This window comes from Gasterosteus aculeatus, chromosome 2 (genome assembly GCF_964276395.1).
Source record: "Gasterosteus aculeatus chromosome 2, fGasAcu3.hap1.1, whole genome shotgun sequence".
Classification (NCBI taxonomy): domain Eukaryota; kingdom Metazoa; phylum Chordata; class Actinopteri; order Perciformes; family Gasterosteidae; genus Gasterosteus; species Gasterosteus aculeatus.
This window is the reverse complement of record NC_135689.1, coordinates 19,880,407-20,024,585: the sequence shown is the minus strand read 5'-3', so window position 1 is coordinate 20,024,585 and position 144,179 is coordinate 19,880,407. Positions and strand designations below refer to the sequence as shown.

The 144,179-nt window shown below is 39.5% G+C and overlaps 5 protein-coding genes across 19 annotated transcripts; 4 read left to right on the top strand and 1 right to left on the bottom strand.

Annotated features, from left to right (window-relative positions):
• The first annotated feature begins 74,802 nt into the window (after window positions 1-74,802).
• Window positions 74,803-81,329, top strand: LOC120829175 (uncharacterized). Of its 3 annotated transcripts, none has more exons than XM_040193083.2 (5): window positions 74,803-75,324; window positions 76,515-76,613; window positions 78,145-78,723; window positions 78,911-79,045; window positions 79,721-81,329. In XM_040193083.2, the coding sequence occupies exons 3-5, from the start codon at window positions 78,151-78,153 to the stop codon at window positions 80,249-80,251; spliced, it is 1,239 nt and encodes a 412-aa protein (XP_040049017.1). In that variant the 5' UTR covers window positions 74,803-75,324; window positions 76,515-76,613; window positions 78,145-78,150; the 3' UTR covers window positions 80,252-81,329. The 3 variants fall into 3 exon arrangements, with proteins under 3 accessions (XP_040049017.1, XP_040049015.1, XP_040049016.1); XM_040193081.2 differs by having other exon boundaries at window positions 74,811-75,589; XM_040193082.2 differs by lacking the exon at window positions 74,803-75,324 and adding an exon at window positions 76,015-76,350.
• A 1,005-nt stretch (window positions 81,330-82,334) lies between these two features.
• Window positions 82,335-88,544, top strand: igf3 (insulin-like growth factor 3). Its single transcript, XM_078094140.1, has 4 exons — window positions 82,335-82,626; window positions 83,606-83,750; window positions 85,825-86,012; window positions 86,931-88,544. The coding sequence occupies exons 1-4, from the start codon at window positions 82,462-82,464 to the stop codon at window positions 87,150-87,152; spliced, it is 720 nt and encodes a 239-aa protein (XP_077950266.1). The 5' UTR covers window positions 82,335-82,461; the 3' UTR covers window positions 87,153-88,544.
• A 7,394-nt stretch (window positions 88,545-95,938) lies between these two features.
• Window positions 95,939-117,742, top strand: dennd2da (DENN/MADD domain containing 2Da). 11 transcript variants are annotated; one of them, XM_078094085.1, is made up of 18 exons: window positions 95,968-96,158; window positions 96,368-96,504; window positions 99,187-99,253; window positions 99,350-99,436; window positions 99,563-99,628; window positions 104,530-104,577; window positions 111,979-112,077; window positions 112,996-113,168; window positions 113,575-113,687; window positions 113,788-113,857; window positions 113,956-114,033; window positions 114,979-115,119; window positions 115,441-115,589; window positions 115,975-116,146; window positions 116,234-116,284; window positions 116,384-116,465; window positions 116,537-116,779; window positions 117,431-117,742. In XM_078094085.1, the coding sequence occupies exons 2-18, from the start codon at window positions 96,475-96,477 to the stop codon at window positions 117,496-117,498; spliced, it is 1,737 nt and encodes a 578-aa protein (XP_077950211.1). In that variant the 5' UTR covers window positions 95,968-96,158; window positions 96,368-96,474; the 3' UTR covers window positions 117,499-117,742. The 11 variants fall into 11 exon arrangements, with proteins under 11 accessions (XP_040049003.2, XP_077950214.1, XP_040049004.2 ...); XM_078094082.1 differs by having other exon boundaries at window positions 95,972-96,158; window positions 111,976-112,077; XM_040193069.2 differs by lacking the exon at window positions 96,368-96,504 and having other exon boundaries at window positions 95,939-96,158; window positions 111,976-112,077.
• A 2,544-nt stretch (window positions 117,743-120,286) lies between these two features.
• Window positions 120,287-129,383, top strand: LOC120829174 (serine/threonine-protein kinase 38). Of its 3 annotated transcripts, none has more exons than XM_040193077.2 (14): window positions 120,287-120,438; window positions 122,028-122,165; window positions 122,443-122,494; window positions 122,869-122,991; window positions 123,242-123,325; window positions 123,425-123,548; window positions 123,669-123,823; window positions 123,904-124,015; window positions 124,168-124,229; window positions 126,555-126,672; window positions 126,757-126,880; window positions 126,980-127,075; window positions 127,218-127,312; window positions 127,398-129,383. In XM_040193077.2, exons 2-14 carry the CDS (start codon window positions 122,035-122,037, stop codon window positions 127,532-127,534), a joined length of 1,413 nt encoding a protein of 470 aa, XP_040049011.1. In that variant the 5' UTR covers window positions 120,287-120,438; window positions 122,028-122,034; the 3' UTR covers window positions 127,535-129,383. The 3 variants fall into 3 exon arrangements, with proteins under 3 accessions (XP_040049011.1, XP_040049013.1, XP_040049012.1); XM_040193079.2 differs by having other exon boundaries at window positions 120,377-121,192; XM_040193078.2 differs by lacking the exon at window positions 120,287-120,438 and adding an exon at window positions 120,802-120,939.
• A 1,364-nt stretch (window positions 129,384-130,747) lies between these two features.
• On the bottom strand, window positions 130,748-143,170 carry LOC120829176 (mitochondrial carrier homolog 1). Its single transcript, XM_078094073.1, is given in 13 exon segments — window positions 130,748-131,623; window positions 132,275-132,350; window positions 134,128-134,195; window positions 134,271-134,318; window positions 137,012-137,105; window positions 137,200-137,259; window positions 139,758-139,809; window positions 140,073-140,107; window positions 140,109-140,119; window positions 140,630-140,690; window positions 141,499-141,664; window positions 141,745-141,829; window positions 142,920-143,170. Coding segments are annotated over 13 exon segments (984 nt in total). The 5' UTR covers window positions 143,073-143,170; the 3' UTR covers window positions 130,748-131,548.
• Window positions 143,171-144,179: the final 1,009 nt, after the last annotated feature.

The window sequence follows — 144,179 nt, the reverse complement described above, 5'->3', positions numbered from 1 at the left end:
GGTTTGTGAATAGTTTTCCAACCTTTTTTGTTCAAACTAAGTTTTGGTGCAATCTTGACTATTAAGGCGTTTGCAGGCCGAGAGAAAGCTGAAAACGCACAGAACACAAGAATGCATTGGTTAACAGTGTTTTCCTAAAACTAGCACCTCAGGAAAGTACATTTATCTGTTTTATGATGGTATCATGGTTTGTGAATAGTTTTCCAACCTTTTTTGTTCAAACTAAGTTTTGGTGCAATCTTGACTATTAAGGCGTTTGCAGGCCGAGAGAAAGCTGAAAACGCACAGAACACAAGAATGCATTGGTTAACAGTGTTTTTCTAAATCTAGCACCTCAGGAAGGTACATTCATCTTTTTCATGATGGTATCATGGTTTGTGAATAGTTTTCCAACCTTTTTTGTTCAAACTAAGTTTTGGTGCAATCTTGACTATTAAGGCGTTTGCAGGCCGAGAGAAAGCTGAAAACGCACAGAACACAAGAATGCATTGGTTAACAGTGTTTTCCTAAAACTAGCACCTCAGGAAAGTACATTTATCTGTTTTATGATGGTATCATGGTTTGTGAATAGTTTTCCAACCTTTTTACTGCAAACTAAGTTTTGGAGCTTTTCTGACTATTAAGGCGTTTTCAGGCCGAGAGAACGCTTAAAAACGCACAAAACACAAGAATGCATTGGTTAACAGTGTTTTTCTAAATCTAGCACCTCAGGAAGGTACATTCATCTTTTTCATGATGGTATCATGGTTTGTGAATAGTTTTCCAACCTTTTTTGTTCAAACTAAGTTTTGGTGCAATCTTGACTATTAAGGCGTTTGCAGGCCGAGAGAAAGCTGAAAACGCACAGAACACAAGAATGCATTGGTTAACAGTGTTTTCCTAAAACTAGCACCTCAGGAAAATACATTTATCTGTTTTATGATGGTATCATGGTTTGTGAATAGTTTTCCAACCTTTTTAGTTCAAACTAAGTTTTGGAGCTTTTCTGACTATTAAGGCGTTTTCAGGCCGAGAGAACGCTTAAAAACGCACAGAACACAAGAATGCATTGGTTAACAGTGTTTTTCTAAATCTAGCACCTCAGGAAGGTACATTCATCTTTTTCATGATGGTATCATGGTTTGTGAATAGTTTTCAAACCTTTTTTGTTCAAACTAAGTTTTGGTGCAATCTTGACTATTAAGGCGTTTGCAGGCCGAGAGAAAGCTGAAAACGCACAGAACACAAGAATGCATTGGTTAACAGTGTTTTCCTAAAACTAGCACCTCAGGAAAGTACATTTATCTGTTTTATGATGGTATCATGGTTTGTGAATAGTTTTCCAACCTTTTTAGTTCAAACTAAGTTTTGGTGCAATCTTGACTATTAAGGCGTTTGCAGGCCGAGAGAAAGCTGAAAACGCACAGAACACAAGAATGCATTGGTTAACAGTCTTTTCCTAAAACTAGCACCTCAGGAAAGTACATTTATCTGTTTTATGATGGCATCATGGTTTGTGAATAGTTTTCCAACCTTTTTTGTTCAAACTAAGTTTTGGTGCAATCTTGACTATTAAGGCGTTTGCAGGCCGAGAGAAAGCTGAAAACGCACAGAACACAAGAATGCATTGGTTAACAGTGTTTTCCTAAAACTAGCACCTCAGGAAAGTACATTTATCTGTTTTATGATGGTATCATGGTTTGTGAATAGTTTTCCAACCTTTTTTGTTCAAACTAAGTTTTGGTGCAATCTTGACTATTAAGGCGTTTGCAGGCCGAGAGAACGCTGAAAACGCACAGAACACAAGAATGCATTGGTTAACAGTGTTTACCTAAAACTACGACCTCAGGAAAGTACATTTATCTGTTTTATGATGGTATCATGGTTTGTGAAAAGTTTTCCAACCTTTTTTGTTCAAACTAAGTTTTGGTGCAATCTTGACTATTAAGGCGTTTGCAGGCCGAGAGAAAGCTGAAAACGCACAGAACACAAGAATGCATTGGTTAACAGTGTTTTCCTAAAACTAGCACCTCAGGAAAGTACATTTATCTGTTTTATGATGGTATCATGGTTTGTGAATAGTTTTCCAACCTTTTTTGTTCAAACTAAGTTTTGGTGCAATCTTGACTATTAAGGCGTTTGCAGGCCGAGAGAAAGCTAAAAACGCACAGAACACAAGAATGCATTGGTTAACAGTGTTTTCCTAAAACTAGCACCTCAGGAAAGTACATTTATCTGTTTTATGATGGTATCATGGTTTGTGAATAGTTTTCCAACCTTTTTTGTTCAAACTAAGTTTTGGTGCAATCTTGACTATTAAGGCGTTTGCAGGCCGAGAGAAAGCTGAAAACGCACAGAACACAAGAATGCATTGGTTAACAGTGTTTTTCTAAATCTAGCACCTCAGGAAGGTACATTCATCTTTTTCATGATGGTATCATGGTTTGTGAATAGTTTTCCAACCTTTTTTGTTCAAACTAAGTTTTGGTGCAATCTTGACTATTAAGGCGTTTGCAGGCCGAGAGAAAGCTGAAAACGCACAGAACACAAGAATGCATTGGTTAACAGTGTTTTCCTAAAACTAGCACCTCAGGAAAGTACATTTATCTGTTTTATGATGGTATCATGGTTTGTGAATAGTTTTCCAACCTTTTTACTGCAAACTAAGTTTTGGAGCTTTTCTGACTATTAAGGCGTTTTCAGGCCGAGAGAACGCTTAAAAACGCACAAAACACAAGAATGCATTGGTTAACAGTGTTTTTCTAAATCTAGCACCTCAGGAAGGTACATTCATCTTTTTCATGATGGTATCATGGTTTGTGAATAGTTTTCCAACCTTTTTTGTTCAAACTAAGTTTTGGTGCAATCTTGACTATTAAGGCGTTTGCAGGCCGAGAGAAAGCTGAAAACGCACAGAACACAAGAATGCATTGGTTAACAGTGTTTTCCTAAAACTAGCACCTCAGGAAAATACATTTATCTGTTTTATGATGGTATCATGGTTTGTGAATAGTTTTCCAACCTTTTTAGTTCAAACTAAGTTTTGGAGCTTTTCTGACTATTAAGGCGTTTTCAGGCCGAGAGAACGCTTAAAAACGCACAGAACACAAGAATGCATTGGTTAACAGTGTTTTTCTAAATCTAGCACCTCAGGAAGGTACATTCATCTTTTTCATGATGGTATCATGGTTTGTGAATAGTTTTCAAACCTTTTTTGTTCAAACTAAGTTTTGGTGCAATCTTGACTATTAAGGCGTTTGCAGGCCGAGAGAAAGCTGAAAACGCACAGAACACAAGAATGCATTGGTTAACAGTGTTTTCCTAAAACTAGCACCTCAGGAAAGTACATTTATCTGTTTTATGATGGTATCATGGTTTGTGAATAGTTTTCCAACCTTTTTAGTTCAAACTAAGTTGTGGAGCTTTTCTGACTGTTAAGGCGTTTTCAGGCCGAGAGAACGCTTAAAAACGCACAGAACACAAGAATGCATTGGTTAACAGTGTTTTTCTAAATCTAGCACCTCAGGAAGGTACATTCATCTTTTTCATGATGGTATCATGGTTTGTGAATAGTTTTCCAACCTTTTTTGTTCAAACTAAGTTTTGGTGCAATCTTGACTATTAAGGCGTTTGCAGGCCGAGAGAAAGCTGAAAACGCACAGAACACAAGAATGCATTGGTTAACAGTCTTTTCCTAAAACTAGCACCTCAGGAAAGTACATTTATCTGTTTTATGATGGTATCATGGTTTGTGAATAGTTTTCCAACCTTTTTTGTTCAAACTAAGTTTTGGTGCAATCTTGACTATTAAGGCGTTTGCAGGCCGAGAGAAAGCTGAAAACGCACAGAACACAAGAATGCATTGGTTAACAGTGTTTTCCTAAAACTAGCACCTCAGGAAAGTGCATTTATCTGTTTTATGATGGTATCATGGTTTGTGAATAGTTTTCCAACCTTTTTTGTTCAAACTAAGTTTTGGTGCAATCTTGACTATTAAGGCGTTTGCAGGCCGAGAGAACGCTGAAAACGCACAGAACACAAGAATGCATTGGTTAACAGTGTTTACCTAAAACTACGACCTCAGGAAAGTACATTTATCTGTTTTATGATGGTATCATGGTTTGTGAATAGTTTTCCAACCTTTTTTGTTCAAACTAAGTTTTGGTGCAATCTTGACTATTAAGGCGTTTGCAGGCCGAGAGAAAGCTGAAAACGCACAGAACACAAGAATGCATTGGTTAACAGTGTTTTCCTAAAACTAGCACCTCAGGAAAGTACATTTATCTGTTTTATGATGGTATCATGGTTTGTGAATAGTTTTCCAACCTTTTTTGTTCAAACTAAGTTTTGGTGCAATCTTGACTATTAAGGCGTTTGCAGGCCGAGAGAAAGCTGAAAACGCACAGAACACAAGAATGCATTGGTTAACAGTGTTTTCCTAAAACTAGCACCTCAGGAAAGTACATTTATCTGTTTTATGATGGTATCATGGTTTGTGAATAGTTTTCCAACCTTTTTAGTGCAAACTAAGTTTTGGAGCTTTTCTGACTATTAAGGCGTTTTCAGGCCGAGAGAACGCTTAAAAACGCACAGAACACAAGAATGCATTGGTTAACAGTGTTTTTCTAAATCTAGCACCTCAGGAAGGTACATTCATCTTTTTCATGATGGTATCATGGTTTGTGAATAGTTTTCCAACCTTTTTTGTTCAAACTAAGTTTTGGTGCAATCTTGACTATTAAGGCGTTTGCAGGCCGAGAGAAAGCTGAAAACGCACAGAACACAAGAATGCATTGGTTAACAGTGTTTTCCTAAAACTAGCACCTCAGGAAAATACATTTATCTGTTTTATGATGGTATCATGGTTTGTGAATAGTTTTCACAACCTTTTTTGTTCAAACTAAGTTTTGGTGCAATCTTGACTATTAAGGCGTTTGCAGGCCGAGAGAAAGCTGAAAACGCACAGAACACAAGAATGCATTGGTTAACAGTGTTTTTCTAAATCTAGCACCTCAGGAAGGTACATTCATCTTTTTCATGATGGTATCATGGTTTGTGAATAGTTTTCCAACCTTTTTTGTTCAAACTAAGTTTTGGTGCAATCTTGACTATTAAGGCGTTTGCAGGCCGAGAGAAAGCTGAAAACGCACAGAACACAAGAATGCATTGGTTAACAGTGTTTTCCTAAAACTAGCACCTCAGGAAAATACATTTATCTGTTTTATGATGGTATCATGGTTTGTGAATAGTTTTCCAACCTTTTTAGTTCAAACTAAGTTTTGGAGCTTTTCTGACTATTAAGGCGTTTTCAGGCCGAGAGAACGCTTAAAAACGCACAGAACACAAGAATGCATTGGTTAACAGTGTTTTTCTAAATCTAGCACCTCAGGAAGGTACATTCATCTTTTTCATGATGGTATCATGGTTTGTGAATAGTTTTCCAACCTTTTTTGGTCAAACTAAGTTTTGGTGCAATCTTGACTATTAAGGCGTTTGCAGGCCGAGAGAACGCTGAAAACGCACAGAACACAAGAATGCATTGGTTAACAGTGTTTACCTAAAACTACGACCTCAGGAAAGTACATTTATCTGTTTTATGATGGTATCATGGTTTGTGAATAGTTTTCCAACCTTTTTTGTTCAAACTAAGTTTTGGTGCAATCTTGACTATTAAGGCGTTTGCAGGCCGAGAGAAAGCTGAAAACGCACAGAACACAAGAATGCATTGGTTAACAGTGTTTTCCTAAAACTAGCACCTCAGGAAAGTACATTTATCTGTTTTATGATGGTATCATGGTTTGTGAATAGTTTTCCAACCTTTTTTGTTCAAACTAAGTTTTGGTGCAATCTTGACTATTAAGGCGTTTGCAGGCCGAGAGAAAGCTGAAAACGCACAGAACACAAGAATGCATTGGTTAACAGTGTTTTCCTAAAACTAGCACCTCAGGAAAGTACATTTATCTGTTTTATGATGGTATCATGGTTTGTGAATAGTTTTCCAACCTTTTTAGTGCAAACTAAGTTTTGGAGCTTTTCTGACTATTAAGGCGTTTTCAGGCCGAGAGAACGCTTAAAAACGCACAGAACACAAGAATGCATTGGTTAACAGTGTTTTTCTAAATCTAGCACCTCAGGAAGGTACATTCATCTTTTTCATGATGGTATCATGGTTTGTGAATAGTTTTCCAACCTTTTTTGTTCAAACTAAGTTTTGGTGCAATCTTGACTATTAAGGCGTTTGCAGGCCGAGAGAAAGCTGAAAACGCACAGAACACAAGAATGCATTGGTTAACAGTGTTTTCCTAAAACTAGCACCTCAGGAAAATACATTTATCTGTTTTATGATGGTATCATGGTTTGTGAATAGTTTTCACAACCTTTTTTGTTCAAACTAAGTTTTGGTGCAATCTTGACTATTAAGGCGTTTGCAGGCCGAGAGAAAGCTGAAAACGCACAGAACACAAGAATGCATTGGTTAACAGTGTTTTTCTAAATCTAGCACCTCAGGAAGGTACATTCATCTTTTTCATGATGGTATCATGGTTTGTGAATAGTTTTCCAACCTTTTTTGTTCAAACTAAGTTTTGGTGCAATCTTGACTATTAAGGCGTTTGCAGGCCGAGAGAAAGCTGAAAACGCACAGAACACAAGAATGCATTGGTTAACAGTGTTTTCCTAAAACTAGCACCTCAGGAAAATACATTTATCTGTTTTATGATGGTATCATGGTTTGTGAATAGTTTTCCAACCTTTTTAGTTCAAACTAAGTTTTGGAGCTTTTCTGACTATTAAGGCGTTTTCAGGCCGAGAGAACGCTTAAAAACGCACAGAACACAAGAATGCATTGGTTAACAGTGTTTTTCTAAATCTAGCACCTCAGGAAGGTACATTCATCTTTTTCATGATGGTATCATGGTTTGTGAATAGTTTTCCAACCTTTTTCGTTCAAACTAAGTTTTGGTGCAATCTTGACTATTAAGGCGTTTGCAGGCCGAGAGAAAGCTGAAAACGCACAGAACACAAGAATGCATTGGTTAACAGTCTTTTCCTAAAACTAGCACCTCAGGAAAGTACATTTATCTGTTTTATGATGGTATCATGGTTTGTGAATAGTTTTCCAACCTTTTTAGTTCAAACTAAGTTTTGGAGCTTTTCTGACTATTAAGGCGTTTTCAGGCCGAGAGAACGCTTAAAAACGCACAGAACACAAGAATGCATTGGTTAACAGTGTTTTTCTAAATCTAGCACCTCAGGAAGGTACATTCATCTTTTTCATGATGGTATCATGGTTTGTGAATAGTTTTCCAACCTTTTTTGTTCAAACTAAGTTTTGGTGCAATCTTGACTATTAAGGCGTTTGCAGGCCGAGAGAAAGCTGAAAACGCACAGAACACAAGAATGCATTGGTTAACAGTGTTTTCCTAAAACTAGCACCTCAGGAAAGTACATTTATCTGTTTTATGATGGTATCATGGTTTGTGAATAGTTTTCCAACCTTTTTTGTTCAAACTAAGTTTTGGTGCAATCTTGACTATTAAGGCGTTTGCAGGCCGAGAGAAAGCTGAAAACGCACAGAACACAAGAATGCATTGGTTAACAGTGTTTTCCTAAAACTAGCACCTCAGGAAAGTACATTTATCTGTTTTATGATGGTATCATGGTTTGTGAATAGTTTTCCAACCTTTTTTGTTCAAACTAAGTTTTGGTGCAATCTTGACTATTAAGGCGTTTGCAGGCCGAGAGAACGCTGAAAACGCACAGAACACAAGAATGCATTGGTTAACAGTGTTTACCTAAAACTACGACCTCAGGAAAGTACATTTATCTGTTTTATGATGGTATCATGGTTTGTGAAAAGTTTTCCAACCTTTTTTGTTCAAACTAAGTTTTGGTGCAATCTTGACTATTAAGGCGTTTGCAGGCCGAGAGAAAGCTGAAAACGCACAGAACACAAGAATGCATTGGTTAACAGTGTTTTCCTAAAACTAGCACCTCAGGAAAGTACATTTATCTGTTTTATGATGGTATCATGGTTTGTGAATAGTTTTCCAACCTTTTTTGTTCAAACTAAGTTTTGGTGCAATCTTGACTATTAAGGCGTTTGCAGGCCGAGAGAAAGCTGAAAACGCACAGAACACAAGAATGCATTGGTTAACAGTGTTTTTCTAAATCTAGCACCTCAGGAAGGTACATTCATCTTTTTCATGATGGTATCATGGTTTGTGAATAGTTTTCCAACCTTTTTTGTTCAAACTAAGTTTTGGTGCAATCTTGACTATTAAGGCGTTTGCAGGCCGAGAGAAAGCTGAAAACGCACAGAACACAAGAATGCATTGGTTAACAGTGTTTTCCTAAAACTAGCACCTCAGGAAAGTACATTTATCTGTTTTATGATGGTATCATGGTTTGTGAATAGTTTTCCAACCTTTTTTGTTCAAACTAAGTTTTGGTGCAATCTTGACTATTAAGGCGTTTGCAGGCCGAGAGAACGCTGAAAACGCACAGAACACAAGAATGCATTGGTTAACAGTGTTTACCTAAAACTACGACCTCAGGAAAGTACATTTATCTGTTTTATGATGGTATCATGGTTTGTGAATAGTTTTCCAACCTTTTTTGTTCAAACTAAGTTTTGGTGCAATCTTGACTATTAAGGCGTTTGCAGGCCGAGAGAAAGCTGAAAACGCACAGAACACAAGAATGCATTGGTTAACAGTGTTTTCCTAAAACTAGCACCTCAGGAAAGTACATTTATCTGTTTTATGATGGTATCATGGTTTGTGAATAGTTTTCCAACCTTTTTAGTTCAAACTAAGTTTTGGAGCTTTTCTGACTATTAAGGCGTTTTCAGGCCGAGAGAACGCTTAAAAACTCACAGAACACAAGAATGCATTGGTTAACAGTGTTTTTCTAAATCTAGCACCTCAGGATGGTACATTCATCTTTTTCATGATGGTATCATGGTTTGTGAATAGTTTTCCAACCTTTTTTGTTCAAACTAAGTTTTGGTGCAATCTTGACTATTAAGGCGTTTGCAGGCCGAGAGAAAGCTGAAAACGCACAGAACACAAGAATGCATTGGTTAACAGTCTTTTCCTAAAACTAGCACCTCAGGAAAGTACATTTATCTGTTTTATGATGGCATCATGGTTTGTGAATAGTTTTCCAACCTTTTTTGTTCAAACTAAGTTTTGGTGCAATCTTGACTATTAAGGCGTTTGCAGGCCGAGAGAAAGCTGAAAACGCACAGAACACAAGAATGCATTGGTTAACAGTGTTTTCCTAAAACTAGCACCTCAGGAAAGTACATTTATCTGTTTTATGATGGTATCATGGTTTGTGAATAGTTTTCCAACCTTTTTTGTTCAAACTAAGTTTTGGTGCAATCTTGACTATTAAGGCGTTTGCAGGCCGAGAGAACGCTGAAAACGCACAGAACACAAGAATGCATTGGTTAACAGTGTTTACCTAAAACTACGACCTCAGGAAAGTACATTTATCTGTTTTATGATGGTATCATGGTTTGTGAAAAGTTTTCCAACCTTTTTTGTTCAAACTAAGTTTTGGTGCAATCTTGACTATTAAGGCGTTTGCAGGCCGAGAGAAAGCTGAAAACGCACAGAACACAAGAATGCATTGGTTAACAGTGTTTTCCTAAAACTAGCACCTCAGGAAAGTACATTTATCTGTTTTATGATGGTATCATGGTTTGTGAATAGTTTTCCAACCTTTTTTGTTCAAACTAAGTTTTGGTGCAATCTTGACTATTAAGGCGTTTGCAGGCCGAGAGAAAGCTGAAAACGCACAGAACACAAGAATGCATTGGTTAACAGTGTTTTCCTAAAACTAGCACCTCAGGAAAGTACATTTATCTGTTTTATGATGGTATCATGGTTTGTGAATAGTTTTCCAACCTTTTTACTGCAAACTAAGTTTTGGAGCTTTTCTGACTATTAAGGCGTTTTCAGGCCGAGAGAACGCTTAAAAACGCACAAAACACAAGAATGCATTGGTTAACAGTGTTTTTCTAAATCTAGCACCTCAGGAAGGTACATTCATCTTTTTCATGATGGTATCATGGTTTGTGAATAGTTTTCCAACCTTTTTTGTTCAAACTAAGTTTTGGTGCAATCTTGACTATTAAGGCGTTTGCAGGCCGAGAGAAAGCTGAAAACGCACAGAACACAAGAATGCATTGGTTAACAGTGTTTTCCTAAAACTAGCACCTCAGGAAAATACATTTATCTGTTTTATGATGGTATCATGGTTTGTGAATAGTTTTCCAACCTTTTTAGTTCAAACTAAGTTTTGGAGCTTTTCTGACTATTAAGGCGTTTTCAGGCCGAGAGAACGCTTAAAAACGCACAGAACACAAGAATGCATTGGTTAACAGTGTTTTTCTAAATCTAGCACCTCAGGAAGGTACATTCATCTTTTTCATGATGGTATCATGGTTTGTGAATAGTTTTCAAACCTTTTTTGTTCAAACTAAGTTTTGGTGCAATCTTGACTATTAAGGCGTTTGCAGGCCGAGAGAAAGCTGAAAACGCACAGAACACAAGAATGCATTGGTTAACAGTGTTTTCCTAAAACTAGCACCTCAGGAAAGTACATTTATCTGTTTTATGATGGTATCATGGTTTGTGAATAGTTTTCCAACCTTTTTAGTTCAAACTAAGTTGTGGAGCTTTTCTGACTGTTAAGGCGTTTTCAGGCCGAGAGAACGCTTAAAAACGCACAGAACACAAGAATGTATTGGTTAACAGTGTTTTTCTAAATCTAGCACCTCAGGAAGGTACATTCATCTTTTTCATGATGGTATCATGGTTTGTGAAAAGTTTTCCAACCTTTTTTGTTCAAACTAAGTTTTGGTGCAATCTTGACTATTAAGGCGTTTGCAGGCCGAGAGAAAGCTGAAAACGCACAGAACACAAGAATGCATTGGTTAACAGTCTTTTCCTAAAACTAGCACCTCAGGAAAGTACATTTATCTGTTTTATGATGGTATCATGGTTTGTGAATAGTTTTCCAACCTTTTTTGTTCAAACTAAGTTTTGGTGCAATCTTGACTATTAAGGCGTTTGCAGGCCGAGAGAAAGCTGAAAACGCACAGAACACAAGAATGCATTGGTTAACAGTGTTTTCCTAAAACTAGCACCTCAGGAAAGTGCATTTATCTGTTTTGTGATGGTATCATGGTTTGTGAATAGTTTTCCAACCTTTTTTGTTCAAACTAAGTTTTGGTGCAATCTTGACTATTAAGGCGTTTGCAGGCCGAGAGAACGCTGAAAACGCACAGAACACAAGAATGCATTGGTTAACAGTGTTTACCTAAAACTACGACCTCAGGAAAGTACATTTATCTGTTTTATGATGGTATCATGGTTTGTGAAAAGTTTTCCAACCTTTTTTGTTCAAACTAAGTTTTGGTGCAATCTTGACTATTAAGGCGTTTGCAGGCCGAGAGAACGCTGAAAACGCACAGAACACAAGAATGCATTGGTTAACAGTGTTTACCTAAAACTACGACCTCAGGAAAGTACATTTATCTGTTTTATGATGGTATCATGGTTTGTGAAAAGTTTTCCAACCTTTTTTGTTCAAACTAAGTTTTGGTGCAATCTTGACTATTAAGGCGTTTGCAGGCCGAGAGAAAGCTGAAAACGCACAGAACACAAGAATGCATTGGTTAACAGTGTTTTCCTAAAACTAGCACCTCAGGAAAGTACATTTATCTGTTTTATGATGGTATCATGGTTTGTGAATAGTTTTCCAACCTTTTTTGTTCAAACTAAGTTTTGGTGCAATCTTGACTATTAAGGCGTTTGCAGGCCGAGAGAAAGCTGAAAACGCACAGAACACAAGAATGCATTGGTTAACAGTGTTTTCCTAAAACTAGCACCTCAGGAAAGTACATTTATCTGTTTTATGATGGTATCATGGTTTGTGAATAGTTTTCCAACCTTTTTTGTTCAAACTAAGTTTTGGTGCAATCTTGACTATTAAGGCGTTTGCAGGCCGAGAGAAAGCTGAAAACGCACAGAACACAAGAATGCATTGGTTAACAGTGTTTTTCTAAATCTAGCACCTCAGGAAGGTACATTCATCTTTTTCATGATGGTATCATGGTTTGTGAATAGTTTTCCAACCTTTTTTGTTCAAACCAAGTTTTGGTGCAATCTTGACTATTAAGGCGTTTGCAGGCCGAGAGAAAGCTGAAAACGCACAGAACACAAGAATGCATTGGTTAACAGTGTTTTCCTAAAACTAGCACCTCAGGAAAGTACATTTATCTGTTTTATGATGGTATCATGGTTTGTGAATAGTTTTCCAACCTTTTTACTGCAAACTAAGTTTTGGAGCTTTTCTGACTATTAAGGCGTTTTCAGGCCGAGAGAACGCTTAAAAACGCACAAAACACAAGAATGCATTGGTTAACAGTGTTTTCCTAAAACTAGCACCTCAGGAAAGTACATTTATCTGTTTTATGATGGTATCATGGTTTGTGAATAGTTTTCCAACCTTTTTTGTTCAAACTAAGTTTTGGTGCAATCTTGACTATTAAGGCGTTTGCAGGCCGAGAGAACGCTGAAAACGCACAGAACACAAGAATGCATTGGTTAACAGTGTTTACCTAAAACTACGACCTCAGGAAAGTACATTTATCTGTTTTATGATGGTATCATGGTTTGTGAAAAGTTTTCCAACCTTTTTTGTTCAAACTAAGTTTTGGTGCAATCTTGACTATTAAGGCGTTTGCAGGCCGAGAGAAAGCTGAAAACGCACAGAACACAAGAATGCATTGGTTAACAGTGTTTTCCTAAAACTAGCACCTCAGGAAAGTACATTTATCTGTTTTATGATGGTATCATGGTTTGTGAATAGTTTTCCAACCTTTTTTGTTCAAACTAAGTTTTGGTGCAATCTTGACTATTAAGGCGTTTGCAGGCCGAGAGAAAGCTGAAAACGCACAGAACACAAGAATGCATTGGTTAACAGTGTTTTCCTAAAACTAGCACCTCAGGAAAGTACATTTATCTGTTTTATGATGGTATCATGGTTTGTGAATAGTTTTCCAACCTTTTTTGTTCAAACTAAGTTTTGGTGCAATCTTGACTATTAAGGCGTTTGCAGGCCGAGAGAAAGCTGAAAACGCACAGAACACAAGAATGCATTGGTTAACAGTGTTTTTCTAAATCTAGCACCTCAGGAAGGTACATTCATCTTTTTCATGATGGTATCATGGTTTGTGAATAGTTTTCCAACCTTTTTTGTTCAAACTAAGTTTTGGTGCAATCTTGACTATTAAGGCGTTTGCAGGCCGAGAGAAAGCTGAAAACGCACAGAACACAAGAATGCATTGGTTAACAGTGTTTTCCTAAAACTAGCACCTCAGGAAAGTACATTTATCTGTTTTATGATGGTATCATGGTTTGTGAATAGTTTTCCAACCTTTTTAGTTCAAACTAAGTTGTGGAGCTTTTCTGACTGTTAAGGCGTTTTCAGGCCGAGAGAACGCTTAAAAACGCACAGAACACAAGAATGTATTGGTTAACAGTGTTTTTCTAAATCTAGCACCTCAGGAAGGTACATTCATCTTTTTCATGATGGTATCATGGTTTGTGAATAGTTTTCCAACCTTTTTTGTTCAAACTAAGTTTTGGTGCAATCTTGACTATTAAGGCGTTTGCAGGCCGAGAGAACGCTGAAAACGCACAGAACACAAGAATGCATTGGTTAACAGTGTTTACCTAAAACTACGACCTCAGGAAAGTACATTTATCTGTTTTATGATGGTATCATGGTTTGTGAATAGTTTTCCAACCTTTTTTGTTCAAACTAAGTTTTGGTGCAATCTTGACTATTAAGGCGTTTGCAGGCCGAGAGAAAGCTGAAAACGCACAGAACACAAGAATGCATTGGTTAACAGTGTTTTCCTAAAACTAGCACCTCAGGAAAGTACATTTATCTGTTTTATGATGGTATCATGGTTTGTGAATAGTTTTCCAACCTTTTTAGTTCAAACTAAGTTTTGGAGCTTTTCTGACTATTAAGGCGTTTTCAGGCCGAGAGAACGCTTAAAAACGCACAGAACACAAGAATGCATTGGTTAACAGTGTTTTTCTAAATCTAGCACCTCAGGAAGGTACATTCATCTTTTTCATGATGGTATCATGGTTTGTGAATAGTTTTCCAACCTTTTTTGTTCAAACTAAGTTTTGGTGCAATCTTGACTATTAAGGCGTTTGCAGGCCGAGAGAAAGCTGAAAACGCACAGAACACAAGAATGCATTGGTTAACAGTCTTTTCCTAAAACTAGCACCTCAGGAAAGTACATTTATCTGTTTTATGATGGCATCATGGTTTGTGAATAGTTTTCCAACCTTTTTTGTTCAAACTAAGTTTTGGTGCAATCTTGACTATTAAGGCGTTTGCAGGCCGAGAGAAAGCTGAAAACGCACAGAACACAAGAATGCATTGGTTAACAGTGTTTTCCTAAAACTAGCACCTCAGGAAAGTACATTTATCTGTTTTATGATGGTATCATGGTTTGTGAATAGTTTTCCAACCTTTTTTGTTCAAACTAAGTTTTGGTGCAATCTTGACTATTAAGGCGTTTGCAGGCCGAGAGAACGCTGAAAACGCACAGAACACAAGAATGCATTGGTTAACAGTGTTTACCTAAAACTACGACCTCAGGAAAGTACATTTATCTGTTTTATGATGGTATCATGGTTTGTGAAAAGTTTTCCAACCTTTTTTGTTCAAACTAAGTTTTGGTGCAATCTTGACTATTAAGGCGTTTGCAGGCCGAGAGAAAGCTGAAAACGCACAGAACACAAGAATGCATTGGTTAACAGTGTTTTCCTAAAACTAGCACCTCAGGAAAGTACATTTATCTGTTTTATGATGGTATCATGGTTTGTGAATAGTTTTCCAACCTTTTTTGTTCAAACTAAGTTTTGGTGCAATCTTGACTATTAAGGCGTTTGCAGGCCGAGAGAAAGCTGAAAACGCACAGAACACAAGAATGCATTGGTTAACAGTGTTTTCCTAAAACTAGCACCTCAGGAAAGTACATTTATCTGTTTTATGATGGTATCATGGTTTGTGAATAGTTTTCCAACCTTTTTACTGCAAACTAAGTTTTGGAGCTTTTCTGACTATTAAGGCGTTTTCAGGCCGAGAGAACGCTTAAAAACGCACAAAACACAAGAATGCATTGGTTAACAGTGTTTTTCTAAATCTAGCACCTCAGGAAGGTACATTCATCTTTTTCATGATGGTATCATGGTTTGTGAATAGTTTTCCAACCTTTTTTGTTCAAACTAAGTTTTGGTGCAATCTTGACTATTAAGGCGTTTGCAGGCCGAGAGAAAGCTGAAAACGCACAGAACACAAGAATGCATTGGTTAACAGTGTTTTCCTAAAACTAGCACCTCAGGAAAATACATTTATCTGTTTTATGATGGTATCATGGTTTGTGAATAGTTTTCCAACCTTTTTAGTTCAAACTAAGTTTTGGAGCTTTTCTGACTATTAAGGCGTTTTCAGGCCGAGAGAACGCTTAAAAACGCACAGAACACAAGAATGCATTGGTTAACAGTGTTTTTCTAAATCTAGCACCTCAGGAAGGTACATTCATCTTTTTCATGATGGTATCATGGTTTGTGAATAGTTTTCAAACCTTTTTTGTTCAAACTAAGTTTTGGTGCAATCTTGACTATTAAGGCGTTTGCAGGCCGAGAGAAAGCTGAAAACGCACAGAACACAAGAATGCATTGGTTAACAGTGTTTTCCTAAAACTAGCACCTCAGGAAAGTACATTTATCTGTTTTATGATGGTATCATGGTTTGTGAATAGTTTTCCAACCTTTTTAGTTCAAACTAAGTTGTGGAGCTTTTCTGACTGTTAAGGCGTTTTCAGGCCGAGAGAACGCTTAAAAACGCACAGAACACAAGAATGTATTGGTTAACAGTGTTTTTCTAAATCTAGCACCTCAGGAAGGTACATTCATCTTTTTCATGATGGTATCATGGTTTGTGAATAGTTTTCCAACCTTTTTTGTTCAAACTAAGTTTTGGTGCAATCTTGACTATTAAGGCGTTTGCAGGCCGAGAGAAAGCTGAAAACGCACAGAACACAAGAATGCATTGGTTAACAGTCTTTTCCTAAAACTAGCACCTCAGGAAAGTACATTTATCTGTTTTATGATGGCATCATGGTTTGTGAATAGTTTTCCAACCTTTTTTGTTCAAACTAAGTTTTGGTGCAATCTTGACTATTAAGGCGTTTGCAGGCCGAGAGAAAGCTGAAAACGCACAGAACACAAGAATGCATTGGTTAACAGTGTTTTCCTAAAACTAGCACCTCAGGAAAGTACATTTATCTGTTTTATGATGGTATCATGGTTTGTGAATAGTTTTCCAACCTTTTTTGTTCAAACTAAGTTTTGGTGCAATCTTGACTATTAAGGCGTTTGCAGGCCGAGAGAACGCTGAAAACGCACAGAACACAAGAATGCATTGGTTAACAGTGTTTACCTAAAACTACGACCTCAGGAAAGTACATTCATCTGTTTTATGATGGTATCATGGTTTGTGAAAAGTTTTCCAACCTTTTTTGTTCAAACTAAGTTTTGGTGCAATCTTGACTATTAAGGCGTTTGCAGGCCGAGAGAAAGCTGAAAACGCACAGAACACAAGAATGCATTGGTTAACAGTGTTTTCCTAAAACTAGCACCTCAGGAAAGTACATTTATCTGTTTTATGATGGTATCATGGTTTGTGAATAGTTTTCCAACCTTTTTTGTTCAAACTAAGTTTTGGTGCAATCTTGACTATTAAGGCGTTTGCAGGCCGAGAGAAAGCTGAAAACGCACAGAACACAAGAATGCATTGGTTAACAGTGTTTTCCTAAAACTAGCACCTCAGGAAAGTACATTTATCTGTTTTATGATGGTATCATGGTTTGTGAATAGTTTTCCAACCTTTTTACTGCAAACTAAGTTTTGGAGCTTTTCTGACTATTAAGGCGTTTTCAGGCCGAGAGAACGCTTAAAAACGCACAAAACACAAGAATGCATTGGTTAACAGTGTTTTTCTAAATCTAGCACCTCAGGAAGGTACATTCATCTTTTTCATGATGGTATCATGGTTTGTGAATAGTTTTCCAACCTTTTTTGTTCAAACTAAGTTTTGGTGCAATCTTGACTATTAAGGCGTTTGCAGGCCGAGAGAAAGCTGAAAACGCACAGAACACAAGAATGCATTGGTTAACAGTGTTTTCCTAAAACTAGCACCTCAGGAAAATACATTTATCTGTTTTATGATGGTATCATGGTTTGTGAATAGTTTTCCAACCTTTTTAGTTCAAACTAAGTTTTGGAGCTTTTCTGACTATTAAGGCGTTTTCAGGCCGAGAGAACGCTTAAAAACTCACAGAACACAAGAATGCATTGGTTAACAGTGTTTTTCTAAATCTAGCACCTCAGGATGGTACATTCATCTTTTTCATGATGGTACCATGGTTTGTGAATAGTTTTCCAACCTTTTTTGTTCAAACTAAGTTTTGGTGCAATCTTGACTATTAAGGCGTTTGCAGGCCGAGAGAAAGCTGAAAACGCACAGAACACAAGAATGCATTGGTTAACAGTCTTTTCCTAAAACTAGCACCTCAGGAAAGTACATTTATCTGTTTTATGATGGCATCATGGTTTGTGAATAGTTTTCCAACCTTTTTTGTTCAAACTAAGTTTTGGTGCAATCTTGACTATTAAGGCGTTTGCAGGCCGAGAGAAAGCTGAAAACGCACAGAACACAAGAATGCATTGGTTAACAGTGTTTTCCTAAAACTAGCACCTCAGGAAAGTACATTTATCTGTTTTATGATGGTATCATGGTTTGTGAATAGTTTTCCAACCTTTTTTGTTCAAACTAAGTTTTGGTGCAATCTTGACTATTAAGGCGTTTGCAGGCCGAGAGAACGCTGAAAACGCACAGAACACAAGAATGCATTGGTTAACAGTGTTTACCTAAAACTACGACCTCAGGAAAGTACATTTATCTGTTTTATGATGGTATCATGGTTTGTGAAAAGTTTTCCAACCTTTTTTGTTCAAACTAAGTTTTGGTGCAATCTTGACTATTAAGGCGTTTGCAGGCCGAGAGAAAGCTGAAAACGCACAGAACACAAGAATGCATTGGTTAACAGTGTTTTCCTAAAACTAGCACCTCAGGAAAGTACATTTATCTGTTTTATGATGGTATCATGGTTTGTGAATAGTTTTCCAACCTTTTTTGTTCAAACTAAGTTTTGGTGCAATCTTGACTATTAAGGCGTTTGCAGGCCGAGAGAAAGCTGAAAACGCACAGAACACAAGAATGCATTGGTTAACAGTGTTTTTCTAAAACTAGCACCTCAGGAAAGTACATTTATCTGTTTTATGATGGTATCATGGTTTGTGAATAGTTTTCCAACCTTTTTACTGCAAACTAAGTTTTGGAGCTTTTCTGACTATTAAGGCGTTTTCAGGCCGAGAGAACGCTTAAAAACGCACAAAACACAAGAATGCATTGGTTAACAGTGTTTTTCTAAATCTAGCACCTCAGGAAGGTACATTCATCTTTTTCATGATGGTATCATGGTTTGTGAATAGTTTTCCAACCTTTTTTGTTCAAACTAAGTTTTGGTGCAATCTTGACTATTAAGGCGTTTGCAGGCCGAGAGAAAGCTGAAAACGCACAGAACACAAGAATGCATTGGTTAACAGTGTTTTCCTAAAACTAGCACCTCAGGAAAATACATTTATCTGTTTTATGATGGTATCATGGTTTGTGAATAGTTTTCCAACCTTTTTAGTTCAAACTAAGTTTTGGAGCTTTTCTGACTATTAAGGCGTTTTCAGGCCGAGAGAACGCTTAAAAACGCACAGAACACAAGAATGCATTGGTTAACAGTGTTTTTCTAAATCTAGCACCTCAGGAAGGTACATTCATCTTTTTCATGATGGTATCATGGTTTGTGAATAGTTTTCAAACCTTTTTTGTTCAAACTAAGTTTTGGTGCAATCTTGACTATTAAGGCGTTTGCAGGCCGAGAGAAAGCTGAAAACGCACAGAACACAAGAATGCATTGGTTAACAGTGTTTTCCTAAAACTAGCACCTCAGGAAAGTACATTTATCTGTTTTATGATGGTATCATGGTTTGTGAATAGTTTTCCAACCTTTTTAGTTCAAACTAAGTTGTGGAGCTTTTCTGACTGTTAAGGCGTTTTCAGGCCGAGAGAACGCTTAAAAACGCACAGAACACAAGAATGTATTGGTTAACAGTGTTTTTCTAAATCTAGCACCTCAGGAAGGTACATTCATCTTTTTCATGATGGTATCATGGTTTGTGAATAGTTTTCCAACCTTTTTTGTTCAAACTAAGTTTTGGTGCAATCTTGACTATTAAGGCGTTTGCAGGCCGAGAGAAAGCTGAAAACGCACAGAACACAAGAATGCATTGGTTAACAGTCTTTTCCTAAAACTAGCACCTCAGGAAAGTACATTTATCTGTTTTATGATGGTATCATGGTTTGTGAATAGTTTTCCAACCTTTTTTGTTCAAACTAAGTTTTGGTGCAATCTTGACTATTAAGGCGTTTGCAGGCCGAGAGAAAGCTGAAAACGCACAGAACACAAGAATGCATTGGTTAACAGTGTTTTCCTAAAACTAGCACCTCAGGAAAGTGCATTTATCTGTTTTGTGATGGTATCATGGTTTGTGAATAGTTTTCCAACCTTTTTTGTTCAAACTAAGTTTTGGTGCAATCTTGACTATTAAGGCGTTTGCAGGCCGAGAGAACGCTGAAAACGCACAGAACACAAGAATGCATTGGTTAACAGTGTTTACCTAAAACTACGACCTCAGGAAAGTACATTTATCTGTTTTATGATGGTATCATGGTTTGTGAAAAGTTTTCCAACCTTTTTTGTTCAAACTAAGTTTTGGTGCAATCTTGACTATTAAGGCGTTTGCAGGCCGAGAGAACGCTGAAAACGCACAGAACACAAGAATGCATTGGTTAACAGTGTTTACCTAAAACTACGACCTCAGGAAAGTACATTTATCTGTTTTATGATGGTATCATGGTTTGTGAAAAGTTTTCCAACCTTTTTTGTTCAAACTAAGTTTTGGTGCAATCTTGACTATTAAGGCGTTTGCAGGCCGAGAGAAAGCTGAAAACGCACAGAACACAAGAATGCATTGGTTAACAGTGTTTTCCTAAAACTAGCACCTCAGGAAAGTACATTTATCTGTTTTATGATGGTATCATGGTTTGTGAATAGTTTTCCAACCTTTTTTGTTCAAACTAAGTTTTGGTGCAATCTTGACTATTAAGGCGTTTGCAGGCCGAGAGAAAGCTGAAAACGCACAGAACACAAGAATGCATTGGTTAACAGTGTTTTCCTAAAACTAGCACCTCAGGAAAGTACATTTATCTGTTTTATGATGGTATCATGGTTTGTGAATAGTTTTCCAACCTTTTTTGTTCAAACTAAGTTTTGGTGCAATCTTGACTATTAAGGCGTTTGCAGGCCGAGAGAAAGCTGAAAACGCACAGAACACAAGAATGCATTGGTTAACAGTGTTTTTCTAAATCTAGCACCTCAGGAAGGTACATTCATCTTTTTCATGATGGTATCATGGTTTGTGAATAGTTTTCCAACCTTTTTTGTTCAAACCAAGTTTTGGTGCAATCTTGACTATTAAGGCGTTTGCAGGCCGAGAGAAAGCTGAAAACGCACAGAACACAAGAATGCATTGGTTAACAGTGTTTTCCTAAAACTAGCACCTCAGGAAAGTACATTTATCTGTTTTATGATGGTATCATGGTTTGTGAATAGTTTTCCAACCTTTTTACTGCAAACTAAGTTTTGGAGCTTTTCTGACTATTAAGGCGTTTTCAGGCCGAGAGAACGCTTAAAAACGCACAAAACACAAGAATGCATTGGTTAACAGTGTTTTCCTAAAACTAGCACCTCAGGAAAGTACATTTATCTGTTTTATGATGGTATCATGGTTTGTGAATAGTTTTCCAACCTTTTTTGTTCAAACTAAGTTTTGGTGCAATCTTGACTATTAAGGCGTTTGCAGGCCGAGAGAACGCTGAAAACGCACAGAACACAAGAATGCATTGGTTAACAGTGTTTACCTAAAACTACGACCTCAGGAAAGTACATTTATCTGTTTTATGATGGTATCATGGTTTGTGAAAAGTTTTCCAACCTTTTTTGTTCAAACTAAGTTTTGGTGCAATCTTGACTATTAAGGCGTTTGCAGGCCGAGAGAAAGCTGAAAACGCACAGAACACAAGAATGCATTGGTTAACAGTGTTTTCCTAAAACTAGCACCTCAGGAAAGTACATTTATCTGTTTTATGATGGTATCATGGTTTGTGAATAGTTTTCCAACCTTTTTTGTTCAAACTAAGTTTTGGTGCAATCTTGACTATTAAGGCGTTTGCAGGCCGAGAGAAAGCTGAAAACGCACAGAACACAAGAATGCATTGGTTAACAGTGTTTTCCTAAAACTAGCACCTCAGGAAAGTACATTTATCTGTTTTATGATGGTATCATGGTTTGTGAATAGTTTTCCAACCTTTTTTGTTCAAACTAAGTTTTGGTGCAATCTTGACTATTAAGGCGTTTGCAGGCCGAGAGAAAGCTGAAAACGCACAGAACACAAGAATGCATTGGTTAACAGTGTTTTTCTAAATCTAGCACCTCAGGAAGGTACATTCATCTTTTTCATGATGGTATCATGGTTTGTGAATAGTTTTCCAACCTTTTTTGTTCAAACTAAGTTTTGGTGCAATCTTGACTATTAAGGCGTTTGCAGGCCGAGAGAAAGCTGAAAACGCACAGAACACAAGAATGCATTGGTTAACAGTGTTTTCCTAAAACTAGCACCTCAGGAAAGTACATTTATCTGTTTTATGATGGTATCATGGTTTGTGAATAGTTTTCCAACCTTTTTAGTTCAAACTAAGTTGTGGAGCTTTTCTGACTGTTAAGGCGTTTTCAGGCCGAGAGAACGCTTAAAAACGCACAGAACACAAGAATGTATTGGTTAACAGTGTTTTTCTAAATCTAGCACCTCAGGAAGGTACATTCATCTTTTTCATGATGGTATCATGGTTTGTGAATAGTTTTCCAACCTTTTTTGTTCAAACTAAGTTTTGGTGCAATCTTGACTATTAAGGCGTTTGCAGGCCGAGAGAACGCTGAAAACGCACAGAACACAAGAATGCATTGGTTAACAGTGTTTACCTAAAACTACGACCTCAGGAAAGTACATTTATCTGTTTTATGATGGTATCATGGTTTGTGAATAGTTTTCCAACCTTTTTTGTTCAAACTAAGTTTTGGTGCAATCTTGACTATTAAGGCGTTTGCAGGCCGAGAGAAAGCTGAAAACGCACAGAACACAAGAATGCATTGGTTAACAGTGTTTTCCTAAAACTAGCACCTCAGGAAAGTACATTTATCTGTTTTATGATGGTATCATGGTTTGTGAATAGTTTTCCAACCTTTTTAGTTCAAACTAAGTTTTGGAGCTTTTCTGACTATTAAGGCGTTTTCAGGCCGAGAGAACGCTTAAAAACGCACAGAACACAAGAATGCATTGGTTAACAGTGTTTTTCTAAATCTAGCACCTCAGGAAGGTACATTCATCTTTTTCATGATGGTATCATGGTTTGTGAATAGTTTTCCAACCTTTTTTGTTCAAACTAAGTTTTGGTGCAATCTTGACTATTAAGGCGTTTGCAGGCCGAGAGAAAGCTGAAAACGCACAGAACACAAGAATGCATTGGTTAACAGTGTTTTTCTAAATCTAGCACCTCAGGAAGGTACATTCATCTTTTTCATGATGGTATCATGGTTTGTGAATAGTTTTCCAACCTTTTTTGTTCAAACCAAGTTTTGGTGCAATCTTGACTATTAAGGCGTTTGCAGGCCGAGAGAAAGCTGAAAACGCACAGAACACAAGAATGCATTGGTTAACAGTGTTTTCCTAAAACTAGCACCTCAGGAAAGTACATTTATCTGTTTTATGATGGTATCATGGTTTGTGAATAGTTTTCCAACCTTTTTACTGCAAACTAAGTTTTGGAGCTTTTCTGACTATTAAGGCGTTTTCAGGCCGAGAGAACGCTTAAAAACGCACAAAACACAAGAATGCATTGGTTAACAGTGTTTTCCTAAAACTAGCACCTCAGGAAAGTACATTTATCTGTTTTATGATGGTATCATGGTTTGTGAATAGTTTTCCAACCTTTTTTGTTCAAACTAAGTTTTGGTGCAATCTTGACTATTAAGGCGTTTGCAGGCCGAGAGAACGCTGAAAACGCACAGAACACAAGAATGCATTGGTTAACAGTGTTTACCTAAAACTACGACCTCAGGAAAGTACATTTATCTGTTTTATGATGGTATCATGGTTTGTGAAAAGTTTTCCAACCTTTTTTGTTCAAACTAAGTTTTGGTGCAATCTTGACTATTAAGGCGTTTGCAGGCCGAGAGAAAGCTGAAAACGCACAGAACACAAGAATGCATTGGTTAACAGTGTTTTCCTAAAACTAGCACCTCAGGAAAGTACATTTATCTGTTTTATGATGGTATCATGGTTTGTGAATAGTTTTCCAACCTTTTTTGTTCAAACTAAGTTTTGGTGCAATCTTGACTATTAAGGCGTTTGCAGGCCGAGAGAAAGCTGAAAACGCACAGAACACAAGAATGCATTGGTTAACAGTGTTTTCCTAAAACTAGCACCTCAGGAAAGTACATTTATCTGTTTTATGATGGTATCATGGTTTGTGAATAGTTTTCCAACCTTTTTTGTTCAAACTAAGTTTTGGTGCAATCTTGACTATTAAGGCGTTTGCAGGCCGAGAGAAAGCTGAAAACGCACAGAACACAAGAATGCATTGGTTAACAGTGTTTTTCTAAATCTAGCACCTCAGGAAGGTACATTCATCTTTTTCATGATGGTATCATGGTTTGTGAATAGTTTTCCAACCTTTTTTGTTCAAACTAAGTTTTGGTGCAATCTTGACTATTAAGGCGTTTGCAGGCCGAGAGAAAGCTGAAAACGCACAGAACACAAGAATGCATTGGTTAACAGTGTTTTCCTAAAACTAGCACCTCAGGAAAGTACATTTATCTGTTTTATGATGGTATCATGGTTTGTGAATAGTTTTCCAACCTTTTTAGTTCAAACTAAGTTGTGGAGCTTTTCTGACTGTTAAGGCGTTTTCAGGCCGAGAGAACGCTTAAAAACGCACAGAACACAAGAATGTATTGGTTAACAGTGTTTTTCTAAATCTAGCACCTCAGGAAGGTACATTCATCTTTTTCATGATGGTATCATGGTTTGTGAATAGTTTTCCAACCTTTTTTGTTCAAACTAAGTTTTGGTGCAATCTTGACTATTAAGGCGTTTGCAGGCCGAGAGAACGCTGAAAACGCACAGAACACAAGAATGCATTGGTTAACAGTGTTTACCTAAAACTACGACCTCAGGAAAGTACATTTATCTGTTTTATGATGGTATCATGGTTTGTGAATAGTTTTCCAACCTTTTTTGTTCAAACTAAGTTTTGGTGCAATCTTGACTATTAAGGCGTTTGCAGGCCGAGAGAAAGCTGAAAACGCACAGAACACAAGAATGCATTGGTTAACAGTGTTTTCCTAAAACTAGCACCTCAGGAAAGTACATTTATCTGTTTTATGATGGTATCATGGTTTGTGAATAGTTTTCCAACCTTTTTAGTTCAAACTAAGTTTTGGAGCTTTTCTGACTATTAAGGCGTTTTCAGGCCGAGAGAACGCTTAAAAACGCACAGAACACAAGAATGCATTGGTTAACAGTGTTTTTCTAAATCTAGCACCTCAGGAAGGTACATTCATCTTTTTCATGATGGTATCATGGTTTGTGAATAGTTTTCCAACCTTTTTTGTTCAAACTAAGTTTTGGTGCAATCTTGACTATTAAGGCGTTTGCAGGCCGAGAGAAAGCTGAAAACGCACAGAACACAAGAATGCATTGGTTAACAGTCTTTTCCTAAAACTAGCACCTCAGGAAAGTACATTTATCTGTTTTATGATGGCATCATGGTTTGTGAATAGTTTTCCAACCTTTTTTGTTCAAACTAAGTTTTGGTGCAATCTTGACTATTAAGGCGTTTGCAGGCCGAGAGAAAGCTGAAAACGCACAGAACACAAGAATGCATTGGTTAACAGTGTTTTCCTAAAACTAGCACCTCAGGAAAGTACATTTATCTGTTTTATGATGGTATCATGGTTTGTGAATAGTTTTCCAACCTTTTTTGTTCAAACTAAGTTTTGGTGCAATCTTGACTATTAAGGCGTTTGCAGGCCGAGAGAACGCTGAAAACGCACAGAACACAAGAATGCATTGGTTAACAGTGTTTACCTAAAACTACGACCTCAGGAAAGTACATTTATCTGTTTTATGATGGTATCATGGTTTGTGAAAAGTTTTCCAACCTTTTTTGTTCAAACTAAGTTTTGGTGCAATCTTGACTATTAAGGCGTTTGCAGGCCGAGAGAAAGCTGAAAACGCACAGAACACAAGAATGCATTGGTTAACAGTGTTTTCCTAAAACTAGCACCTCAGGAAAGTACATTTATCTGTTTTATGATGGTATCATGGTTTGTGAATAGTTTTCCAACCTTTTTTGTTCAAACTAAGTTTTGGTGCAATCTTGACTATTAAGGCGTTTGCAGGCCGAGAGAACGCTGAAAACGCACAGAACACAAGAATGCATTGGTTAACAGTGTTTACCTAAAACTACGACCTCAGGAAAGTACATTTATCTGTTTTATGATGGTATCATGGTTTGTGAAAAGTTTTCCAACCTTTTTTGTTCAAACTAAGTTTTGGTGCAATCTTGACTATTAAGGCGTTTGCAGGCCGAGAGAAAGCTGAAAACGCACAGAACACAAGAATGCATTGGTTAACAGTGTTTTCCTAAAACTAGCACCTCAGGAAAGTACATTTATCTGTTTTATGATGGTATCATGGTTTGTGAATAGTTTTCCAACCTTTTTTGTTCAAACTAAGTTTTGGTGCAATCTTGACTATTAAGGCGTTTGCAGGCCGAGAGAAAGCTGAAAACGCACAGAACACAAGAATGCATTGGTTAACAGTGTTTTCCTAAAACTAGCACCTCAGGAAAATACATTTATCTGTTTTATGATGGTATCATGGTTTGTGAATAGTTTTCCAACCTTTTTAGTTCAAACTAAGTTTTGGAGCTTTTCTGACTATTAAGGCGTTTTCAGGCCGAGAGAACGCTTAAAAACGCACAGAACACAAGAATGCATTGGTTAACAGTGTTTTTCTAAATCTAGCACCTCAGGAAGGTACATTCATCTTTTTCATGATGGTATCATGGTTTGTGAATAGTTTTCAAACCTTTTTTGTTCAAACTAAGTTTTGGTGCAATCTTGACTATTAAGGCGTTTGCAGGCCGAGAGAAAGCTGAAAACGCACAGAACACAAGAATGCATTGGTTAACAGTGTTTTCCTAAAACTAGCACCTCAGGAAAGTACATTTATCTGTTTTATGATGGTATCATGGTTTGTGAATAGTTTTCCAACCTTTTTAGTTCAAACTAAGTTGTGGAGCTTTTCTGACTGTTAAGGCGTTTTCAGGCCGAGAGAACGCTTAAAAACGCACAGAACACAAGAATGTATTGGTTAACAGTGTTTTTCTAAATCTAGCACCTCAGGAAGGTACATTCATCTTTTTCATGATGGTATCATGGTTTGTGAATAGTTTTCCAACCTTTTTTGTTCAAACTAAGTTTTGGTGCAATCTTGACTATTAAGGCGTTTGCAGGCCGAGAGAAAGCTGAAAACGCACAGAACACAAGAATGCATTGGTTAACAGTCTTTTCCTAAAACTAGCACCTCAGGAAAGTACATTTATCTGTTTTATGATGGCATCATGGTTTGTGAATAGTTTTCCAACCTTTTTTGTTCAAACTAAGTTTTGGTGCAATCTTGACTATTAAGGCGTTTGCAGGCCGAGAGAAAGCTGAAAACGCACAGAACACAAGAATGCATTGGTTAACAGTGTTTTCCTAAAACTAGCACCTCAGGAAAGTACATTTATCTGTTTTATGATGGTATCATGGTTTGTGAATAGTTTTCCAACCTTTTTTGTTCAAACTAAGTTTTGGTGCAATCTTGACTATTAAGGCGTTTGCAGGCCGAGAGAACGCTGAAAACGCACAGAACACAAGAATGCATTGGTTAACAGTGTTTACCTAAAACTACGACCTCAGGAAAGTACATTTATCTGTTTTATGATGGTATCATGGTTTGTGAAAAGTTTTCCAACCTTTTTTGTTCAAACTAAGTTTTGGTGCAATCTTGACTATTAAGGCGTTTGCAGGCCGAGAGAAAGCTGAAAACGCACAGAACACAAGAATGCATTGGTTAACAGTGTTTTCCTAAAACTAGCACCTCAGGAAAGTACATTTATCTGTTTTATGATGGTATCATGGTTTGTGAATAGTTTTCCAACCTTTTTTGTTCAAACTAAGTTTTGGTGCAATCTTGACTATTAAGGCGTTTGCAGGCCGAGAGAAAGCTGAAAACGCACAGAACACAAGAATGCATTGGTTAACAGTGTTTTCCTAAAACTAGCACCTCAGGAAAGTACATTTATCTGTTTTATGATGGTATCATGGTTTGTGAATAGTTTTCCAACCTTTTTACTGCAAACTAAGTTTTGGAGCTTTTCTGACTATTAAGGCGTTTTCAGGCCGAGAGAACGCTTAAAAACGCACAAAACACAAGAATGCATTGGTTAACAGTGTTTTTCTAAATCTAGCACCTCAGGAAGGTACATTCATCTTTTTCATGATGGTATCATGGTTTGTGAATAGTTTTCCAACCTTTTTTGTTCAAACTAAGTTTTGGTGCAATCTTGACTATTAAGGCGTTTGCAGGCCGAGAGAAAGCTGAAAACGCACAGAACACAAGAATGCATTGGTTAACAGTGTTTTCCTAAAACTAGCACCTCAGGAAAATACATTTATCTGTTTTATGATGGTATCATGGTTTGTGAATAGTTTTCCAACCTTTTTAGTTCAAACTAAGTTTTGGAGCTTTTCTGACTATTAAGGCGTTTTCAGGCCGAGAGAACGCTTAAAAACGCACAGAACACAAGAATGCATTGGTTAACAGTGTTTTTCTAAATCTAGCACCTCAGGAAGGTACATTCATCTTTTTCATGATGGTATCATGGTTTGTGAATAGTTTTCAAACCTTTTTTGTTCAAACTAAGTTTTGGTGCAATCTTGACTATTAAGGCGTTTGCAGGCCGAGAGAAAGCTGAAAACGCACAGAACACAAGAATGCATTGGTTAACAGTGTTTTCCTAAAACTAGCACCTCAGGAAAGTACATTTATCTGTTTTATGATGGTATCATGGTTTGTGAATAGTTTTCCAACCTTTTTAGTTCAAACTAAGTTGTGGAGCTTTTCTGACTGTTAAGGCGTTTTCAGGCCGAGAGAACGCTTAAAAACGCACAGAACACAAGAATGTATTGGTTAACAGTGTTTTTCTAAATCTAGCACCTCAGGAAGGTACATTCATCTTTTTCATGATGGTATCATGGTTTGTGAATAGTTTTCCAACCTTTTTTGTTCAAACTAAGTTTTGGTGCAATCTTGACTATTAAGGCGTTTGCAGGCCGAGAGAAAGCTGAAAACGCACAGAACACAAGAATGCATTGGTTAACAGTGTTTTCCTAAAACTAGCACCTCAGGAAAGTGCATTTATCTGTTTTGTGATGGTATCATGGTTTGTGAATAGTTTTCCAACCTTTTTTGTTCAAACTAAGTTTTGGTGCAATCTTGACTATTAAGGCGTTTGCAGGCCGAGAGAAAGCTGAAAACGCACAGAACACAAGAATGCATTGGTTAACAGTGTTTTCCTAAAACTAGCACCTCAGGAAAGTACATTTATCTGTTTTATGATGGTATCATGGTTTGTGAATAGTTTTCCAACCTTTTTAGTTCAAACTAAGTTTTGGAGCTTTTCTGACTATTAAGGCGTTTTCAGGCCGAGAGAACGCTTAAAAACGCACAGAACACAAGAATGCATTGGTTAACAGTGTTTTTCTAAATCTAGCACCTCAGGAAGGTACATTCATCTTTTTCATGATGGTATCATGGTTTGTGAATAGTTTTCCAACCTTTTTTGTTCAAACTAAGTTTTGGTGCAATCTTGACTATTAAGGCGTTTGCAGGCCGAGAGAAAGCTGAAAACGCACAGAACACAAGAATGCATTGGTTAACAGTCTTTTCCTAAAACTAGCACCTCAGGAAAGTACATTTATCTGTTTTATGATGGCATCATGGTTTGTGAATAGTTTTCCAACCTTTTTTGTTCAAACTAAGTTTTGGTGCAATCTTGACTATTAAGGCGTTTGCAGGCCGAGAGAAAGCTGAAAACGCACAGAACACAAGAATGCATTGGTTAACAGTGTTTTCCTAAAACTAGCACCTCAGGAAAGTACATTTATCTGTTTTATGATGGTATCATGGTTTGTGAATAGTTTTCCAACCTTTTTAGTTCAAACTAAGTTGTGGAGCTTTTCTGACTGTTAAGGCGTTTTCAGGCCGAGAGAACGCTTAAAAACGCACAGAACACAAGAATGTATTGGTTAACAGTGTTTTTCTAAATCTAGCACCTCAGGAAGGTACATTCATCTTTTTCATGATGGTATCATGGTTTGTGAATAGTTTTCCAACCTTTTTTGTTCAAACTAAGTTTTGGTGCAATCTTGACTATTAAGGCGTTTGCAGGCCGAGAGAAAGCTGAAAACGCACAGAACACAAGAATGCATTGGTTAACAGTGTTTTCCTAAAACTAGCACCTCAGGAAAGTACATTTATCTGTTTTATGATGGTATCATGGTTTGTGAATAGTTTTCCAACCTTTTTAGTTGAAACTAAGTTTTGGAGCTTTTCTGACTATTAAGGCGTTTTCAGGCCGAGAGAACGCTTAAAAACGCACAGAACACAAGAATGCATTGGTTAACAGTGTTTTTCTAAATCTAGCACCTCAGGAAGGTACATTCATCTTTTTCATGATGGTATCATGGTTTGTGAATAGTTTTCCAACCTTTTTTGTTCAAACTAAGTTTTGGTGCAATCTTGACTATTAAGGCGTTTGCAGGCCGAGAGAAAGCTGAAAACGCACAGAACACAAGAATGCATTGGTTAACAGTCTTTTCCTAAAACTAGCACCTCAGGAAAGTACATTTATCTGTTTTATGATGGCATCATGGTTTGTGAATAGTTTTCCAACCTTTTTTGTTCAAACTAAGTTTTGGTGCAATCTTGACTATTAAGGCGTTTGCAGGCCGAGAGAAAGCTGAAAACGCACAGAACACAAGAATGCATTGGTTAACAGTGTTTTCCTAAAACTAGCACCTCAGGAAAGTACATTTATCTGTTTTATGATGGTATCATGGTTTGTGAATAGTTTTCCAACCTTTTTAGTTCAAACTAAGTTGTGGAGCTTTTCTGACTGTTAAGGCGTTTTCAGGCCGAGAGAACGCTTAAAAACGCACAGAACACAAGAATGTATTGGTTAACAGTGTTTTTCTAAATCTAGCACCTCAGGAAGGTACATTCATCTTTTTCATGATGGTATCATGGTTTGTGAATAGTTTTCCAACCTTTTTTGTTCAAACTAAGTTTTGGTGCAATCTTGACTATTAAGGCGTTTGCAGGCCGAGAGAAAGCTGAAAACGCACAGAACACAAGAATGCATTGGTTAACAGTGTTTTCCTAAAACTAGCACCTCAGGAAAATACATTTATCTGTTTTATGATGGTATCATGGTTTGTGAATAGTTTTCCAACCTTTTTAGTTCAAACTAAGTTTTGGAGCTTTTCTGACTATTAAGGCGTTTTCAGGCCGAGAGAACGCTTAAAAACGCACAGAACACAAGAATGCATTGGTTAACAGTGTTTTTCTAAATCTAGCACCTCAGGAAGGTACATTCATCTTTTTCATGATGGTATCATGGTTTGTGAATAGTTTTCAAACCTTTTTTGTTCAAACTAAGTTTTGGTGCAATCTTGACTATTAAGGCGTTTGCAGGCCGAGAGAAAGCTGAAAACGCACAGAACACAAGAATGCATTGGTTAACAGTGTTTTCCTAAAACTAGCACCTCAGGAAAGTACATTTATCTGTTTTATGATGGTATCATGGTTTGTGAATAGTTTTCCAACCTTTTTAGTTCAAACTAAGTTGTGGAGCTTTTCTGACTGTTAAGGCGTTTTCAGGCCGAGAGAACGCTTAAAAACGCACAGAACACAAGAATGTATTGGTTAACAGTGTTTTTCTAAATCTAGCACCTCAGGAAGGTACATTCATCTTTTTCATGATGGTATCATGGTTTGTGAATAGTTTTCCAACCTTTTTTGTTCAAACTAAGTTTTGGTGCAATCTTGACTATTAAGGCGTTTGCAGGCCGAGAGAAAGCTGAAAACGCACAGAACACAAGAATGCATTGGTTAACAGTCTTTTCCTAAAACTAGCACCTCAGGAAAGTACATTTATCTGTTTTATGATGGTATCATGGTTTGTGAATAGTTTTCCAACCTTTTTTGTTCAAACTAAGTTTTGGTGCAATCTTGACTATTAAGGCGTTTGCAGGCCGAGAGAAAGCTGAAAACGCACAGAACACAAGAATGCATTGGTTAACAGTGTTTTCCTAAAACTAGCACCTCAGGAAAGTGCATTTATCTGTTTTGTGATGGTATCATGGTTTGTGAATAGTTTTCCAACCTTTTTTGTTCAAACTAAGTTTTGGTGCAATCTTGACTATTAAGGCGTTTGCAGGCCGAGAGAAAGCTGAAAACGCACAGAACACAAGAATGCATTGGTTAACAGTGTTTTCCTAAAACTAGCACCTCAGGAAAGTACATTTATCTGTTTTATGATGGTATCATGGTTTGTGAATAGTTTTCCAACCTTTTTAGTTCAAACTAAGTTTTGGAGCTTTTCTGACTATTAAGGCGTTTTCAGGCCGAGAGAACGCTTAAAAACGCACAGAACACAAGAATGCATTGGTTAACAGTGTTTTTCTAAATCTAGCACCTCAGGAAGGTACATTCATCTTTTTCATGATGGTATCATGGTTTGTGAATAGTTTTCCAACCTTTTTTGTTCAAACTAAGTTTTGGTGCAATCTTGACTATTAAGGCGTTTGCAGGCCGAGAGAAAGCTGAAAACGCACAGAACACAAGAATGCATTGGTTAACAGTCTTTTCCTAAAACTAGCACCTCAGGAAAGTACATTTATCTGTTTTATGATGGCATCATGGTTTGTGAATAGTTTTCCAACCTTTTTTGTTCAAACTAAGTTTTGGTGCAATCTTGACTATTAAGGCGTTTGCAGGCCGAGAGAAAGCTGAAAACGCACAGAACACAAGAATGCATTGGTTAACAGTGTTTTCCTAAAACTAGCACCTCAGGAAAGTACATTTATCTGTTTTATGATGGTATCATGGTTTGTGAATAGTTTTCCAACCTTTTTTGTTCAAACTAAGTTTTGGTGCAATCTTGACTATTAAGGCGTTTGCAGGCCGAGAGAACGCTGAAAACGCACAGAACACAAGAATGCATTGGTTAACAGTGTTTACCTAAAACTACGACCTCAGGAAAGTACATTTATCTGTTTTATGATGGTATCATGGTTTGTGAAAAGTTTTCCAACCTTTTTTGTTCAAACTAAGTTTTGGTGCAATCTTGACTATTAAGGCGTTTGCAGGCCGAGAGAAAGCTGAAAACGCACAGAACACAAGAATGCATTGGTTAACAGTGTTTTTCTAAATCTAGCACCTCAGGAAGGTACATTCATCTTTTTCATGATGGTATCATGGTTTGTGAATAGTTTTCCAACCTTTTTTGTTCAAACTAAGTTTTGGTGCAATCTTGACTATTAAGGCGTTTGCAGGCCGAGAGAAAGCTGAAAACGCACAGAACACAAGAATGCATTGGTTAACAGTGTTTTCCTAAAACTAGCACCTCAGGAAAGTACATTTATCTGTTTTATGATGGTATCATGGTTTGTGAATAGTTTTCCAACCTTTTTACTGCAAACTAAGTTTTGGAGCTTTTCTGACTATTAAGGCGTTTTCAGGCCGAGAGAACGCTTAAAAACGCACAAAACACAAGAATGCATTGGTTAACAGTGTTTTTCTAAATCTAGCACCTCAGGAAGGTACATTCATCTTTTTCATGATGGTATCATGGTTTGTGAATAGTTTTCCAACCTTTTTTGTTCAAACTAAGTTTTGGTGCAATCTTGACTATTAAGGCGTTTGCAGGCCGAGAGAAAGCTGAAAACGCACAGAACACAAGAATGCATTGGTTAACAGTGTTTTCCTAAAACTAGCACCTCAGGAAAATACATTTATCTGTTTTATGATGGTATCATGGTTTGTGAATAGTTTTCCAACCTTTTTAGTTCAAACTAAGTTTTGGAGCTTTTCTGACTATTAAGGCGTTTTCAGGCCGAGAGAACGCTTAAAAACGCACAGAACACAAGAATGCATTGGTTAACAGTGTTTTTCTAAATCTAGCACCTCAGGAAGGTACATTCATCTTTTTCATGATGGTATCATGGTTTGTGAATAGTTTTCCAACCTTTTTTGTTCAAACTAAGTTTTGGTGCAATCTTGACTATTAAGGCGTTTGCAGGCCGAGAGAAAGCTGAAAACGCACAGAACACAAGAATGCATTGGTTAACAGTGTTTTCCTAAAACTAGCACCTCAGGAAAGTACATTTATCTGTTTTATGATGGTATCATGGTTTGTGAATAGTTTTCCAACCTTTTTAGTTCAAACTAAGTTGTGGAGCTTTTCTGACTGTTAAGGCGTTTTCAGGCCGAGAGAACGCTTAAAAACGCACAGAACACAAGAATGCATTGGTTAACAGTGTTTTTCTAAATCTAGCACCTCAGGAAGGTACATTCATCTTTTTCATGATGGTATCATGGTTTGTGAATAGTTTTCCAACCTTTTTCGTTCAAACTAAGTTTTGGTGCAATCTTGACTATTAAGGCGTTTGCAGGCCGAGAGAAAGCTGAAAACGCACAGAACACAAGAATGCATTGGTTAACAGTCTTTTCCTAAAACTAGCACCTCAGGAAAGTACATTTATCTGTTTTATGATGGTATCATGGTTTGTGAATAGTTTTCCAACCTTTTTAGTTCAAACTAAGTTTTGGAGCTTTTCTGACTATTAAGGCGTTTTCAGGCCGAGAGAACGCTTAAAAACGCACAGAACACAAGAATGCATTGGTTAACAGTGTTTTTCTAAATCTAGCACCTCAGGAAGGTACATTCATCTTTTTCATGATGGTATCATGGTTTGTGAATAGTTTTCCAACCTTTTTTGTTCAAACTAAGTTTTGGTGCAATCTTGACTATTAAGGCGTTTGCAGGCCGAGAGAACGCTGAAAACGCACAGAACACAAGAATGCATTGGTTAACAGTCTTTTCCTAAAACTAGCACCTCAGGAAAGTACATTTATCTGTTTTATGATGGCATCATGGTTTGTGAATAGTTTTCCAACCTTTTTTGTTCAAACTAAGTTTTGGTGCAATCTTGACTATTAAGGCGTTTTCAGGCCGAGAGAACGCTTAAAAACGCACAGAACACAAGAATGCATTGGTTAACAGTGTTTTCCTAAAACTAGCACCTCAGGAAAGTACATTTATCTGTTTTATGATGGTATCATGGTTTGTGAATAGTTTTCCAACCTTTTTTGTTCAAACTAAGTTTTGGTGCAATCTTGACTATTAAGGCGTTTGCAGGCCGAGAGAAAGCTGAAAACGCACAGAACACAAGAATGCATTGGTTAACAGTGTTTTCCTAAAACTAGCACCTCAGGAAAGTACATTTATCTGTTTTATGATGGTATCATAGTTTGTGAAAAGTTTTCCAACCTTTTTAGTTCAAACTAAGTTTTGGAGCTTTTCTGACTATTAAGGCGTTTTCAGGCCGAGAGAACGCTTAAAAACGCACAGAACACAAGAATGCATTGGTTAACAGTGTTTTTCTAAATCTAGCACCTCAGGAAGGTACATTCATCTTTTTCATGATGGTATCATGGTTTGTGAATAGTTTTCCAACCTTTTTTGTTCAAACTAAGTTTTGGTGCAATCTTGACTATTAAGGCGTTTGCAGGCCGAGAGAAAGCTGAAAACGCACAGAACACAAGAATGCATTGGTTAACAGTGTTTTCCTAAAACTAGCACCTCAGGAAAATACATTTATCTGTTTTATGATGGTATCATGGTTTGTGAATAGTTTTCCAACCTTTTTAGTTCAAACTAAGTTTTGGAGCTTTTCTGACTATTAAGGCGTTTTCAGGCCGAGAGAACGCTTAAAAACGCACAGAACACAAGAATGCATTGGTTAACAGTGTTTTTCTAAATCTAGCACCTCAGGAAGGTACATTCATCTTTTTCATGATGGTATCATGGTTTGTGAATAGTTTTCCAACCTTTTTCGTTCAAACTAAGTTTTGGTGCAATCTTGACTATTAAGGCGTTTGCAGGCCGAGAGAAAGCTGAAAACGCACAGAACACAAGAATGCATTGGTTAACAGTGTTTTCCTAAAACTAGCACCTCAGGAAAGTACATGTATCTGTTTTATGATGGTATCATGGTTTGTGAATAGTTTTCCAACCTTTTTTGTTCAAACTAAGTTTTGGTGCAATCTTGACTATTAAGGCGTTTGCAGGCCGAGAGAAAGCTGAAAACGCACAGAACACAAGAATGCATTGGTTAACAGTGTTTTCCTAAAACTAGCACCTCAGGAAAGTACATTTATCTGTTTTATGATGGTATCATGGTTTGTGAATAGTTTTCCAACCTTTTTTGTTCAAACTAAGTTTTGGTGCAATCTTGACTATTAAGGCGTTTGCAGGCCGAGAGAAAGCTGAAAACGCACAGAACACAAGAATGCATTGGTTAACAGTGTTTTTCTAAATCTAGCACCTCAGGAAGGTACATTCATCTTTTTCATGATGGTATCATGGTTTGTGAATAGTTTTCCAACCTTTTTTGTTCAAACTAAGTTTTGGTGCAATCTTGACTATTAAGGCGTTTGCAGGCCGAGAGAAAGCTGAAAACGCACAGAACACAAGAATGCATTGGTTAACAGTGTTTTCCTAAAACTAGCACCTCAGGAAAATACATTTATCTGTTTTATGATGGTATCATGGTTTGTGAATAGTTTTCCAACCTTTTTAGTTCAAACTAAGTTTTGGAGCTTTGCTGACTATTAAGGCGTTTTCAGGCCGAGAGAACGCTTAAAAACACACAGAACACAAGAATGCATTGGTTAACAGTGTTTTTCTAAATCTAGCACCTCAGGATGGTACATTCATCTTTTTCATGATGGTATCATGGTTTGTGAATAGTTTTCCAACCTTTTTTGTTCAAACTAAGTTTTGGTGCAATCTTGACTATTAAGACGTTTGCAGGCCGAGAGAAAGCTGAAAACGCACAGAACACAAGAATGCCTTGGTTAACAGTGTTTTCCTAAAACTAGCACCTCAGGAAAGTACATTTATCTGTTTTATGATGGGAATGGTTTGTGAATAGTTTTCCAACCTTTTTAGTTCAAACTAAGTTTTGGAGCTTTTCTGACTATTAAGGCGTTTTCAGGCCGAGAGAACGCTTAAAAACTCACAGAACACAAGAATGCATTGGTTAACAGTGTTTTTCTAAATCTAGCACCTCAGGATGGTACATTCATCTTTTTCATGATGGTATCATGGTTTGTGAATAGTTTTTTAACCTTTTTTGTTCAAACTAAGTTTTGGTGCATGCTTGACTATTAAGGCGTTTGCAGGCCGAGAGAAAGCTGAAAACGCACAGAACACAAGAATGCATTGGTTAACAGTCTTTTCCTAAAACTAGCACCTCAGGAAAGTACATTTATCTGTTTTATGATGGTATCATGGTTTGTGAATAGTTTTCCAACCTTTTTTGTTCAAACTAAGTTTTGGTGCAATCTTGACTATTAAGGCGTTTGCAGGCCGAGAGAAAGCTGAAAACGCACAGAACACAAGAATGCATTGGTTAACAGTGTTTTCCTAAAACTAGCACCTCAGGAAAGTACATTTATCTGTTTTATGATGGTATCATGGTTTGTGAATAGTTTTCCAAACTTTTTTGTTCAAACTAAGTTTTGGTGCAATCTTGACTATTAAGGCGTTTGCAGGCCGAGAGAACGCTGAAAACGCACAGAACACAAGAATGCATTGGTTAACAGTGTTTACCTAAAACTACGACCTCAGGAAAATACATTTATCTGTTTTATGATGGTATCATGGTTTGTGAAAAGTTTTCCAACCTTTTTTGTTCAAACTAAGTTTTGGTGCAATCTTGACTATTAAGGCGTTTGCAGGCCGAGAGAAAGCTGAAAACGCACAGAACACAAGAATGCATTGGTTAACAGTGTTTTCCTAAAACTAGCACCTCAGGAAAGTACATTTATCTGTTTTATGATGGTATCATGGTTTGTGAATAGTTTTCCAACCTTTTTTGTTCAAACTAAGTTTTGGTGCAATCTTGACTATTAAGGCGTTTGCAGGCCGAGAGAAAGCTGAAAACGCACAGAACACAAGAATGCATTGGTTAACAGTGTTTTCCTAAAACTAGCACCTCAGGAAAGTACATTTATCTGTTTTATGATGGTATCATGGTTTGTGAATAGTTTTCCAACCTTTTTAGTTCAAACTAAGTTTTGGAGCTTTTCTGACTATTAAGGCGTTTTCAGGCCGAGAGAACGCTTAAAAACGCACAGAACACAAGAATGCATTGGTTAACAGTGTTTTTCTAAATCTAGCACCTCAGGAAGGTACATTCATCTGTTTTATGATGGTATCATGGTTTGTGAATAGTTTTCCAACCTTTTTTGTTCAAACTAATTTTTCGTGCAATCTTGACTATTAAGGCGTTTGCAGGCCGAGAGAACGCTGAAAACGCACAGAACACAAGAATGCATTGGTTAACAGTGTTTACCTAAAACTAGCACCTCAGGAAAGTACATTTATCTGTTTTATGATGGTATCATGGTTTGTGAATAGTTTTCCAACCTTTTTAGTGCAAACTAAGTTTTGGAGCTTTTCTGACTATTAAGGCGTTTTCAGGCCGAGAGAACGCTTAAAAACGCACAGAACACAAGAATGCATTGGTTAACAGTGTTTTTCTAAATCTAGCACCTCAGGAAGGTACATTCATCTGTTTTATGATGGTATCATGGTTTGTGAATAGTTTTCCAACCTTTTTTGTTCAAACTAATTTTTCGTGCAATCTTGACTATTAAGGCGTTTGCAGGCCGAGAGAACGCTGAAAACGCACAGAACACAAGAATGCATTGGTTAACAGTGTTTACCTAAAACTAGCACCTCAGGAAAGTACATTTATCTGTTTTATGATGGTATCATGGTTTGTGAATAGTTTTCCAACCTTTTTAGTGCAAACTAAGTTTTGGAGCTTTTCTGACTATTAAGGCGTTTTCAGGCCGAGAGAACGCTTAAAAACGCACAGAACACAAGAATGCATTGGTTAACAGTCTTTTCCTAAAACTAGCACCTCAGGAAAGTACATTTATCTGTTTTATGATGGTATCATGGTTTGTGAATAGTTTTCCAACCTTTTTTGTTCAAACTAAGTTTTGGTGCAATCTTGACTATTAAGGCGTTTGCAGGCCGAGAGAACGCTGAAAACGCACAGAACACAAGAATGCATTGGTTAACAGTGTTTACCTAAAACTACCACCTCAGGAAAGTACATTTATCTGTTTTATGATGGTATCATGGTTTGTGAATAGTTTTCCAACCTTTTTTGTTCAAACTAAGTTTTGGTGCAATCTTGACTATTAAGGCGTTTGCAGGCCGAGAGAACGCTGAAAACGCACAGAACACAAGAATGCATTGGTTAACAGTGTTTACCTAAAACTACGACCTCAGGAAAGTACATTTATCTGTTTTATGATGGTATCATGGTTTGTGAATAGTTTTCCAACCTTTTTTGTTCAAACTAAGTTTTGGTGCAATCTTGACTATTAAGGCGTTTGCAGGCCGAGAGAAAGCTGAAAACGCACAGAACACAAGAATGCATTGGTTAACAGTGTTTACCTAAAACTAGCACCTCAGGAAAGTACATTTATCTGTTTTATGATGGTATCATGGTTTGTGAATAGTTTTCCAACCTTTTTAGTTCAAACTAAGTTGTGGAGCTTTTCTGACTGTTAAGGCGTTTTCAGGCCGAGAGAACGCTTAAAAACGCACAGAACACAAGAATGCATTGGTTAACAGTGTTTTTCTAAATCTAGCACCTCAGGATGGTACATTCATCTTTTTCATGATGGTATCATGGTTTGTGAATAGTTTTCCAACCTTTTTTGTTCAAACTAAGTTTTGGTGCAATCTTGACTATTAAGGCGTTTGCAGGCCGAGAGAAAGCTGAAAACGCACAGAACACAAGAATGCATTGGTTAACAGTGTTTTCCTAAAACTAGCACCTCAGGAAAGTACATTTATCTGTTTTATGATGGTATCATGGTTTGTGAATAGTTTTCCAACCTTTTTTGTTCAAACTAAGTTTTGGTGCAATCTTGACTATTAAGGCGTTTGCAGGCCGAGAGAAAGCTGAAAACGCACAGAACACAAGAATGCATTGGTTAACAGTGTTTTTCTAAATCTAGCACCTCAGGAAGGCACATTCATCTTTTTCATGATGGTATCATGGTTTGTGAATAGTTTTCCAACCTTTTTTGTTCAAACTAAGTTTTGGTGCAATCTTGACTATTAAGGCGTTTGCAGGCCGAGAGAAAGCTGAAAACGCACAGAACACAAGAATGCATTGGTTAACAGTGTTTTCCTAAAACTAGCACCTCAGGAAAATACATTTATCTGTTTTATGATGGTATCATGGTTTGTGAATAGTTTTCCAACCTTTTTAGTTCAAACTAAGTTTTGGAGCTTTGCTGACTATTAAGGCGTTTTCAGGCCGAGAGAACGCTTAAAAACACACAGAACACAAGAATGCATTGGTTAACAGTGTTTTTCTAAATCTAGCACCTCAGGATGGTACATTCATCTTTTTCATGATGGTATCATGGTTTGTGAATAGTTTTCCAACCTTTTTTGTTCAAACTAAGTTTTGGTGCAATCTTGACTATTAAGGCGTTTGCAGGCCGAGAGAAAGCTGAAAACGCACAGAACACAAGAATGCCTTGGTTAACAGTGTTTTCCTAAAACTAGCACCTCAGGAAAGTACATTTATCTGTTTTATGATGGGAATGGTTTGTGAATAGTTTTCCAACCTTTTTAGTTCAAACTAAGTTTTGGAGCTTTTCTGACTATTAAGGCGTTTTCAGGCCGAGAGAACGCTTAAAAACTCACAGAACACAAGAATGCATTGGTTAACAGTGTTTTTCTAAATCTAGCACCTCAGGATGGTACATTCATCTTTTTCATGATGGTATCATGGTTTGTGAATAGTTTTCCAACCTTTTTTGTTCAAACTAAGTTTTGGTGCAATCTTGACTATTAAGGCGTTTGCAGGCCGAGAGAAAGCTGAAAACGCACAGAACACAAGAATGCATTGGTTAACAGTCTTTTCCCAAAACTAGCACCTCAGGAAAGTACATTTATCTGTTTTATGATGGTATCATGGTTTGTGAATAGTTTTCCAACCTTTTTAGTTCAAACTAAGTTTTGGAGCTTTTCTGACTATTAAGGCGTTTTCAGGCCGAGAGAACGCTTAAAAACGCACAGAACACAAGAATGCATTGGTTAACAGTGTTTTCCTAAAACTAGCACCTCAGGAAAGTACATTTATCTGTTTTATGATGGTATCATGGTTTGTGAATAGTTTTCCAACCTTTTTTGTTCAAACTAAGTTTTGGTGCAATCTTGACTATTAAGGCGTTTGCAGGCCGAGAGAACGCTGAAAACGCACAGAACACAAGAATGCATTGGTTAACAGTGTTTACCTAAAACTACGACCTCAGGAAAATACATTTATCTGTTTTATGATGGTATCATAGTTTGTGAAAAGTTTTCCAACCTTTTTTGTTCAAACTAAGTTTTGGTGCAATCTTGACTATTAAGGCGTTTGCAGGCCGAGAGAAAGCTGAAAACGCACAGAACACAAGAATGCATTGGTTAACAGTGTTTTCCTAAAACTAGCACCTCAGGAAAGTACATTTATCTGTTTTATGATGGTATCATGGTTTGTGAATAGTTTTCCAACCTTTTTTGTTCAAACTAAGTTTTGGTGCAATCTTGACTATTAAGGCGTTTGCAGGCCGAGAGAAAGCTGAAAACGCACAGAACACAAGAATGCATTGGTTAACAGTGTTTTCCTAAAACTAGCACCTCAGGAAAGTACATTTATCTGTTTTATGATGGTATCATGGTTTGTGAATAGTTTTCCAACCTTTTTAGTTCAAACTAAGTTTTGGAGCTTTTCTGACTATTAAGGCGTTTTCAGGCCGAGAGAACGCTTAAAAACGCACAGAACACAAGAATGCATTGGTTAACAGTGTTTTTCTAAATCTAGCACCTCAGGAAGGTACATTCATCTTTTTCATGATGGTATCATGGTTTGTGAATAGTTTTCCAACCTTTTTTGTTCAAACTAAGTTTTGGTGCAATCTTGACTATTAAGGCGTTTGCAGGCCGAGAGAAAGCTGAAAACGCACAGAACACAAGAATGCATTGGTTAACAGTGTTTTCCTAAAACTAGCACCTCAGGAAAATACATTTATCTGTTTTATGATGGTATCATGGTTTGTGAATAGTTTTCCAACCTTTTTAGTTCAAACTAAGTTTTGGAGCTTTTCTGACTATTAAGGCGTTTTCAGGCCGAGAGAACGCTTAAAAACGCACAGAAAACAAGAATGCATTGGTTAACAGTGTTTTTCTAAATCTAGCACCTCAGGAAGGTACATTCATCTTTTTCATGATGGTATCATGGTTTGTGAATAGTTTTCCAACCTTTTTCGTTCAAACTAAGTTTTGGTGCAATCTTGACTATTAAGGCGTTTGCAGGCCGAGAGAAAGCTGAAAACGCACAGAACACAAGAATGCATTGGTTAACAGTGTTTTCCTAAAACTAGCACCTCAGGAAAGTACATGTATCTGTTTTATGATGGTATCATGGTTTGTGAATAGTTTTCCAACCTTTTTTGTTCAAACTAAGTTTTGGTGCAATCTTGACTATTAAGGCGTTTGCAGGCCGAGAGAAAGCTGAAAACGCACAGAACACAAGAATGCATTGGTTAACAGTGTTTTCCTAAAACTAGCACCTCAGGAAAGTACATTTATCTGTTTTATGATGGTATCATGGTTTGTGAATAGTTTTCCAACCTTTTTTGTTCAAACTAAGTTTTGGTGCAATCTTGACTATTAAGGCGTTTGCAGGCCGAGAGAAAGCTGAAAACGCACAGAACACAAGAATGCATTGGTTAACAGTGTTTTTCTAAATCTAGCACCTCAGGAAGGTACATTCATCTTTTTCATGATGGTATCATGGTTTGTGAATAGTTTTCCAACCTTTTTTGTTCAAACTAAGTTTTGGTGCAATCTTGACTATTAAGGCGTTTGCAGGCCGAGAGAAAGCTGAAAACGCACAGAACACAAGAATGCCTTGGTTAACAGTGTTTTCCTAAAACTAGCACCTCAGGAAAGTACATTTATCTGTTTTATGATGGGAATGGTTTGTGAATAGTTTTCCAACCTTTTTAGTTCAAACTAAGTTTTGGAGCTTTGCTGACTATTAAGGCGTTTTCAGGCCGAGAGAACGCTTAAAAACTCACAGAACACAAGAATGCATTGGTTAACAGTGTTTTTCTAAATCTAGCACCTCAGGATGGTACATTCATCTTTTTCATGATGGTATCATGGTTTGTGAATAGTTTTCCAACCTTTTTTGTTCAAACTAAGTTTTGGTGCAATCTTGACTATTAAGGCGTTTGCAGGCCGAGAGAAAGCTGAAAACGCACAGAACACAAGAATGCATTGGTTAACAGTCTTTTCCCAAAACTAGCACCTCAGGAAAGTACATTTATCTGTTTTATGATGGTATCATGGTTTGTGAATCGTTTTCCAACCTTTTTAGTTCAAACTAAGTTTTGGAGCTTTTCTGACTATTAAGGCGTTTGCAGGCCGAGAGAAAGCTGAAAACGCACAGAACACAAGAATGCATTGGTTAACAGTCTTTTCCTAAAACTAGCACCTCAGGAAAGTACATTTATCTGTTTTATGATGGTATCATGGTTTGTGAATAGTTTTCCAACCTTTTTTGTTCAAACTAAGTTTTGGTGCAATCTTGACTATTAAGGCGTTTGCAGGCCGAGAGAACGCTGAAAACGCACAGAACACAAGAATGCATTGGTTAACAGTGTTTACCTAAAACTAGCACCTCAGGAAAGTACATTTATCTGTTTTATGATGGTATCATGGTTTGTGAATAGTTTTCCAACCTTTTTAGTGCAAACTAAGTTTTGGAGCTTTTCTGACTATTAAGGCGTTTTCAGGCCGAGAGAACGCTTAAAAACGCACAGAACACAAGAATGCATTGGTTAACAGTCTTTTCCTAAAACTAGCACCTCAGGAAAGTACATTTATCTGTTTTATGATGGTATCATGGTTTGTGAATAGTTTTCCAACCTTTTTTGTTCAAACTAAGTTTTGGTGCAATCTTGACTATTAAGGCGTTTGCAGGCCGAGAGAACGCTGAAAACGCACAGAACACAAGAATGCATTGGTTAACAGTGTTTACCTAAAACTACCACCTCAGGAAAGTACATTTATCTGTTTTATGATGGTATCATGGTTTGTGAAAAGTTTTCCAACCTTTTTTGTTCAAACTAAGTTTTGGTGCAATCTTGACTATTAAGGCGTTTGCAGGCCGAGAGTAAGCTGAAAACGCACAGAACACAAGAATGCATTGGTTAACAGTGTTTTCCTAAAACTAGCACCTCAGGAAAGTACATTTATCTGTTTTATGATGGTATCATGGTTTGTGAATAGTTTTCCAACCTTTTTTGTTCAAACTAAGTTTTGGTGCAATCTTGACTATTAAGGCGTTTGCAGGCCGAGAGAACGCTGAAAACGCACAGAACACAAGAATGCATTGGTTAACAGTGTTTACCTAAAACTACGACCTCAGGAAAGTACATTTATCTGTTTTATGATGGTATCATGGTTTGTGAAAAGTTTTCCAACCTTTTTTGTTCAAACTAAGTTTTGGTGCAATCTTGACTATTAAGGCGTTTGCAGGCCGAGAGAAAGCTGAAAACGCACAGAACACAAGAATGCATTGGTTAACAGTGTTTTCCTAAAACTAGCACCTCAGGAAAGTACATTTATCTGTTTTATGATGGTATCATGGTTTGTGAATAGTTTTCCAACCTTTTTTGTTCAAACTAAGTTTTGGTGCAATCTTGACTATTAAGGCGTTTGCAGGCCGAGAGAAAGCTGAAAACGCACAGAACACAAGAATGCATTGGTTAACAGTGTTTTCCTAAAACTAGCACCTCAGGAAAGTACATTTATCTGTTTTATGATGGTATCATGGTTTGTGAATAGTTTTCCAACCTTTTTAGTTCAAACTAAGTTTTGGAGCTTTTCTGACTATTAAGGCGTTTTCAGGCCGAGAGAACGCTTAAAAACGCACAGAACACAAGAATGCATTGGTTAACAGTGTTTTTCTAAATCTAGCACCTCAGGAAGGTACATTCATCTGTTTTATGATGGTATCATGGTTTGTGAATAGTTTTCCAACCTTTTTTGTTCAAACTAATTTTTCGTGCAATCTTGACTATTAAGGCGTTTGCAGGCCGAGAGAACGCTGAAAACGCACAGAACACAAGAATGCATTGGTTAACAGTGTTTACCTAAAACTACCACCTCAGGAAAGTACATTTATCTGTTTTATGATGGTATCATGGTTTGTGAATAGTTTTCCAACCTTTTTTGTTCAAACTAAGTTTTGGTGCAATCTTGACTATTAAGGCGTTTGCAGGCCGAGAGAAAGCTGAAAACGCACAGAACACAAGAATGCATTGGTTAACAGTGTTTTCCTAAAACTAGCACCTCGGGAAAGTACATTTATCTGTTTTATGATGGTATCATGGTTTGTGAATAGTTTTCCAACCTTTTCTGTTCAAACTAAGTTTTGGTGCAATCTTGACTATTAAGGCGTTTGCAGGCCGAGAGAACGCTGAAAACGCACAGAACACAAGAATGCATTGGTTAACAGTGTTTACCTAAAACTACGACCTCAGGAAAGTACATTTATCTGTTTTATGATGGTATCATGGTTTGTGAAAAGTTTTCCAACCTTTTTTGTTCAAACTAAGTTTTGGTGCAATCTTGACTATTAAGGCGTTTGCAGGCCGAGAGAAAGCTGAAAACGCACAGAACACAAGAATGCATTGGTTAACAGTGTTTTCCTAAAACTAGCACCTCAGGAAAGTACATTTATCTGTTTTATGATGGTATCATGGTTTGTGAATAGTTTTCCAACCTTTTTTGTTCAAACTAAGTTTTGGTGCAATCTTGACTATTAAGGCGTTTGCAGGCCGAGAGAAAGCTGAAAACGCACAGAACACAAGAATGCATTGGTTAACAGTGTTTTCCTAAAACTAGCACCTCAGGAAAGTACATTTATCTGTTTTATGATGGTATCATGGTTTGTGAATAGTTTTCCAACCTTTTTAGTTCAAACTAAGTTTTGGAGCTTTTCTGACTATTAAGGCGTTTTCAGGCCGAGAGAACGCTTAAAAACGCACAGAACACAAGAATGCATTGGTTAACAGTGTTTTTCTAAATCTAGCACCTCAGGAAGGTACATTTATCTGTTTTATGATGGTATCATGGTTTGTGAATAGTTTTCCAACCTTTTTTGTTCAAACTAAGTTTTGGTGCAATCTTGACTATTAAGGCGTTTGCAGGCCGAGAGAAAGCTGAAAACGCACAGAACACAAGAATGCATTGGTTAACAGTCTATTCCTAAAACTAGCACCTCAGGAAAGTACATTTATCTGTTTTATGATGGTATCATGGTTTGTGAATAGTTTTCCAACCTTTTTAGTGCAAACTAAGTTTTGGAGCTTTTCTGACTATTAAGGCGTTTTCAGGCCGAGAGAACGCTTAAAAACGCACAGAACACAAGAATGCATTGGTTAACAGTGTTTACCTAAAACTACCACCTCAGGAAAGTACATTTATCTGTTTTATGATGGTATCATGGTTTGTGAATAGTTTTCCAACCTTTTTTGTTCAAACTAAGTTTTGGTGCAATCTTGACTATTAAGGCGTTTGCAGGCCGAGAGAAAGCTGAAAACGCACAGAACACAAGAATGCATTGGTTAACAGTGTTTTCCTAAAACTAGCACCTCAGGAAAGTACATTTATCTGTTTTATGATGGTATCATGGTTTGTGAATAGTTTTCCAACCTTTTTTGTTCAAACTAAGTTTTGGTGCAATCTTGACTATTAAGGCGTTTGCAGGCCGAGAGAACGCTGAAAACGCACAGAACACAAGAATGCATTGGTTAACAGTGTTTACCTAAAACTACGACCTCAGGAAAGTACATTTATCTGTTTTATGATGGTATCATGGTTTGTGAAAAGTTTTCCAACCTTTTTTGTTCAAACTAAGTTTTGGTGCAATCTTGACTATTAAGGCGTTTGCAGGCCGAGAGTAAGCTGAAAACGCACAGAACACAAGAATGCATTGGTTAACAGTGTTTTCCTAAAACTAGCACCTCAGGAAAGTACATTTATCTGTTTTATGATGGTATCATGGTTTGTGAATAGTTTTCCAACCTTTTTTGTTCAAACTAAGTTTTGGTGCAATCTTGACTATTAAGGCGTTTGCAGGCCGAGAGAACGCTGAAAACGCACAGAACACAAGAATGCATTGGTTAACAGTGTTTACCTAAAACTACGACCTCAGGAAAGTACATGTATCTTTTTTATGATGGTATCATGGTTTGTGAAAAGTTTTCCAACCTTTTTTGTTCAAACTAAGTTTTGGTGCAATCTTGACTATTAAGGCGTTTGCAGGCCGAGAGAAAGCTGAAAACGCACAGAACACAAGAATGCATTGGTTAACAGTGTTTTCCTAAAACTAGCACCTCAGGAAAGTACATTTATCTGTTTTATGATGGTATCATTGTTTGTGAATAGTTTTCCAACCTTTTTTGTTCAAACTAAGTTTTGGTGCAATCTTGACTATTAAGGCGTTTGCAGGCCGAGAGAAAGCTGAAAACGCACAGAACACAAGAATGCATTGGTTAACAGTGTTTTCCTAAAACTAGCACCTCAGGAAAGTACATTTATCTGTTTTATGATGGTATCATGGTTTGTGAATAGTTTTCCAACCTTTTTAGTTCAAACTAAGTTTTGGAGCTTTTCTGACTATTAAGGCGTTTTCAGGCCGAGAGAACGCTTAAAAACGCACAGAACACAAGAATGCATTGGTTAACAGTGTTTTTCTAAATCTAGCACCTCAGGAAGGTACATTCATCTGTTTTATGATGGTATCATGGTTTGTGAATAGTTTTCCAACCTTTTTTGTTCAAACTAATTTTTCGTGCAATCTTGACTATTAAGGCGTTTGCAGGCCGAGAGAACGCTGAAAACGCACAGAACACAAGAATGCATTGGTTAACAGTGTTTACCTAAAACTAGCACCTCAGGAAAGTACATTTATCTGTTTTATGATGGTATCATGGTTTGTGAATAGTTTTCCAACCTTTTTAGTGCAAACTAAGTTTTGGAGCTTTTCTGACTATTAAGGCGTTTTCAGGCCGAGAGAACGCTTAAAAACGCACAGAACACAAGAATGCATTGGTTAACAGTGTTTTTCTAAATCTAGCACCTCAGGAAGGTACATTCATCTTTTTCATGATGGTATCATGGTTTGTGAATAGTTTTCCAACCTTTTTTGTTCAAACTAAGTTTTGGTGCAATCTTGACTATTAAGGCGTTTGCAGGCCGAGAGAAAGCTGAAAACGCACAGAACACAAGAATGCATTGGTTAACAGTGTTTTCCTAAAACTAGCACCTCAGGAAAGTACATTTATCTGTTTTATGATGGTATGGTTTGTGAATAGTTTTCCAACCTTTTTTGTTCAAACTAAGTTTTGGTGCAATCTTGACTATTAAGGCGTTTGCAGGCCGAGAGAACGCTGAAAACGCACAGAACACAAGAATGCATTGGTTAACAGTCTTTTCCTAAAACTAGCACCTCAGGAAAGTACATTTATCTGTTTTATGATGGTATCATGGTTTGTGAATAGTTTTCCAACCTTTTTTGTTCAAACTAAGTTTTGGTGCAATCTTGACTATTAAGGCGTTTGCAGGCCGAGAGAACGCTGAAAACGCACAGAACACAAGAATGCATTGGTTAACAGTGTTTACCTAAAACTACCACCTCAGGAAAGTACATTTATCTGTTTTATGATGGTATCATGGTTTGTGAATAGTTTTCCAACCTTTTTTGTTCAAACTAAGTTTTGGTGCAATCTTGACTATTAAGGCGTTTGCAGGCCGAGAGAAAGCTGAAAACGCACAGAACACAAGAATGCATTGGTTAACAGTGTTTTCCTAAAACTAGCACCTCAGGAAAGTACATTTATCTGTTTTATGATGGTATCATGGTTTGTGAAAAGTTTTCCAACCTTTTTTGTTCAAACTAAGTTTTGGTGCAATCTTGACTATTAAGGCGTTTGCAGGCCGAGAGAAAGCTGAAAACGCACAGAACACAAGAATGCATTGGTTAACAGTGTTTTCCTAAAACTAGCACCTCAGGAAAGTACATTTATCTGTTTTATGATGGTATCATGGTTTGTGAATAGTTTTCCAACCTTTTTAGTTCAAACTAAGTTTTGGAGCTTTTCTGACTATTAAGGCGTTTTCAGGCCGAGAGAACGCTTAAAAACGCACAGAACACAAGAATGCATTGGTTAACAGTGTTTTTCTAAATCTAGCACCTCAGGAAGGGACATTCATCTGTTTTATGATGGTATCATGGTTTGTGAATAGTTTTCCAACCTTTTTTGTTCAAACTAATTTTTCGTGCAATCTTGACTATTAAGGCGTTTGCAGGCCGAGAGAACGCTGAAAACGCACAGAACACAAGAATGCATTGGTTAACAGTGTTTACCTAAAACTAGCACCTCAGGAAAGTACATTTATCTGTTTTATGATGGTATCATGGTTTGTGAATAGTTTTCCAACCTTTTTAGTGCAAACTAAGTTTTGGAGCTTTTCTGACTATTAAGGCGTTTTCAGGCCGAGAGAACGCTTAAAAACGCACAGAACACAAGAATGCATTGGTTAACAGTGTTTTTCTAAATCTAGCACCTCAGGAAGGTACATTCATCTTTTTCATGATGGTATCATGGTTTGTGAATAGTTTTCCAACCTTTTTTGTTCAAACTAAGTTTTGGTGCAATCTTGACTATTAAGGCGTTTGCAGGCCGAGAGAAAGCTGAAAACGCACAGAACACAAGAATGCATTGGTTAACAGTGTTTTCCTAAAACTAGCACCTCAGGAAAGTACATTTATCTGTTTTATGATGGTATGGTTTGTGAATAGTTTTCCAACCTTTTTTGTTCAAACTAAGTTTTGGTGCAATCTTGACTATTAAGGCGTTTGCAGGCCGAGAGAACGCTGAAAACGCACAGAACACAAGAATGCATTGGTTAACAGTCTTTTCCTAAAACTAGCACCTCAGGAAATTACATTTATCTGTTTTATGATGGTATCATGGTTTGTGAATAGTTTTCCAACCTTTTTTGTTCAAACTAAGTTTTGGTGCAATCTTGACTATTAAGGCGTTTGCAGGCCGAGAGAACGCTGAAAACGCACAGAACACAAGAATGCATTGGTTAACAGTGTTTACCTAAAACTACCACCTCAGGAAAGTACATTTATCTGTTTTATGATGGTATCATGGTTTGTGAATAGTTTTCCAACCTTTTTTGTTCAAACTAAGTTTTGGTGCAATCTTGACTATTAAGGCGTTTGCAGGCCGAGAGAAAGCTGAAAACGCACAGAACACAAGAATGCATTGGTTAACAGTGTTTTCCTAAAACTAGCACCTCAGGAAAGTACATTTATCTGTTTTATGATGGTATCATGGTTTGTGAATAGTTTTCCAACCTTTTTAGTTCAAACTAAGTTGTGGAGCTTTTCTGACTGTTAAGGCGTTTTCAGGCCGAGAGAACGCTTAAAAACGCACAGAACACAAGAATGCATTGGTTAACAGTGTTTTTCTAAATCTAGCACCTCAGGAAGGTACATTCATCTTTTTCATGATGGTATCATGGTTTGTGAATAGTTTTCCAACCTTTTTTGTTCAAACTAAGTTTTGGTGCAATCTTGACTATTAAGGCGTTTGCAGGCCGAGAGAAAGCTGAAAACGCACAGAACACAAGAATGCATTGGTTAACAGTGTTTTCCTAAAACTAGCACCTCAGGAAAGTACATTTATCTGTTTTATGATGGTATCATGGTTTGTGAATAGTTTTCCAACCTTTTTTGTTCAAACTAAGGTTTGGTGCAATCTTGACTATTAAGGCGTTTGCAGGCCGAGAGAAAGCTGAAAACGCACAGAACACAAGAATGCATTGGTTAACAGTGTTTTCCTAAAACTAGCACCTCAGGAAAGTACATTTATCTGTTTTATGATGGTATCATGGTTTGTGAATAGTTTTCCAACCTTTTTAGTTCAAACTAAGTTTTGGAGCTTTTCTGACTATTAAGGCGTTTTCAGGCCGAGAGAACGCTTAAAAACGCACAGAACACAAGAATGCATTGGTTAACAGTGTTTTTCTAAATCTAGCACCTCAGGAAGGTACATTCATCTGTTTTATGATGGTATCATGGTTTGTGAATAGTTTTCCAACCTTTTTTGTTCAAACTAATTTTTCGTGCAATCTTGACTATTAAGGCGTTTGCAGGCCGAGAGAACGCTGAAAACGCACAGAACACAAGAATGCATTGGTTAACAGTGTTTACCTAAAACTAGCACCTCAGGAAAGTACATTTATCTGTTTTATGATGGTATCATGGTTTGTGAATAGTTTTCCAACCTTTTTAGTGCAAACTAAGTTTTGGAGTTTTTCTGACTATTAAGGCGTTTTCAGGCCGAGAGAACGCTTAAAAACGCACAGAACACAAGAATGCATTGGTTAACAGTGTTTTTCTAAATCTAGCACCTCAGGAAGGTACATTCATCGTTTTCATGATGGTATCATGGTTTGTGAATAGTTTTCCAACCTTTTTTGTTCAAACTAAGTTTTGGTGCAATCTTGACTATTAAGGCGTTTGCAGGCCGAGAGAAAGCTGAAAACGCACAGAACACAAGAATGCATTGGTTAACAGTGTTTTCCTAAAACTAGCACCTCAGGAAAGTACATTTATCTGTTTCATGATGGTATGGTTTGTGAATAGTTTTCCAACCTTTTTTGTTCAAACTAAGTTTTGGTGCAATCTTGACTATTAAGGCGTTTGCAGGCCGAGAGAACGCTGAAAACGCACAGAACACAAGAATGCATTGGTTAACAGTCTTTTCCTAAAACTAGCACCTCAGGAAAGTACATTTATCTGTTTTATGATGGTATCATGGTTTGTGAATAGTTTTCCAACCTTTTTAGTTCAAACTAAGTTTTGGAGCTTTTCTGACTATTAAGGCGTTTTCAGGCCGAGAGAACGCTTAAAAACGCACAGAACACAAGAATGCATTGGTTAACAGTGTTTTTCTAAATCTAGCACCTCAGGAAGGTACATTCATCTGTTTTATGATGGTATCATGGTTTGTGAATAGTTTTCCAACCTTTGTTGTTCAAACTAATTTTTCGTGCAATCTTGACTATTAAGGCGTTTGCAGGCCGAGAGAACGCTGAAAACGCACAGAACACAAGAATGCATTGGTTAACAGTGTTTACCTAAAACTAGCACCTCAGGAAAGTACATTTATCTGTTTTATGATGGTATCATGGTTTGTGAATAGTTTTCCAACCTTTTTAGTGCAAACTAAGTTTTGGAGCTTTTCTGACTATTAAGGCGTTTGCAGGCCGAGAGAAAGCTGAAAACGCACAGAACACAAGAATGCATTGGTTAACAGTGTTTTCCTAAAACTAGCACCTCAGGAAAGTACATTTATCTGTTTTATGATGGTATCATGGTTTGTGAATAGTTTTCCAACCTTTTTAGTTCAAACTAAGTTTTGGTGCAATCTTGACTATTAAGGCGTTTGCAGGCCGAGAGAAAGCTGAAAACGCACAGAACACAAGAATGCATTGGTTAACAGTGTTTTCCTAAAACTAGCACCTCAGGAAAGTACATTTATCTGTTTTATGATGGTATCATGGTTTGTGAATAGTTTTCCAACCTTTTTAGTTCAAACTAGGTTTTGGAGCTTTTCTGACTATTAAGGCGTTTTCAGGCCGAGAGAACGTTTAAAAACGCACAGAACACAAGAATGCATTGGTTTACAGTGTTTTTCTAAATCTAGCACCTCAGGAAGGTACATTCATCTTTTTCATGATGGCATCATGGTTTGTGAATAGTTTTCCAACCTTTTTTGTTCAAACTAAGTTTTGGTGCAATCTTGACTATTAAGGCGTTTGCAGGCTGAGAGAAAGCTGAAAACGCACAGAACACAAGAATGCATTGGTTAACAGTCTTTTCCTAAAACTAGCACCTCAGGAAAGTACATTTATCTGTTTTATGATGGTATCATGGTTTGTGAATAGTTTTCCAACCTTTTTTGTTCAAACTAAGTTTTGGTGCAATCTTGACTATTAAGGCGTTTGCAGGCCGAGAGAACGCTGAAAACGCACAGAACACAAGAATGCATTGGTTAACAGTGTTTACCTAAAACTACCACCTCAGGAAAGTACATTTATCTGTTTTATGATGGTATCATGGTTTGTGAATAGTTTTCCAACCTTTTTTGTTCAAACTAAGTTTTGGTGCAATCTTGACTATTAAGGCGTTTGCAGGCCGAGAGAAAGCTGAAAACGCACAGAACACAAGAATGCATTGGTTAACAGTGTTTTCCTAAAACTAGCACCTCAGGAAAGTACATTTATCTGTTTTATGATGGTATCATGGTTTGTGAATAGTTTTCCAACCTTTTTAGTTCAAACTAAGTTGTGGAGCTTTTCTGACTGTTAAGGCGTTTTCAGGCCGAGAGAACGCTTAAAAACGCACAGAACACAAGAATGCATTGGTTAACAGTGTTTTTCTAAATCTAGCACCTCAGGAAGGTACATTCATCTTTTTCATGATGGTATCATGGTTTGTGAATAGTTTTCCAACCTTTTTTGTTCAAACTAAGTTTTGGTGCAATCTTGACTATTAAGGCGTTTGCAGGCCGAGAGAAAGCTGAAAACGCACAGAACACAAGAATGCATTGGTTAACAGTCTATTCCTAAAACTAGCACCTCAGGAAAGTACATTTATCTGTTTTATGATGGTATCATGGTTTGTGAATAGTTTTCCAACCTTTTTAGTGCAAACTAAGTTTTGGAGCTTTTCTGACTATTAAGGCGTTTTCAGGCCGAGAGAACGCTTAAAAACGCACAGAACACAAGAATGCATTGGTTAACAGTGTTTTTCTAAATCTAGCACCTCAGGAAGGTACATTCATCTTTTTCATGATGGTATCATGGTTTGTGAATAGTTTTCCAACCTTTTTTGTTCAAACTAAGTTTTGGTGCAATCTTGACTATTAAGGCGTTTGCAGGCCGAGAGAAAGCTGAAAACGCACAGAACACAAGAATGCATTGGTTAACAGTGTTTTCCTAAAACTAGCACCTCAGGAAGGTACATTCATCGTTTTCATGATGGTATCATGGTTTGTGAATAGTTTTCCAACCTTTTTTGTTCAAACTAAGTTTTGGTGCAATCTTGACTATTAAGGCGTTTGCAGGCCGAGAGAAAGCTGAAAACGCACAGAACACAAGAATGCATTGGTTAACAGTGTTTTCCTAAAACTAGCACCTCAGGAAAGTACATTTATCTGTTTCATGATGGTATGGTTTGTGAATAGTTTTCCAACCTTTTTTGTTCAAACTAAGTTTTGGTGCAATCTTGACTATTAAGGCGTTTGCAGGCCGAGAGAACGCTGAAAACGCACAGAACACAAGAATGCATTGGTTAACAGTCTTTTCCTAAAACTAGCACCTCAGGAAAGTACATTTATCTGTTTTATGATGGTATCATGGTTTGTGAATAGTTTTCCAACCTTTTTAGTTCAAACTAAGTTTTGGAGCTTTTCTGACTATTAAGGCGTTTTCAGGCCGAGAGAACGCTTAAAAACGCACAGAACACAAGAATGCATTGGTTAACAGTGTTTTTCTAAATCTAGCACCTCAGGAAGGTACATTCATCTGTTTTATGATGGTATCATGGTTTGTGAATAGTTTTCCAACCTTTGTTGTTCAAACTAATTTTTCGTGCAATCTTGACTATTAAGGCGTTTGCAGGCCGAGAGAACGCTGAAAACGCACAGAACACAAGAATGCATTGGTTAACAGTGTTTACCTAAAACTAGCACCTCAGGAAAGTACATTTATCTGTTTTATGATGGTATCATGGTTTGTGAATAGTTTTCCAACCTTTTTAGTGCAAACTAAGTTTTGGAGCTTTTCTGACTATTAAGGCGTTTGCAGGCCGAGAGAAAGCTGAAAACGCACAGAACACAAGAATGCATTGGTTTACAGTGTTTTTCTAAATCTAGCACCTCAGGAAGGTACATTCATCTTTTTCATGATGGCATCATGGTTTGTGAATAGTTTTCCAACCTTTTTTGTTCAAACTAAGTTTTGGTGCAATCTTGACTATTAAGGCGTTTGCAGGCTGAGAGAAAGCTGAAAACGCACAGAACACAAGAATGCATTGGTTAACAGTCTTTTCCTAAAACTAGCACCTCAGGAAAGTACATTTATCTGTTTTATGATGGTATCATGGTTTGTGAATAGTTTTCCAACCTTTTTTGTTCAAACTAAGTTTTGGTGCAATCTTGACTATTAAGGCGTTTGCAGGCCGAGAGAACGCTGAAAACGCACAGAACACAAGAATGCATTGGTTAACAGTGTTTACCTAAAACTACCACCTCAGGAAAGTACATTTATCTGTTTTATGATGGTATCATGGTTTGTGAATAGTTTTCCAACCTTTTTTGTTCAAACTAAGTTTTGGTGCAATCTTGACTATTAAGGCGTTTGCAGGCCGAGAGAAAGCTGAAAACGCACAGAACACAAGAATGCATTGGTTAACAGTGTTTTCCTAAAACTAGCACCTCAGGAAAGTACATTTATCTGTTTTATGATGGTATCATGGTTTGTGAATAGTTTTCCAACCTTTTTAGTTCAAACTAAGTTGTGGAGCTTTTCTGACTGTTAAGGCGTTTTCAGGCCGAGAGAACGCTTAAAAACGCACAGAACACAAGAATGCATTGGTTAACAGTGTTTTTCTAAATCTAGCACCTCAGGAAGGTACATTCATCTTTTTCATGATGGTATCATGGTTTGTGAATAGTTTTCCAACCTTTTTTGTTCAAACTAAGTTTTGGTGCAATCTTGACTATTAAGGCGTTTGCAGGCCGAGAGAAAGCTGAAAACGCACAGAACACAAGAATGCATTGGTTAACAGTCTATTCCTAAAACTAGCACCTCAGGAAAGTACATTTATCTGTTTTATGATGGTATCATGGTTTGTGAATAGTTTTCCAACCTTTTTAGTGCAAACTAAGTTTTGGAGCTTTTCTGACTATTAAGGCGTTTTCAGGCCGAGAGAACGCTTAAAAACGCACAGAACACAAGAATGCATTGGTTAACAGTGTTTTTCTAAATCTAGCACCTCAGGAAGGTACATTCATCTTTTTCATGATGGTATCATGGTTTGTGAATAGTTTTCCAACCTTTTTTGTTCAAACTAAGTTTTGGTGCAATCTTGACTATTAAGGCGTTTGCAGGCCGAGAGAAAGCTGAAAACGCACAGAACACAAGAATGCATTGGTTAACAGTGTTTTCCTAAAACTAGCACCTCAGGAAAATACATTTATCTGTTTTATGATGGTATCATGGTTTGTGAATAGTTTTCCAACCTTTTTAGTTCAAACTAAGTTTTGGAGCTTTTCTGACTATTAAGGCGTTTTCAGGCCGAGAGAACGCTTAAAAACGCACAGAACACAAGAATGCATTGGTTAACAGTGTTTTTCTAAATCTAGCACCTCAGGAAGGTACATTCATCTTTTTCATGATGGTATCATGGTTTGTGAATAGTTTTCCAACCTTTTTCGTTCAAACTAAGTTTTGGTAAAATCTTGACTATTAAGGCGTTTGCAGGCCGAGAGAAAGCTGAAAACGCACAGAACACAAGAATGCCTTGGTTAACAGTGTTTTCCTAAAACTAGCACCTCAGGAAAGTACATTTATCTGTTTTATGATGGGAATGGTTTGTGAATAGTTTTCCAACCTTTTTTGTTCAAACTAAGTTTTGGAGCTTTTCTGACTATTAAGGCGTTTTCAGGCCGAGAGAACGCTTAAAAACGCACAGAACACAAGAATGCATTGGTTAACAGTGTTTTTCTAAATCTAGCACCTCAGGATGGTACATTCATCTTTTTCATGATGGTATCATGGTTTGTGAATAGTTTTCCAACCTTTTTTGTTCAAACTAAGTTTTGGTGCAATCTTGACTATTAAGGCGTTTGCAGGCCGAGAGAAAGCTGAAAACGCACAGAACACAAGAATGCATTGGTTAACAGTCTTTTCCTAAAACTAGCACCTCAGGAAAGTACATTTATCTGTTTCATGATGGTATCATGGTTTGTGAATAGTTTTCCAACCTTTTTAGTTCAAACTAAGTTTTGGAGCTTTTCTGACTATTAAGGCGTTTTCAGGCCGAGAGAACGCTTAAAAACGCACAGAACACAAGAATGCATTGGTTAACAGTGTTTTTCTAAATCTAGCACCTCAGGAAGGTACATTCATCTTTTTCATGATGGTATCATGGTTTGTGAATAGTTTTTCAACCTTTTTTGTTCAAACTAAGTTTTGGTGCAATCTTGACTATTAAGGCGTTTGCAGGCCGAGAGAAAGCTGAAAACGCACAGAACACAAGAATGCATTGGTTAACAGTCTTTTCCTAAAACTAGCACCTCAGGAAAGTACATTTATCTGTTTTATGATGGTATCATGGTTTGTGAATAGTTTTCCAACCTTTTTTGTTCAAACTAAGTTTTGGTGCAATCTTGACTATTAAGGCGTTTGCAGGCCGAGAGAAAGCTGAAAACGCACAGAACACAAGAATGCATTGGTTAACAGTGTTTTCCTAAAACTAGCACCTCAGGAAAGTACATTTATCTGTTTTATGATGGTATCATGGTTTGTGAATAGTTTTCCAACCTTTTTTGTTCAAACTAAGTTTTGGTGCAATCTTGACTATTAAGGCGTTTGCAGGCCGAGAGAACGCTGAAAACGCACAGAACACAAGAATGCATTGGTTAACAGTGTTTACCTAAAACTACGACCTCAGGAAAGTACATTTATCTGTTTTATGATGGTATCATGGTTTGTGAAAAGTTTTCCAACCTTTTTTGTTCAAACTAAGTTTTGGTGCAATCTTGACTATTAAGGCGTTTGCAGGCCGAGAGAAAGCTGAAAACGCACAGAACACAAGAATGCATTGGTTAACAGTGTTTTCCTAAAACTAGCACCTCAGGAAAGTACATTTATCTGTTTTATGATGGTATCATGGTTTGTGAATAGTTTTCCAACCTTTTTAGTTCAAACTAAGTTTTGGAGCTTTTCTGACTATTAAGGCGTTTTCAGGCCGAGAGAACGCTTAAAAACTCACAGAACACAAGAATGCATTGGTTAACAGTGTTTTTCTAAATCTAGCACCTCAGGAAGGTACATTCATCTGTTTTATGATGGTATCATGGTTTGTGAATAGTTTTCCAACCTTTGTTGTTCAAACTAATTTTTCGTGCAATCTTGACTATTAAGGCGTTTGCAGGCCGAGAGAACGCTGAAAACGCACAGAACACAAGAATGCATTGGTTAACAGTGTTTACCTAAAACTAGCACCTCAGGAAAGTACATTTATCTGTTTTATGATGGTATCATGGTTTGTGAATAGTTTTCCAACCTTTTTAGTGCAAACTAAGTTTTGGAGCTTTTCTGACTATTAAGGCGTTTGCAGGCCGAGAGAAAGCTGAAAACGCACAGAACACAAGAATGCATTGGTTAACAGTGTTTTCCTAAAACTAGCACCTCAGGAAAGTACATTTATCTGTTTTATGATGGTATCATGGTTTGTGAATAGTTTTCCAACCTTTTTAGTTCAAACTAAGTTTTGGTGCAATCTTGACTATTAAGGCGTTTGCAGGCCGAGAGAAAGCTGAAAACGCACAGAACACAAGAATGCATTGGTTAACAGTGTTTTCCTAAAACTAGCACCTCAGGAAAGTACATTTATCTGTTTTATGATGGTATCATGGTTTGTGAATAGTTTTCCAACCTTTTTAGTTCAAACTAGGTTTTGGAGCTTTTCTGACTATTAAGGCGTTTTCAGGCCGAGAGAACGCTTAAAAACGCACAGAACACAAGAATGCATTGGTTTACAGTGTTTTTCTAAATCTAGCACCTCAGGAAGGTACATTCATCTTTTTCATGATGGCATCATGGTTTGTGAATAGTTTTCCAACCTTTTTTGTTCAAACTAAGTTTTGGTGCAATCTTGACTATTAAGGCGTTTGCAGGCCGAGAGAATGCTTAAAAACGCACAGAACACAAGAATGCATTGGTTAACAGTGTTTTCCTAAAACTAGCACCTCAGGAAAGTACATTTATCTGTTTTATGATAGTATCATGGTTTGTGAATAGTTTTCCAACCTTTTTGTTTAAACTAAGTTTTGGTGCATTCTTGACTATTAAGGCGTTTGCAGGCCGAGAGAATGCTTAAAAACGCACAGAACACAAGAATGCATTGGTTAACAGTGTTTTCCTAAAACTAGCACCTCAGGAAAGTACATTTATCTGTTTTATGATAGTATCGTGGTTTGTGAATAGTTTTCCAACCTTTTTTGTTCAAACTAAGTTTTGGTCCATTCCCCACTATTAAGGCGTTTGCAGGCCGAGAGAAAGCTGAAAACGCACAGAACACAAGAATGCATTGGTTAACAGTGTTTTCCTAAAACTAGCACCTCAGGAAAGTACATTTATCCTTTTTATGATGGTATTATGGTTTGTGAATAGTTTTCTAACCTTTTTGTTTAAACTAAGTTTTGGTGCATTCTTGACTATTAAGGCGTTTGCAGGCCGAGAGAATGCTTAAAAACGCACAGAACACAAGAATGCATTGGTTAACAGTGTTTTCCTAAAACTAGCACCTCAGGAAAGTACATTTATCCTTTTTATGAGGGTATCATGGTTTGTGAATAGTTTTCTAACCTTTTTTGTTCAAACTAAGTTTTGGTGGATTCTTTACTATTAAGGCGTTTGCAGGCCGAGAGAATGCTTAAAAACGCACAGAACACAAGAATGCAATGGTTAACAGAATGCTCCTCAAACTAGCACCTCAGAAAAAGTACGTTTATCTGTTTTATGATGGTATCATGATTTGTGAATAGTTTTCTAACCTTTTTTGTTCAAACTAAGTTTTGGTGCATTCTTTACTATTAAGGCGTTTGCAGGCCGAGAGAATGCTTAAAAAAGCACAGAACACAAGAATGCATTGGTTAACAGTGTTTTCCTAAAACTAGCACCTCAGGAAAGTACATTTATCTGTTTTATGATGGTATCATGGTTTGTGAATAGTTTTCCAACCTTTTTTGTTCAAACTAAGTTTTGGTGCATTCTTGACTATTAAGGCGTTTGCAGGCCGAGAGAATGCTTAAAAACGCACAGAACACAAGAATGCATTGGTTAACAGTGTTTTCCTAAAACTAGCACCTCAGGAAAGTACATTTATCTGTTTTATGATAGTATCATGGTTTGTGAATAGTTTTCCAACCTTTTTTGTTCAAACTAAGTTTTGGTGCTTTCTTTACTATTAAACCGAGAGAATGCTTAAAAACGCACAGAACACAAGAATGCAATGGTTAACAGAATGCTCCTCAAACTAGCACCTCAGGAAAGTACATTTATCCTTTTTATGAGGGTATCATGGTTTGTGAATAGTTTTCAAACCTTTTTTGTTCAAACTAAGTTTTGGTGGATTCTTTACTATTAAGGCGTTTGCAGGCCGAGAGAATGCTTAAAAACGCACAGAACACAAGAATGCATTGGTTAACAGTGTTTTCCTAAATCTAGCACCTCAGAAAAGTATCATAAAAAGGATTTTTTATGATGGTATCATGGTTTGTGAATAGTTTTCCAACATTTTTTGTTCAAACTAAGTTTTGGTGCATTCTTGACTATTAAGGCGTTTGCAGGCCGAGAGAATGCTTAAAAACGCACAGAACACAAGAATGCAATGGTTAACAGAATGCTCCTCAAACTAGCACCTCAGAAAAAGTACGTTTATCTGTTTTATGATGGTATCATGATTTGTGAATAGTTTTCCAACCTTTTTTGTTCCAATTAAGTTTTGTTGCTTTCTTCACTATAAAGGCGTTTGCAGGCCGAGAGAATGCTTAAAAAAGCACAGAACACAAGAATGCATTGGTTAACAGTGTTTTCCTAAAACTAGCACCTCAGGAAGGTACATTTATCTGTTTTATGATGGTATCATGGTTTGTGAATAGTTTTCCAACCTTTTTTGTTCAAACTAAGTTTTGGTGCATTCTTGACTATTAAGGCGTTTGCAGGCCGAGAGAATGCTTAAAAAAGCACAGAACACAAGAATGCATTGGTTAACAGTGTTTTCCTAAAACTAGCACCTCAGGAAAGTACATTTATCTGTTTTATGATGGTATCATGGTTTGTGAATAGTTTTCCAACCTTTTTTGTTCAAACTAAGTTTTGGTTCATTCTTGACTATTAAGGCGTTTGCAGGCTGAGAGAATGCTTAAAAACGCACAGAACACAAGAATGCATTGGTTAACAGTGTTTTCCTAAAACTAGCACCTCAGGAAAGTACATTTATCTGTGTTATGATGGTATCATGGTTTGTGAACAGTTTTCCAACCTTTTTGTTTAAACTAAGTTTTGGTGCATTCTTGACTATTAAGGCGTTTGCAGGCCGAGAGAATGCTTAAAAACGCACAGAACACAAGAATGCATTGGTTAACAGTGTTTTCCTAAAACTAGCACCTCAGGAAAGTACATTAATCCTTTTTATGATGGTATCATGGTTTGTGAATAGTTTTCTAACCTTTTTTGTTCAAACTAAGTTTTGGTGCATTCTTTACTATTAAGGCGTTTGCAGGCCGAGAGAATGCTTAAAAACGCACAGAACACAAGAATGCATTGGTTAACAGTGTTTTCCTAAAACTAGCACCTCAGGAAAGTACATTTATCTGTTTTATGATGGTATCATGGTTTGTGAATAGTTTTCCAACCTTTTTTGTTCAAACTAAGTTTTGGTGCAATCTTGACTATTAAGGCGTTTGCAGGCCGAGAGAACGCTGAAAACGCACAGAACACAAGAATGCATTGGTTAACAGTGTTTACCTAAAACTACGACCTCAGGAAAGTACATTTATCTGTTTTATGATGGTATCATGGTTTGTGAAAAGTTTTCCAACCTTTTTTGTTCAAACTAAGTTTTGGTGCAATCTTGACTATTAAGGCGTTTGCAGGCCGAGAGAAAGCTGAAAACGCACAGAACACAAGAATGCATTGGTTAACAGTGTTTTCCTAAAACTAGCACCTCAGGAAAGTACATTTATCTGTTTTATGATGGTATCATGGTTTGTGAATAGTTTTCCAACCTTTTTAGTTCAAACTAAGTTTTGGAGCTTTTCTGACTATTAAGGCGTTTTCAGGCCGAGAGAACGCTTAAAAACTCACAGAACACAAGAATGCATTGGTTAACAGTGTTTTTCTAAATCTAGCACCTCAGGAAGGTACATTCATCTGTTTTATGATGGTATCATGGTTTGTGAATAGTTTTCCAACCTTTGTTGTTCAAACTAATTTTTCGTGCAATCTTGACTATTAAGGCGTTTGCAGGCCGAGAGAACGCTGAAAACGCACAGAACACAAGAATGCATTGGTTAACAGTGTTTACCTAAAACTAGCACCTCAGGAAAGTACATTTATCTGTTTTATGATGGTATCATGGTTTGTGAATAGTTTTCCAACCTTTTTAGTGCAAACTAAGTTTTGGAGCTTTTCTGACTATTAAGGCGTTTGCAGGCCGAGAGAAAGCTGAAAACGCACAGAACACAAGAATGCATTGGTTAACAGTGTTTTCCTAAAACTAGCACCTCAGGAAAGTACATTTATCTGTTTTATGATGGTATCATGGTTTGTGAATAGTTTTCCAACCTTTTTAGTTCAAACTAAGTTTTGGTGCAATCTTGACTATTAAGGCGTTTGCAGGCCGAGAGAAAGCTGAAAACGCACAGAACACAAGAATGCATTGGTTAACAGTGTTTTCCTAAAACTAGCACCTCAGGAAAGTACATTTATCTGTTTTATGATGGTATCATGGTTTGTGAATAGTTTTCCAACCTTTTTAGTTCAAACTAGGTTTTGGAGCTTTTCTGACTATTAAGGCGTTTTCAGGCCGAGAGAACGCTTAAAAACGCACAGAACACAAGAATGCATTGGTTTACAGTGTTTTTCTAAATCTAGCACCTCAGGAAGGTACATTCATCTTTTTCATGATGGCATCATGGTTTGTGAATAGTTTTCCAACCTTTTTTGTTCAAACTAAGTTTTGGTGCAATCTTGACTATTAAGGCGTTTGCAGGCCGAGAGAATGCTTAAAAACGCACAGAACACAAGAATGCATTGGTTAACAGTGTTTTCCTAAAACTAGCACCTCAGGAAAGTACATTTATCTGTTTTATGATAGTATCATGGTTTGTGAATAGTTTTCCAACCTTTTTGTTTAAACTAAGTTTTGGTGCATTCTTGACTATTAAGGCGTTTGCAGGCCGAGAGAATGCTTAAAAACGCACAGAACACAAGAATGCATTGGTTAACAGTGTTTTCCTAAAACTAGCACCTCAGGAAAGTACATTTATCTGTTTTATGATAGTATCGTGGTTTGTGAATAGTTTTCCAACCTTTTTTGTTCAAACTAAGTTTTGGTCCATTCCCCACTATTAAGGCGTTTGCAGGCCGAGAGAAAGCTGAAAACGCACAGAACACAAGAATGCATTGGTTAACAGTGTTTTCCTAAAACTAGCACCTCAGGAAAGTACATTTATCCTTTTTATGATGGTATTATGGTTTGTGAATAGTTTTCTAACCTTTTTGTTTAAACTAAGTTTTGGTGCATTCTTGACTATTAAGGCGTTTGCAGGCCGAGAGAATGCTTAAAAACGCACAGAACACAAGAATGCATTGGTTAACAGTGTTTTCCTAAAACTAGCACCTCAGGAAAGTACATTTATCCTTTTTATGAGGGTATCATGGTTTGTGAATAGTTTTCTAACCTTTTTTGTTCAAACTAAGTTTTGGTGGATTCTTTACTATTAAGGCGTTTGCAGGCCGAGAGAATGCTTAAAAACGCACAGAACACAAGAATGCAATGGTTAACAGAATGCTCCTCAAACTAGCACCTCAGAAAAAGTACGTTTATCTGTTTTATGATGGTATCATGATTTGTGAATAGTTTTCTAACCTTTTTTGTTCAAACTAAGTTTTGGTGCATTCTTTACTATTAAGGCGTTTGCAGGCCGAGAGAATGCTTAAAAAAGCACAGAACACAAGAATGCATTGGTTAACAGTGTTTTCCTAAAACTAGCACCTCAGGAAAGTACATTTATCTGTTTTATGATGGTATCATGGTTTGTGAATAGTTTTCCAACCTTTTTTGTTCAAACTAAGTTTTGGTGCATTCTTGACTATTAAGGCGTTTGCAGGCCGAGAGAATGCTTAAAAACGCACAGAACACAAGAATGCATTGGTTAACAGTGTTTTCCTAAAACTAGCACCTCAGGAAAGTACATTTATCTGTTTTATGATAGTATCATGGTTTGTGAATAGTTTTCCAACCTTTTTTGTTCAAACTAAGTTTTGGTGCTTTCTTTACTATTAAACCGAGAGAATGCTTAAAAACGCACAGAACACAAGAATGCAATGGTTAACAGAATGCTCCTCAAACTAGCACCTCAGGAAAGTACATTTATCCTTTTTATGAGGGTATCATGGTTTGTGAATAGTTTTCAAACCTTTTTTGTTCAAACTAAGTTTTGGTGGATTCTTTACTATTAAGGCGTTTGCAGGCCGAGAGAATGCTTAAAAACGCACAGAACACAAGAATGCATTGGTTAACAGTGTTTTCCTAAATCTAGCACCTCAGAAAAGTACATTTATCCTTTTTATGATGGTATCATGGTTTGTGAATAGTTTTCCAACATTTTTTGTTCAAACTAAGTTTTGGTGCATTCTTGACTATTAAGGCGTTTGCAGGCCGAGAGAATGCTTAAAAACGCACAGAACACAAGAATGCAATGGTTAACAGAATGCTCCTCAAACTAGCACCTCAGAAAAAGTACGTTTATCTGTTTTATGATGGTATCATGATTTGTGAATAGTTTTCCAACCTTTTTTGTTCCAATTAAGTTTTGTTGCTTTCTTCACTATAAAGGCGTTTGCAGGCCGAGAGAATGCTTAAAAAAGCACAGAACACAAGAATGCATTGGTTAACAGTGTTTTCCTAAAACTAGCACCTCAGGAAGGTACATTTATCTGTTTTATGATGGTATCATGGTTTGTGAATAGTTTTCCAACCTTTTTTGTTCAAACTAAGTTTTGGTGCATTCTTGACTATTAAGGCGTTTGCAGGCCGAGAGAATGCTTAAAAAAGCACAGAACACAAGAATGCATTGGTTAACAGTGTTTTCCTAAAACTAGCACCTCAGGAAAGTACATTTATCTGTTTTATGATGGTATCATGGTTTGTGAATAGTTTTCCAACCTTTTTTGTTCAAACTAAGTTTTGGTTCATTCTTGACTATTAAGGCGTTTGCAGGCTGAGAGAATGCTTAAAAACGCACAGAACACAAGAATGCATTGGTTAACAGTGTTTTCCTAAAACTAGCACCTCAGGAAAGTACATTTATCTGTGTTATGATGGTATCATGGTTTGTGAACAGTTTTCCAACCTTTTTGTTTAAACTAAGTTTTGGTGCATTCTTGACTATTAAGGCGTTTGCAGGCCGAGAGAATGCTTAAAAACGCACAGAACACAAGAATGCATTGGTTAACAGTGTTTTCCTAAAACTAGCACCTCAGGAAAGTACATTAATCCTTTTTATGATGGTATCATGGTTTGTGAATAGTTTTCTAACCTTTTTTGTTCAAACTAAGTTTTGGTGCATTCTTTACTATTAAGGCGTTTGCAGGCCGAGAGAATGCTTAAAAACGCACAGAACACAAGAATGCATTGGTTAACAGTGTTTTCCTAAATCTAGCACCTCAGGAAAGTACATTTATCTGTTTTATGATGGTATCATGGTTTGTGAATAGTTTTCCAACCTTTTTTGTTCAAACTAAGTTTTGGTGCTTTCTTGACTAGTAAGGCGTTTGCAGGCCGAGAGAAGAATTAGAAACACACAGAACACAAGAATGCATTGGTTAACAGTGTTTTCCTAAAACTAGCACCTCAGGAAAGTACATTAATCTGTATTATGATGGTATCATGGTTTGTGAATAGTTTTCCAACCTTTTTTGTTCAAACTAAGTTTTGGTGCTTTCTTGACTATTAGGGCGTTTGCAGGCCGAGAGAAGGCTTAGAAACGCACAGAACACAAGAATGCATTGGTTAACAGTGTTTTCCTAAATCTAGCACCTCAGGAAAGTACATTTATCCTTTTTATGATGGTATCATGGTTTGTGAATAGTTTTCCAACCTTTTTTGTTCAAACGAAGTTTTGGTGCATTCTTGACTATTAAGGCGTTTGCAGGCCGAGAGAAAGCTTAAAAACGCACAGAACACAAGAATGCATTGGTTAACAGTGTTTTCCTAAAACTAGCACCTCAGGAAAGTACATTTATCTGTGTTATGATGGTATCATGGTTTGTGAACAGTTTTCCAACCTTTTTGTTTAAACTAAGTTTTGGTGCATTCTTGACTATTAAGGCGTTTGCAGGCCGAGAGAATGCTTAAAAACGCACAGAACACAAGAATGCATTGGTTAACAGTGTTTTCCTAAAACTATTACCTCAGGAAAGTACATTTATCTGTTTTATGATAGTATCATGGTTTGTGAATAGTTTTCCAACCTTTTTTGTTCAAACTAAGTTTTGGTGCATTCTTGACTATCAAGGCGTTTTCAGGCTGAGAGAAAGCTGAAAACGCACAGAACACAAGAATGCATTGGTTAACAGTGTTTTCCTAAAGCTAGCACCTCAGGAAAGTACATTTATCTGTTTTATGATGGTATAATGGTTTGTGAATAGTTTTCCAACCTTTTTTGTTCAAACTAAGTTTTGGTGCAATCTTGACTATTAAGGCGTTTGCAGGCCGAGAGAATGCTTAAAAACGCAAAAAACACAAGAATGCATTGGTAACAGTGTTTACCTAAAACTAGCACCTCAGGAAAGTACATTTATCTGTTTTATGATGGTATCATGGTTTGTGAATAGTTTTCCAACCTTTTTTGTTCAAACGAAGTTTTGGTGCATTCTTGACTATTAAGGCGTTTGCAGGCCGAGAGAAAGCTTAAAAACGCACAGAACACAAGAATGCATTGGTTAACAGTGTTTTCCTAAAACTAGCACCTCAGGAAAGTACATTTATCTGTGTTATGATGGTATCATGGTTTGTGAACAGTTTTCCAACCTTTTTGTTTAAACTAAGTTTTGGTGCATTCTTGACTATTAAGGCGTTTGCAGGCCGAGAGAATGCTTAAAAAAGCACAGAACACAAGAATGCATTGGTTAACAGTGTTTTCCTAAAACTAGCACCTCAGGAAAGTACATTTATCTGTTTTATGATGGTATCATGGTTTGTGAATAGTTTTCCAACCTTTTTTGTTCAAACTAAGTTTTGGTGCATTCTTGACTATTAAGGCGTTTGCAGGCCGAGAGAATGCTTAAAAAAGCACAGAACACAAGAATGCATTGGTTAACAGTGTTTTCCTAAAACTAGCACCTCAGGAAAGTACATTTATCTGTTTTATGATGGTATCATGGTTTGTGAATAGTTTTCCAACCTTTTTTGTTCAAACTAAGTTTTGGTTCATTCTTGACTATTAAGGCGTTTGCAGGCTGAGAGAATGCTTAAAAACGCACAGAACACAAGAATGCATTGGTTAACAGTGTTTTCCTAAAACTAGCACCTCAGGAAAGTACATTTATCTGTGTTATGATGGTATCATGGTTTGTGAACAGTTTTCCAACCTTTTTGTTTAAACTAAGTTTTGGTGCATTCTTGACTATTAAGGCGTTTGCAGGCCGAGAGAATGCTTAAAAACGCACAGAACACAAGAATGCATTGGTTAACAGTGTTTTCCTAAAACTAGCACCTCAGGAAAGTACATTAATCCTTTTTATGATGGTATCATGGTTTGTGAATAGTTTTCTAACCTTTTTTGTTCAAACTAAGTTTTGGTGCATTCTTTACTATTAAGGCGTTTGCAGGCCGAGAGAATGCTTAAAAACGCACAGAACACAAGAATGCATTGGTTAACAGTGTTTTCCTAAATCTAGCACCTCAGGAAAGTACATTTATCTGTTTTATGATGGTATCATGGTTTGTGAATAGTTTTCCAACCTTTTTTGTTCAAACTAAGTTTTGGTGCTTTCTTGACTAGTAAGGCGTTTGCAGGCCGAGAGAAGAATTAGAAACACACAGAACACAAGAATGCATTGGTTAACAGTGTTTTCCTAAAACTAGCACCTCAGGAAAGTACATTAATCTGTATTATGATGGTATCATGGTTTGTGAATAGTTTTCCAACCTTTTTTGTTCAAACTAAGTTTTGGTGCTTTCTTGACTATTAGGGCGTTTGCAGGCCGAGAGAAGGCTTAGAAACGCACAGAACACAAGAATGCATTGGTTAACAGTGTTTTCCTAAATCTAGCACCTCAGGAAAGTACATTTATCCTTTTTATGATGGTATCATGGTTTGTGAATAGTTTTCCAACCTTTTTTGTTCAAACGAAGTTTTGGTGCATTCTTGACTATTAAGGCGTTTGCAGGCCGAGAGAAAGCTTAAAAACGCACAGAACACAAGAATGCATTGGTTAACAGTGTTTTCCTAAAACTAGCACCTCAGGAAAGTACATTTATCTGTGTTATGATGGTATCATGGTTTGTGAACAGTTTTCCAACCTTTTTGTTTAAACTAAGTTTTGGTGCATTCTTGACTATTAAGGCGTTTGCAGGCCGAGAGAATGCTTAAAAACGCACAGAACACAAGAATGCATTGGTTAACAGTGTTTTCCTAAAACTATTACCTCAGGAAAGTACATTTATCTGTTTTATGATAGTATCATGGTTTGTGAATAGTTTTCCAACCTTTTTTGTTCAAACTAAGTTTTGGTGCATTCTTGACTATCAAGGCGTTTTCAGGCTGAGAGAAAGCTGAAAACGCACAGAACACAAGAATGCATTGGTTAACAGTGTTTTCCTAAAGCTAGCACCTCAGGAAAGTACATTTATCTGTTTTATGATGGTATAATGGTTTGTGAATAGTTTTCCAACCTTTTTTGTTCAAACTAAGTTTTGGTGCAATCTTGACTATTAAGGCGTTTGCAGGCCGAGAGAATGCTTAAAAACGCACAGAACACAAGAATGCATTGGTAACAGTGTTTACCTAAAACTAGCACCTCAGGAAAGTACATTTATCTGTTTTATGATGGTATCATGGTTTGTGAATAGTTTTCCAACCTTTTTTGTTCAAACGAAGTTTTGGTGCATTCTTGACTATTAAGGCGTTTGCAGGCCGAGAGAAAGCTTAAAAACGCACAGAACACAAGAATGCATTGGTTAACAGTGTTTTCCTAAAACTAGCACCTCAGGAAAGTACATTTATCTGTGTTATGATGGTATCATGGTTTGTGAACAGTTTTCCAACCTTTTTGTTTAAACTAAGTTTTGGTGCATTCTTGACTATTAAGGCGTTTGCAGGCCGAGAGAATGCTTAAAAACGCACAGAACACAAGAATGCATTGGTTAACAGTGTTTTCCTAAAACTATTACCTCAGGAAAGTACATTTATCTGTTTTATGATAGTATCATGGTTTGTGAATAGTTTTCCAACCTTTTTTGTTCAAACTAAGTTTTGGTGCATTCTTGACTATCAAGGCGTTTTCAGGCTGAGAGAAAGCTGAAAACGCACAGAACACAAGAATGCATTGGTTAACAGTGTTTTCCTAAAGCTAGCACCTCAGGAAAGTACATTTATCTGTTTTATGATGTTATAATGGTTTGTGAATAGTTTTCCAACCTTTTTTGTTCAAACTAAGTTTTGGTGCAATCTTGACTATTAAGGCGTTTGCAGGCCGAGAGAATGCTTAAAAACGCAAAAAACACAAGAATGCATTGGTAACAGTGTTTACCTAAAACTAGCACCTCAGGAAAGTACATTTATCTGTTTTATGATGGTATCATGGTTTGTGAATAGTTTTCCAACCTTTTTTGTTCAAATTAAGTTTTGGTGCATTCTTGACTATTAAGGCGTTTGCAGGCCGAGAGATGGCTTAGAAACGCACAGAACACAAGAATGCATTGGTTAACAGTGTTTACCTAAAACTAGCACCTCAGGAAAATGTACATTTATCCTTTTTATGATGGTATCATGGTTCGTGAACAGTTTTCCAACCTTTTTTGTTCAAATTAAGTTTTGGTGCATTCTTGACTATTAAGGCGTTTGCAGGCCGAGAGATGGCTTAGAAACGCACAGAACACAAGAATGCATTGGTTAACAGTGTTTACCTAAAACTAGCACCTCAGGAAAATGTACATTTATCCTTTTTATGATGGTATCATGGTTCGTGAACAGTTTTCCAACCTTTTTTGTTCAAACTAAGTTTTGGTGCTTTCATGACTATTAAGGCGTTTTCAGGCCGAGAGAAAGCTGAAAATGCACAGAACACAAGAATGCATTGGTTAACAGTGTTTACCTAAAACTAGCACCTCAGGAAAGTACATTTATCTGTTTTATGATGGTATCATGGTTTGTGAATAGTTTTCCAACCTTTTTTGTTCAAACTAAGTTTTGGTGTTTTCTTGACTATTAAGGCGTTTGCAGGCCGAGAGAAGGCTTAGAAACGCACAGAACACAAGAATGCATTGGTTAACAGTGTTTTCCTAAAACTAGCACCTCAGGAAAGTACATTTATCTGTTTTATGATGGTATCATGGTTTGTGAATAGTTTTCCAACCTTTTTTGTTCAAACTAAGTTTTGGTGCTTTCATGACTATTAAGGCGTTTTCAGGCCGAGAGAAAGCTGAAAACGCACAGAACACAAGAATGCATTGGTTAACAGTGTTTACCTAAAACTAGCACCTCAGGAAGGTACATTTGTCCTTTTCATGATGGTATCATGGTTCATGAATAGTTTTCCAACCTTTTTTGTTCAAAATAAGTTTTGGTGCTTCCATGACTATTAAGGTGTTTACAGGCCGAGAGAATGCTTAAAAACGCTATTCACTATTCGCGTCTTTGAGCCGCTGCCCGTACGTGAACAGCCGGTCCTCTGGCCCCAACCTGGTCTGCCGAAATTGCCAGCGGTGGTCCTCTGGCAGCAGCCCCAGCCTGTCGACGACCGCCTTACGCACAGTTGCGTAGTCTGGCCGGGCCGCTGGTGGCAGCCCCATGGCTGCGGTCTGCGCCTCTCCGCTGTCGCTCGTCGTCCCCCCGCCACGTTGGGTGCCACTGTCACGGCGTAGGTTCTTGGGGGGTAACAGAGTCGGCACGACACAGCAGGTTTCTATAGGAAATTGTAAATTGGCTTATTTGAGGAAATTGCACTTTCTTGTTTCTTGTTCTCCTGAGTTTGTACCCAATGGTTGAATGCACTTATTGTACGTCGCTTTGGATAAAAGCGTCCGCTAAATGACATGTAATGTAATGTAATGTGCCTTTTTACCCCTCGATCCATTTTTCTAGACTAGTGTCAAACGCTACGCAAGCCTTCTGCAGCCCGCAAGGCTGTGATTGGTTTGCTAACTACATCCTTTCTCACATTTCCGGTTTCATAGCACAATACCGCCATTATTAAAACAAAGATTTTTTTACGAGAGAATGAATCAGATTGAAGAGCTTTTTGTTGGAAGAAATCCATAAATATGACCACTTATACAAGCCGTCATGGAGTGGAGGACACAGGTAGGGGGAGCACACACACCAGACCACAGAGCCAGACTACAGACTGCAGACCACAGAGCCAGACCACAGACGACAGATCATAGACCACAAATTGGAGTCCACAGATCAAAATCAACCGATCTGTTCTTCATCGTCTGTTTATACTATTTACTGCAATAAAGCCACAAACCTCAACTGCAATAGTCGTCGGAAAGTCTTTGTGTGTCTGCGTAATAACACATGATGGCAAAGATACATTCATTGGAAAGAAGGCTAAAGGTACAGCAAAGCAAAGATTGCTGTCTTTTGTTTACCAGCAGTTTTCGCTGTTAGCAGCATTTAGTTAACAAGGCAAGAATAGTTATATGATGATCAGGATGCTGAAATTCTTGTAATCAATTTTTTTCTCCCCAGATGCCAGTGTCATAATGGTATTTATTTCATGGTCTGCATGTTATGTTGTGAATTGATTCAAGAAGGTGTAGTGTCCTAAAAGTAATTTTAAGGAATTTTGTGGATTTGTGTCCCTGAGAAGTGCTGCTCTGTGAGCATTCACTATTTTCACCCTATACTGTTAGTTTGCATCCCTGCAATCTTGTGTCATGTTTTGCCAGAATCATCATAGTAATACAATATTTGCTTTTGAAGGTTCTGCTCTGTCCTGGGCTACATCATAAACATTGACACGTTGATGTCGATGGTCCCTGTGCTGATTGAAGGACAGGGATATGTCCTGATCTATAGATTCAGCTAGGACCACTTGGAAATTCTCTTTAACCCCATCAGAGCATCTGGTAGGGTTCATAATTTATAATTACCAGCCGCAAAACTAAGTGACACAAAGTTTCAGCACATGCTTGTATTGCTTTCAGTTTGTCGATCCATATGTTTTTTTTTCATTTTTGGTAAAATGTGTTTTCTGAAGCGATACACCTGGTGTGTCATAAACTATTTTGAGTGTTTAGAGAAATGTCTGTGTGTTTGACTATCTGTCAAACACACAGACATGAAGAATGTAATCACTACTGATGTAGTCTGAATTGTTTGATAATGTCATTCAACTTCATTTGGAAAGATCATTCAGGGCTGGCTAGTTCTAATATGTCTTTTTTTAAGCATAAAACATTTTAAAGCATATATTGAATATCTGTGTAATATACTTCTATATCTGTTTTTTTAAGGTGGATGGAATAACAACCCTAATGCCAGCCAGTTCATGTACATCTTTAGAAAGCTGATGGCCCAGTGTGGAGTTGTTAAACCATGCAGAGGAAATGCATATCCTCTGCAGCAGGAGGAGAAGATCTTCCATCCCCGTTTGCTGACATTCCTGCCCTAGTACATGACTACAGCTACCTTCCTGTTCGCTTCGACGGTCTTGTGGACAACTCTATGGTGTACATTTCAGGTAAAGGCCAATAGAGCCAATAGTCAAATCTGTGGGAAAACAATCTGACAATAGTCCAAAAAGAGAAATGTCCCCTTAATGTTCCCATGCTTATTAATTATTGTTATGATATTATTATACTAACTCAAATTTCAGGATTTGTTGTGCGACAGGCTTTGAAGAAGCTGCCCTGTGATTTGATGACAGATGCTGCATCTGCCATCAAGAACCGGAGCTACCAACTGCTGTCTCTGAAAAACAATGGAGGCCTGGTGATTCCATCAGAGGGCACAGTGAGGGTCTTCAGGGCAGCAGAGTGGGTCATTTGCCAGGCATCAACAAGTTTCAGACGACCACGGCCCATTAAACTGCTTGAGGGCATGTACATTGTACAGAAAAGGATCGGATCAGAGGATGTGTTTGTGCTCGGGGAGCACATTGACGACACGCAGTTTGGCATAGACAACCACCACCATTCGCTGATAACATTAGTTGTGTCCCTGTTTTTTAAGCTACGGCTTAGCCACATTGCTAAAACAACTACACTTAGCTTACAGAGCAACAACATGCAGACAGAAGCTCAATAAAACTGTCCTTTTCAAAGGGCATTAGTCCAATGTTATGACCCTGGTGGGTCTCTCTGTGGGCCTGCCCATTTTTGCTGCGTCTCTCTTTCTCTCTCTCTGTGGGGATTTCAACATGCAGCATTTCTTGATGTATATTTTTAAAGGGAAATCTTGTATCTTTTTTTTACTGCAAAAACAAATGTAACTTTTATAAAAAGAATATTACTAATATAATACAATAATTTGAATTATGACTTTTGTCAAACTGTTTAAACTAAACATGTACTAATTCAAATTATTTTATTATATGTATTAATATTCTTTTTATAAATATATATATTAGAAGGCATATATACATATATATATTGCCATTCTATATGCTGAGTTTTAGTAGCCTATACATTATTATAACATAATGTTACGGCCCCCGGGTGGTCTAGGGGTGAGGGGACCATAAACATATGGGCAGAACCTGGTCGGTTGTAAAAGGTACTGTTTATTGGGAACCAGAGGTAGACAGGCAGGTAACAACAAACAAAAGGAGGGTGGATGAGGGTGCTGTGAAAAAGACAAACCAAGTTAAATAAAAGAGATCCCCAAAAGGAGGACTATGCCCGAATATACATTTAAACAAACGGTAGGCTCTTACCAAAAAATACAAGGAGCACAGCACCCACTACACCTATGAAACTAACAGGCACATAAACTACGTGTGGTGAATCAGTGTCAACTCTTGCCCCAACTCCCCCCTTTTTAAAAACGCAGTACTTCACTCAGTTGCACACAAATACACACACGGGAGGCACACAAGTCAACTGGCCATGACGAGCTTCCCCGAGCCACTGGTGGGCTCCCCTTAAGAGCTAGAGGTAAGGCTGAGGTGGTGACGTGCCATTGGGTGGGCTGGGACAGGGTGGACCGATGGGCGGAGCTGGAGTGAGCCTGACAGAGCTCCACCGAAACCAGGAAGTAGGCGGGGCTTTAGTCCACAGGGCCGCACAGCCTACTTGGTACAGGCAAGACAAGACAGAGAAATACAGACCACGGTGACAGCCGTGACAAATAAATACTTTGTGCGTGTGTATTTATTGCAACTATTGCACCTCTGTTCTGTTTAATGTTATTTTCATATAAAAACCCATGGTTATAATTATAAGTATTCATAAGTATGCAGTGTCATAAATACATCTCTGTGCAGGGTGGGTGTTCTGCCCGTGGAACTGGCCAGTTGGCGCCCCCTTCTGGGCGCTATTGGTTGTTTAATTAATTCGCTTTTACGTTGGCATGCACTTTCACCCGGAACCGGAAGTTCGCCGTCTGTGTTATTGTTTTTGAACGTTTCAGAGAAATCATCCGCTGCCATGTTAAACGCCTTCGAAAGAATAGTCTTTTTACTCCAATTTGAATCGTTTATTGTCAGTTCTGTAAAATAAAGCATCTGGAGCGTGGATGAGTATCCTGACTCCCGTATTCCTTCAAATGGAAGTTGGGTAACTGCTGAATTGTGAAGTTACACACACAAGGAGAGCAGTACAGTGGGGATTTGAAAATGCAGTCTTCTTGATTTAAAGGGAAATCTTGTACCTATTTTAGAACATAACATAATTATTCAGAAGTGTCATAACTACATCTCTGACGTATATAAGAAACCAAACCGTTTACAAATCGGTTGAAAATTGAGCAAGTTATGGTTATTTAAAAAGTAAGCGAGCGTGAGCGAGCTGCCCGTGCCAAGATGGCCGCCATGTGCGGACGAGACAGCTAGCCTTTATATATATCTATGATACGAGCGACCACGAGCAGTGTCCTTCCAAGAAGACCCGACCCGAACTCGGTAAGAGAGAAGAACTTTGCCGGAGAAACTAGAGGTGAAACAGCTGGACCCAGATCAGCCAGACCTTATAATCAGACAATGACCGGCGTGAATGCGAAGCCGCACATATGACGCTTCAGTAGAGACTTCTACACCTGCTAGTTAGCTACGTGCTAACGCTGTAAATTTGCGCACCGCGCTCATGAAGTTAACATCGCTACCCAGCTGGGACGGACGCACACAGGAGTGCGGGGAGGACACGCAACCAGGACGTGGATGAAAACAGGCACATTTTATCCAAAATTATTCATTTTGTTATTGTTATTCGTTTTGTGGGGCTTTTGAGTTGGTCTTTCCTCAACACACTGATCGGATGTTTCCCTAACAAACTAGGTTCATAGGTGCATCTCAATATATACGTATACATGTTCTAATAGATTTATATAAATATAGTTATATTGTAATATAGTACATCATTTAATACCATGTATTTATTATATTAAATGTATATTGGACATTTATAATAGTTACGATATGGTAGTTGTATCATATTCTGCATATTGTTTTTTAAATCTATATATAAAAGATGTCCTCCTTATGTTAAACTAAAACAAAAAAAGCTTGATAGTAGAATATTTAACAGTAAAGAAATAAATTACAACGTACTTAGCATGACGCGGTGACGTCATAAAGTCAGCTGCTGTTTCATTTGCGGAAATGACAGTTTTCCGTTCTTCCCTACCGGTGAGTAAGGACTCCCGAGTCCGTCTCCCGACCCGAGAACGCAAGTCCGTTCTTTCTGTCTTATTATTATTATTATTATTATTAACAAACGGCCATGACCACCTTCAACCGGCCAGTAGGCTTTAGATATCGGAAGTAGTGCGAGTGGTCCGTCAGGTGTCTGGCCTTCAGAATAAATGAAGCTAGCTGTAGAGCAGTGTTGCAATTTGATGCAATTTGCAGTGTTTATATTTATCCTCTTGGACCGCATGATTATTCTAACATAATTTCGATTTAGGAACAAGGCAGGATTAAGAACTAAAGGTAAAATGTTGAATGCATTTTCAGTCTTCCCTATATGGGCAATTTTCAAGTCTTGATTTGTTTTTCTTTCACAAAATGTTGCTCACTACTTTTGTCTGTGGTAAAATAAACACTACGTTTACGTTTCTGCATGTGTGCACTGCCGCTTACGGTTGTTTAACTAGGTACGAGACACCTTTACTCTGGAGAGTACGGCGCCGGAAGTACGTTTTTACGACGTGAAGTGAAACTGCAACAAAAATCTGCCGGATCGAAGTTTCAAGGTATGAATAACTCTTATCATGGCTGTTTGTTATTTTAGTTCGGTTGGTATTTTTATTGGACCTCATTTGGCTTATTTGACGAAACCAGTCATTGTGTAATCAGCAACCTTCATTTTCCAAATATTTTAACAAACGTTAGCATAACGTCACGTTTCTAATGCCAGCGCGTGTGTTCACGATGGTTTTGGTAAAAGCCCGGAGTATAAAGTGTCACGCACGTGAAGGCTTTTCTTGCTTCCAATGCTTACGGTTATAGATGGAGAGACATTAACATTGCTTCGCCGTTCCTTAAACCCGTAGGCGGACCCCTACTATCACTAATAAAACCGGCGAGGTGCTCACCGACAACACGCCTAAAATCGAATCCTGTCTCGGTGTTTCATCCCCTCCACTATATATTGTAGTTTTGGCTTGTTTTATGACAACATTGTATTAATCGCAAATGGCACATCTGGTTAGTTTCTGATAACATACATTGCGCGCTATAATAGTAATATAAGAAGAGAGTATGTCAAATAGGTTCTGGTCGCCGATCGATATCCTGGCAGATCATTTCCAGTAAACACTGACATTGAATGTCAGAATAATACATTATAGTGACTCTGATTGGATGTCATTCTCTAGAGAGGCTGAAGTTTCATAAAAACAAAAATGTAAACTTAATACAATATAATTTATGGAATAATCTGTTTGGTAGTCATTTTCATTTTGAAATAATACATTTTAAGTCTAAATTGATTACATTCACTTATTATCGAAATCTTCAGTTTGTCTGATGATTTATTAAAAGGGCTATTGAATTTGTTATGTGAACCAGAAAAATAGCAAATCTTCACATTAAAACTAACTGCTTATCAACTATTTGCTCATTAAGTCTTTTAAGCTTAGACAAATGACTTTAAGATTCATTGATTTATATTGTAATGCTTTTAATAAAAAATACAGTTTGTGGTTACAACATGCTTATGTGTGACAAATTTAAACTGGGGTGTCGCTGGCTCTGGATTTGTTAAGTTGACACATCTTTTTATGCCACCAACCGTTCCTTTTCCTAACTGGGTGTCATCCTCAAGTCCCTTCATGGGCACTTGCAAGTACGCTAATCAGTCCAAAATGTTCCTGCCGTTTCAATTCAGAGAAAGATGCTGAACAACATTTGTCATACACAAATCAGTATATAGTGTCATCCCTACAGAAAGCGGGTCCCAAGTCCCAAATATACCTTTTGCTGACCCTCTGGGGTCACAGAGAAACATGCTCACTCTCTGTCACAGTCACAGAGTCCATGTGTGTGTCATTTCCTAACAAATCTGGAAATCCATAGCTATGATAATTTGAGTTCTAGACTCCCCATAAGGTTATAATAGTTCATAAAACAATGTAAAATCCTATTATGCATATGCAGGAGATATAAGATATTTCCAAACAACTCTTCACAAAAAAGTAAATAATCATTATTTGTAAACAAATACTGATAAGTTTAGCCTGAAAAAGAAAAATGAAGAACTATTCCCAAATTCTGTTTCAACAGTGAAATATGCAGAGCATGGATCTCCTTGGCAAACTGGAAATCTACATCCCAGTGGAAGCTGAGGTGAAAAGGATCCCTCTGTGGACTTTGCCAAAGTCCGTGATCAGAGGAATGGGCCTCCCCGTGTCTGCCTCTAAGGGTTCTGGGAAGCTCACAGACTCTCCAGAAGGCACATGGATTTGTCCTGCAGTCATACGAAGGAAAGGCCAGAAACTGACCTCCCACGCAGGGAACCACACAATGGAAAACCTGTCTTCGCTGCTGGGAAGAGAGTTTCGAGCTAATCCAGGGCCCGTCCAAATGAGCTTTGTCTTGGCTAACCATGCGGTGTACAGGGCGCTGAACGACGCCATGAATGGAAAGAAGGTCTTGGCGCACACATCTCACGCCTCCCTGTTACCTCTGGGCGATGCACCGCGAATGTACAAAGATGCCGTTATCCTCTACAATGGACACGTATACCTGTCAATTAGGAATCCCAACCAGAGCCGGAGTCCACCAGAGATACTCCAACAAACGACAGCTTTACAGTCTTCCATTCCTTCAACATCAGATTTACCATCTAAAAGCCTCAAAAAGGTAACATAATATTATTTAACTAATGTTTGAGGCTCAGCCAGACACTTGTGGGATGTAAAACCTTCTTGGTACCTTCCTCTGCCTCATTAAACCATGCTTTTTGTGATTGGCCCTTTTCATAAAGCACGCTTTTTTCTCTGTAAAGTTGAAAGAAAAATACTCATGAGGCTTCTCTGTCCTCCTGCAGCGCCGGTCCCCTCAGACTTGTCTTGAACCTGCAGAACCACTGAGGAAGAAACTGCATGTGACTCTGCCCCACATAGCTCCAAAACAGCTAAATAATTGTCTCAGTAGACCAGATAATCACTCCACAGCAGACCAGGTGAGTGACATGATAAGAATAATCAGGAGAGAGAACTGACTTCATTGGTTCAGCCCATTTGGTGATGCGGTTACAAAATGTTTTCAAACAGATCAGGAGATTTTATATTACATATTATTTTATTAATACATGCTAATTAAGGCCAACATTAAAGAGGTGTGCCTTAGCAGATGGTTAGAATAGGGTGGAAGCACTGGCCAATGGTTCAATCCACAAAACTGTGGATTGGTGTCATGACAGGAAATGCATTTCACCCGTTGCATTAAATCTGCGATGTGTCCACACAGGTCTCCCAACCACAGACAATCCATCATTCATTCTGCCGTATTATATTTTAACAATACAGAATAGAGGCAGGTATTTTTTACATTTTTAAGGTCAGGGACCTTACAACAATACGCTGCTATCAGGTCACCCTGGCACCATGACAGTGACCAAAGAATGTAGTCCCTGTGTGACATCCATGATGTCAAAGCCTTAAGTTCAGCACGAGCCACTCCAAAATGGTCGGGCACCTCAGGCTCAAATTATTAGTAAATGTCTTTCTCCATGGAAACAGTCCTCTGCTTCCTTGTACCTTTTGTTAGAATCCCTCAGCCGTCAGTTAAGGATTCTTGGTTTGTCACATTACTGGAAGTCTTATCTTGATGTGATACTACCCTGTCAATCCTGTAGGAGCTCCTAAATGACAGCAAGCCCAAGGAGAAACGCACTGCACCTAAAGCAACACACGGGGAAAACAAGAAGCCTGATATGCCCAAGGGAGGTGACGTGTCCTCAACCACGACTGCACATGCTGGCAGCGCTCACAAAGGAGACAGTCAACGCCATAGGGATGTCGAGCAACAGCAGGCCGCAGAAGAACCAGCCACCACAGAGCAGGTGTGGTTTCAGCCTCAGGCGGAGCGTGGGCTGGAGGAGAAGGGCAACGACGAAGACGGCAGTGAATGTGAGATGGTGACGGGTGATGAAGAAGCTGATTATATACACGTAGTCAGTGCCGGTGAATCTAACAACACGGTCAATATTGTAGATCAAAGCGGCAGCCAGAGCCAAACCATGACAATGTGTCGGGGCGAAGCTCCAGCATCCACTTTGCTGCAGGAGTATGTTTTTAAGCAACTGGAGAATGAGGAGAAAATCGCTCGCATGAAGCTCAAACTGAGACAGGGGGTAGCCGCTCTCAACAACCTGCCCTCCCCATGATAGCGAATAAGAGATTGTTTGTGGTGCAGCAGATCATAAAACATGGATCACCACAAACAAATGATGCCCCTCATACTAATATTCCTTGGCAGATCCAGATCCACCTGTTGTTTGGGACTGCTGATCAACAAAGATCCAGATTATTTGCATGAAAAATGTGTTTGTGTAAACAACTCAAATGAATTCATGTTATTGTGAAAACATTTTACCAGGTTACATCCGACTACTAAATTTACCAAAACTCGTTTTCACTGAGCATAGGCTGAAGGGAACCTTTGTTCTCCTTTTGGATTGTAGAATTAAATCATTTTGAAACTAACATTATCAGATAAAACTATAAACAACATGCTCATAAACATCTCAATGTTACTCAATGTTGGCGGATAACGATCATCAATACAATTTAATTTCACGGATCAAGAATACACCGTTACACCACTAATAATCATGCCTTAGTTCCCCAAAACTAAAACTCCCAATAAGAGATTTACCCATGAACACATGCAGATCAGCATCCTGCTGCACCTAGATAATGATTCCCCTCCATGGAACATCTTCAAACAGGATACCAGTGTGCAACTGAACTCAGGGACAAGGTCTTTTTAAACTAGTACTCACACTTCCTCGACATTTGCTGCAGAGGACACATGCCATTGTTTTGTGACGACCGACCTTCGCAATTGGATTTAAGAAGTCCCTGTGATGTCTCCGTGACATCACCCGTTGCTTCGTGGACTGTTGCTTTAAGGCCTTGAGTTTAGCGTTTTGGCCGTTACCCTCTTCTGTTTTTTTGTTTATTGTTTTTTACACTTTACAACCAAACGCTGTATTAAACATTCTTAGAAGACTAAAATTTTAGAAACAATTTTTTGTGGAACCCCTCTTTCTCTAAATTCCATTTGTTGCTGTTATCTGTTCTGAACATTTGCTCACATTCTAATGTTCCTCTGACTGGGATCCCTGAAGTGTGGACCCGCCATGAGTTTGATTATACATTGTGAAGACGTTAAAAACTGGCGTCTTTGACGGTCTGATTCTGTTTTGCATAGGAAATGTTAATTAAATTGTTCATCATCGAGTCTGTCATCACACTCATTTTTCAAAAAGAAGTCCTCCATTTCCTCCAGGCGGTTCTCCTCATGGTGTTTTTAATCAAGGTCAAAGAGAAGGGATTAGGAAGGGACACCGTTGTTTCACTGTTCGATCCCCTCATTACAGAGCCCACAGAATGACATGATGACGGATGTTTGGAGTACTAAAACCCAGAAATTAGTCCGCGTCTTTACTCTTCAGCTTCCACTGTTGCAGTTTCTTTTTGTAAGAGGTGTGAAACACAAACTGGAGAGATTTGTTGATCTCTGGAATGGAATAATGAAATAGAATAGAATAAATAGCCCTGCGGTAGATTTTAAAACCTTATACGTGTCTTAAATAATAATAAAAGATGAGAAAGGCCCCTTACTAGACCACTGGTCCTCCTTTAGCTCTGGAGGAAACGTGAAGTCATGTGACTGCCTGTAGCTCCTTATAGAGCCCAATAACTCTTTTAAAAGTGGTCTTCATTTGTAAAGAATGAATGTGGAAGTATCCTAAATGGTTGTTTGCCACAGAGAATATCTTTCTGCAATAATGAAAAAATTAATTGGGGAAACCCCATAGGCTTTTCTTCATAGTACTGTTTACTGTGACAAAATTACATAAATAAATGACTCTACACTCTATTGATACGGGTCTGCAGTGGTGAATTTCAGGCCGACAGCATCTTCTGCCCTCTCCATACGGATGGTCTATGATGTCCTGTGCTCAAGGAGATAAGAATTGAAGCATTGAAGTACCTTATAGGCATTTAGAAGGTGATCATTGCTGCCACATGATACTGCCGGGTCATCCAAACAAGTTAGTTATTATCAATATTCTAACTACATGCTGCAGATATTGTTGCAGATGTTTACTCTTTTCATTTGCTTTTGTTTTGTCTTGTTGCATGTTTCCTTAAAGCGCCTCGGAGATCTTTAAGGAAACATGGGTGCCATGCTGAATGAAGATGACCCAACAATTTTACCTATGGGCTCAACCAAATAATAGAAATACCTCAGTATGTAACTCTAAGAAAGAAAGAGAAACTTAGGCCTTTTTTAGAAAGTAACAAGTACCCATCATATCTGTGACTGCGATGAATATGCTGTTTCACACAGTGGAACAGAGACAGCATGTTAAATCATCTGATAGGAGCTCCAGATGAGATTTGTGAGGAGTGTGGGGAGGAACCTTCCACTGTGCCCCTCCTGCTGCCGCTCTATAAGACTGCAGCTCGGCTGGAGTCCTACCACGCTGACAGGATGGACGCCTTACGACACCCTCCCGCCATGCTGAAGGTAAGACCGTGACACATGCTGCATTCAGGTGTACTACTTCTCACTGTCAAGGAAATAACTGGGACTCAGAAAGATATGCAATCGATTTGTTTTGAGGTATTCAACATTCTTTTTGAATGCTCATTATTACCACTAAGTCCTAAACAATTCTTTCCAGGAAACCATTGTTTGAAGCCGTGAGCTTATGATTTTTAACAGTTCCTAAAAGTTTTTAAGCTTTTAGGACCTCCAGGATTCCACGTCTGACTCATGGAAATTTATATGATTTATGTTTGGTAAAATTACTTATCTTGTTCAAATGTCTATATTGACCAAAAACAAGAAATCTCTATGCCTGGTTTTTGGCTTTGCCGTTTTCCAGGGCTTTCGACCACATTTCACTGTCTTCCTCAGTGGAATGAGGTCATGCCTCTAGAACCGGGCAGGAAAGTCCTGACCAACCTGCTGCATTCAATCGCTACAAAGGGTGTTTTTTCAGTTTTCAGCACTCTGAAACGATGCTAATAAGTCATAGTACTCCATTTCATTCAGTTACCTAACTTCTTGTGCTTCTTGTCAAAATCCTTAAAGTCTTATACCTGGAAATCATTCCAGCATGAGCAGTATGTTATCCCTTTAGAAATATTTAAGCAGTCCAGAATTCAACGAGTCTCCCTTTGGCCTAAAACAGTCCAATTTTAAACGGTTTACTTTGAAAGATGTATCGGTTCAACATGTCTCAGCGTTTTTATGTTTCTTTTATATTTTTCAATTTAATGTTTTTATTTCGTTCTTTCTGAAATTATGGAAAAGGACATCACCTCACGTGTTTGTGTGATGTGCTATCTAATGTGTCTCCCCTTTAAACATCACCAAGTAGTGTTGTGTGTTGTGTTGTGTATGCCGTAGATGCTTGTGTGTTTTCTTTGTGAGCTGGGTCACAGAACAGCTGTGCATGTGGCGGGCTCAGCGTATTGAAAGCTTCCCCTCTCCTTCCTAGGCCTTATGTGTTCAAGTGTGTATGCTCTACTCCGCCATGAGTCTAGCCGGCTGGGCTCTGTCCTCGGACGCAGCTAGACTGCGGTGCGGCACGGACCTCATCAGTGACCTCATATTTGTGTGTGGGGACCGTGGAATCCATTTAGGTAGGTACATCCTCGTTATGTCCTTGCTTTCACATCTGGTCTCACCTTCTATGGGATGTAAAATGTTCTTTATACGACTGGAAACCCCTCAGTAAAAGTCAGTTGGTACCCAGCACCTACCAGATGTTGGTTCAACGTTGAAGCTAGCATGTTGTACACTGACAACCAGCTGACCCCTGCTTTGGATTTTTTCAAATGATGTCATCCATACTTCCATACATCCATCCATACCAACTTTCCTTTATTTTAGCATGGAAACAAGCACTTATGCGTGATGTCCCAATAAGGTTTGTAGCTGTTATAGTATAGGTTTTGCAAATGTAATTTATGGAAGGAGAAAAAATAACAAACTGTAACTGGGGCTAAAAATATGAATTGATAGATTCTGTCGTATCATCACAGAATTGCACATTGATTCTATTGTCTAATTTTAATAAATATACAAAAAGATAATAGCACCAAGTCCTGTCAAGGTTATCCTCCCCTTTGTGGTACTACTTACACTAGCAGAGGTGTATAACAGATATGACCATGGTCATCGTGCCTAAGAGAAGACACTGCAGTAACTCGCAGTAAGTTATCAGCTCCACAACAACAGCCTGTTCATTTATTGACATAAAGACTAGCCACAACAATGCAGCCAACTGGACAGAATTTTTATGCGATGGTATATCTCTTGGTTGGTCTTTTATCCTGGGCTCCATTAAATTCCACTGTGTGGTCCATCACTAGATACATACAGCAGGTGTGGCATGTAGATGAGCTCACCAGATTGGTCCCTTCACATTGGACGGTATACTGTGAGCCAGGTATCGGGATTTAATAATAACCTTTATTTTAAATGAAAGTATAATATCTCGTACTGCACACAGAATTACCCACATGACCTTTCACTTGATTACCTTTTGCTCCGTTCTGACCAAGGCCACTTTACTCCTCACTATCAGACCAAAATGGCAGCTCACTGTGCCTCAGTGTGCGATAGCTTTGTTTTTCCAACACTTGTTATCTGAGTGCAGCGCAGCTTTCACAGAAATAACAAAGAAAAGGTGAGGGCAGTGGCAAACAGAGAACCAGAATTCTATGACTATGAGATTTTGCTCGTTATGACCAAATATTTCAGAAAGGCTAGCCAGTGTTTTAAATGCCAACTTGCTAATGCTCACGTTGACGCAGTGTTGAGAAAGCTAGTTAACGTTTCAACCCGTAGCAGTTGTGTAAATGGGTGGTTATCTAATACATTGTGCTACATAGAATTGCAGAGTTTCTCTCATAAATCCTGATATACGTATAGTCTTTTTTTGGTATAAAAATCTACTTGAGATTGTTCAATAAATGTCCTTGAGGCTAGTCACTTATATCTCTGCCAATCATTTTGTTGTTTATACTATTTCACGTACGATACATACATCTTAAAGTCATTGAGAAAAACGCATGCATTGGACAATCAGTTGATAACTGACAGGACTGGACCAATCAGAGTCAACTATGGGAATTCTTTGTCTGGGAGTCATTTACATTTCACGCCATTCCTTTAGTAGTTGGGGAAATATTTTGCATTGATGGTATTGTATTGGTATTACATGGTATTCTGAAGGCCATCTAGATGGACATGAAGTGGTCTTTTATATTCATGACTCTTAAAAGGATGAGCCCCGATGATTTTGAAAACATCTTGAACCATGCCACTGCAGCCGGCCGGAATACTTTCCCCCCTGGACTATAACCGTGTAATATCTTGAAATGCAATAATAGATTGTCATTAAAATGACTGAGCATGTACACCACAGGAGCACATCAAACAAGCCCTTTTGGTTCAAATGTCTCTTCTCTAGCACCATGTTCATGACCGACTCTGTACTTGGCCAGTACGTTTGTGTTGTGAGGTTTATGGCCTGTTGCAGTGGGGGGATAGACTAACATGCAAAAGTGAAAAAAGTTGCCTAACATACCTATTTGGGCTTGACAAACCTTAGAATACATTCAAGTTGTCAAGCTTTTATTTTTTGAAGTCAAGAAATTTAGAAATACCAAACAAGAATCTAATGTTGGACATTGGTCTCTCTCTCCGCAGGTAAAGGTTCGTGGTCTGGGTATGGCTCTCGACCCAGGGGGAAGGGGATAGTGGACCAGTGCTGTCAGTCAGCTGGCTGTGAACTTCAGCTTCTGGAGATGTATTGTGCCAAACCTAAGAGTAAGCTGAAGACGACAGCTCTCCCAACCCAAACCACGGCCACCCCTACCACCACACAGCTACACACGGTATGACCTCTACTGATTGAGCATGGGTGTTTATTTGTTAGCTTTTAGCAGAGCTGTCAAACGTAGGTCCTGAGTAGGGACTGAAGTTGTATTAGAGGTCATCACGTGGTCTAACTAGAAATCTGGTCACAAAATGACATGTACTGGTAACACTGGCTTTGGTAACAACGATTTCTGTCAAGGATTGTCTTTGGTGTCAGAAGAAAACTTCCAGATCTAAAAAGGGAAGCCAATGTAGAAGTGTCCTATGCTTGGATTACCTCTGGGGCCTCTGATTTTGTGTACGAGAAAATTACTTCTTTGTTGATTTTCTTTCCTCAGCAAACATTGTTAGCATGAGTTCATGGTCTCAATCTTTAGTTTTAAGTCTTTTTCAATACATTATAATTAATTTAGTAAATTATTACTAATTATTATATACACAGTCCAAAGGAGGTTGAGGTTCTCATCAGGGCCAAAGTCTGAGCCCGCCTTCAACAGACAAATTGTCTTACCCAAACCCGACATTCATAAACACATAACCTACATTTTTTAAACAAAGAGAGGCAAAATGTGATAGAAGCCCGAAGACGGATCCAGGTTGATTAGATCAGGGGATAATTAGGCTTGATATAAGGACGAACCATTGCAACACAAACTGGCACTACCCCATCTTATGTTGAGTTAAGAATATTCTGTTCCTTCGTTGGTTGTAATAGAATAGAATAGTCCTGAAATTAAAGCAACAACCACCACAGGAATAAAAAACATTTATTTCATAAATCCAAATCGGACAATGATGACTTCAATGGGTAAAGAAAACGCAACACAATAAAGTGGTAAAACCTAACTTAGCCCCCTCACAGGGCCAAGTCCACCTGCTACAGCAAAGCAACATGTCCTTGAATCAACTCTGTATTCCTATCTTTGGTATTGCAGACTCAGCAGTTCCAAGCAGTGTTTCAGAAAAGACTCTCTGAGCACCTGGGAGCTCCCGGCAGTCCAAAGAGGGAAGCTTACCGAAAGAAAACACAACCTTCCCTCCGACGGAAAAGCAAAGTTGCATTGTTTCGCAGGAGGAATAGAACAAAGAGCACAACCAGTAGGCCTTCCTCGGCCTCTAAGAGTCCACTTCAAAGAATAGTGGCAACTGAATCGTGACCCTTGACCTCATGGAAATAATAATATTTAGAGGTTTAGACCAAGACAGTTTGAAAGACTGGTATTGACTCTGGGGATTACAAACTGATTTGGAGGGAAACAAAGAGTTGCCGGGTAACATCCAGGAAGAAATCCTCGGGTGATGTTTAACCTCCTGTGGACTTGGGCTTGTGGGAGTTGGTGTTTGTAAGAGGCTGCTAAGCTCTAGACAAACGGTAACACTAGACACGCTGTGGATTTTCAGTCATCTTCCTTTTCTTTCCTACAAATGTAAAGTTACAGTGGATACACCACCTCACCAAGTTCTTCAAAGTAATGATTGAACCTGCTTTAGTCAAACTTAACCTACTGCACACAATGTACCTAGCCCTGCAGTGCAGAACCCGTTTAGGCAACAAAACCACCTGTAGTGCTCAGGGTTTGAGTAGTTTTAGAAGTAGGTTAAGTTAGACTAAAGCAGGTCCAATCATTACTATTGAAAGGTATATGCAACTGTGGTGCAAGGAACCGCAAGGTTGGTGGTTTGAATCCTGGCTGCTCCATGTCCCATGTTGAAGTGTCCCTGAGCAAGACACCCAGCCCCTAACTGCTCCCTGGGCAAAATGTAAAACCATGGGTTAAAAATGCAATGTAAGTCGCTTTGGATAAAAGCGTCAGCTAAATTACATGTAATGTATGTCAGAACAGTGAGTGACTGAAGCCTGCTCTCTATTGGACTCTACTTTGAAGAACTTGGTGAGGTCGTGTATCCACTGTAACCAGTCAAACCAGTAATTATCATTCTAATAAATGGTTTATGAGGGTTGTTGCAATGGAAGTGTCAGCAAACATCCAAATTCATTTGGAGTGCTGTTTTTGCCCTCCTAAAAAATACAAGCCCTCCACCCTGGAGGCTTGTCTCTTACCTGCGTCCGTCGGCAGTTTGGTTGAGTTCACTGGCTTTTTACATCCCTCTCCTGCCGTGGTATAGAGCTATAGGGGTGAGATCAGATGAAATGCGTCTGCTTGGATGTGCTTCATTTCTGTTCTATTTCTCACAGAGAACTAAACATGACTCTATTGTTGTAATTAAGACACCTATTATATGTATGACACATATGTGAGACCTGAAAAGTTACAAATAACGCTGATTCTGGTTCTGATTCTGTTATGTGAAGTGTGCTATCTGGTGCTAAGCATGTTCACATAGCACTTTTGACTGAATGTCAAGTCCAGTGTTTTGGGGCTACACATTCAAATGTACCCAAGATGTTTTCCCATTGAATGGGATAGATGTCAGTTGTACAGAGTTACATTTAATGTAATATGTATAGGGTTTCTTTTTGTGTGTGCTTTGTATTATTTATTTCACTATGACAAAATACAATTATAATAAATATTAAAACTTTAAAATGTGTTGTGATGTTCTTGTCATACCTTAAAATCATGGTTGTTTTTCACATGTGGTTCACTGATCACCACAAGTATCATACTGTATAGTCCCATTATCTGAACGGCCCCACTGATAAACCATCAGCAAGTTATTAAAAAGCCAATGAAAGGTAAACCATAAAGTGCTTAATTTTTCTGGGTAATCCAAATCGCACATTAAAGTGGATACTCTGAACATTTGTATTGCCTCTGAACAGCTCTCAGAGGGCACCTGAGTTCAGAGGTAGGTTGTTGTTTATTGTGTGCAGTTGACTCATATCCCAAGCTAGAGTGTGACAGCACTGCAGACCAGCTGGCCAAAGCCGACCCAGAGCTGTGATTTAGGACAGGATATTGGTTGGATTTTGGACTGCTGGGCAGTGACGCCACTGCTGCTTCATCATGCTGCACCATAAAAGGGCACAGATGGTGAGTATTTCAAATACCTGCCTTTTCAAAAGACAGAGTGCAGAGCAGGTAACACAGTCACATCAATTCAGCCGCTCATTGTGTGAACTCAACAGAAGTCCTGTCTGCCCGAGGCTCCAACCACGCTGAAACATTTCCATTTTAAATAGAAATGACGAAAATGTGCGTCCGCCCCAAAGCCGTACTAGAAGCCTGAAAACGAGTATCCCAAGAATATTAATGAGGGTGCCGGTATGAACACAAACACTCACAAAGTCAAATAGTATAAAAGTTGTATTTTTCAAACTTAGTTACAAGGCTGTCGTCCTCTCTCAAACACACACACATCAAATTGACTTAGGAATCACAAAAGTTTCACTCGATCATTCCCTGGATTGGTTGTTAGCTCTTCCCTCACTTATTCTGGTCACCCTGTTGCACTGGAGAGCATTTGTTGCTTTGTGCACTTCACAATATTTCTGGAGAACCCAAAAATGAATGAATTTGTTGTCTACCAAAAAGACAAGAAATGTTTGCTGAGACCCAGTCAAGAGGCGAATGCAGGTGTCTGGATCATTGTTTTCAAAGGTTTTGAAAGTAACACTGCTTATTGTGACTATCCTGAGAAGTCTGGACACTACACGGAAACTTGACAAATAATGTGCGTTTTAAAAGACATAAACATATTAATAAGGATGTAGCTTTTGAGACTGGCTTATAGAGGCTGGTTCATAGTTGACACTCAAAACCTTAATCAGCATAATAATCGTTCCAACAGGAGGTTCATGTGTGGAAAGGTTACATTTTAGTAACGCGTGTTTTCTTCCAATCTCTCCTGGTAAAAAGTATCACTCCAACACAGGCAAAGCTCTAATCCTGATCACAACAAACAAGACAAAATAGCCTATTTAATAACATATTCAACTTAATCTGAGATTCCTTGACTTGTATAATATGAAAGCTACTGTTTATAAAATGAAATTCTAATATAGGAACCAGTGAAGTTAATTTTTGTAAAGAATGAGCCAATATAAAGTAATTGATGTCATATTCAGTCCAGTACGTGAAAGTAAAATGAGCAAGACGCCTAAACCCTAATTGCTCCCAGGCCAAAAATAAAAGCGATGGGTTAAAAATGCAATGTAAGTTGCTTTGGATAAAAGCCTCAGCTAAATGACCTGTAATGTATTACTTCAGTGTTATTACTTTAGTGACACCTGTTTGGCAAACCCATTGAGCTGAAACCTCTGAAACAATACGTTTCAGTAAAGTTAGCGAGAGAAACACCTGCTCTACACACAGGCATTTGTGTCGAGCGACAAGGTTTTGTCGTCGCCAGACACACTTTTTAGTGTACGAGGCCTGTTAGGTGAATAGGCTGTCCACCTGCCAACTGTAGGAGTCCACTGAGGTGTTTCTGTCAAGGTTGCAGGAGGATCTGAACGTTATCTTTTTTTCTTGCTGTCTTATCAGCAGGCTTGTATCGGTAGCAGAGCAGCTGCAAACACAAAGACAAGCAGCCGAGCTAAAAGCTAGCCCTCGACCTGGACCAATGAAGCACCCTGGATGTGAAAGCTTCAACAGCAGTCAGTGTTTGCCATAGAACTGTGCAAAAGTAGTTTTTTAATTGGAGAGTTGAGTGTCTTTTCCTTTTTTGATTTCCAGGATAAACTGTTTTTCCCTTTTGTGTGCTTTGTTCTGATGGTTCATGGAGTTCCTTGATTCTCTCTCTTAATTGCACTGAGCCACCTTTTTTACCAAAGCATCACCACCAATAGTGTTGCAAGTTTCTAATCTAATTTTAATTTTCCCCCCGCTGTGCATTGCCTTGGCAGAACATATTATTATTATATTATGAGGTAGGATTGGATGGATGTTAATAATAATCCAGATTTCATTGTGAAATGTGAATGTTTACTTTCACAAATGATGCTCTATCAGCAATTTATGGGATGTTCTGTCAAATAATGTTGGCCACTGGGTATTCAAAATGCATTAAATTATTATGTACTGTGATGACCAAGAAAACCTTTGTTTTTAAATCAGATTTCGTGAATAAATCCTAATTTTGAAATGTTGTGTAAATGCACTGCCGTTTAACTATAATTCAGATTATATTAAAAGAATCATATTAGCATGAAGTATGATATACAGTTATGGCAAAACTGAAAAAACGTCAGAAATCTTTGTTTGACACAGAGCTTATTTTCTGCAACAATCCAATACATATCTAAAGTAAATGTCCAGTTGGCTTTTTGTCAGGCGAACCACTGCGACACAAACTTGCTAGGCCAGCAAAAACACATCTTAGTTAGCATGTTTTTGTAAGGGTCAGTGGATTTAACAAACCATAAATTCAGAAAACAGAAAATAAATTTACATTCTAATTTCCATATAATTTGTATTCAGTAACCAAACTATATTTCAAGTAATCCGACCCGTTCCTGGAGGTGATCGTGTTTTAATATCTGACTTTAGTAAACCTCTGTGACCTCTAGCTGCAGGAGACATGCGTCACTGCATTTCTTAGACTTGTACAACATGAATGAGTTCTTCACTTTACTTATTAAGCTGTTCGTTGTCTCCTGATCTCTTTTTGTTGTGTTTCACAGTGTTAGAGTGAATAGAACAATGAGGGACAAGTCGATTTTGATAAGTGTTTGGGGACAATTCTAAGATTAAAAAGGATGTAAACACTGATTACTGATAGTGACCCGGAGAGAGTGATTCGTCCACAGAAACATTTGTTTTTATTCAGCATTTGTCACTCAAATCATTTGTCCTTTCTTTTATCTCCTTATTGCATAACCTCTGCCTGTTGAAGAAAATGACAGCACTCTTTTTGTGAGGCTTGTCCTTACCAGAATAAGCAAACTCTATCAACCTGTCATAAAACAGTTGTCTTAATCCGATGATCATTCACAAAAACGTTTGCTTTGACATGCTTGATCGCATGGGTCATCGCAGAGTCATGTAGTGGCAGAAATAAATATGAGGGCAGATGTTCAGAAACATTGTGTTAAACCAAAGCAGTACATGACTAAAGAGGGAGCCAATCAGGGCTGACATGACGGCCACATAAATACATGAGGGAACATTACATACACAAGTGATTTTTCACTGCCAGGATGAAGTTCTTATGGATCGACTTCAGCTTTGGTTAGAAATTCTTAAAATTAGGGTCAAACTATGTCTTGTTTTACCTGATACGAGGGTCTGAATATATATATCAGTGACATGCTAACACTCAATGTGATAGTAGTATTATATAGTTTTATATACTATATAGATAGTAGTTTATAGTATCGTACTAACGCCCACTTTGACCGCTAGGAACCTCGGCGTCACACTCGACAGCCAACTCTCCCTGACTCCCAACATCACCGCGACAACGCAATCCTGTAGATACACACTCTACAACATCAGGAGAATACGTCCCCTTCTCACTCGGAAGGCAGCGCAGGTATTGATTCAAGCTCTTGTCATCACCCGCCTGGACTACTGCAACTCCCTCCTGGCTGGTCTCCCTGCCACCGCCATTCGACCTCTGCAGCTCATTCAGAATGCAGCAGCTCGACTGGTCTTCTACCTTCCGAAATTCTCTCACACTACTCCACTCCTCCGCTCTCTTCACTGGCTACCGGTGGCTGCCCACATCCAGTTCAAAACATTGGTGCTCACGTACCATGCTGTGAATGGATCGGGTCCAGCTTACATCCAGGACATGGTCAAACCCTACGTCACAACCCGCACTCTCCGCTTTGCATCTGCAAAACTACTCGTCCCTCCCTCACTGAGAGCAAAACACTCGACTAGATCACGACTCTTTGCTGTCCTTGCGCCGAAATGGTGGAAGGAGCTCACTGATGATATCAGGACAGCAGAGAGCCTTCACATCTTCCGCCGCAAACTAAAGACACACCTTTTCAGACTCTACCTCGAATAAAGACTAACAAATTGTAGCACTTAAATTGTACTTGTAACGTCACTCATCTATAGCAAATTGTAAATTGGCTTATTTGAGGAAATTGCACTTTCTTGTTTCTTGTTCTCCTGTGTTTGCACCCTATGGTTGAATGCACTTATTGTACGTCGCTTTGGATAAAAGCGTCCGCTAAATGACATGTAATGTAATGTAATGTAGTATGGGTGTTCTATCCATCTTTCATATTCATCTCCTATGTTTTGTTGACCAATCCATCCAACATCCTACTTTCTTCCCTTTCTCCTACTGTACCTACAGAACAGCCTACAGGGGGCAACCTCACTTGAAGTGAAACAGACATCGTTTTAGTGCATTTCCTGAAACAACTGATGGTTTTTCCTTGTGTTGGTAGGCCCTGGGTGCCTCTTAAACCTTTCAACAAGAAGGGTAGTGCAATAAACTTCAACATGCAGTTAACATTAATGATTCCAACAATTTGTCTAGGTTAGGAAATGATTGTGGTTTGTATTGAATAAGTATTACCTTTCTTAACTTATGCTCATACAGTTATGTACATAACTTAGTAAGTTAACAAATTTAGCGTTGTTTTGGTTTCACACAGGACAGTCTCCAGAGTAAAAGTCAGTTATGTCGAAAAGTCAGTTAAAAGAAGAAGGCAGCAAAGAAGCAGTATTGTGTTCATGAAATATTTGGATTTTTTAATAACACCACAAGCAAAGAGTCACTACCTGTCAGAGTCCATTGGGCTTGAAGCTTTACCCAACGTAGTTGTGACCAATTAATTTAGTGATATCCAAAAGTGCTAGAGAGAAGTCAGATTACCAAAGTTTGTTCTGATTTTGCCATTTCTTAAAAAAGCAGCTGAATCTCTTCTCATCCAGGGGCTGTCTGAAGCTGTGAATGCAATGGGATCTGAGGTTTGAACTTGTGCATTGTGTAACAGATCGACATGGACCACTCATATATGGGACAAGGACTTTGTGATTAATCCTTGTCTGTAAGCCTCTCTAACACATCCAGACTCTGTGGCTCTTCTGAGTGACGTCCTCATCCACTCTGTCCACTATCACCTCATAATGACAGCACATGAGGAGGGACAGGCAGGAGCACACCACTCCAAAGCAATGTGACACAGACATTCATGGTACCAACAATGTCTATGACCATAACCTCCCCAGTAGATAACCCGAGTGCTTTGTGTTCTATGCTTATCAACACCACCAAGACCAGTCCAGAGTCTTCCTTTTTGCTTTGTTTCAGTACCATGCAACATTATCAGGAATCAGGAAACATTTATTGCCAAAATATGTCAAACATACAAGTAATTTGTCTTGGCGGTTGGTGCGTGGCAGTAGACAGTGTAACAATAGACAAGGCAGTGCACAAGTAATAAAATAAAATAAAATGCTAATGCAATAGGTTAGTAGAACAAGGCTATGGGTTAGTATAAAATAAGAGAATGAAGTTAAAGTTAAAAATTAAAAAATATTTAAAAAGTTACAAAATATTAAAAAATAAAGTACACTATCAAACAAGTGACAAAGTGCCGAGTGACGCTTGTTCGATAGTGCACTTTATTTATTTATTTTATGCCAGAAGTAAACCAGCACAGATGTTACTTTTCAATGCAAAAACTCTAACAATAACCAATTGCACTAATCCACCGGCTTATCACACAAAAGGTCTATCTGTATCCTTACAAATAAATAGCATCACAGCGAGGTGGCATCAGGAGGGCTATCTGGTAAAATACTGAAAGTTAGAGATTACATGGCTGGTGTGACTTATTTATCAGGCTTATCAGAGGATATGATGTGTTCGTATCATCTATGACAACTTTCAAAAGCGTACAAAGTGTGCTGTGAGTCAGTCTGGTTTTGATTTATTGATTCTTACAACGTGGCGTGGTGATATTATGACTCACATTCACACAATGGCACTGGTCATTGGCAATATGCTTTGTTTGAATATGTTGTCTATTTATTTGAATTCTTGAGAACATTTCGAAATAAAAAAAACTAGCTTTTACTAAATGACTCCCCCGCTGTTTCCTCATGAACATGCCGATCACAGCACTGTAAAACCTGTCTCAGATCCTTGAGTTTGGCGAACACCGCCGTCATTATGACTTTGAATTTCGTTACGTAGTGATGTCCGCTGCGCAAATGTCTAATAATATCTATTATTAGACATTATTAGACACCTCTATTTTAATGGGTCCATGTTTGATACGTAACGTAGATGATTACTGGCATAACCTATTTACGTAAGGCATAGCAGTTGTGCTTTTTGACGTGAAGAATACTGGATCGAAGTGCGCATGCGCAACATGTTTTTTTTGCTTGTCCGCAATGAATGGACGGCAAAAGCACTGCTTATTCTACCATTTCTTTGTATTTGATTATGCGTAACGGCTGCATTTGTCAACGTAACATCCAAAACATTACAATTGGAATAACACACATATTGCATATATAACTATAAGAATAAACAGTAAAAATACGAACACAAGTTTATTAAATACAATTATGTAATAAGTATTTTTACGTTTGAATTTTGTCAAGTTAGGCAGTGCCTACCTTGCCTACCCTGACTTCACGTCACTGATTTAATCTAACCATATGGCTGTACCTCCACACTATTTGGTAATCTGAGGCCCACCGATGGAGAACATTCTGCGCTCAGCGAGGGTCCATTTGACTGTAAATTCGACATGATTTACTAAATGAAGACCGGGTCCAAAAGTTGTGAGTTTGTCTCGTTTTTTGATTGTAATCAACCACTTCCGTTTTCTCGCTTTTGGTTTCAAACAAAAAACGAGAAAACAGTGTTTTCGATTTATATTTTTTTTTACAGAAAAAGAGACTATTAAAGAACGAAATACGAGAAAACAGTGTTTTTGTTCAATGGTTTTTATGGTAAAACGGACTGTCTAAGAGTACACGGACCCGGCCACCACGCTGCACTTTGGTTTAACATTAAAAGAGGAAATCGCAGCCAGAGACTGAAGTCCGTCTCCCACACACTTCAACAAGTGCACTTCCTCTTACGCTGCACTTGCTGCTTCATCGTCACAAACAGCAGGTTAGACTGCCATTGTGTTTCAAGCAGGACAACATTTTTAGCCCTCACTGAACAAATGCAAAAATCTAAGTTATGACAAAGTCACAGCATTAGAACCCGATCCAATGTCATCTGCTCACCCGAGACAAATGGACCAGAAGTCAGAGACAGCGCAGGTGGTAAGTGCGCTCCTTCTATGAACCATGCTCTCCGCGTTTTCAGTGCAGTTCAGTTCTTACTTTACATGTTTATTGATAAAAATATAATGAATGAAGGATTTAGGAAAGAATAAACAACACAGTAACATTTAAGAATGTGGAGAAAAGAAAGTATCCTTTATTGATCCCTGTGGGGAAATGATTGTCTGCATTTAACCCATCTCACACAGTGGGAGCAGTGTGCAGCCGTAAAGGCGCCCGCGCAGGGTTAAGTGTCTTGCTAACGGACATATTTCCTCTTGTGTCACATGTCACACAAGAGGAATGGAGAACTTTGATGTTAACAACTTCACTTTTACTTCCTGTGGTAAGAATTACATGACGACAGCACACCACTTTGTTATTGAGTAAAGGGTGTGTGTGTGTGTGTGTGTGTGTGTGTGTGTGTGTGTGTGTGTGTGTGTGTGTGTGTGTGTGTGTGTGTGTGTGTGTGCTTTTCTTCACTTGAGGGTAATCTCATGCGTAAAGACATGAAATGTACAGACATACATTTTATGTACTTGTAATCTGCTTCAAAAACAGAACTGAGTAACATTGGCAAAGTGAGATTGCAAAGGACACACATACAATAAAAACATTAGAAGCATTAACAAAATGAAATGACAAGCAAGCCAAGAGATCTGTATCTGAGTATTTTAGGGCAGACTAAGTGAGGTCTAAGGCCGATGGGTTTTGAGTTACCAAGTTGGTATAATAAAATGGTAGAGCAGGTATGTGGACAAACTAGAGGTGATAGGTAGGATGGTTCCAGGACTAGTTTACTACCTTAAAGTGTGATCTATGTACAAGGAGTCAACATAATAAAACAACAAACAAAAATCCCAAAAATGTGATTACATTTTTTTTTGCTTTGGTTAAGATTGAGAAATACAAGTTACTGTGGTTTGAGAACTAAACTATTTAAAAATAAGTGCATGGCCTATTAAATTCAATATGGTTTCCCCCTCCTCCACTACATGACTTTGTGTACAGTCGCTCAGTATATTCTATCAGATCCCAAAAAATATCATCCATACGGGTGCACCATTCCATTTTGCTACACGGCATTTGGGCAATAAGCTTTTTCTGTTTCTTCTCAAATCAGTGGAAAAATGTGCATGAGGTGGTGAAGAGCTGCAGCTCCATCAGCATGTTTAGAAATATTTTCAAAAATCCGTTTGAAGCTGCTCAGCACTCGAATCATTGAGCAGAATGTTTGTTTTTAATGTGCTACTCTAAAGCTTTGAATTGTGGGTATTTTTTCTTACCCTGTACTGTTGTTATTGTGTTATCCCTGTTATGAGCTGTCATGGGGCACTTATTTATAAAACACTTAAGTAAATGACAAGATGATCTATTTAGTTATTTTTAATTCCTGTAGCCGCTGGGTAAATAGACAGATAACCAGAATCCCCAGAAAAACCTTATTGATATTGATTACACCACTGGCACTCAGCCTTGGAGGAAGAATGAAAAATGAAACATCGCTAACGTCAGAATTAAGAAGCTAAAAGAACATTTATTGCAAGGTAATGTGGGTAGTAATAGAGCATATAATAAAATCACATAGTTTATTGAATAGAAAGCAATAAGTCAGAGAAACACAATGCAATTCCGTCACAAAAGGGTGTGTTCCCGTGGAGTCAGTATAGAAATGTCAGCCTATATTGTGTAATGACAGGCCCGGTCACTATAGCGACTGAGGCCATCTGTTCTTTGAAGTGAAAGATAAGCCAGAGGAAGGACAAGTGTGCACAGGTCTACAAACACTTTAACCACCCAGAGGCCTCAAAAAACATTTAGATTTTGATGGCCTGATAGGCTTATTCTAGGGCGTTCCTGTGCCATGACCGGAACTTAAAAGCAAATGTTTAAGCTAAGAAGAAGAACGCCAATTGCACTAATGGCCAGAGAAGAAAACTGAATTCTAAATTTTACAAACTGATATTACAAATACTTCAGACGCTGTCCACTAACTCTGCATCGATGCATTCCATTTGTACTCTGGTGGTTTATATTGCCGGGGAGTTTTCCCATAGGGCATCATAATATCCTGTCATTTTGGCCGGTTATAAATAGTGGCCGTGTCTTCCCAAGTAGAGCCGATGATGCTCATATCAAGTTTCTTGCAGTGCGAGTTTCCAGTTGAGTATTCAAACCAAGCAACAATATGGGCTTGTAGCTCCTTATGTTCTGTCATACAAAAACAAGTGAAAATGTAATTAATTAATTAATACAAACTAAAACACACTTGTTGAGACTTGCTTATAGGAGTAGCCTACCATAGACGGTATTTCAGGAGTGCATGTCACGTCACCCATTCACGGGTGAATTGACGTTTTGAAGCCTTGAATTTGGTGATCCCGTCACCATCCTTGATGTCGGCATATTGATTTTTTTACAGGCAATAAACTAAAGTCACCATATTTGAAATGTGGGGAGGAGTGAGGTAGATACGCTGTACAGTATACAGCTCTGGTAGTGGCATAACATGTCAATCACAGAAAAGCCCGCCCTAAAGCATACTGCTGGTCTATTTGACTCTGGACCATCATTTACTAAATGAACATCATGCTGCATTGAAGGAGACTTGAAACTAGAGAAAATTAGACAATACACTCACATTTACAATATTTAGTGAGGGAATAAATAAAGAGAAAAGTACATTTTCTTATAGACTGTACAATTAGATTTATTTATATAGGGAATATTCATTGTCAGGTGACAAAGAAAACTCCTTTTCAAAATGCCAACCATCAGTTCAGACATGTTGGATCATATGTGAAAAATGGTGACCTCACAGTAGCACTATGAAAGGTCAAGAGGGTCACAAGAATAATTAGGAAGCAGAAGCTGTTGGGGTACAGATAATACAATAATTAAAATGCTCCTTTCTATTTTATCAGCTAAATTGAAAATCTAATCTTTCTTACTAGACCTCTCACGGATTATAATTTGCTTCTTAGTTTTATTTTTCATTTAAGTGTATATTTATTCTCCTTTCTCTCAGAATTCGGAGGAGAATCTGTCTCCGAACACCAGAAGGAGTTTCAGCTTCTCATCCTTCCGTCATAAAAGTAAGACAGCGAACCATACAATGCACAGTCACAGACAATACTTCTTAATTAGCCCTTTACTCATTGATGACTCATCATTATTATTGACCTCCACAGAAAGGAGCAATAGTTCTGAAGGGGGAGTGTTCACACGCCGGAGAGGGTTACCGACATTTTCATCAGTACGTAAGACATCGAGAAATGGTAAACAACTCTCTTCAATATAGTTCTATCCAACAATATTCACACACATAACGTGAAAAATCCCTTTCCTTCTGAGGAACAACAACTGGTCAAACCTTGTGGTTTCTTTTCCATTTCTAATCTTAGAGTCGGCATCAAAAGACGACGGTGCCCCGCAGTCGAACTTTACCCAGCACCAGGTGAAGCAGACAGGTGAGTACAAAGGGACAACATGAGCATTGGAGCCTTAGCTCGTCTGTATCAGCTGTTTCATTCAGGCATAACAATCACTTGCTCATTCACCAACTAGCTAAAGGGAATTCCATGCATACATCTTCCTGCATCTTCCTTTTTATGTGCAACGAGTCTGGTGCTGCTTTTTAAAGAAAGGTGTATTGTTCATGATCTTGTTAGGGGAGACTGTCCTCGTTGCCACTTTAATTTCTCTCAAAGAGCATTGCGTTGGATTCCTGCAAATGTCATTTACTACTCATGTGCACCAGGCCAGACATTTTAAAAGAAGGAATATACTGCCGTGCATCCACATTTGGAGTAATATAATAAGAGGAATTTCTATGCAAAGTATTCAGTAAAAAGTATTTAATTGGTCTACCCTTGCAGAAGCTAAAAGAAAATAATATAAGCAACTTAAAGCATTTGATTAAATTAAAATGAAGATAGTATGGGTTTTGAGATTAATCAACGGAATCTGGCAAAGGCTATGCACTTTGCTTTATTGCTGGCCGTATTTCTCCATTTACAGCATGAACGAATAGGACAAGTAGAAGAAAACAGGATCCTACAAAGTTTTCCCGGCTTGCTCTTACTCAATGAGCTTGAGTCACGGCCTGCTGGTGGTTGCTTCACGGTCACAGCGGGAGTGTTTAAAGCACTACAGACGGGCCGTTCTGTATCTGCTGGCTCGTCGACCTTCTCTGACGTCTTGGAGTCATTTAACTTGCCGTGTGACTACCTTGAATCATAGTACAAGTTGCAAGCAGATGGAGTAGTGCAAACCGCTGTAGTGGTGCTCAGCATTAGAGAAATGCCTTCCGGGCGATCTTTGCGGATCCGACTTGAACGCAACACTACGGACGACGCGGGCGCTGGGTGCACGCTCCAAGCAGCAGAAGCCGCATCAGCCCGCTAAACCAGGAGGCGATGTGTGCGCTGGAATGGAGACGCTAGAGGGCCGCTGCTGGGTTTCTGAGTTCGGCGACGACAACAGCCGAGAAGACTGCGGTGTGTTTGGGGGGTGACGCAGACATGAGCGGGGCGGTAGTAAGGAGGAAAAAGGGACGTGGACTGACAAACTTCAGGAGCAGATGGAGTGAGTACTGGACTTTATCCACTGGGAATTCCGGTACTGACGTGGTATACGTAACGTTAGATAGGACCTATTATTAAATGAGAAAATCCCACCGAAGAAGATAACAAAAATATAATTACGATACTGTTTATATCCCTTCATCCACTGACGTTAACACCTACCGGTGCGTAACCAGCCTGTAGGAGCGTGCGATGGTGTCTCCTAGTCTCATCAAAGTAGTTTGAATCGACTTTTTATTCCCGTGTCCCATTTACACAACGATTGAGTCGTCCACTGTGTGAATCTAACGTTAATCAACGACAAGTGCACCCGAGGGCCCCGGCCTAGTGTCACCTCAACCCTGAACCCTCAGTGACGTCACCTGTTAAACGTCTGAATGTGACGAACTGTAAAGATCTAGAAAGTGTAAATATGATAGGAAAGCACTTTGCCATTATCAATGTGCCATGTACAACTGTGGGTATTTATTTGATAAATTTAAATACCGTTCATACGTTAGTAATCCATCGTTTATAGTTAGTAATGTATAGTCTCTGATTGCATACGTCTGATGTCATGTGCTTTATTTTCCATCAATAATCCTTTATATTTTTGTATAACCTTAAAATTCCGGGCTGGACACCCATGTGTCTTTCTCTTCGTTTCTTTTTTTTAAGGTTGCAGGCCTTCCCACTGAAAACCTGAGTGTTTAAAGTCACATTACAATGAATTGTGGGTAATTGCCTTAGTGACAGTCTGCAGAAATGCAGACTTAAAGAATGGGTTCATGAAGGGCTCAAAATGTCTTAAACAGTATTTGAAAGTGGGACTGAACTAGGCCTAACTCTACGACTTAAAGCTTCACATTTTATTCCACTAACCCTTTGTTATGTATTGGATTCAATCTGAAAATGTGGGTCACTTTGAAGCCCAGGGAGCTGACATGGTCATCACACTTGTCTCTTTGGGTGAAAGGGTGGTCTAATCCGTGGACTACAGAGCCACACACCTTTTCCCCGCAACTGAGCCTGTGTGAGGCTCTTCATGGCTGGCTAGATGTTAAGCCAGGAATGTGGCTGTTGACACTGAAAAAGGGTCCCACTGGTGGGGAAAGACCACCGGGAGGTACAAATTGTCTGAATTTGAGACTTTTTTTCAATGCTGAACTGATAGCTGAGGGGACAGATTGTATTGGAGATCTACAGGTAGCTGCTTTTCTGAATGAGAAATATAATTTGAAAGGTAGTCAGGTAGCTTTGTGTTGTGCATTAGTGAGTGCGCCATTCCTTGTCTCTTAGCGAGTTGGTTGTAACATGTCCAGGAGCCTGAGGGCAGACTGCTGAACCGCTGTGGTTTACACCCTCATCATAGCTGCATGCAACAGCAGCAGCACGTCTCGGCACCAGCATGTAGAAGCTTTAGGTCGCCCTGATGCCGTAGTCAATGCCAATAGTTATCTTCAATAGATTAACTATATTTTCGGGGGTTTCTTGGTTGGTGATTGAGTGTGGACCAGTTCAACTTCAAGACGCTGGGTGTGGAAACACTGCCGTTTCTATTGACACAGTGCAAACACACAGGGTTTGAGTAAGGTGGACTTTAGGCTAAGTAAAAGCTGTTGTTGTGAGGAGCCAGATCGAAAGTGAAACCTGCATGATGTTTTATTTAGTCACCTCTAGCTGTATTCATTCATTCACTCTTTAATCTCTATGATAAACGTGAGGTTATGATTGACAGCAAAACCAACCTTTCACACTCATGAGACTGCAATTTGTGGTGTGTCACCGTTTTGTCATGAAGTTATTCACTCCAGAGCCTCTGTTAGTGCACAGCAGACTTCTCTTCACCAGCAGAGTTAAACTCGTCAAGCAGGATCTAAAAGGTGTTTTCCCAGAGAAGGACACAAGCCCCACCCATGTTTTCCCTCACTCAACTGTGTGGATCCTTTTTAAGAACCAATTGAATTGCAATTTGTTGCGTTGAGACATTATATATTGGCTTTTCTTTCTTTGCAAACAAATAATCATAATAATAGATAGTTTCTGCTTCTTTTACTCTGGCTTTTAGATATCCACCTTTTGAAGCATAAGAAAATATGGATACACTTGAGTATCACAATGTTATCCCCACCATCATGATACGTCCTAAGTTATGCCTTTATTCCAACACAGTAGAGGGAGCTGGATGTTTGTCTGTGCCACTGAAATTCTAGAAACACATTTTCAACAGCGAGGTATCTTTTGCTAAGATTGGGTCGAGAATTGCTTGTTAATATATTTTTTTCTTAAGAAGTTTGGATTTCAACTGCATAAATTGTCCAACATTCTTCAGTTTCTTTGCTGAGGTAGATGGCCTCACCTTCAAGCGGAGCTTACAGTATTCATGCAAAGCAACACTAACAGCTACTGGCTGCTTGCCATGTAACCATAGAGACATATGTGTGGTATGTTTTGTCCACACATATCTCTATGAATATTTATCAAACTATTCCACGAAGACGTCTTTGGGGACGCGGCTCAGAAAATGTCTTCCTTCTCTATACCCAATATTATATTATAATATGTAAGAAAATCCTGAGGTTTAGAATGAGAACACCGAAACATGCTTGATGAGGCCATCTCACCCTCTAATCCACAGAGAACAATACATGCTTTTTACTGCTGTACGTATTCAACATGAATTTGTATCTTTAGTTAATTGGTGACTCCAGCCCCCCGCGACCCTGTGTGCAGGATAAGCGGTGTGAAGATGGATGGATGGATAGTTAATTGGTTGACTTATCTGTTTCGATTCCTTGCAAGGAATCCTTCTCTTCCGTTTGTTATTTCTTTCAGTTTATTCGGGAAATTTGCTCTTTATTTGTATTCATTGGATTTCATAAACGCGAGGTATTTCCCTTTTTGCTGTGGGAAATCAGTTTGGTGCCGGACTCTTTGAGGTTCCCATGTATGGTTAAAAATGTCAAACTAAAGAATACTTTCTTCAAATAGTCATTGGATGTAAAAAAAAAACACTAAATCAAAACACTGATGTCCAACACTAATCATAAATGAGTGCATTTACCAGCTTCTTTCAAACGCTGTTCATTTCTTATCTTCCATCAACAATTGTTCTGTACAACGCAGATTTCCCCACAGGACATGAATGCAGCACAAGTATGAAAATTCTTTCCTCAGAGTCTGAAGTAAACAAATGATTCAGCACTGTCTGAGCTGCAGAATACACAGAGCATTAATATGGAAGACCAGTGTTGTTGATGATCGTTGCTCCAGTACATTGTGACTGCCGATCTAGATGGATAACTCAAGGCTTAATCTAGAGTACTTTTGGATATTAAATGCTGTGGTATTAGCTCAATCACAGGAAGGTACCCTCGTTTGGGCAGCAGAGCACAGCAGACATTCAGCACTGCCCTTCAGTTCCTGTTCATTTCAAATCACACGGTTCAAGGATTTGAAAAGAATTCCACACTACATTATTATGTTTATTCGGCAGCATTATGTAACTAGTGCAAATCAAATGGTGAAATAAATGACCGGACTGGGCTCATACTTGTTGCATCTCATACATCTCGCACATGGATTTAGACATTTCAAAGTGAAAAATGAGCAGAAGGGACTCTTGTGTTCTTTATGAAACAAACAAATCCTGGTTCACTCTGTTGGGCCATTCAAAGTCTTGCTGAAACGCTCCTGCACACGTTTTTTCTCGGCTTCGGTTGGAAGTACGCAAATATAACATGACAATATTATTCACAAATGACCGAACAGTGTTTAACAAACTGTCTTTCTTGTATGTTGTCCAGGTGAACCGCCCAAAGATAACCTCATCTCTGATGTGGCTGCTAAACACGGTAAGTGCACATGCTGTATACACTTCATCTTTTGACACTTTGAAGTGTCATTTATAAGAAATATAGATCTTGGGCTGTACAAAATAAAATGAATTGAATTGAACGGTAGTTCGGTACGTATTAGAAAAAATACTAATTATAGACCTGATAGCATGACGTAAAGCATGACACACGCATGCACTGCCGCATACTGCCATATAAACTATTAAGAAAATATGTATACAATAGAGTCTTTGTTATTAGAGTCTTTGTTTTTTATTGCAGAGATCTGTCATCATATTTCTTTGGGGTATTTACTGCCTGTATTGGCATAAAAAGGAGAGCAGCTATTAAAATATATTCTAGTGACAGAAAAACACTTGACTTGACTCCTGGGCAATATATCAATAATGTAAAGATATATGGCTAAAGCATTTCTCAGCAGGATTTTCCAGCTGCTCAATCATCCTTATCTAATACGTAGTTATTATACAGATTTTGTGGAAGCCAAAACAGCTAACCCTACAATAGAGATATTGTAGGGTTAGATCCCTTGCGTGCCTTTTCACACCTCCTTGCGTGCTTGCGTGCGTCGACTCATTTTTCTAGGCTTGCGTCAAAAGCTACGCAAGCCTCTTGCAGCCCGCAAGGCTGCGATTGGTCGGCTAACTGCATCCTTTCCGAAGTCTCACATTTCCTTTTTCATAGCACAATACCGCCATTATTAAAACGAAGAATGTTTACGAGAGAATGAATCAGATTGAAGAGCTTTTGTCGGAAAAAAATTGTAAATATGTCTGTCTATGAGCAGTGTGTGAAAGGGGCATGGCAACTGCTTGCTTTCTAAGCCTTACTGAGTGTAAGTACAGTACTTTGGATCGGGAACTCCATGGTCTCTTTCTGGCCATTCTGGTTCCTGCTGGAGGCTCTGCAGTTCAGCACATTTGTGGACCACAAGCCACTGACCTTTGCCATGGGAAAGAGCGCCAAGCCATGGTCCGCACCCCAGCAGCGTTTACCACAGATCTGCGGCATATAGGGGGCAAGGAAAATCAGTTTGCATTACATTACATGTCATTTAGCTGACGCTTTTATCCAAAGCGACTTACAATAAGTTCATTCAACCATAGGGATACAAACTCAGAAGAACAAGAAACAAGAAAGTGCATTTTCCTCAAATAAGCCAATTTACAGTTTGCTATAGATAAGTGGCGTTACAAGTACAATTGAAGTGCTACAATTTGTCTTTTATTCGAGGTAGAGTCTGAAAAGGTGTGTCTTTAGTTTGCGGCGGAAGATGTGAAGGCTCTCTGCTGTCCTGATATCATCAGTGAGCTCCTTCCACCATTTCGCAGCAAGGACGGCAAAGAGTTGTGATCTAGTCGAGTGTTTTGCTCTCAGTGAGGGAGGACGAGCAGTTTTGCAGATGCAGAGCGGAGAGTGCGGGTCCAGATGTAGGGTTTGACCATGTCCTGGATGTAAGCTGGACCCGATCCATTCACAGCATGGTACGTGAGTACCAATGTTTTGAACTGGATGCGGGCAGCCACCGGTAGCCAGTGAAGAGAGCGGAGGAGTGGAGTAGTGTGGGAGAATTTCAGAAGGTTAAAGACCAGTCGAGCTGCTGCATTCTGGATGAGCTGCAGAGGCCGAATGGCAGAAGCGGGAAGCCCTGCCAGAAGAGAGTTGCAGTAGTCCAGGCGTGAGATGACAAGAGCCTGAATCAATACCTGCGCTGCCTTCTGAATGAGAAGAGGACGTATTCTCCTGATGTTGTACAGCGTGTATCTACAGGATTGTGTGGTCGCAGTGATGTTGGGAGTCAGGGAGAGTTGGCTGTTGAGTGTGACGCCGAGGTTCCTAGCGGTCAAAGTGGGCGTTAGCATGGACTTGCCAAAGTTGACAGTCAAGTCCTGGGTCGGAGAATCTTTTCCCGGAAAGAGAAGTAGTTCAGTCTTGTCGTGGTTGATTTTCAGATGGTGAGTGGACATCCACTGAGAGATGTCAGTCAGACAGGCAGAGATCCGTGCCGCCACCTGGGTGTCCGAGTGAGGGAAGGAGACAATTAGTTGGGTGTCATCGGCATAGCTGCGGTAGGAGCCATGCGAGCGAATGACAGCGCAGAGAGTGTTGGTGTAGAGCGAGAAGAGGAGGGGACCCAGGACGGAACCCTGAGGAACTCCAGTAGTAAGAGGACAAGGTTCCGACACAGATCCTCCCTAGTTTGCCGTCGAGGTAGGACGAGAGAAGGGAGAGATCAGAGCCTGAGACACAAAGTTCCTGAAGGGAGGAAATAAGAATCTGGTGGTTGACTGTGTCAAATGCAGCAGAAAGGTCCAAAAGGATGAGGACAGAGGAGAGAGAGGCGGCTCTAGACAGCAAGGAGAGCAGTCTCTGTGGAATGGCTTGCCTTGAAGCCTGACTGGTGGGGGTCAAGGAGGTTGTTATGGTGGAGATAGGAGGAGAGTTGGTTAAAGGTCGCACGTTCAAGGGTTTTGGACAAAAAGGGAAGAAGAGAGACCGGTTTGTGGTTGTTTTCTTCAGAAGGGTTGAGGGTGGGTTTCTTCAGGAGAGGGTTAACTCTTGCCTCCTTCAGAAAATTGGGAAAACAGCCAGATAAAAGTATTGTTATTGAGACTGGTGAAGAAAGGAAGTAGGTCAGGAGCGATAGATTTTAGAAGATGTGATGGAATGGGGTCCACAGGGCAGGTGGTCGGACGGGCAGAGGTTACTAGGGTAAGAATTTGGTTAGGAGACAGGGGGGTGAAAGAGGAAAGTGAGGCCGATAGAGGTGAAGTCAGCGGGACACAAGTAGTAGGAGGTGGGTTTGAGAAAGAGGAGCGTATGTCAGCTATTTTCTTGGTAAAGTACAGTGCATCCGGAAAGTATTAACAGCGCTTCACTCTTTCCACATTTTGTTATGTTACAGCCTTATTCCAAAGTGGATTAAATTCATTATTTTCAGTTTTTTGCAGATTTGTGCAAATCTGTTAAACATAAACAACGAAAATATAACATGTAGCCTACATAAGTATTCACAGCCTTTCCTCAATACTTTGTTGAAGCACCTTTGGCAGCAATTACAGCCTCAAGTCTTCTTGTGTGTGATTCGACAAGCGTGGCACACCTATTTCTGGGCAGTTTCTCCCATTCTACTTTGCAGAACCTCTCAAGTTCCATCAGGTTGGATGGGGAGCGTCGGTGCACAGCCATTTTCAGATCTCTCCAGAGATGTTCAATCAGGTTCAAGTCAGGGCTCTGGCTGGACCACTCAAGGACATTCAGAGAGATGTCCCGAAGCCAATCCTTTGTTATCTTGGCTGTGTGCTTCGGGTGGTTGTCCTGTTGGAAGATGAACCGTCGCCCCAGTCTGAGGTCCAGAGCGCTTTGGAGCATGTTTTCATCGAGGATGTCTCTGTACATTGCTGCATTCATCTTTCCCTCAATCCTGACTAGTCTCCCAGTTCCTCCCGCTGAAAAACATCCCACAGCGTGATGCTGCCACCACCATGCTTCACTGTAGGGATGGTATTGGCGAGATGATGAGCAGTTCCTGGTTTCCTCCAGACATGACGCTTGGCATTCAGGCCAAAGATCTCAATCTTTGTTTCATCAGACCAGAGAATTTTGTTTCTCATGGTCTGAGAGTCCTTCAGGTGCTTTTTTGCAAACTCCAGGCGGGCTGTCATATGCTTTTTACTGAGGAGTGGCTTCCGTCTGGCCACTCTACCGAACAGGCCGGATTTGTGGAGTGCTGCAGAGATGGTTGTCCGTCTGGAAGGTTCTCCTCTCTTCATAGAACAATGCTGGAGCTCTGTCAGGGTGACCATCGGGTTCCTGGTCACCTCCCTGACTAAGGCACTTCTCCCCCAATTTCTCAATCTGGCTGGGCGGCCAACTCTAGGAAGAGTCCTGGTGGTTCCAAACTTCTTCCATTTCCGGATGATGGAGGCCACTGTGCTCATTGGGACTTTCAATGCTGCAGAAATCGTTCTGTACCCTTCGCCAGATCTGTAGTGTTGTTACCTCCGACCCTCCTGCTTCGAAGCTTGTGTCGAAATATGAACCAGTGCAAGGCGAAGCAAATGTACCTGTGCATGGTTCGTTCGCTGTTGATCACGTGATCAGTGACGTCCGAAGCTTCGGTCCAGCTCACAGTGACGTCCGAAGCTTCGGTCCGGCGCACAGTCACGTGACCGCTTCGATTTCATTCAAAATCGGCTTGAAACCGGGTTCGGGCTTGTCGGTTTGATACAGTCAAAGTCAGTGTTGTTGCGAGTAGTAGTAGCAAAGAGCAAATTTACAATGGAACCTGTGGCAAAGAGAGGTCGCTCCGAGATGTGGGAGCACTTCAATTTGATTTCCTCTAACAAGGTTAGCAATAGGCAGGCAAAGTCGGTCATTTGTATTGTGTAATTATGGATGTTTATGTTTTATTTATTATATTTATTGTGTCTGAACCAAACATTCCACTGAGTGAAGACCCGCTAAAATATTGAGTCAAACACAAACATGTGTACCCACATCTATTTGTATTAGCACGTAATCTTTTGAGCATTCCTGCCTCATCTGTGCCATGTGCCGTGTGAAAATCAATAATAATTTCATGCCCCATCCCATGTGTCCACAAGCACCTCAATATCCTGTCACAACAAACTTGTCAAATTACTGACCTTTCCTCTGTAAATCACTTCCCACATTCCAGATTCAAACAATTCACATAAGTCCCTATGACTGCCATGAAGCACTTGCTGGTATTTTAAATGATATTGCTTACATATAACTCTCTATATATATATATATATTCATTCATTCATATACAATTCAAACCCGAAAAACAATAGTTTTATTCATATAGGAATCCATGTATTTATTAGATGATTTATTTATTTAACTTTTCATAATCATGTTCAACTGGTAGGCTATTTTGCGATACAATTGGCTGGAAAGCTTCACTGGTTCTGAAAGCTTCACTACAGATCTGTGCCTCGATACAATTCTATCTCGGAGGTCTACAGATAATTCCTTGGACTTGACTTGGTTTATCCTCTGATATGCACTGTCAACTGTGATACCTTATATCGACAGGTGTGTGCCTTTTTCAATCATGTCCAATCAACTGAATTTAGCACAGGTGGACTTCAATCAAGTTGTAGAAACAACTCAAGGATGATCAGTGGAAACAGGATGCACCTGAGATCAATTTTGAGTGTCATGGCAAAGGCTGTGAATACTTATGTACATGTTATGTTTTCGTTCTTTATTTTTAACATATTTGAAAAAATTTGCAAAAAACAGTTTTCACTTTGTCATTATGGGTTGTTGTGTGTAGAATGTTGAGGAAAATAATGAATTTTCCTCAACATTCCATTCCATTCCATTTTGGAGTACGGCTGTAACATAACAAAATGTGGAAAAAGTGAAGCGCTGTGAATACTTTCCGGATGCACTGTAGTTGACAAAGTCTCCCGGAAGAAGGGTGGAGGAGGACTAGGGGGTTCGAGGAGGTTGGAGAAGATCGAAAAGAATTTTTTGGGGTTAGAATATTTAAGATTCAATTCTGGATGAGATGAAGTCTGCCTTGCGAGTAGCTGACTGGCAGTTCCAGAGGCCTCCTGTGACGAGGTGCTGGATGTGTGTGGAGCGGATGGGATAGGTGAGAGAGGAGAGGTTACGATAGAGAGCAGGTCTAGCCCGAGGCCTGTAATATCTGCGGGAAGAGATTCGAACAGGTATGGGTAAAGGGGTCAAACATATTATTAAAAATAGCAGAAGCAGGCATTCAGCCCCGCAGACTCCCACGAAAAACTCCCTGGTCTTTGTCCTGCTCGTCTTCGTGCAAGGTTATGCAAACGCTGCGGCTACAGCCTAGTTTATGCTTCTGCATTTTCAGAGCGACGCAGACGCAAGACCCCCTTGCGTGTCCCTTGCATGCCTTTTCACACCTCCTTGCGTCCTTGCGTGTGTCGAGCAATTTTTCTAGGCTTGCGTCGCTGTCGACATTTCCATTTTCATAGCACAATACCACCATTATTAAAACGAAGAATGTTTACGAGAGAACGGATCAGATTTAAGAACTTTTGTCGGAAGAAATGCGTAAATATGACCGCTTATACAAGCCGTCATTGGCGGGTTGTAGAAGCGGGTTGGCTTCATGGAGGGAGATCTCCGCAAACGTCGGTTTGCTGGTCGAGAAGTTGTGGAGGAAAATACGGGACAAATGTGTCCGCGATGAAAAGCAGCAGTGGCGATGCACGGGGCAATAAAGTCTATGATAAATAAATAAACAAAGAAATAGACGTGACTCTCTAGGTCGTCTTCAACAAAACCCGTTACTCCGCCTGTTGTTCTGCCAGTGAATTGCTCTGCAACACACGCAGAACCATGAATTGAAACGAGTGCGTTGACGCAACGACGCAGACGCAGAAGCATGCGCCAGCCTTAGAGCTTCACTCAACCTCTAGTTAAGTACTCCCTCGTTAGTGGAAGTCGGCTGACCACTCTCCCGTCGTTTAGGAGACAAAAGGTTGATTGGCCTCGGCAGAAATGCTTCAAAATGCAAAACACCAATTGCTTTACACCCTAATCAGTGAACAATCACTATGTGGTGTTTTGACAAACAGAGTTTAAGGATTCAAGTCTTTTCTGCTTCAGAAGAGAAGGCAAAACAAACTTGGGTCAAACTTAGCAAAGTTAGGAGGGCAGACTGGCAGTTAACTTAATAGTAGAGGCTAGAACAACAACTGGCACTAAACAACTGAACGCACCAACTAGCAACCAAGATGACTTCAAACAGAGAGAACTGGCGGTAAAACGGCAAAAGCTAAAGCAAATCAGCAATCAAATTAACTTAAAACACTAGAATCAACAACAAATTTAGCACACTAGCTTGGTTTAAAGAAAAGATACTTAGTCCTATTTCAGGTCGCCTGGATGTCTGATGGCCTTGTAGTAGAGATGCATGCTATGAGCTGTGTTTGCAGACTGTCTGTGTGGGGCCAGCACTGCGGCTGTCCAGTTAGGTGGACCGGCCGCCTGCCCCAGAGACATAGCCGGTCAGGTGATTCGGTCCCCGAGACATTAAGGGTTTTGGAGTTAATCTCTATAGTTGGTGAATTCTGGGGGCAGGCATGTAGAGGAGTAGAAGGACCGATTTCACAGGCCCCTTTAAGAGAAATGGGCGTAATCCTGATGACAGGGGAGGTTAAAAAGGAGCAGGACGTGAATGGGGAGAATGATCACACGGTGTAACTAAAAGGAATACTTGCTTCTTTGTTTCTTTCCACGCTGCTACAATATTTTAGCCGCCAACCTTAGCAAATCGGCAGGTCCCTTCAGTTGCTGTGACTTTGAACCAGTAGGGGAAGGGAAGGCTGTCGTGTGGAGGTTTCAGTACTAAGCAGTTTTGGTTTTCTGCAGCAGCCATTCAATCAGATGAAGATGAAGATGAAGGCGGACGACCAGGGGGCCTCAAGAGGATTAGTGCTATGTGGTCCTCCTTCCGCAGGGGCAAAAGAGATAGTGAGTATTCCACCACAAAACCCCATTCACTTTTAAAAGATGTGGAGCCAATACAATACTCTGTTTCGGTTTGATACTGGGGGAAATACAAGAAAAATCATGAAAAGGTCATTACTACTTCAAAGCTGAACTTATGATTAGCTATGAGCCCGACAGACTCACGTCAAAGGAACCAATTTTACAGGTGGAACTTATCCCCGCTGCACAGCCCAATCATTTTGTAAGGCAAATCAGCCAACTGATCGTAAAACTACTCATTTCTAGATGTGCAAGTGTGGTGGGAGATGCTCCAACAGGCATAAAAACACACTGACACGATGCTGCCAGCCTTAGAAAAAAAGGTCCCTTGCAGTGGCGCTTTTATTTTCAACAAAAAGGAGGAACGCAGCAGGATCCTGGTCTCTGAGCACTGCCTTGCATCCAATTCAATTCATTTTATTTTGTATAATCCAAAATCGCAAATTACAAATTTGAGACAGGGTACACCCTAGACTGGTCGCCAGGCAATTACAAGGCTAACACAGAGAAAACCATTCACACTCTTTATCAACATGACATAATATTATCTGATTCCTGCAATCTAAAAAATATAAAATGAGTCAAAACAAGTGTCAAATGTCTGACATCATACTTTAAAGGAGAGTGAAATTGCAACTTCACTATAACCTGTAGACCAGTGGTCCCCAACCACCGGGCCACGGGCCTGACATATTCCCCACGCGGCACCAGGCGAACACAGAGCGCGCGACTACTCCCCCCCCTCCCCCTGTCGGCCGTTACGCCCGCAATGACTACTACCCCCCCGTGGGGTCTTTTGACCCGTAAATAAGTCTGATCAGTCTCCTGATCAGGGGCCTGTAATACCTTCCATCTTTATCATTGTGGTAACCCTCGATATGTTATCCGATTTCTGTTTAGAAGGCAAAGACCCTGACACGACAGAGGCGATGGGCCCCATAGTGGCCGAAAACACATCCAAGCAGCACCGCTACGTCAGTGGTCAGTACTTCTTTGAGTATCTGGTGGTGGTCAGCCTAAAGACGAAAGACAGCAACAGCTACGAACCTCAGATCACCTACCAGTTTCCAAAGGTCAGTCTAATGGTGCAATGTAAGTAGGTGAGCTTCACAAAGCAAACCTGGGAGGATTTAAAGGAGGGGGGACCGAATACTAGTGGAAAAGGAAACCTCCATATGGAGTTGCACTGAGTAATTTAAGATTATATATATATATATTATATATGAGCAGAGGTGTGCAGCCTGACGGTCTGCTCACCTCTCCTCAGTAGATAGTCTGCTTTGCCCTTTTTATGCAGTGCGTTAGTGTGATCACTTCAGTTTGTTGTTCTGGATGGTCTCTGTTTCTGGAGGAGAGTGAGTCTATCATCAGATTCTTGGAGAATTTTGCACGCAACAAATTGAGGGAAGCTTGCACTTTGTGTGTCTGATGTACCTAAATGATTTTCAAAGACCAGATGTGTGTGGTTGTTGCTTTCAGAGAGATGGTATGGCGAGGTTTCAGAAGGAGGAGGAGGAGAAGACTCTAAAGGCAATCACTCTCTTCTGTTTCCCAGAGGGAATCAACTGGGCTCCTTTGACAGAATACCACAGGTACAACTGCTTCTCTGTCAGCTGCTTTGTCACTTTGATAACGTTGGTTCCTGTATCCTAGTTCCAGCTAGCTATCTTCCTTCCCTTTGCTATTTTCCAGTGAGACTTTCTCTTTTGTTCTGACTGAGATTGATGGCAGCAGGAGGAACGGATACTGCAGGAGGTTACTGGTCAGTGTGTAGACTGAAGTTGTCTTCACTGTCACCATTCAGATATTATTCTTCAGTGTTTGTTTAACGCACCTCTCCTTTCTTTCTCCAATCTGAAGCCTGGAGGCAAAGGAGCTCGACCACCGGAGGCTTACTGTATCATCAGCTCGCTGGCTTGTTTCGGCCTCTTCTCAAAGGTGTGCTCAACTGAACTTTCCTAAATCCTTCACTGACGAAACCTGGTTGTACTTCTATCAAAACATCATGAGTTTCCAAAATACTAACCAGTAATTTAAAAACTATTGGAAACAGTTGGTGTATTATGTTAATGGCCTCTACTTAAACTGCACAATCAAAAGCTGTTCATGCTGTTGGCTTTATTCATCCCAAGGTTCAACACTCGTGTTTCCAGAATGGAGAGCCTGTGATCGTTGGCTATTAAGAATTATGGAAATGTCATGTTGCCAAACAAGGAGACTGGTGTCTGTCTGCTTTCTGGGTGTATAAAGATAACTGGTTGCATTGTTGGATGCAGAGCCTCGTTCTTTTCCTATGAATGCACATAAAGGAAAGGAAATTGGATAAAATGACCTGAATTTTCCAGTGATGTGCATCCATGGGCCCATAGAGCATGCGCAGTAGCGCTTCCTTTAGCCAGCCTTGTTAGCTTTTTTATTAACAGAGGACAGAAAGAAATTCTGGTTTTGGCTATTTTTGGATTATTTCATTTTACAACTTTATGAACGTAATAACACTGAGAATGGAAAACAAACAATAACAGAACTTTGTTTGTATCTCATGACTCGTGAAGCGCCTCCCTTGGATACATGGATGCTCTTCTAGTGCTCAGTTCACCGCAGTAATAGTTGACTATTGTGTAGTCTACTAGTACTATGCTACTATTGTATAGTACATTAACTTAACCTACATATCCATACATCTGGAAAGATTTGCCTCAAATGAACCTAGAGGACACTCTTTCCTTGACTTCAGTTTCTCTATATGCTATTCAGAGCGTTAATATAGCAGCAACCAGTCACCTAGTCTATAAAAAGGGCAATCAGACTTTACTTGTAGAACTTGAGAGTTAAAGAAGCTTTGGTCATGTTGCAATTCCTCTGTACCATATGATGACTGAACAGATATTCGACGAGGTGGAGAAGCGGCGTCAGATCTCCATGGCCATGATCTACCCATTCATGCAGAAGCTGAGGGAGGCTCCATTCCCAGCTCCGGGGAACACTGTGGAGATTAAGAGCTTCATTCCTGAGTCGGGCACTGAGGTCAGACTTACACCCTTCCTTCTTCTCGTAGTTAGTCAAAGGATTGTTTACTTTTAAACATAAACTTTAATGATTGAGACTAGCTAAGGTTTACTGAACTTTAAAACTAGTCCTGATGAGACCAAACTATTGTTTGGGTGTGTTTTGTTCTCTCCTAATCATCCATATGCAACACAATTACATAATCCGATCCATAAGAAAAGCTATATTTTATTAAGACTAGTGTTCTTTTTTTCACAGCTGAAATATCCAAATAAGTCAAAAAAACTAAAGCAGTTAAGTGGTTCCATATTTGTGATAGTAGTGGTGACTCTCCCCCAGATTATCCGTCTGACCCGGCCGCTGGATTCCTGGCTGGAGCATGTGAACTTCAACACGCTGTTTGGCTGCCTGACAGACGAGGAGGTTCTACTGGTTTTTGCCGCCGCCGTCCTGGAGAGACGGATCGTCTTCATTGCTGATGAACTGGGGTACGATGTACACTAATGCACTCACAGACCTGATCAGCTGTAGTCTGCACCGCTCGTGTGCCAAATGTCCTGCACAAAGAAAAATTTTGCAGATGATCTTTTTAACAGGACGTCAGCTGTGCATTGAGCCAATTACATATCCACTAAAAGTATTTTAAAGGTGGAGCGTCTTCTAAGTTTACAACTGAATCTGTCAAAACCATGTATGCATTACACGCCCCTCTCAGTTGATGCCCTGCCCTGAGTTATTACTGTACCGTTATGCGACGCTTTCAGTGTTTTAATAGCAATAAAAAGTGAACTTTTATGATTCAACCAACTGAGCTATCACACCTGGACAGCTGCGTGAAACACTTCTGATATCGGCTCCCTTGTCTCCCCACAGCACATTATCCCAAGTCATTCATGCTGTAGCAGCCCTCCTTTACCCGTTCGTCTGGCAGCACACCTTGATCTCCATTGTTCCGGAGATCCTGATCGACGTAGTGATGGCGCCCACCCCCTACCTGCTTGGAGTCCAGAAACGCCTGCTGGACCAGGTCACTGACCAGGGTGACGTGAGTAGTGATGGAGAGCACAGCTAAAGCATGCTTCATGTAGAAAGTACAAGTCTTATTCTGTTTTTTTTTGTCTTTCTGTGACAGCTTCTGGTGGTTGACTTGTCTGTGGATAAAAAGACAACCTTTATTGCTTCAGTAAGTGTTTCATCAAAAATCATCAACCAAAATCATCCTTTGGTTATGAATTGTCATTGTAAAATTCTATTCAAACATTTGCGTGAAATTGTCTTCCAGGTCGGTGATGAAAGCTCAATTCTGCCACCGAAGCTCCAGGCTGAAATATTAGAGGCTCTAAGTAAAAGACAAAAACCAACAAGTGAGTAAAGTGCAACCCAAATCAAATTCTGGTCTATCAGTAGAGACTAAAAATGTACTTTTTTGTTTCAGCGGTAGAGGAGATGAATCGGGTTGTGTCTGAAGCCTTCCTGCTCTTCTTTGTGAAAACTGTGGGCCACTACGGCTCTTACGTAAAGCACCGCCGCGTCGGAGAGCAGGGTGTTTTTGAAAAGAGGAGTTTCTACAAAGCCATCGATTCAAAGACCACTCGACACTTTGTCAAGAAGTTCCTCCAGACGCAAACGTTTGACCTATTTATCCAGGAGGTGGAGCAGCAGACTGGACCGCAGCAAGGTGATGGCTGGGAACAAAGCATTTGACTCAAAGATAGATTGAGGGTTCAGGTCACCTTGACTTTTAAAAAACTGGCTTTGTGCAAGCTCACTGCCCATCTCTTCTCAAAACATTGACCAATCATAAAATGTAGGTCATTGCTGCCCACAGCTGGAAAAGAAACTAGAAGGTCACTTGTAAACCAAAACTAACTAATTTGATGGGACTCATACTATGGGATATTGGCAGTGATATTCTAAGTAGGCTGCTTTAGCTTCAATAATTTCCTGTGGGTATAAAACCATTTTGTTTGTGAGTGTACTAAAAATACTAGTGTATATATACTTCACACTGTGTACAGGTAGCAGCAGTGTTTTCACAGTATCCACCATGTTTTGCAGTTTAGAAATCAAAAAAAAGACCAGGAGTAGGAAGGTTTGTGTTGCCCCGAGAATTAACTAACTGACCTTAATGTAGGACCATTTCCATAAACCTTAAATCTGCTGATGATCATTTTTGACATCAGTTCACAACATTAATAAACAGGAAGACTTGTGTTCAATCCTTTTTACAATCATGTTATTGAGCCTCTCAATCTGCGCTCATGTTAAAACAACAAAGTGTTTATTTTCTGTCTGGTGCACTGACTCTTGGTCCTTTTTTGTCCTGTAGGAATATTTCACAAGAAGATCCTTGAATACCAGGAGAAGAAGAAAAAGGAGAAGACAAAGAAACGCTAAGATCCTGGCTCTATATAAGGGAGTCCATAGGAAAGCATGTGAATGTTTCACTGTGTGTTTGATGTCCTGTGTTAGTTTTTGGTTTGGAACCAGTGTGTACCGATGTGTGATTTACTGTATGTCGCTGCTATTCTGCGAAGCACTGGCAGAATGAGAGACTCTAGTTGTATGTGTTGGTTCTCAGGCCTGTGATCTGATGAGTAGGAAAATAATGGCATATAAAGATTAGTTTTTTTTAATCATACACCCGCAGTCAACGTCTTTTAGGCATGGCGCCCAATGCCTGGACTTCTGTTGTGTCTTACTAAAAAAAGAACTATGTTCTCAGCTGCAATATTCAACATACAGTTTCCCTTTATGGATATTGTTAATTATATAATCGGAATTGGCTTTAGCAACCAAGTAAGTGTGTCCGTCTTGAGTTTTGCTCTCGATGTACACCTATGGGGAGGGGGAAGTGGTGCATGGAGTGCGCAACTTCTCCACCAACTCACACACACCCAAATACAACTATAACAATGCAAGGAGATGCAGGAGAGGTTCAAATTGTCATCGAATGAAACTTTGAGGCCGGCTGATGGAAGCCGGTGGCACCGGCCTCACGACAGCCATCACTTTGGGCTTTTACGGTTCATCAGCTAGAACCATAGCCTTTAAATGTAATGTACAATTAGGCAAGGAAAATGTCAAAAACGATACAGCACTATGAAAGAAGAATAAAGCACTATCAATAATGTTGAAAATTATGCTACAAACTTTGAAGGGTAGTTCTTCTGAAACTGAAGAGAAAGAAAACATGTTTCAACATGTTTTCTTCCCATAGACAGGTAACGGCAATGATCGACAATGCGATCAACAAAACGGCAAGGTTAGATTTTATATGGATATAAAAGATTGCATATCAAAGCATGTGCTATGGTGTGTTCTTAGCGTTTTTTTGGCCGACAGGAGGCCAATGTTTAGGTGCATAGCTCCACCTACTGTACAGAATTATACAGAATGTAGAACTTTGTTCTGTAATGTACTTTCCAGTAGAATCAAAGTGGGTTTTAATGGTGTGTGAGCAGCTGGAGGACCACATAGAAGCTCATGAGAAGCAGCTCTGCCTCCTCTGATGAGTATGATGCCACACAAACTCCCAGAGTAAGGAAACACCAGACAAACGACATTCTCTGTGCACTTTTTCATTTCAAGTTCTAGATTGTTCTAATATATAATATCCAGCATTAGCCTTTTTTAAATTAATGGTAGATGATACTGTAAATCAGGGGTCTCAAACTCAAATCAGCTGCGGGCCAGATGCAGCCCACTTCAACCGAACGCGGGCCAGACTAGCGTCCGAACGGCATGGTCGACAATAACACAACTTAACACTCACTTTCAAAAGCAGTCATTGAACCCCACCCTGGGGGATGGGTCCGAATGAGACTACAACACTAGTCCTCCTTTAACTCAGCGGGGGAGACCTAAGGTCATGTGACCGTGGAATTCCTTTATAGCCAAACGTGAAGTTACGTGAATCGAAGCTGCGTAGTAATGGACGGAGACGCTCGTCGGTGACGTCAGATGCTTCATGTGTTGTTAGTGTGAGTCGTAAAGGAAAACTTTCTTAAACGAGCGATGCTAACGGTTAGTCACATGATCACCTGCGCGAAAGAGGGCAGGAAACTGAATTTCACCCTCCTGCTCTCTGCACCTCGGCCGACACACACGACCCGCCCCCCATGTCAGTCACATGCATGCCACGTTCACTGGACAAGCACACAGTAGGAAACCAGAACATCATAACATGTCCCACACAGCAGCTGACAGTGGGGTTACAGTATAAAACTTGCGGGCCGCACTAACATTACACTTTCATATTAAGGATGGGGCCACAAAATATCGTCCCGAGGGCCGCAATTGGCCCGCGGGCCGCGAGTTTGAGACCCCTGCTGTAAATAATGTAACAGAATGCTGTGAAACCACTTGACACCTGGATATGCACATGATTAGGACTTTTTTCCACATGCTACATTGTTATTTCAATAATATTATAAATTTCTTTGACTCTTTAAAATACCATACTATGACTTTGTTATGCCCTTCTTCAAAATACTGTATCGTGAACTTTTCTGACTGCTCAGATGTACGACACTGATCATTTGAAATACTACACGATTACTTTATTACCTTTTTTAACCTATGACTTAATTATCACTTTTCCAGCATAGGATAGTCTATATATTGAATAAGGCCACAATACATTTTTATGACATTTTCAGAATACTGTACAGTTATACTTTTAAATATCATGCCATTACTGATATTTATTATTACTCCATTGCTGCTCCCCCAGCAGACCACCAGACACTGACATCATTGGTTTACATTAATCAACACTTTTTTACTACTTTTTCTTGTCTTTTTTTTGACAAATATGAGTATATTCAATATATACTAGTATTCAATTACTTTTAAAGATTTTTATCTTAACTACTATTGTATGCTTAGGAGGTTTAGTAATTATGAACGCAACCGCCCCGGCATCAACACAGACAGTCTCATATGGACGTCTCTAAGAACTGTTTTGTTCAAATCAGCATTTAGAACAAGATACATTTAGATGCAACATAAAAATAGATGATAATGAATAATGATAACAGCAGGCACGACTCCACTGTCCATGGAATGATACTTCCTACACATTGTAGGAAGGCATAAGGTAGCTGTAGTGAAGAAAAAATAAATCTGAATAAATAATGCGATACAAATGGTTTGTAATACAACCAAATTACTTAGAAAAAGAATTCCCTTTCCTAAGAAGTCAGTTTGACTAGATGTACTTCCTGCACTGGCCTCTGGGTGGCGTGCTGGTTCAACCAGGTTTGGTGACGCAACCATTGGCAGAGGAGAGGAAGAGAGGGCCAGAGGACGGCAGATACCGCACCTTCAACCAAGGTAAGTGAACAAAGACCAACTATACATAATACAAAATGAAGGATCTACAGGACAGTATATTTCACTTTTTCTTTACTAAATGGATTGTGGACGAGCTATGTGCCACGATGTTCTATTTAAAGTCAAAGGACCCAATTTACTTTAGTAGATAAGTAGCTAACGTTTACTAGCTAACTTTCCCTTAGCCATTGGGATTTGGTAACTTCAAGTTGTCAAGTTTGTAAAAATGTAAATAGTGTTTTTTTTAGTTAACACTTTCAAAATAAAACGCAAACTAACAAATATGAACTGAAACACTCTTGCCTTTAAAAAGTGGCAGTCTTATTTTGAAGGACATATCCCCTGTTATTTAAACACCATCTGGGTGACTTGATGGAGATTGGAACTTTAATAGCTAACTAGCTAGCCGTTAGCAGATTCCAGCATTTGTTTAGTATCTGTTTGAAGAAACTACGCAACCTTTAAAAATACATAATGTGTTTCAACCAGGACAACGTCAAAGTACGTTGAGTTTTAAGTTGCATTACTCTCTGTTTATACTTGTTAACTTTAAGGCAGCTGGTTAAGCACGTATTGCTGCGTTGACACCGAAACTAACAACTTGTAGCTAACGTTAGCTACGTGTCGTTGACACTGAGCACATCGGTCTGTATTTGATCAAATAAAACTAACCAACTTTTTCATTTCCCTTTTCTGTCTTGTCTGCGTGTTATGGAGGACCAAGCAATTATCTAGATTTAAGTATGTCTCAAATGTAACTTACGGCGTTACACTTAAGTTACACATTGCTAACGTTGACGCTAAATACATTTTATGTTTCCATATGTAAGTGAAGTAACTTTCCAGTTGTACATTTTCTAAAACGGCCAACTCCAGCTTCGCTTCTGGCTAGGCTTATAACCAGACAGTCTTTCTAATCAAAACGGCAACTGAGAATGTTTTATACCAATAAGAATGTGGTTGTAAGCTCTTTTGAACATTTTGGTATCTCATCAAACGCATGCTAACGTCAATTGAACTTGTGGCTGTATTTAAATATGGAGAGTTGAACATTGCTCACAAAATGGAAATTCCTCTTAAATTGAATGCATATAATGAGTGTTTCAGGCCACATGTGTCATAATTGAATTCGCACGGGTACATATGATCACAGCTAGAGGAAGTCGTGCTCAGTAAATAGCCGTTACTGATTTACAAAAGAGTCTGCTCTTTATTTTGAATTGACTGCACAGTGTTGCAGGTGTGAATGCGGAGTGCAATTATTCCAGTGTTCAGACATAGTGTAACATCTTTTAAGGGCCCAACTGTAAATGTTTCTCCTCGTGTGACTCTCCCATCAGTCCTTGCACAAATCTGATTTCCCCATAATTTCTTCATAACTGCACAATGTTATCAACACAGCTCAGCAAGATGCTTTCCTTCCCCTTTTTCTGGGTCAACAGTCATCTCATAGCTCAGTTTTAGAGCTCAACTCATTATCCCAGCCATCCTGTTCCTAGCTTGGTGGCAGCGATCTAAATGGACATGTGTTTCCAGGAGTGTGTACTGACTGGGGGTGCATTGTGCTGTGTGTGTGTGTGTGTGTGTAGGTAAAGCATGGCAATGACTGGCCCCAGCTCGTGCTCCTCCATGAGTAACCACACCAAGGAGCGGGTCACTATGGCCAAAGTTACCCTGGAGAACTTCTACAGCAACCTCATCGCCCAGCATGAGGAGAGAGAGATGAGGTAACGTCTACATGCTTCAGATCCACACATGTCATGTTTCAGCACAGCACGGTGACCCGGAGGAACCCACGCAGACACGGGAAGAACATGCAGACGCCTGATAGATGGATGATTTTGAATTTAATTTGTAAATACAATGCATCATTTCAAAACCTAATCGTTGTTTTTCTTCACATTGTTTTCATTTTATTGTCACCATGATGGATGTGATGGGGTGTGCCGTGCACGCACAACTTTTTTGCTAGGAACCGTGGTAATGGCCATCTTGTGTCCTCAGGCAGCAGAAGCTGGAGAAAGTGATGGATCAAGAGGGCTTGGCAGATGAGGAGGTGAATGACAAACACACCTGTGCAGTGTTTTCCCAGTATGCTCTGCTGGGAATTCACTCAGTTTTTCTCAGTCTCTGTGTTGAAAGACAACACATGTTCATGAAGCATTCTTTTGGTCACAAAAGTTTTAACGGTGAATTTCTTTAGAAATACACAGATGTTAGAGCATCCCAACTCAGTGTTTCCCCTATTATTATTAGGGGATGCCACACCCTCTTTAAAGGTCAGGTTAATTTTGTTTAATTACATTTTCTATCCAGTGCCAGATCAAAACAGAAGTCTTTTAAAATTACCTTGAAGGACCACTCCCCTTATGAAAAGCTGGGGAAAACAGCACTAAATGGTGTGTTTGAAAAGTGATGTCTGCTTTTCAGAAACGTATCCGCCGTTCTCAGCATGCAAGGAAAGAGACTGAGTTCTTGCGTCTGAAGCGGACTCGACTGGGTCTGGAGGACTTTGAGTCCCTGAAGGTGATTGGCCGGGGAGCGTTTGGAGAGGTAAAGGCTGATTCGTTTATACATACCATCAAACACACAATGTCACAAAGCAGTGAAGATACATCTCTTAAAGTGTAGCTACCAATATGTCAGCGTGAGTGTTGTTCAGAGTATCTCATGAAACTAGCAGGCTGTATCTAAGCACCCTGACAGCATTAATACGCTGAGCTAATCTGTCAATATGAACTCAGAAGTCTCAGGGCTAAACCCAATGGCTGAGATAAATAAGCTTTGTTGCCTTTTCTTTCAGGTTCGTCTGGTGCAGAAAAAAGACACCGGACATGTGTACGCCATGAAGATCCTTCGCAAAGCCGACATGCTGGAGAAGGAGCAGGTGAGGCTAACTAACGCACACACGCAGGACTGCTGCTGCCGAATCGGTCGGACATCATTAAACGTGTGTGCGCACCCCCCTTCCCCTTCTGTGGGTTAGGTTGGTCATATTCGGGCGGAACGGGACATTCTGGTGGAGGCTGACAGCCTGTGGGTGGTCAAAATGTTCTACAGCTTCCAGGATAAGATGAACCTCTACCTCATTATGGAGTTCCTACCTGGAGGTAGGACACACACATACATACATACATACATACATACATACATACACGTAACTCGTAACATGATGCTGTGGGGGGACCAGAACCGTCTGAGGTTGACTGGTGTCTGCTGTTGCGGCGCAGGAGACATGATGACCCTGCTGATGAAGAAAGACACACTGACGGAGGAGGCCACTCAGTTCTACATTGCTGAGACGGTGCTGGCCATCGACTCCATCCACCAGCTGGGCTTCATCCACAGAGACATCAAACCAGACAACCTGCTGCTGGACTCCAGGGTGAATTGAATTGAAAAAGTCACATATGCTTCAGTTCTTAACCTGAGTGTGCTCATATTGTGTGTGTTTGTGTCTTCCAGGGTCATGTGAAGCTGTCTGACTTTGGTCTGTGCACGGGGCTGAAGAGGGCTCACCGCACCGAGTTTTACAAGAACTTGAACCACAGCCTGCCTAGTGACCTCAGTAAGCAAAGTAAGGCAACCCCTTATTTCTATTATTAACATGCACATGTCTGTTTAATAATGCAAGTGTGTTATTTGTACACATCTGTACATTTCATTATGGTTGCTTAGCTTTCTATGATTCCATTGTGGCTAAAATGCAGCATGTCTTTTCTCCATCAGCCTTCCAGAACATGAACTCCAAGAGGAAAGCAGAGACGTGGAAGAGGAATAGGAGGCAGCTGGTAGGTCGGAAACAAGATGTAATGACACACAAGAGCATTTCTCTAATGAAGGCCAATCATCTTGTCCCAGAAGAAGCTATGCGATATAAAATAGTGGTTAGCAATGGATTAGTTAACCACTGTGACACACTGCTGTACTTTTCTGATATCGACTGAAATGTGTTTGTAGTGTGAAGATGCCGTCATGTGACTGGAACCCAAATATGTAGGTATGAGACTGTATTCTATGAGGCAGAGTTCTTGTAGAAGGGATTTTTTTGGAGGAGCTGTAATGTTTCAGAAAGTCTGCTTCTTTAGTTTAAAGGGGATATAATGTATGTATAAATACTGGTGTAACGGATCTGTTTTGGTGATCACCCCTTGCCGATCAATGACTATTTTAATTTTTAATAGTGTTATCATCTTAGTGTGTTTATAAAGTTGTACTGCTGATGTTACTTCTATAGTAATAAGTCCCTGAATTAATGTTGCACAATGTATCGATACCGCGGTACCCCTACATCATAAACTATACGATTTCGCATATTTTTATTATCAATACTTCCTTAAAATAGCACGCGACCGGAGTTCGCTCACTGGGCCGCTCCTTTTCATGCTGCCTGCACGCGTTGACAGGTGGGCGGAGGAGGGGCAGGTAGGCAGGGCTGCCCAGTGCACGCTCACAGCACGTAATTGCATGGAAGATAGATTGATACTTTGATCCCTCAAGAGGGAAATTTTGGTATCACAGCAGCATGTACAAAATAGAATTAAAAGATACACATTATTTACAATATAATAAGATAAAAAATATTAAATAAAATAAACTAAACTAAAACAAAAGAATAACCTTCAAGAAGAGACCGTGCAATAATAATAATTTGTAAAAGGAGAAGAGGAAGAGGAAGAGCAGCAACATCACAGCAGTACAGGGTTGTTATTCTCGTTATTTAGCCAGAGATGATTTATTGTAAAGTTATGGAATGATCTCCTGTATCGGTCCTTGTGACAGCGGAGCTGAAGGAGTCTGTTGGAGAACGTGCTCCGCTGTCCCTGTAGCAGGTGGTGGAGGGGGTGGTCAGGATTATCCAATATGGATAACAGTTTCTTCAGTGACTTCCCCTCCACCACCTTTTCCAAGCTGTCCTGTTTGCAGCCAATGATTGAGCCGGCCTTCTTAACAAGTTTGTCAAGTCTGTTGGTGTCACCGGCTCCATTGCTGCTCCCCCAGCAGACCACCAGACATGGCAGACATGGCCTTATGTGCACGAGCTGTTGCCGACCATCCCTGACTTGTTGGAAAATAAGATGCCAGTAGTGAAATATAGAAGTACTTTGGCTACGTTACATAGCCGGTTGTAATCAATGCTATGAGTTGTCATTAATATGTTGCTGTAGGCTAATACTAATATTAATGCCATTTGTTAAAAATAATAATGACAAGGTACGGGCGGTTAACCAAACCATTACTGTATGTCTGGTTACAAAGAAATCGAGCGTGACCAGACATTTGAAGCCCCCCGTCCTGGTCTCTCAGTGACAGGGGGTAAAGCATTCAGGAAAGGGTCTGGGGCAAAGTCCGACTGGGCTAAAACTATTACAGCATCAATTGATTATTCAGTATTGAGTAGAGGAAGTGGATATAAGTCAACATAATTTATGTTGCACGTTGCATTAATTATTTGTAAACAATGGCGACATACCATACCTTAATTTTTTTGTTGTTTTTATGTAAAACTATAGCCAACAGTTCTTTGCTTAATAAATAGAAAGCAAGATATTTTTCCCTCCTCCCATTTTCTTTGCTGATTTGAACCGTGACTCTTGTTCTGTGATCAGAACTGAACCATGAGGTTTGTCATTGGTTGCACCCCTGATAAGTAAGATTTAAAATCATCATTTTAAACTGTCACGTCTGGAATGTTGTCATTATTAATAGATAAAGGGTTGATAGTCAGAAGCATTGTTTGAATCTGTATCCATATCATTCGTATTGAATTGAATGTTAACCATTTTGTATCTCATATTTTTGTGTAGTGATCTAGTGATCACTAGATGAGCTAGCCCAGCTCATCTAGTGAAAGGTAGAAAGGTAACAGTGTCCAGTTGTCCTTAAGCCGTCCACAGCTGTGCCTACATTTCAATTCTGATGTTTCTACATCCCTTTTGGTGCACAGTCACATGACATAACTTTGTCCCCAACTGTGCCCCTCCCACATCCCACCAGTGAAGAAGTGCAGAAGCTCCGGTCCAGATGGCTCATGTCAAATAATGTTCATGTAAAAGCTCCCGGCTCATCGGCAGATGCATTTTTAAATGGCTGTCTGTTGCCCCGCTCCCTCTCAGGCATTCTCCACAGTTGGAACCCCCGACTACATTGCTCCAGAGGTCTTCATGCAAAATGGATACAACAAGCTGTGCGATTGGTGGAGCCTGGGTGTCATCATGTACGAGATGCTGATAGGTAACTGACTCGCTGATGGACACAACTTGATTAACGGGTTTGATGAAGTCTCTAAAGGACGGTTGGTGTTTCTGCTGCGTGCAGGTTACCCTCCGTTCTGCTCGGAGACGCCTCAGGAGACGTACAGGAAGGTGATGAACTGGAGAGAGACGCTGACCTTTCCTCCGGAAGTGCCTATATCAGAGAAGGCCAAAGACCTGATCCTGAGGTAAGGACACACCTCTTTTCAGTCCCTTAGTGGATGTAATTGTAACATTCCTCCGTGGTTTCATGTGTGTGGTGTTAAGCAAAGATGTGTTGTGGGCAGGTTCTGCTGTGAGGAAGAGCACAGGGTCGGTGCTGCAGGTGTGGAGGAGATAAAGTCCAATCCATTCTTTGAGGGGGTGGACTATGACCATATCAGGTGGGGAATTACTAATTCATTCACTTTATTCAAGGACTATATTATCATTCAAACAGAGCATGCTGGTTTTCAGTGTTTCACTCAGTCCCATTCTCACCCTAAACTCCGTATTAACTCCTCCTCTTCCCCGTCACGGATCCAGAGAGCGACCTGCTGCCATTCCCATCGAGATCAAGAGCATCGACGACACCTCCAACTTCGACGAGTTCCCCGACTCCGACATCCTCACACCGACAGGTACTGGGCCCTTTTCTCTCAAACACCCGGCTCATCTTCTGCCTCTGCTGTGTGAACTAATTCAATTCAACCCCTCTCCCTACAGTCGCCCCAGTATCCAACCAGAGCGAGGTGGACCTGAAGAACAAAGACTGGGTCTTCATCAACTACACATACAAACGCTTCGAGGGCCTGACCGCCCGGGGAGCGATACCGTCCTACATGAAGTCCGGGAAGAGATGAGCGCCTCCACACGGGCTCTTAACCGGCACGCCTCTAAACCCCGAAGAGAGTAGTTCAAGGAGAAGAGCACCCATCGTGTTCCCTGAGGATCATCGGTCACACAGAACTCAGAGAATAATAAAAGGGCCGCTCAGTTTCACCCGCTGCTTCTTCCAGGAACTGCTGCCTTCATTTCTGCAGGTCTTCACTTCTGGCGCTTCCAGGGGGCACCATTCTACTTCCTGCTCTCACGTGAGGGCTGAAGTGGGATTAAAGTGATTCTCTCTGCTTGCCTTTCTTTATCTCCCACTGGATGCACTCCTGATACCAGCACGCATTACATTCTCTCTCTGAATCCAGCATCTTCTCCTCTCCAGCCAGGACGTTACGCCACTCAGCCTTTTTCATGTGGACTCACCAACTCAGACATTCACTTGATGTGAATCAGGGATTCTGTCCAAACGTGTGTCTCTATGATTGTCCTCTGAAGTGCTGCTGGTTTCTGACCTTAACCAAAGACTGAGCTGAATGCTGTTTCTGCTTGATCTCTCCGTCTCCTCTCCTAACTTAGTTGCTATTTGTAATCGCAGGGGTTGCTCCTTTTAAAAGAGAATATATGAGTGATGCATTTTGTAGAACAAACACAAAGCCTCGTGACATTTTGTCACAGTGACCCACTGAAGTAGTGCACCTTATGTGCTGTTTGATCCAGCAGCACCTACAGCTCATTCCTGAGTGGGTTTTGGATTTTTCTTTTTTTTATTGGACAGGACAGGGGATTGAAGGCACCATTTGGCAGTTCAAATGAACATGATGCAGATCCTCACCATGGGGGGAGAAGTGGGGGGAGGCGGGGTCATCATGCAAACTAATGCAATTTTTGTAGTCGTCGCAGCCGTTTGAGCCACTTTAGCAGGAAAACAGCGTGTGAGACGTGACCATCTGAACTCACCACAAGGCAGCCGCAGTGTGAACTTTTTTAATAAAGACGCACCGGGCGAAGCATCTTCCAGTGAACACAATATCCAACATGCTGTCATTTAATATGAATGTAAAAGTCTTACACAATTATTCCAAAATGCTGTTTGTGTGAATGTAGCCTGGACCATTCAGTTTCTCTTTTTCTGTTATATTTATCTGTATCCGAGCACACGGCGTAGAGCTATGGGAGTCCATTTCAGTTTGTATGTAAATCTGTATTGATATTCTTGTCAAATTTTTGATTTGATCAGCTTTTACTTCATGCGTGTATTACGTCATATTATTGACTGATCTCCTAATTCTAATGTCTGTCGTAACATTAATCAGGAATTGGTTGATGTATAAAGCTTTCTATATGCTTGTCAGAATTATGACTAAAACCATATTTGAAGGTCTTATAAATCAAAATCTGGTTTCCACAGTTTGAACTTTTCAGAGATCGCTAAAAGTGACCCATTATTTTATTGGTAGGATTTTTTTTCCCTCATGTTTTCCTGCAGCAATGGAATGGAGCAATGTAATGCATTTTAGAAAAGCATAGGGAGCTTCCTCCTACGGCAGGGGTGACTATTTTATGTTATTGGAATGCTGCAGCTCGGCGTGTATCTTTTTAGTTTTTACCAATGCAGATGGGTCAGCTTAAAGCAATATAGCACATGGAGCGACGTATTGTTGATGCTGCCACTCGACGCGTGTGTGTGTGCGTACGAGGGTTGAACCGATGCGCATGTTTACGGGTGACGCTCTGACATGTGGTTGATCTTGTTGAGTCAGAAGTGGGCTTTTTCTTTGGGAAGGTGGGTGTACATTATTTAAACCACCGTTCTCTTTGTAGCGCGTGGCTGTTTGTTGTTTTCTGCTATATGACAATGAAATACTCTGCACTTACTGCGTTGTGTCGTCCTTCTAAACATCTGGATGAGTGACTGGCCGGGTCCTCAGCCGTCCACTCTGGATCTGGAGATTGACCCGGCTCACTGAGGACTTGAGATATGAAAAATTATATTGAGTCTTTTACTTTTTGCTCAGAAAAATATTCAATTGTAATGAAGTGAACCAAAAAAGCAATTCAGTCTGATTTACTGAGCCCAGCCACCTTTTTTTATGGTCAAATGAATGTGTTCATCTGTTTGCCTTATCGATATTGGATTAAACGTTAAATAATGACATTACTATGCAAACGTTGCCGTAATGTAAACATACACATTTTAAATCATTTACCTTTATAAAACCAATAAATCGGAGTTTGCTAGAGAGCATTACTGAACAACGAGTATCATAAGACCAAGACCAAGGAGCTCACAAAACAGCTCAGGGATAAATATGTACCAAGTATGAAACAGAGTTATGTTATAAAAAAATATCCCAAACTTTGAACATTTGAAGAAGCACCATAAAACCCATCATCAAAAAATGAAAGGAACATGGCACAACCGCAAACCTACCAAGAGAAGGCCGTCCACCCAAACTGACAAGCAAGACAAAGGCAATGAATGAGAGAAGCAACCCAGACATTGGAGGAGCTGGAAAGATCTACAGCTGAGGGGGAAGAATCCGTTCACGGAACATTTATTAGCCGTGGAGTCCACTAATGGCCTTTATGGAAGAGTGGCAAGAAGAAAGCTGCTGTTGAAAGTAAGGAATCCTGTTTGGAGTTTGCCATAAATTATGTGGGAAAATCATTATAAGACTGCATCCTATTTTCTTCAAAAGAAGACAGGCAGAGGTTCTTCTTCCAGCAGAGCCAAAGCTACAATGGAATGGTTTAGATCAGAGCATGTAAATGTTTTATTTATGGCCTAAATCGCTTTTCACAGATGATCTCCATCCAATCTGACTACGCTTCAGCCTTTTTGCCCCCCATCTTGAGGGCACCTCAACACCAGTCCTCAAGATAAAACACATGCAGCTCATTCCAGCTATGTTCCCATAAAAACACGGTGCTCATGCCTTTGATTAATATCTGTTAACTCCAGAAATGGGACATGCTTTTTCTATCAGATGCTTTCAGCTGAGGTCAGCTCTCTACAAGTCAACTCATGTCAGAATGGGAGAGGGAAAAGAAGAGACAGAAAAATGTGTTCATGATGTCTGTGTTTTACTCAAAGGAGACGGATGCAGATCAATTAATGCCCGTTATGAATCATGTTCACAAGCTGCAGCCCTGAATGGCCTCCATCATGTTGAGAAGAGAACTCTGTCATTATGGGTTAGAACTTAATAACTTTTTTTGTGATTAAAACAAAAACAAAGCGACATAAAATGTGTTTATTTTTTAATTTCATAATCGGTATACAAGGTATGTCTTACGTGTTATTTGATCCATTGTTTGTTACTTGTTTTTGTTGAGGACCCTTTGAAAACATGAAAGCTTATTCCAAAAAGAGAATTTCCAGTAAACTCAAACTGAGCTAATGAGTCAATTTTAGTTTTGACATTATCATGACATAATAAAAATATAATACATCTGATATACATTTTACTGTATATTGTCAATACAAAGCCACATAGAAGAGATCTACCTGATAAATGACTAGACTGTGACCTGTCAATGTGTTACTGAAAACTACAAAAGCGCATTGCATTCATAAAACAAAAATTGTAGTTTATCAGGTACTTAACTCTATATTGAAAATATATCATAATCCTGATATAATCTCTTCAATTAAAAGGAGCAAATCTCATATTTTAGCCATGTTAAAAGTTCCACCTACTAAGCCCCTGGTGGGTTAGACACGTATTTGGGAAATATTTTGTCGGCTTGAATAACCTTTTTGCAATGGAAAACAATGTAAAGATACATTTGTTTGTTAATGTTGTAGCATTACTTAGAGGAGAGCGCTGATGCATGGAGTGATTATATTCTACAGTGGTTATTGAGGATTATTGATGATGGTCATTTAGCGGTGTCTCCCTCACTGCACTGCATGACAATGACATAATTGAACATGTTTGTATGGTGTCTTTTCACCTTGCCTCAAGAAGCTTCAAGAAACTTTACATTAACTGGAAAGGTTCATTAGCACTCCTGGAACTGTCCAGAAGAAGATGATGTCATTCCTCAATGTAAGGCAACGAGGTCACAGGAGCCCGGCGGAAAAAGAAGCTGGATCCTCTGAAGAGGTGACCCTGGCAGGAAGGGACACAGAGCAATTGTAAATGCTTTGGAGTACTTAGCAGTGACATCTTTAGATCAAAATAAGACTACCATAAGAGTATAGGTGTAAGAGTAAGAGCTTGCCAGCTCTTACTTAGAGGTCATCTTCCAAATGTTATTTCTACTTACATAACTGGTTTATTCAAAGGTACTTCATAAACACAGACAAAAGTCCCAGGCATAACGGGGGATACGGTAAGAAGGGCTGGCACCTTTTCTTTATGATTAGTTTAATTTTCACATTTGTATTTATTATTAAGATATTTATCATTTATGACAGGGTTTTGCTGATCAAAACTTTCAATATTAGATCAGCCTTTAAGAATCGGTGAACCTCTATTCTCAACCTATTATTTTAGTTGTTTAAGAAAAGCACAGCCCCAACCTTTCCTTAAATGCTGAAAATAATACAACAGTATCTAAACGTTAAGGCAAAGAGATTTAGAGAACTACCTTCATGTGTACCAACTGAGAATACAATACCTCATTTCATAATTCTTGAAAACCCTTCACTAGTAAAACTTTGTACTACTACTGCTGCACACAATGATGAACACTACTTTATGGTACTGATGAGTGGTGTGGATGTCAGTGTGGTGTCCCTGCATCTAGTCTGCCTGTACTTTGTTGCTCAGGTGATTCCAGCAGTGGCGCCAGGACTTGAAGATGGGGGAGTGAGGAGGAAGACCTGCAGCCAAGCTGACAACACAAAGCACACACAGTCAGAGCAAAGCCCAAAAAGAGAAAGTATTTTAAGTTTATACAGAGCATAAACCAGCCGCTCCTCTCAGGTACGAGCTAGAACTTTTATGTAATTTGAAGTTGAATATTAGTTAGGTGGAGGCTTTAAATAAGCCCATTGGGGTTTCTACCTCCTCCTGCAAATGGCTGTATCTTTGTTCATTAGGGGTGTAACGGTTTTTATTTTAACAACGATTCGATTCAAATCGTGATCCATGGTTGCCGATTCGATTCATGGACGATCTGGGTTAATTTAGAACAATTCGATTCGATTCAGTGACTTGAAATCGATTTAGTAACTTTACTGGACAGTGCAGGCAAAGTTTCCGAGATCCCTGCGGTTTCTTTAAATTAATTATGGATATTATAAACAAGCAAACAATGGCAATGGCAAATGTATTAACCTTTTATCTATTAACCTTTTATTTGAATCAAGTGCCATTTTCAATGTAAACATTACACAATAATTACACAATGTTTGGATCAATTCACAGAATCCCGGATTTTAAACCACATCGTAGGGTCGCATGTCTTTACAGATCAACTTGGCAATTGTTACTGTGATGTTGAGTTTGGTGCTGGCGAGGCCTGAGGTGTCTGCAGAGCTGGAGTTACCTTCTGCCGCTGCAGCAGTAACGCTGCTAGAGGTGCCTGACTGTCGGCGTTGTTTAATACCACGGCGCCTTAGTAGATGGCCGGAAAGATTCGTTGTGTTTCCGTGTTTTTTATTTGTCTTCTACATATTCTACAAACAGCGACCGAATTATTTAGAACACCTCCGTGTTTGCAATAGCCAAAATGTTTCCACACGCTGGATCGATAAGTTGGTTTGTAAATGTCTCACTTGCAGTAGTCTCCTCCACGCTGTGTTTTGTTGTTGTTCCGAGTTTCGCGCGGCTGCCGCTGCGTACTGATGATGTCACAGACAGGCAGACTGAATCGTGTAACGTTTAACGTGTCTAAAAAGTGCTAAAAAACAAACAAACACACATCCATACAGTTTTTGTACTTAAATCCAATGTGCAGTTTCCAAGTATCGATACAATCGATTATGTACCATTTCAATCGATTTGTTATCGATATATGTCGTCCGGAATGCCGATTTGCGGAGCACAGATCGATTCAGTTGGATCGCAGGAATATAAATCGATTAATCGATTCAGTGAATGAATCGTTACACCCCTATTGTTCATCATTAAATAATTGCGCAAATAAATACAACTAAAAAACAGATCTAAAAGCTAAGCCATGAGGGCCTACTGGACGCAAGTGTTCTTTTGTAGTCTCTTCAGTTTGTATGACTTAAGAACAGGTGGAGCAGGATTTTTCTAGGATAATCTTGATTGTCTCCTTTTTGTCCGCATCAAGCGTTTGTTGTCATATCTCGGTTCAGGCTAACGTACACCATGGCCCCTGGGGTCTAAACGTTTGAGTTTAATTGGTGTTATTTATATAAATATGTTTATGTTGGTAATTAATGTAATTAATGTTACCAATGCCTTTATTTAGGCTAAACATATTTTAATCAGCCCTAATCTTTATTAAAGGAAGCATGGATATAGTTCTGTGTATAACTAGGGGTAGTGGTGGCTGCTGATTGGGACAAAGAAATACTCATTCGCAAAAATGTAAACAAACAAAATAAATGTTTCAATTTTTGGCCTCTCAGAGCTTCCATAGAAAAATGTCCACATTTTTAGTAATACGTAACTGCGTGTAAGAAAGAAAGACTCACCCACAGTTGTTAACTGCCATGAGATCAGCCACCAGCATGAACGGATATGTCAGAACACTCACTGCAATCTAGAGAAAAACATTCGACATTAGTATGAATACATTTTGCACATGGAAACAACAACATATGAATGTTGGACTTACACCCATCACAAACTTAGTGTAGCTTCTGATGGCTGAGGCCTGGCTGAACTGCAACAGAAGAACACAAACGCATGCACACACATAAGGATAAAGACGAAACTGCCATTACTTAACATGGAATTAAAAAACATACAAATTAATACTATAGACTCCAGCCTCCCTGCGACCCTGCGTGCAGGATGAGCGGATTGATCGACAAATTAATAAACTAATTCAGCTTCTTCCCCGGGAGAGCTTTCTCTCCTCACAGGTTCCTATGGATCATGGTTCTATCTGAACCCTGTTTCTGCCTGCTGACACCTGCTGCTAATTATTAACTTCTGTGGACGGCAGTTATATCTGATGGTGGTTATATCCAATTCTGCTTATAACTGATGATGGTTACATCTGATGGTTTGATCTGATGGTGGTTACACTTGATGATAGTTATATCTTATGGTGGTTGTCCCTGCAGTGGTCCTTCCCTACACTATGCTTACAATTCAATATTTGAATAATTTCTGTCATATAAAGACATCTATTGTATTCTGTCCAACCTAGGAGAGGGATCCCTCCCTAACGTTCTTTCTTTTTTCTCCCCATTGAAGAGTTTTCTCATTTTCGGGGCAGTTTTCCCTGTGCCGACCAAGGTTATTATAGTTTTGAATGTTTTTACTAGTTTTTATTTTTATTTAGTTTTGACTTTTGGTTTTCAATTTCAGTTTAGTTTTAATTAGTTTTTAAAGCTGGTTTGCTAGTTTAGTTTAGTCTTTATTTTTTGAAAATGCTTAGTTTCAGTATTAGTTTTAGTCTTTACCACAGAATGTAACAGACCGGGGGGGGGGGGGGCGCAGTCAGGGAAGCTTCATTTTTTGCTTGCAAAACAGAATGCTAGATACAAGCTATAATAAGTAATAAACCATTTTAAAAAATGTATTTAGGACAGATGAACAGCCATCCACAAAAGACAACTATGAAATATGTGTCAGTCAGTGTGTTTGTGTCATTAATCAGAAAAATTCCACTGGACACAACAATATCAGAACATAAAATGTAGATATGGGTATAAAGACACACGTGAACAGCATGTACTAAACCCATTAATGAGCCACACATGACATTGCTTGGGAGTCGGGAGTCTCAGAGAGCTCAATCTGAAAAAAATAATAATCTAAAACCAAATAAAAACTCTAGAGCAGCGATTCCCAAATTGTGGGCCGCGAAGGTACTGCAGGTGGGCCGCGAGAGGTCATTTACAATAAATAAATACATTTTTTTAATTTTTAATTTTTAAAAGTTTGAAATTAATAAAAAATATTTATGATGCGGCACATTAGGTATGTGAAACATTAGTTGATGAAGCACAAACAATTTTAATGGACAGATTAATAAAACAATAAGGCTCTCGTTCGAAACGGCTGCTCTTGTCCTCCTGTTCAACAAAAGGGGCGCCCTCTTGTAGTATTAAAGTCAATATACCGCATTTTCCGCACTCCAAGGCGCACTTAAAAGCCTTTAATTTTCTCAAAAAACAACAGTGCCTTATAATCCGGAGCGCCTTATATATGGATCAATTGGTTAATCGGTTGATCCATACTGGTTGCACACGGCGCTCAAGGCGCCAAACATGCCAAAGCTCGGTCTACGACGGCGAGATGCTGAGCGGCGAGATGCTGAGCGGCGAGATGCTGAGCGGCGAGATGCTGAGCGGCGAGATGCTGAGCGGCGCTCAAGCGGGTGAGATAAGGAGCTTGTTTCAGGGCGCGTCGGAGAAACAAAGCTGTCGTTCTTGCCGACACTTTATGAGATTAAAGAGCGAGAGACGGTGCCCTTTTCACTACAGTAGCTGAACCATCTTAACGGGGAAAATAAGTTATTCTAAAAGCAGCCAAAGATTTAAGGCGTGGATGGCGAGGGGGGCAGCGGGAGCGGACGCACCTCGTAGATTCTATCGATTGGACCCTGAAAGCACCGTCTCCACCTTACTGTCAAAAAGAACCACAGGGAGCGCGTAGAAAACTCCTTCGAGCGCGAGCAGAGATTCTCCTCGCGAGCAACGAAGTTCACGTTTCACAAGTTCTCGCGGATGTTTGATTTTGGTTAAATTCTTAAGGTCATTTAATCATTATGTTTTGATCAGAGCTGTGATTAAAGGTTTGGGTGGGCCGCAAAAGATTTTCAGATTTCAAATTGGCCCGCGGCAAAGAAATGAGGGAACTACACCATATTTAAATTATAATGCTCTGCCTTTCTGAAGCAGAAGGTACAAAGCTGAAGGTACATAAGCTGCTGCAGATACAGCTGTGCTGTGGGAGGAAAAGAAACCAAAATAGTTCCAAATTATAATTTTACATACAGTTCTGATCTGAAAATTCATATGCTTTTTATTTCACACAATATTTGGATTCAGTTCTAATCTGATTTTCAAATATCACATGCGTTTTATTTCACATCATATATACATTGTTTTTTAAAAGGTTACGGGGACATAACCCTTAAAAAAAAAACATTTTCACTGCATTGAGAAAGTGTTTGCACTCCAGCTTTGCTGCACATTTAAAAGTATGGCACAGTATCTGACTGTGTCCTTTGTTTGTTCCACTCAGGGAGGAACTAACTGGAAAGGGTGAGATAGGACATGAACAGCTTGTTTGGGACCGGAAAGGTTCAGCCCAGACTTTCTAACCATATGGTTCCAACAAGTTAAGACTACATCAGCAAGGAATACTTTAGATGTATTGCCTTTCTTATAATGGACTTACGCTCTCATCCACAGCGTAGGTGTTAATGATGTGAGCCAGGAGGTTACAGCACCACAGGAATAGGACCTCTCCGGCCACATGAGGTACGAGACCGCTGCCAACACACAGAACACAGCTCAGAGGATGGAGGCAGCACGCAGACAGCATGTGACCGATGAACGCTTGTGGGGGGGAGGTGGTGTACTCACACATAGATCCCAGCGAGTCCTTCCTCCTTAAAAATCTTGACCATGCAGCTGAACATCCCACTGCAAATATGACACATTAACACAGACCGTCCCAGGTGTAAAAGTCAACGTTTGGCGCATGGTACAACATTTTACATACTCTGAAAACATTCTTGTCTGTCAGACTATCTGACTTTTCATCCAGTTTAAAGCCATAATTTTATGATACAATTCAGATATTGCTGTTTTTTTAACTCTACTTGCTACATAGCAGAGGTGGATCACTTACTGTAAATGGAAAAAAGACATTTCCATCTCAATGGAGCTGCCACTCCTTTACCCACACACCAAAGACAAGCGTCAAATCTGCTATAGGGACCTGAAAAAGATCAACCCGGACACCTTGGCCATAGACCTCCAACATCTCTCTTCTGCTGATTTCTCCTCATGCACTGAGTCGGTTGCCTTCTACAACCAATCACTGAGCAGTCTCCTAGATCTCCACGCCCCTGTCAAAACTAGAACTGTCAGCTTCTTACGCTCAGCCCCCTGGTACACCTACAAACTCCGGCAAATGAAAACAGCTGGGCGTGTCCTTGAGCGCCTCAAGGCCTCAGGACTCTCTGACAGGCCTACCGAGAACATCAGAAGTCCCATTCAAGGTCCTTGAGAGATGCACGTTCACAGTTCTAATTAACATTATCAATAACAGCCCTGGCAACTCCAAGCAGCTTTTCTCTACCAAAAATGACATCCTTAAACCGCAAACTCACTCTCATTCAGAAGCCACAGATGAGAGGTGCAACAATTTCATCACTTTTTTCAGAAAAAAGTAGACACCATCCGCTCCCTGCTATCCAGTTTCTCCACACTGCCTGTCCCGACTGCTGACCCACAGCCTGGGATTTCCCAACCTCTCAGCTGTTTTTTTGCCATCTCACAGCGAGACGTTGAGGACATCATTAAAAAGATGAAACCATCCACCTGTGCCCCGGACCCCTTCCCCACAGTCCTGGTAAAATCCAACCTCCATGCCATAAGTCCCCTCATCACAAAGGTCATTAACCACTTCCTCCGGGCTGGCCAGGCTCCCCATCTCTTCTCATCCTCCTGGACTTGACTGCAGCATTCAATACGGTGGACCACAACATCCTCCTCAACCGTCTACATTCCACTATCGGCCTTTCTGACCTCGTCCATCAGTGGTTTCTCATCCTACCTCACAGGGAGAACTGAGCATGTTGCCTTGGGAGAGACTAAATCCCTGACACACAATGTCACCTCTGGTGTCCCTCAGGGCTCAGTGCTCGGCCCCATCCTGTTCATTGTCTACAGGCTCCCCCTTGGCCATGTCATCAGCCGTCATTGAATTTCATTCCACTGCTATGCTGATGACACTCAACTCTACCTCAGGACAAACCCAACCCCCTCTGCTGCCCTGCCATCATCCACTCTGACCTGGCCTGCCTGGAGGAGATAAAGGCGTGGATGAAGCAAAACTTTCTGCAGCTAAACAGCTCAAAGACTGAAGCCATCTTAGTCGGCACTCCACACCAGGTTCGGTCATCTGACATTACCAGCATCACCTTCTCCGGCCAAAGTATTCCACTTTCAACATCAGTCACCAACCTAGATGTTAAAATGGACTCCCATCGGACCTTTGAGGCTCACATCAAACATCTCTGCAAGACCTCCTTCTTCCACCTCAGGAACATCGCCAAACTCCGTCCCACACTCACTCCTGCAGATGCGGAAAAGCTTGTCCACGCTTTTGTCTCCTCCAGGCGGGACTATTGCAATGCGCTCCTCACTGGGATCCCTGAGAGAAGCCTCCAGAAATTGCAGTATATACAGAACAGCGCTGCTAGGGTGCACAAACATGAGCACATCACCCCCATCCTCAAATCACTCCACTGGCTTCCTGTCTCACTCAGGGTTGAGTAGAAGGTCTCCCTCCTTACCCACCAGTGCATCCATGGTGAAGCTCCCCCCCCCCTACCTCAAGGAACTCCTCAGCCCACAGACCTCAACACGTACTCTCCGATCTGCCTCAGCACATCTTTTAAAACCTCCCAGGACAAATCTCTGTACAATGGGAGATCGGGCTTTCTGCTCAGCTGCTCCCAGTCTGTGGAATGCTCTCCCTGACCACCTGAGGACACCACAGACTGTGGATGCTTTTAAACGTGGCCTAAAAACCCACCTTTTTAGGAGAGCTTTTTAGTGAACTTGTTTTGTTTTTGTTTTCAAACTCTCCGTGTGTTTTTATTGTTAGCACTTAACAGTTTTATCATGTAGCACTTTGGGATTTTCTTAAATATAAAGTGAATTACAAATTAAATGTATTATTATTTTTATTTCCAACTAATTCAAGGGACTTTGATTGTGAAGCAGCCACAGGGAATGCAACATATTTATTGCACATCAAACCTCTCTACAGTCACTGAACATCTGAGGATCATACATTTTATGAACAACCTCACTGTTACTCATTAGTTCTATATTGTAGAGACATTTGTTATAGTCTTTAATAGAAAACACTGACAAATGTGCAGCATAATAGGTCTAATAGGTCTTACCCATACTTGACCTCTCTTCCAACAAACTGGGCCATACACCGCACTGAAATGACTGCCAAAGGAGAGTGGAACAGATGTTTAGCTAAACAACCCGTTTACTACACGCTTCTCATAACGCTACGTTCCGTTCCACTCAGCATATGACTCACATCAGCTTGACAATGACAACAAGGCAGTCCAAAATAGACCGATGGTCACATTGTTTCAGAACATTACAGAAAAAATGTTTTTGAAATGTGTCACTGTTAAGTTGAAGAGGTTAGTATACTTGGTGGAATGAACATTGATAGCCTTAATGACTTAATGAGGACATACCATGAAGAGGATGAGTGGCTACTCTGGATGAGCATCTCATGGGAGGTCTGGAGAGAGGAAACGGTTTCAGAAGGTGAAGCCATCACGATTTATCAGCTGTTCAAGCTCCTGGGGATTATTGTGTCTTCACTTTGGGCATTTCTTTTTTATAAATGTATTCATACTGATGTATTGATTTTAATGATAATTATAAACACATTGATTTCAACAAAAATCTTTTTTTTATTGAACAACCGAACACCCTCACATTTTAAAAGTGAATAAACAGAATAAGCTGTGACCACAGTCTGATCAAATATTGTCCTCTTTTGCTGCTGTGCTGTTCCACACTCACAGATGTGGAATGGTTCGAGAGCTACGCAAATAACGTCTTTCACAATTTTCAGGAGAACCACAACCAGCACTGAGAGGAGCAGACAGGCAGGCCTTGTTGCAGTAAAACTAGAGTTTATTTTAAAAAGGGACTGTCGTGCTCAGAAACCCAAGCGCAAACACCAGAACGCACCAGTCCATTGAATAATAGTTGGGGATGGATGTTATTCAGGAGCAGTTCTCACCTCTTTAACCACTTTGCTGAGTGAAGTCTGCAGGTCATCTTTCTTGGAGAGAATATCCACCTGCTAAGTAAAAAAACATTACTTTGACGATTCTCCACAACATTCACAGCTTACATTTTTGCCCGATGTAACAGCCCCAATTCGAGATCACTCAGTAGGCCAATAAGATAAAACTGGAAAATGACACTATTATATGAAGTAAAAAGTCCTTTCGCTAGAATATGCCCTTTTTTCTGCAGCCAGTGTTTTAGGTCTGTGATGGAGGTCAAAAATGTGGAGTAAAAATCTATATTCACACGTATATATATATATATATATATATATATGTGAATATATACATATATATATACACACACACACACATTGCTGTGCAAGTTTATTACATGGATAGCAATCCTGTTTTGGGGGATATTGCTGAGGGAGCTTTAAAATAAACAGACATTTAAGCTCTCTGCAAGTAACAGTTGAAGTAATGAAAAAAAACACTAGAAGTGTTCTGCTTTTTAAAGGTCTGTGTAACAATACCACAGCACCCTGTTCTGTTATCTCATCCAAAAAAACTCTATTTTGAACCATAACACTAACATTGGTTTTGGCAAGCCGGCATTTCATGACAACGGGGAAGCGGCGCATCACTTGGCAACAAGGCAACAAGGCCTTAACTAGTTTATAAGTAGGAATTTGTATTTGCTTCTCACTTGTAGAATATGATTCCAGTGAGGCATGACTGGGTATATAGGATTATTACTATTGCAGCTCGAGACATTGAGTTAATCTAAAAAGTGAATACAGCCTCCATACATGGAGTAGGGGGAAAGTAACCATTGCTCATCTGTTTCAATCTTCGACCCAATCGGCAGATACTTTCCATAAACACATCGACCTCCATGTCAGACTGTAACCTGCTACACCGCGCTGCCCTGTGCACCCGTTTCACTCCGCTCCTGACCACAGTGGAGATGGCACTAGACATGATACGAGGCGACAGGCCGCGGAAGAGCCCCCTGCTTCCGTCCACCTTCACGATGTGTCGCACTGGAAGAAAAATTTACATTTAATACAAATATTCCTCAGCTCCGGGGGAGGAGGGCGGGTGGTTCCGTAAATCACCTCACCGTAGGAGAAGAAGCCGGGCAGGTACAAGACTCTCCGTCCGAACATGGTTGTTCCCACGGTGGAGGGCAGAGGTTCGTGTCCCATCTGGGGAAGATCAGTGAGATTAAACACACCAGCCTTGGCACAACGAGGACTCAAACTCCCACGGCCCCAGTACATTAATTATATATAACTCCAAAGACAAAAAAACTGCATGTTTATAGTCTATGTTTACTGACATTTTTAGAGGCTTTAACTTTGAAATGGTACATCAGAATGTCCTGATTAATTACTGTGTCACACCTTGAGGTGGTTATACTATCAACCTGAAGTGGAATTACTATGTAACTATTGATTATTGCCTTTTAAATGCTATCTGGAATTGACCAGAAGTTGGCTGGTGAATGAGGTTTTAAAGGAAGTTGGTTCATGTATGACATTTTGAAGGGCCTTTAGTTTGAAATTCCACATAAGAATAAGAATTTCCTGATATTTTATGATCTGTGTAAATTAATTCTTTATAAACGTATTTGAATAATTACACAATTGAAATCACATTATCATTTATAAACGGTGTCTCTATATATTGCATCCATTTACATGTTTTTAATGTATTATCACATTTATATATGATTTACAGACTCATTGAAGAAGTTTGACACGTGCATTGGAAGTGATCTTATTTTGAAATCTGTTCTTACACGCCACTACCGTAATCTCTAGCATATACGCGTACCACGAAATGACGTGCGGGGTGGCTTGACCGCAGTGATTGACTGGGGGATGGAAAGCATCCACTCTATGGGAGGAGGTTTCAAAGTACACAGTGGACGCATTTGGATTCTCAGTTAACCTGAGGAAATAGTTGACATGAGAACAATTATGTCCGCTTATTTAAGAAAAGAAAAATCGATTGGCCGAAGCGTGCATGATGTTTGATAAAATATAAATAAGGGCAAGACTTTGACTTTTAAATCTCCCTGGAGCTCTCCACGCAGAGGCGGCTCTCTGCCGTACAGCGCTTCCTTCAACTGCGAGGACAGCGTACCGTGACGGGACGTAACGCTCGTGGATATGACCAATGAAGTTACGTTGATAAATACGTCGTGGTGACGTCACATACAACACCGCAGCCACGTGTTGACAACCGTAACAGTTGCGATTAGCTAACATTATCTCTCTTCGGCTACCGTACCTGTATTAGTAGCTTCACGTAGAGCAGCGGGTGCGTGAAGGCTGTAACCCCGGCTCCCAGCAAGAGCACCGCGGTGTCCACATCCACGGGGGTCGCTGGAGCATCCCGCCCGACACCTACAGCCTGTCCGGACGGGTTTTCAGGAGATTCCATCTTAAATTGCAGTCTATAGAGGATGGAGACTCGTTCATGCTGTGCATGAGTGCCCCGCCGCGGCCGCAGTTAGACTTCACTGGAGGAGGGCTACAGGAAAAAACATTTCCGCATCGAACCTTCAAAATAAAACTCGTTTAAGCGGTAATGTAGGCAGGGACAAAATAACGCGGAAATATATACCACTTTTAAAATGATAGAGCGCGAACAACTGAGGGGTTTTATTAGGAATATTAGAAAGTATTATTGGTTAAATAATGTCTCATGACGTTGGAACTAAAACACATGGACGTAGTCTAGCTTGTGCCCAGTGCTGTAGTGGTAAGATTAGAGGTGGGTAAACTCTGAATTTTGTGATCATACGGACCTAGACGCGATGCGAAGCAACGCAACACAAAGCGTCGCGACTCTGTAAGGCTGTCCTGGCTATATTGCATTATGTTATCAGTAAAAGTCATATACAATCAATGACAATGAATACATTACATTACATTACATGTCATTTAGCTGACGCTTTTATCCAAAGCGACGTACAATAAGTGCATTCAACCATAGGGTACAAACTCAGGAGAACAAGAAACAAGAAAGTGCAATTTCCTCAAATAAGCCAATTTACAATTTGCTATAGATGAGTGACGTTACAAGTACAATTTAAGTGCTACAATTTGTTAGTCTTTAGTCGAGGTAGAGTCTGAAGAGGTGTGTCTTTTGTTTGCGGCGGAAGATGTGAAGGCTCTCTGCGGTCCTGGTGTCTTCAGAGAGCTCGTTCCACCATTTCGGCGCAAGGACAGCGAAGAGTCGAGACCTAGTCGAGTGTTTTGCTCTCAGTGAGAGAGGGACGAGTAGTTTTGCAGATGCAGAGCGGAGAGTGCTGGTTGGGATGTAGGGTTTGACCATGTCCTGGATGTAAGCTGGACCCGATCCATTCACAGCATGGTACGTGAGCACCAATGTTTTGAACTGGATGCGGGCGGCCACCGGTAGCCAGTGAAGAGAGCGGAGAAGTGGAGTAGTGTGGGAGAATTTCGGAAGGTTGAAGACCAGTCGAGCTGCTGCATTCTGAATGAGCTGCAGAGGTCGAATGGCGGTGGCAGGGAGACCTGCCAG

Bases quoted from the DNA above. Each gene is read 5' to 3' on its own strand.
- LOC120829174 (XM_040193077.2), top strand. From the start codon at position 122,035: ATGGCAATGACTGGCCCCAGCTCGTGCTCCTCCATGAGTAACCACACC. The intron at 122,166-122,442 runs GTAACGTCTACA...TTGTGTCCTCAG, and splicing joins CATGAGGAGAGAGAGATGAG to GCAGCAGAAGCTGGAGAAAG. The intron at 123,824-123,903 runs GTGAATTGAATT...TGTGTCTTCCAG, and splicing joins ACCTGCTGCTGGACTCCAGG to GGTCATGTGAAGCTGTCTGA.
- igf3 (XM_078094140.1), top strand. From the start codon at position 82,462: ATGTTAAATCATCTGATAGGAGCTCCAGATGAGATTTGTGAGGAGTGT. The intron at 82,627-83,605 runs GTAAGACCGTGA...TCTCCTTCCTAG, and splicing joins ACCCTCCCGCCATGCTGAAG to GCCTTATGTGTTCAAGTGTG. The intron at 86,013-86,930 runs GTATGACCTCTA...TTGGTATTGCAG, and splicing joins CCACCACACAGCTACACACG to ACTCAGCAGTTCCAAGCAGT.
- LOC120829175 (XM_040193083.2), top strand. From the start codon at position 78,151: ATGCAGAGCATGGATCTCCTTGGCAAACTGGAAATCTACATCCCAGTG. The intron at 78,724-78,910 runs GTAACATAATAT...GTCCTCCTGCAG, and splicing joins CATCTAAAAGCCTCAAAAAG to CGCCGGTCCCCTCAGACTTG. The intron at 79,046-79,720 runs GTGAGTGACATG...TCAATCCTGTAG, and splicing joins ATCACTCCACAGCAGACCAG to GAGCTCCTAAATGACAGCAA.
- dennd2da (XM_040193069.2), top strand. From the start codon at position 96,105: ATGTCATCTGCTCACCCGAGACAAATGGACCAGAAGTCAGAGACAGCG. The intron at 99,437-99,562 runs GTAAACAACTCT...TTCTAATCTTAG, and splicing joins ACGTAAGACATCGAGAAATG to AGTCGGCATCAAAAGACGAC. The intron at 112,078-112,995 runs GTGAGTATTCCA...ATTTCTGTTTAG, and splicing joins CCGCAGGGGCAAAAGAGATA to AAGGCAAAGACCCTGACACG.